At 39.1% G+C, this 116,610-nt stretch overlaps 2 protein-coding genes across 4 annotated transcripts; one reads left to right on the forward strand and one right to left on the reverse strand.

Annotated features, from left to right (window-relative positions):
- Positions 1–15,555: 15,555 nt before the first annotated feature.
- Positions 15,556–38,173, reverse strand: LOC131983374 (NACHT, LRR and PYD domains-containing protein 4-like). The gene is made up of 10 exons (XM_059348095.1): positions 37,996–38,173; positions 21,371–21,431; positions 20,795–21,187; positions 19,929–20,019; positions 19,573–19,801; positions 17,544–19,344; positions 17,266–17,439; positions 16,955–17,128; positions 16,772–16,818; positions 15,556–16,423 (listed from the first exon to the last, which is right to left on the reverse strand). Exons 1-10 carry the CDS (start codon positions 38,171–38,173, stop codon positions 15,816–15,818), a joined length of 3,756 nt encoding a protein of 1,251 aa, XP_059204078.1. The 3' UTR covers positions 15,556–15,815.
- septin12 (septin 12) lies at positions 38,138–114,704 on the forward strand. Of its 3 annotated transcripts, XM_059348048.1 has the most exons (11): positions 38,138–38,333; positions 54,853–56,370; positions 98,196–98,606; positions 101,545–101,673; positions 106,689–106,770; positions 107,456–107,593; positions 109,375–109,492; positions 109,653–109,748; positions 109,862–109,958; positions 110,847–110,898; positions 111,286–114,704. In XM_059348048.1, the coding sequence occupies exons 1-11, from the start codon at positions 38,279–38,281 to the stop codon at positions 111,449–111,451; spliced, it is 2,862 nt and encodes a 953-aa protein (XP_059204031.1). In that variant the 5' UTR covers positions 38,138–38,278; the 3' UTR covers positions 111,452–114,704. The 3 variants fall into 3 exon arrangements, with proteins under 3 accessions (XP_059204031.1, XP_059204034.1, XP_059204032.1); XM_059348051.1 differs by lacking the exons at positions 38,138–38,333; positions 54,853–56,370 and adding an exon at positions 82,105–82,121; XM_059348049.1 differs by lacking the exons at positions 38,138–38,333; positions 54,853–56,370 and adding an exon at positions 87,218–87,438.
- The last annotated feature ends 1,906 nt before the right edge of the window (positions 114,705–116,610 follow it).

Consider the following 116,610-nt stretch of genomic DNA (forward strand, 5'->3'; position numbering starts at 1 on the left):
TTTACACTGGGCGCCGGGACAAGAGGTGGGGGCGGGCGGGGGGCAGGAGGGGCCACGGAGGTTGATACGTATACAATATGAGGGCATCATGGGTTTCAAGTCCACTTAAGAAGAGCAGCAAGAGCCTCAGAAAGAGATATAATAGAGTTATAATGGCGCCTAATCATTCGTCAGCTCTTCAAAAAGTGAAGGGTCAGTGCAGGAGACAAAGCGGTGCTCCCTGCTACAGCAGGGCGTGCACACTCGTAGTGGCCAGGCATTCGCTCCATCTCAGCTTTTCTCTTTCCTCTCCAGTAATTCCCCCTCTTCGCTGCTTTTCCTCTAATTGCTTATTAAAACCCTCTTAAATGAACTTTTTGTGCCAACTTTCCAACACATTAATTAATTGTTGTAGCCAATTAAGTGTCGCTGCGCAAATGAGCTTCAGCACAAATGGTCCTGCAGGGCCCGTCCACCCCCCCACCCACCACCCACCCAAAAACCCCCCTACACCACCACCACCACCCTCCTCCTCCTTTCTCCACCACCCTCGCTGACTGCTTTCCCAGCAGCCCCTCTGCCCTTAAAGCGGCAGCATCCACACACAGATAGAGAGAGAGAGACAATGATCTTTGCTCATGAAGCTCTTTGAATTGACTCGGTAATGAGATGCTCAGACCTTGGAGAGAATACTTTGGTTTGCAGAAGTGCAGCATCATGCTGAGAGGGTGGAGAGAACTGCAGAAAGGTCAGAGAAAGATTTTTAAAAAGACAGTCTTCCTTTTCAGTTTGTTTTTATTCTGGTTTATTGATGGATCAGATCAAGAGCGTAATTTACAGGGGGGGACACAGGGGACATGGCCCCCCGTCTCTTCACATGGCACCATTGGACATGTCTACTTTTTACAGTACGACAGTATGAACATTTTATTAATGAAACATAGAAACAGCACCCTTACCCCCCCCCCCGCTCGCCTACATATTAACATTAAAGAAAATGCCTTTTACTCCTCACTTTACATTTGTACAATGTACTACACTGAGTAAAATGTGGAGTGGGATTTACTTAAAATAAGCTGGGTGACTTTTTCCACGCAAAAACATCAAAGTTTATTTTACACAGCAAACACTGTGTACACTTTGATTTTCTGCATGGGAAAAAGTTGCATAGCTTTTTCAAAACAAAATGAACTATGAATTTCTGTGTAGCAATTGCCGCCTAGCTTTTTCCAAGGACATTTAACTTTATTAGACCACCTTTGCATCTTTGTGTTTGTGCAAATCTTTTAAAGCAATGTGACGGCCTGAACTGTGCAAACATGCCATCCCATATTAGCTTAAGTAAAGGTAACTTTGTTTTAAAAAAGGTGAGTGAAATTACTGCCCTATACACACAGAATAAGGTTTGATACAGCTCTGTATTTAAAAGCCTCTGGGCTGTAGTTTTATAACAAATGCAGATAGTCAAATTGCTGCAAGCTGTAGGGCAGATATCAGGGCACAATAAGTGCAAATTTGAAGTAAATGCAAGAAACAGGAGTATTTGTATTTTGCAAGTTTTTTGCCCATACAGTGAATTATTATATTGATCAATTTATTCCTGTAAAAATTAACATGCAGGGGGATGTTTTTTTGCATACTCCTGTTTGTTAAAATGTTGCTGGAAAAAATCCTTTTGTTACATCCATCCATTTCTTATCAAAATATACACTACCGCCCAGAAGTTTGGGGTTACTTATAGAAATGCCCAATTTTTTAAAATTAAAATAACAGACATGCAGTCTAAACATTGTTAATGTGGTAAATGACTATAAAAGCTGATTTTCTTATGAAATCTCTATCATATATTGTCATGTGTACCAGTGGCACAGTGTGTTAATCCAAGGTTCTAGAGTTGAAAGGCTAGACATTTTCTGGGGGAACCCAAACTTTTGAGCGCTAGTTAATATCATAGAAAATATAAAAGGATTTGTGCCTAATCTAACTTTGTTTTGAAAATCAAAACTCCACCACTGACTCAGATAAAAACACATCATTATAAGTGGAATTTAAACCTACCAGAGTGGATTCCAGATTATTTGTTTTTAATGACCTGGCACCAGTGACTTCACATAAAATCAACACACATCTGTATCATCTGGCCAATCCAAAAGCCCTCCTGAAAAAAACAAACTCTTGGGTCGGTCTCACTGCTGCTGAGCGATAAAGAAATAACGAGTGTGTGTGACAGCAGTTTCTCACAAAACTATAAACTGAGTAGAAATGGAGATGGTGTTATGGCATCAATAAAGCATGCTGTTTCAGCGCTGAAGCATATATCACTGCTGGGCTAAAGTCAATCAATTTCTGAAATATCGCATAAATAAAGATGAAGCCGTAAACGAAATGACTGACATTAAATTTTGTTTGATAGAAGACAAAGAAGGGATCTGATGAAGACAGCACAATTTGCTCACTACCCAGGATGCATTTGTGATTAAATGTTTTTTTTGTTGCTATAAGGGTGAAAGATGTAATTTTTTTAATATGTTTGATTTTTTACAGTTTACTAGTCGTGCTTTACATTTCTTTGCTGATCACTCTGCGTGTGTGTGTGTGTGTGTGTGTGTGTGTGTCTTAGATGTGGTGCTGTGGGAGTCCCTATCTCCCCTCACTGAGTTTACACATAGTCACTGATCAAACAGCCTCAGTCATCAAACTCAACATCAAACTGTAGCATGGCTCAGAGAGACAACAGCGGCCCAGATTTACACTGCACAAAGGAGCTACCACACACACACACACACACACACACACACACACACACACACACACACACACACACACACACACACACACACACACACACACACACACACAAGATGCATATTAATGGCTGGTGTGAGCAGGGCCACAGGATACCTGGCTTTTGGAGCATTATGGAGTAATTTTAAGAGTCAGATTTTACTAGTGCAGATCCCCCTTTTTACCTTCAAATTAAATCAAGAATTTTATTACAGTTAAAGTGATAAAAAAATGAGTGAATTTATGGAGTGCTTCAGCAGCAGAATTCATAGTTATGTTTTGTCTGCGTCAGTCACATCTCAAACTGTGCTTCTTCTTTTGAATGTTAACATGAACTTGAGTTAATAAAACTGAAAAAGATGAGCGTAGGAGCCCGCCACGCGCCTCATCTAAATACTGTATAAATGTGTGAAATATCCTCCAGTGTTTGATTCACTGAAATGCAGCATTACTTACTTTTCTTCCCTGCAGAGCCAGCCACAGTTCGCCCTCCTTCCTTGTCCGTCAATCTCCTCGTCTTCTCCGTTCCAGTTTGCCCTCTTCTCTCTTCTTTTTCTTGCATCCTGAGCGAGTTTTCTGCCAATTTAAAATGTAGCACCAGTTGAGGCACGCATTCATTTTACATGGTTTCTTACATTGTAAGTTGTAGCAAGCTGGTGAATGATTAGAACGAAGAAAGTTTCATCATCGGAAAGGAAAGGTCACTATCCACTTTAACAGCTTTAAACCAGACTTTTTACAGCAAAAGAGTGATTGACTGATGGAAATTCTGGCTAGTAAAGTACAGACATATTTCCCCAAAATTCATCAACATATACTCTGGTGGCTGGTGTACATTTAAGCAGCTTCATAAGTGCTGTTTACAGTCAGCGAGGGTCCAGGCAGATGTGTGATGTGAGAGCTGGGTCCATCATTTTACATCATTTTGGGAGAAGCAGCTATTTGCTCAAGGTTGCCAGATTTCAAAGGATATGTAACTCCTAAAGGTGCACAGAGACGTCATTAAGTACAGATGCAACTCAATACATTAGAATATGATGGAAAAGTCAATTTCCAGTAGTTCAAGTCAAACAACCCCAACCAAGTATTGAGTGCATATAAATGGACATACTTTTCAGAGACCAACATTTCCATATTAAACATACTTTTTAAAATTGGTCTTTTGTAATATTCACATTTTTTAAGATACTGAATTTTAGGTCTTCATTAAATGTAAGCCATAATCCAAGCCAAAGAAATGTAATACATTAAGACATGACATGTTTCATTGTGTGTGTAATGTATCTTTATAATGTGTTATTTCCACTTTTTGAATTGATTTACTGACATACATAAACTTTTCTTTGATATTCTAATTTATTGAGATGCACCTGTTGTATCCATTTAACTGGGAAACTTATTTGTCTCTGTGTTTGTATTCAAAAAGAAGACCCGGAATGGCGTGGTTTATACCGGAAGTCATATAAAATCAGCCAAATTTCTATCCAAATAAGATGCCACTCACATTTGGGTAGATCTATATTAACTGCTGAGATTATTGAAAAAAAAAATGTTTTTAAATGTTGTGTTCTAACAACCAGTTTGTGCAGGCACTGAGAGAATAAGTGCTGCAAAAAAATCCAAGTGCATGAATAAAATTGGGTATGAATTGACTGAAATCGTGTCTGTCAATTCACTGTTTGTCTGGACGTCCTCCAGAATCTCTGTAGCTGACAGTGAAGCGACGGCAAATTGGATGTAAATGCAAGAAATATGAGTTTTGGGATTTTTTGCCCATAGAGTGAATTATTATATTGATCAATTTAATCCTATCAAAATGAACCTGCAGGAGTTTTTTGCATGCTCCTGTTTGTTCAATTTTTACTGAATAAAAGACTTTTGTTACATCCATCCATTTCATCAAGGGGACATATCAAAATATACACTACCGCTCAAAAGATTGCCGTCACTTAGAAATGTCCTTTCTTTTGAAAGACTGCAATTCTTCTGCCGTCAAAGCATTAAATTGGTTTATTATTGGCACATTTTTATTTATAAAATGTACTTTCTCATCCTCACACTTTTCTTTTACGTCATTCACTTTTGTTTATTGCAAGAAACATTAAAGCTGATGCCCCTCTGACTAATAAGGTGCGACTTTGGGTGGAAAAATGACCTGTTTCTGTCTCATTATCAGTGTATTCACATTGGTACATCTACATAAACTGGTGAGATTATTGTAAAAAAAATATGTTTACCAGTTTGTGTAGGCACTGAGAGAATAAGTGTTGCAAAAAATTCCAAGCGCATGGATAAAATTGGGTATGAATAGACTGAAATCGTGTCTGTCAATTCACTGTTTGTCTGGACGTCCTCCAGAATCTCTGTAGCTGACAGTGAAGCGACGGCATCCAAAATGGAGGCTCCATTTTGAATGCCGCCGTCGCCGCCGCCTGTCTCTGCCATGGCGAGTACGTGCTTCAGACTGGCAGCATGGCACATTTATGGGCATTCCCCATAAGGTGCCTTTCTGATTGATGGCGCAGCCTCGTGCACCTCCCTCTCTTCACTGCTCAGGCCTGATTTATTCGTCTAGTCTCTGTGACTTGGCACTGGCATTGCCCACTACTTCTCCTGTGGAAAATCCCTGCGGGCACATTCACTATTATTTGGAGTCCCGATGGGCGCAGGCATCAGACAGAAACACACACACACACACACAGATACACAGCACCGTCTCATCTCACTCACACTGGGCCTGTGCTAGAGGGCAGGTGAGCCTCCCACTGCCTCCACTCTGAAAGGATCTCTCACCCAGAGGGCTCAGCTGCTTGGTGGGCCAGAGGGGTAAGCGGCTCTGTAAGCCTGCCAAGAGAGGAGCTGGTCTGGGTATGCATGAGGCCAATCCTAACACACACACACTGACACACACACACACACACACACACAGGCAGTCTGCGTGAACCTCGCAGGCTTCTCTCTTTGCCAATCTGCAGTTTATGATCCTTGTCTGCCTGTCAGGATCTTCATAAAGAGATCAACCCAAGTGGTAAAGGATTCACCACATAAAAAAGATTGATGCATGGCGAGCACTTCACGTCTCTGTCTGACTGGATCGATCTCGTCACATATTAGGGAGCATACAGGAAACAATTAATTAGAAAAGGGACAATAAAACTACACATAAAGATCTATAGTGTTCCAGAACCAGACTTGATTTGTCACAATGCTGCGACTAGTTTTCCATGCTGGAAATGAACTAAGTACAATTACTCATGTACTGTACTTAAGTACGTTTTTGAGGTACTTGTACTTTACTTGAGTATTTCCATTTTATGGAACTTTATAGTTCTACTTCACGACATTTCGAGGCAAATATTGTAATTTTTACTCCACTACATTTAGCTGACAGCTTAAGTTACTTTTCAGGTGGAGATTTAACATAAAAAATACATTTAAAGTGATTTGATTAGTTGTTTTCTAAATTAAACCTCATAACAGTGTATTTAGAAGTTAATATTAGCCATATCTTGATCAAATTAAATGTTGCTTACATAAATGAATCATAATGTGACTCCATGAGTACTTTTATTTTTGATACTTTAAGTATCATAGTACATTTGGATGCTGATACTTTTGTACTTTTACTTCAGTAAGTTTTGAACGCAGGACTTGTAGTGGAGTAATTTCACAGTGTGGTATTAGTACTTTTACTGAAGTAAGGGATCTGAATACTTCTTCCACCACTGCCAGTTTTACACAAAAGCTATCGGATATTTATTTTTTTAACCACAAGCTGTTTTTGTTATAAAATAATCCTTTGCTTTTTGTCAAGACTATCTGAGTATATTTAACATCTTTTGTTAATGCGAGCTCATTAGTTTCTATTCTGCACCAGTTGTAATGGATTATTTTGTCTTTTATTGTACGTTTGTAATTAATGTGCATTCTACATGTAACTTTGCTGCCTTATTGGCAGGTCAACAATGAAAAAGACAAGATTTGAACTGTTATCTGGTTAAAAAAAAATCCAATTTAACAATGACAAATTTTTATAGCCATATTCATAATAATGTGAAAATATTTTGGATACGACTACTTTTGGAAAATAAAAAACTACTGTAAATGTTTCACCTTATTAAACATGTTTTATGTTTAAGACGTAGTTATGCATTTATTTTATTTTATTTTTAATCAGATTATGGATTATGCACACTTTTAAGTAATTTTACTTGTGCTACTTGTATGTTCAATGAATTTCCTTTCCTTATACGTTTCTAATCAAAGTAGCCTATAGACTGAAAATTAACTCATGTGAGTTTCCAGTTATCTTTAAAGTCATAGAAAACACTTCAAAACCTAAACATAAAGCTTTGTAGTACAAAGGAGGTGCTCCAAGCGAATTATAATTTCTGTGACTTTCCTCTTTACAGTTGAGACATGATCCTAGCAAAGATAAAATATATTCACAAAGCATCTTAGCCTTTAAGAATGGAGTCAAACTGTTCAGAGTTTGAAGGAGGACCTTTAAGAGGCTTTAGAGTTCCTGAAGGAGAGGAGGAAATGGCAAAAAGGCAAAAGAAATACTCTGCAATTACTGAATGACAGTGAATCAATAAAAAGCTACAGATTAGATCCTGTTTGTGGTCGATCTCAGAGAGAGAAGCGCTCACATCTCCGAAGCAAGAAGTCCAGAAATTAAAGATATTACAAAAACAGATAAAATGCGACAGTGACGACTGTAATATCAGATTCAGTACTTGATGACACTAACATAACTATAGGCCTGTAAATGGGCTGTTTCCAAACATGTTGTGGGCTAGGTCAGTATTCGTATGGCTAATAAATGTATTGTATACAAATAGTAATCATAATTAGTCAGTGTCTTAGACTAATTTCAATGATTAGGCTAATTGATTTTACAGTTTATTCTATGCCCATTATCACCAAAAATGCATTTTTATTTATTTTTTAATCACACCTTTTAAAAAAGAAAGCATCACATGAACAGAGTGAGTCTCCTAAGTTTAGTTAAAGTTTTTGTCCCTTTCTGGCTCTGAGAATTTCCCTAAATCGCTCTTAAGCTCAGACTCCTTGCTAGAAACTTCTCGGTGAAGTCAGGAGCTCAGAGTGTTTGTGAATACAGTCCCGTGTGGAATTTGGCCCATACTGCCGTCAACTTTGAGGAGTCTTGACTGTGAGGACTTCCTGCAGTTTGAGTGAATGTCTACCATCTAGTGGCCACTCTAAGTAAACATCCAGAGACGCCAGCAGAGACTTTTCAACTGACCAGCTGAAAAAAAGCATTACTTCCTTTAATAAACTAAATAAAATATTTTTTTTTGCTTTTTAAAGACACATTAAACCATTATATCCTCCCTTTACTTTTCCAAAGCAAAAAAAAAAGAACCATGGACAATCTTTTTTTTTAATCCTCCTTTTATGTTGTGGGTCAAATTGACCCATTTCAAGTTTAAAAAAAAAAAAAGTTTTCGTGGAAAGGAAAATTTTTCAAATGTAAAACGATTTTTTTTTTTAAATCAATGTCATGTAAAACCATTGTTTTATATGTCAGTCTTTCCAATGTACTTAAAAAAAATTTAACATTTAGTACAACATTGTACTAAATATTGATTGAGGTGGTTAATAATGGAGTTAATAATGGAATATAAACAATGTTTACTGGGATTTTTTTGTTTCTGACACTTTGGGATAGTTAAACATGCCTCGGGTTATTGCTCTTCCTGAAAAAACAAACATAACTGGAGGGTTACGCATGTTATCTTTCCCTTTATGTAAAAAAAAAATAACTGCACCTCAAAAAGAAAAAAGCTTTTGTTAAACACAAAAGCTTTTTTGTGACGACAATAAAACAAGGCTTTCACAGCCCACGAGGAAAAGTCTGTTTCTGCGCATGTGTGTATAAATACATACATTTCCAGCTTTATAGTTTAACGAGCAGAAGAGTGTGTGTATTATGGAGCAGTCCGTCGTAATGTAGTGGTTTAATCCATATTTGATTCAGGAAAGTCAGTGCTGCAGGCTTAAACTTGTTTGGACACAGATTTGCTGTATGTTAAGGTGAGGAAGTCGTCATGTGGCACATTGCAATTTAGCTGAGTTGATGACAGAGAATATTCTGGGTGAAAAAAAAAGTCCTGCAGATGCACAATGCAGAAACTTAACCCAAACTTACCCAATAGGCCGAGATCATTCAAAGGTCGTCGGGGTCACGAAGGAAGCATGAGGCTACAAACTGAGTGGTGGAAGTATTCGGATCCTTTACTTAAGTAAAAGTATTAATACCACACTGTGAAATTACTCCACTACGAGTAAAAGTCCGGCATTCAAAACTTACTGAAGTAAAAGTACAATGTACTTAAAGTACCAAAAGTAAAAGTACTCGTTATGCAGAATGGACCCACTCAGATTTTTTTATACATTCTAAATATATTAGATTATTATTGTTGATGCATTTATGTAAGCAGCATTTTAATTTTGTTGGGGTAGGGCTCATTTTAACTACTTAATACACTGTTATGCGGTTTATTTTTAAAAATGCATAATCACTAATTGATCATGTTTTTATGTTAAATCTTGAGCTGAAAATATTTGCCTCTAAATGTAGGAGTAGAAGTATAAAGTTGCATAAATGGAAATACTTAAGTAAAGTCAAAATTGTACTTAAGTACAGTACTTGAGTAATTGTACTTTGTTACATTCCATCACTGCAAACAGGGTAGCTAGCCAGCATGTAAGGTTCAACGGGAAACTCACAGTCCTCCAGTGTTCTTATCAGTGTCCTCACACGTACCCACACACAGTATTTTAGCTTCACTTTGTCACAGACTGGACGATAGCGACCTCAGCCTCCGAAACCTTTGTTGTTAGTGTGGGCACTGCAGTGGAATGGCAGTCATGGCAATCATTTGTTGAAGAAAGACACAAAAGAAAGATCACAGCTGCTTTCTAAGTTGAATCTCAGCTGCATGGCACTCAATTTGGAAGCTTAACTTCATTCGAGTTCAAGGAAAGAGCAAAAGGTTGCAGGCATTCCTAGATGGTTGGTTAAAGGTCAGACCAGGTCCCAACACTCCCTCCAATACAACCTGTCCAGAATGCAGTGATGTTCAAGACCTGAAAAATCTTTCTTTCAGACATTAAACATTTTTATTAAACTTTAGCTACCTGCTCATGGTCCAGAGACTCATAATGTGTAGGTGTCTTCCTCTGCCATTCCCTTCAGGCCAGGATCGCTGCATCCGTCCCAAGATGCCGAGGTCTGCCTCACCGGGGGGACTGAGGGTCAGCTCCGTGGGGAAAGCGGAGGTCCTGGTCTTTTGGGAACTGTGGTGCAGTGGTAGGAGCAGCAGTCCCCTGTCCTGCTGGGGCCTCAGCTGCAGCTGAAGGTTTAGGCAGAGAGTCTGCAGCCCAGGGTGGAGGAGGCTTTCCCCGGGCCAAAGCGTCCGCGGCAGGAGACGGCTCCTTGCTGCGTTGAGAGGCCTCGGCTTCCGAGTCCTGCCAGGAGACGAGCTGGAGCAAGGCAGCTGCCACGGTGGGGCTGATGTCCTGGCTGTGTTGGGTTTTAGACCTGGCCTGCAGGAGAGCTGATGGAGTATCCCAGGTGGAGAGGGTGGACGCTGATCACTAGATGGAGTCACCAGTTTGGCCATGAGCCGTTTCTTTTTTGATGATGCACCATCGGAAGGGGGACAGGACATGAAAGAGGACAAAACATTAGGTATTGAGACATATTGAGGAGTTAATGCTTGACTTTCAAGTGGATTATTTACAATACAACATATCTAAGGTATATATAAGGTATTTTTGAAGTTACACAATGTGGACATTCCTACCTTTACCACAAGAGGGAGAGCAGAGCACTAAGTATCTTCACATAAAGGTCTTATTATTGCAATAGGGTTAACTTTTCTCACCTAGAGATTGCTTCAAAAAATATTAAAAATATTCAGACATCCACAAACTACGCACCTATTCAAACATTGTAAATTTCAGTGTTAAAAAAATGGAAGAAAAAAACTTGATAAGTGATTACTGTTTAAACATGATTAGAAACACATTTAAACATTTAATTTATTATTTTTATGGGTAAAAAAAAACAACCCGATTGCATTACTGTATGCAAATCAGCTGTATTCGTCTTTTCCTCCAAACAAACGCCTTTAACACGTTTAATTTTTATCCAAAACACATTTAAATACAAAACACATAAAAATATGCATGATTACTGTGAAAACTAACCTCATGCCTCTTTGGGTGGTGCTAAAATATAAAACGTTAAACTTCTTGACGTTATCTTTACAGTTTAATCTCACAGGAAGTCTCTTTTTGTCCTTTAAAAATAAAAGCGTCCGTTATCAAAACAGGCTTTTGCACACAGACTGTATATAAATAATGGACGTAGTCACCGTGACGTCTCGAGTTCAGAGTTATACTCGTCGCCATCTTGCATCGCCATCTTGTTTCCGATACACGGAGCAGACCGTATTTGGACTGGAGGAGCGCGAGGGATCTGACGACACTGACTACACACCTCTCTACACCGGCAACCCGACTGAGAGAAGCCGCTGCTAATTCATGTTAGCATTATTAGAGCATTAACTGGGATGTTAGTTTTGGCTAGCAAAAAAACAAAAACAAAATGTATCTTTCTTACCTCAGAAAACTGAGCAGCGACTCCTTGGAGTGTCTATTAGTCCAACCAAACACTGAACAAGACATTTTTACTGAACAAAACGTTAAAATAAATTCATTAAGTGATCATTAAGTGAAAATACAGTGTGAAAGGGTCAAAGTTATGAGACCAAATCGGTAAACGTCCCCTTTTCTATCTATATAATGTTATATATAACTTTATTGATACGTTGCCGTGGATACGCATTGCTCTGCTTCTCTCCTGATGACGGCTCGCCTTGTTAGTGACCTGTAGCCACGCCCCAAATCATACGATTCTTTATCTTCTATTTTCTTCAAAATGGGGCCATTATTAGAACTATTGACATCAAATTGTCTTGAAGATGATCAAGACAATTTGATTACTTGCATTACTCACTGAAAAATGCGCAGAAAAAACATATGACCCATGATAACAACAATTCAACTTGCTAATCACATTCTTGAATTAATATAATAATAATAAAAACAAACACATGCAGGTGAGGTCTAAAGATTCAAAATATGTATTTCCACTTGATAATTTATTAGACTTTATACATAAAAAGGCTGACATTACAGACTGTTTAAAGCAACATCGCTTCCTGTGAAGAATCCATGACACTTGCTTTATAATGAAAATGAGCGTGAGAACACATGTGGAGATCAAATCAAAATCAAATCAAAATTACTTTATTCATCCCCGAGGGGAAATTCAGTTAGTCTGGTAAAATCTCTTGATGGGATGGATACAGAAAAACAAAGACTGTGAGAAAAGAAACAAGGAAGTTGGAGAAACGTGGAAGGGAACAACACACCTTTTCTTCTCACTCAGAGATCTCAGTTTGCACCAAACCTTTGCCTGCCTACCAGGGCAGTGGTGGGCTGTAGCTAGTACATTTACTCAAGTACTGTACTTAAGTAAAATTTTGAGGTACTTTACTTTAGTATTTCCATTTTATGTAACTTTAAACTTCTACTCCACTACATTTAGCCGACACCTTTAGTCACTTTTCAGGTCAAGATTTACCTTGAATAACATGATCAGCTGAAAGTGATTCGATTTTTATATAAATTAAACCTCATAACAGTATATTGAGAGGTTAAAATGAGCCCTATCTTTACTAAAATGAAAATGCTTCTTACATAAATGCATCACTACTAAAAATCTAATAATATATATAAAGGATATATAAAACAGTCTGGGTAGGTCCATTCTTTTACTTTTGATACTTTAAGTACTTTTTGATGCTGTAACTTTTATAATTTTACTTAAGTGACTTTAAAATGCAGGACTTTTACTTGTAGTGGATTAATTCTCACTTGACAACATTTTTCAATATGTGAGGTGTGTGTGTTCAGTAGTGTGTGTTTGAGGAATGTGGGGGATGGAGGAAGGAGTCTGATGGCCCAATTTATTTGGTGAATTGATCATTTTGTTAATTTCATCAGGTACTCTTAAGTTTAATTAACTTGATAGAGCAGGGATGGGCAACTGGAGACCTGGGGGCCGCATACAGCCCGCACCTTCACTTGAAGTGGCCCTCAGTACAACTACATGCATTTGAGCATGAAATCTTAAAAGCGCAGTGTAAAAATGGACAAAATTACTTCTTGCAATTAATGTTGTTCTGCTGTTCTTGCACTGAAAAAAAAGAAATCACAGTAAGTGGTTATTTTTTATTTGCTTCAAACCTTTTGTATTCCTATTTATACTGTTATACATGCATTTGAGCATGAAATATGTTAAGTTACTGCACTGTAAACATGTTTAAAATGGCAGTTTCATCATATCTGGTTAAGTTCACGGTCCTATATGTGGCCCTGTGATAGTGTCGATGAAAAATTGTGGCCCCTCCAGCATTTAAGTTGCCCATCTCTGTGATTGAGTTTTAAGTTAAAACTCCTATATACTCAGTCACTTTGTTTGTTTTCAGCCCTGCTCTCCTCATGTCTGCAGTCCCTAGTGCTTTCACTTGCCCCTGCCCCTCCTCTACAGACTAAACCCGGACTTGCCCGGACTTGTGATCAGTAATAGAGGTGGACGGACAATGCATTAGTGCCTCCTCTGATTGGACGCTATTGCTCTCATCGCCTTGCTCCTCGGTTTGTGGCTTGTTGTTGTGGCCCAAAATGACAGCCAGCAGGTTGGCCTGGTCTTCCTGGCTGAGGGGCTCGTGTCCGGGTGCCGGGTTCCTGGGGCTCAGGAGTTGGCTTTGGGGGCTGGGACCTGGAAATACTGACTGGTCCTGGTCCTCTGGAGCCCCCTGGTGGTCAGAGGCCTCGCTAAGGGCAGACAACGACTGGCTGAGAGTCACTGATCTTTTTGATGTATTTGACTGTTTTCTGTCTTCCTTTGAGGAGAATCTGATTGGTCTGCAGAGAAAGACCCAGGAGGAAGCGGAGGGACTGTTGGATCTCCTCCACTAGAGAACGATCATTCAGTTCATTCAGACAGTGAAACAGGTTGATGCTTCTCTCTGGAGAAAGATTTTCACTGATCTTCTTCTTGATGTATTTGACTGTTTCCTGGTGGGTCTTTGAGCTACTTCCTGTCTGTGTCAGCAGGCCTTTGAGGAGAGTCTGATTGGTCTGCAGAGAAAGACCCAGGAGGAAGCGAAGGAACAAGTCCAGGTGTCCATTTGGACTCTGTAAGGCCTTGTCGACAGCACTCTGGTAGACATGTTTTAGTTTAGGTTTTTCTCTGAAGACTTTGGAAAGTCGGGAGGTTGTTTGTTCTTCTGCCATCAGATTGACTCAAGAGTTGATGAACGTCAGATGAAAATGAAGAGCAGCCAGAAACTCCTGAACACTCAGATGGACGAAGCAGAACACCCTGTCCTGGTACAGTCCTCTCTCCTCTCTAAAGACCTGCGTGAACACTCCTGAGTACACTGAGGCTGCTCTGATATTGATGCCACACTCTGTCAGGTCTGACTCATAGAATATCAGGTTTCCTTTCTGCAGCTGATCAAAGTCAGTGCTGCTCGTCATGGAGGAAGATTTGGCGCCCTCTGCTGCCACAAACATAAAGTGCATCCTTTTTCATTTTTTATTGAATTAATGATTTCCTCTTTAACACAGTCATTTTTTACGTCAGTCCTTAAACCTGCAGATTCCTCTAAAACAATTTGAATTATTTCCAATAAGTTCTTTATACCTGTTAGGAAATCCTCCACCTCTCTGAATTAGCGTAATCTCATCAGTAGTTTAGTTTAAACTTCTTCTGTATATATATAGATACAAAAACAGATTTAGTTTCCCAAACTACCACACAGTCAGAGATGTGTGGAAGTAAAAGTGAACCATAAGTTAAAAATGAAGCGTGACTTATTGTGATCAGTGTTGACATTATTGCTTTGATATAATGTATATGTGATTTCAAGCAATATTAACATCTAAAATCATCCTAAAACTTGGATTTCACTAACAAAGACCACCTCAATACAGCTTTGGGTTCAGAAAAGCTGAACCTTATGGAGAATGCAGAGCCAAGATGATGTAGGTGGGGAAGACTAAGGTCCTGGATGAAAGGATAAGGGGTCAATGAGGGACAGACGGAAGGGGGTATGATCTATTTATGGATACATAGATGGTAGAGAGTAAAGACCACTCAGGGGGATATACTGAACTTGGGTTTGATTTAGAATAGTGGTGGTCATATCAGAAGCGTCTAGCTGCTTTTACAGTCTCCAAGATGTACGGGGCGGGTCATAGTTAAGAATAGGTCAGTTTGGGTGCTCAGGTATGATTCTTTCTTAGTTAGTTTGGGTTCAGGTATGAGTCTAATTTAGTTAGTTTGGGTTAAAGTATACCAGACTTGTTGGTATGGAAATGTCAGACATGGTTGACTGTCAGATGATATAAGGTGCAGTTGGAGGGCCGGACTCCAAGTGGTGATGAAAGATGAAGAAAGACGATGGGAACTTGGATTGTGAGACTTTATCTAAGGATGGATATAGCAGAATTAAAGTAAAACTAAATGTGACTTTGAATTTAAACAAAGTCTCCAGAACAGGAACACTGATGTGGAAAACTTTCACTTCAGGTCAATCTTGGATTAATTAAAGGAATAACTTGATGAGAATAAGTTGTTCTTACTTCAATATGTATGAGTTTATTACAGCATGTGTACATGGACACAGATACACCAAAACATTGAGTGACTTTACATTCTTTCAACTTTATACAGTGTGTCCCATAGAGTCACATATAATCACAGCACCAGGGAGGAGGCAGATGTTACCACATCAGGACGTGTTTCTATCAGACAATCAGACAAATTAATGTTTTGTGTTTGGGTCTGAGACAGATCTGCTTCACAGTGCAGAGTGTGAGTGATAGTGAACAGACTGAACTTTGATTAAAGTCAGCAGAGTTTCTGTCCACAGGAGAGACTCTCAGACCTGCAGAGGACACAGAGACACTGAGGAACCAAATGAACAAAACCCAAACCCAAACCCAGGATAAAGAGGTTCAGTGAATGTGGTGTTGAAGGTGTAGAGGTGGATCAGTGTGTCAGAGGAGACTCTGTAGAAGGACAGAGTGCCAGCAGGACAGTCCACATACACTGCTACTCTACCAGAGGAGGAGGAGGAGAAGGAGGAGACAAAGGAGGAGGAGGAGGAGGAGGAGGAGGAGGAGGAGGAGGAGGAGGAGGAGAGGACTGTTGTTCTTCTGTTATGGTGCAAGACAGAGTAATGACCATCATAAGAGCACCTCAGTCTCCAGGACTGATCATTCCCTCCAAATATACAGTCTGTACTGCTTCCTCGCCTGCTGATACTTCTGTAACTCACTGATATAAAAACATCTCCTCTCCATTCCACCTCCCAGTAACAGCGACCAGTCAGACCAGTTCTACACAGCAGCTGAGACCACCAGTCAAATCTGTCTGGATGATCAGGATATGGCTGATTCTTCCGTACACATGTCACCTTCCTGTTGTTGTCAGACAGTTTGAGGAATCTGTGTACTGTGTTTGTGTCCAGTTCCAGTTCACAGAGATCTGATGGAGAGACACAAAACAGCTGCAGGTTATCATCAACAAAAAGAAAAATCATTATTATAAGATTTGGTCTTGCAGCCTATTTTTCATTTCCACCTCATCACCTGCAGCTGACTCTAAAACCATGTGTAAGCTGGTCTGAAGTCAATGTGACATGAAATCATTCTGTTTATACACCACTTTCTTGGTATTGGTGGATTTGAACTGGATTGATTGAATTTTAGTTTTCCAGCCACACTGACTGAAAACCGAAGTGAAATTCATCATCCAACTTCAGTCATGAAAAAGTAAAAATGTGCTGTACCATGCGCAGCTGAGTTCTGATGAATCAAGCTTAAACACACTCACACTTCCTCACACCAGGTCTCAGTCTCTGCAGTCCACCATGGTCCACCCTGCAGGAAGAGACACAGTCACAATCAACTTCACCAATAAACATCAACCAGAAACACTCAGTTAGAGATGGAGACACAGTAGGAGCTGCTGTCTGTCCACATGTCCACACCTGAGTGTCCACCTGTCTGTCTATACCTGAGATTGTCCAGTCTCCAGTGTGGATCCTTCAGTCCAGCAGACATAATCTTCTCTCCTGGGTCTCCTGGATGATTGTAGCTCAGGTCCAGCTCTCTCAGATGGGAGGGGTTGGAGCCCAGAGCTGAGGCCAGAGAAGCACAGCCTTCCTCTGAGATCATACAGCCTGACAGACTACACACAGACAGACAGACAGACAGACAGACAGACACACAGACACAGACACAGACACACACACACACTAGAAAATTGTAATCATAACAGACACTAATGGATTTCAAGTGTTTGTTCCAGAATAATTTAATATTGACCTGAGAGTTTCCAGTCTGCAGTGTGGACTCTTCAGTCCTGCAGAAAAACGCTTCACTCCTGAATCCTGTAGGTCGTTGTTACTCAAGTCCAGGTCTCTCAGACTAGAGGACTGGGAGCTGAGGACTGAGGACAGAGCTTCACAGCTTCTCTCTGAGAGCTCACAGCCACTCAGCCTGGAGAGGTATCAGCAAAACAAGAGAGAACAGAGACAAACAATTGAAGGTTTTTTTTCTGAATAAAAATTACATTTGCTCTGGATGGTGATGTGTGCACCTACAGAGCTTTGTTGGAGGCTTTGACCACTGGCAGCAGTCTCAGAAGAGCCTCTTCTGAAGCAGAGTATTTTTTCAGGTCAAACACATCCAGATCTGTTTGTGATGACAGTAAGATGAAGACCAGAGCTGACCACTGAGCAGGAGACAGTTTATCTGTGGAGAGACATCCTGATCTAAGGGACTGTTGGATCTCCTCCACTAGAGAACGATCATTCAGTTCATTCAGACAGTGAAACAGGTTGATGCTTCTCTCTGGAGAAAGATTTTCACTGATCTTCTTCTTGATGTATTTGACTGTTTCCTGGTGGGTCTTTGAGCTACTTCCTGTCTGTGTCAGCAGGCCTTTGAGGAGAGTCTGATTGGTCTGCAGAGAAAGACCCAGGAGGAAGCGAAGGAACAAGTCCAGGTGTCCATTTGGACTCTGTAAGGCCTTGTCCACAGCACTCTGGTAGAGATGTTTTAGTTGAGGTTTGTCTCTGAAGACTTTGGACCGTCGGGAGGTTGTTTGTTCTTCTGCTATCAGATTGACTCCGGGGTTGTTAAAGGTCAGATGGACATGAAGAGCAGCCAGAAACTCCTGAACACTCAGATGGACGAAGCAGAACACCCTGTCCTGGTACAGTCCTCTCTCCTCTCTAAAGACCTGTGTGAACACTCCTGAGTACACTGAGGCTGCTCTGATATCGAAGCCACACTCTGTCAGGTCTGAGTCATAGAAGATCAGGTTTCCTTTCTGCAGCTGATCAAAAGCCAGTTTTCCAAGAGACTCAATCATCTTCCTGCTCTCTGGACTCCACTGTGGATCTGTCTCAGCTCCTCCATCATACTTGATGTTCTTCACTTTGGACTGAACCACCAGGAAGTGGATGTACATCTCAGTCAGGGTCTTGGGCAGCTCTCCTACCTCTCTGGTTTTCAACAGATTCAGAACTGTAGCAGAGATCCAGCAGAAGACTGGGATGTGGCACATGATGTGGAGGCTTCGTGATGACTTGATGTGGGAGATGACTCTGCCGGCCTGCTCCTCATCTCTGAATCTCTTCATGAAGTACTCCTCCTTCTGTGGGTCAGTGAACCCTCTGACCTCTGTCACCATGTGAACATAGTCAGCAGGGATCTGATTGGCTGCTGCAGGTCGTGTGGTTATCCAGAGGCGAGCAGAGGGAAGCAGTTTCCCCCTGATGAGGTTTGTCAGCAGTACATCCACTGAGGTGGACTCTGTGACATCAGTCAGGACCTCAGTGTTGTGGAAGTCCAGAGGAAGTCGACACTCATCCAGACCGTCAAAGATTAACACAACGTGGAACTCTTCAAACCTGCAGATTCCTGCTGCTTTGGTTGTAGGAAAGAAGTGATGAACAAGTTCTACCAAGCTGAACTTTTTCTCTTTCAGCACATTCAGCTCTCTGAAAGTGAATGGAAATGTGAAGTGGATGTCCTGGTTGGTTTTGTCTTCAGCCCAGTCCAGAGTGAACTTCTGTGTTAAGACTGTTTTCCCAATGCCAGCAACTCCCTTTGTTAGCACTATTCTGATTGGTTCATCTCTTCCAGGTGAGGCTTTAAAGATGTCCTCTTGTCTGATTGTTGTTTCTAGTCTGTATGGTTTCCTGGATGCTGTTTCAATCTGTCTGACTTCATGTTCATCATTGACCTCTGCAGTCCCCCCCTCTGTGATGTAGAGCTCTGTGTAGATCTGATTCAGAAGGGTTGGGTTTCCTGCTTTAGAGATCCCCTCAAACACACACTGGAACTTCTTCTTCAGGTTAGACTTCAGGCTACGTCGGCACACTGCAGCACAAGTTACTGAATGAACAAACAACAGATGAAATCAGTGAGTGCATCCTTTAATGCAGCATGTGAGTGTGACTGTACAGTTTCTGCTCCTCCATCAGTTTATTCAGCTCATCAGTTGAGGGCAAACAGCTTCTGATCTGATGCAGATGTTTACCCCAGAGATTGGAAATGTAAACTTTGCCCATGTTGCCTCCATTTTATCTTTCATCATGTTACATTTTAAAGAAATCCACTTACTGCTCTGCAGACAGTCAGCCAGCTCCTCCTGCTTCATTCTTCTCAGGAAGTGAAGTGTGATCTTTAGAAACTCCTCTCTGCTTCTCCTCCTCTGCTCCTCATCCTCACCCTCCAACACCTCCTCATTCTCTCTCTGACTCTCTAAGCATTCTGGGTAATCTGGACTCAGAACCTTCTGGATCTTCTTCAGCTCATTCTTCACAAAAGTGACGATGTTCTCCTCCAGCAGCTGGAACATAATATTTTATGAATAGCTCCATGTTGGACGAACTAACCGACTACTGGTCTAAACAGTGCAGCATGGAGATGATCTTGAACAGAATAGATGTAAAAGTAACTGTTGTACATATACAGACCACAAATATGGAGTCCAGCTGTGTTTGATGCTGCTGGGCAGAGTGAGCACCGGGAACCTCTGAGCTCTCCTGGTCCACTCTGTGGAGGAATCATGAAGAATGAGCTCACATTATGTCTGTCCACACAGCGACACACACTAGGTAAAGATCCACAAGGAAACAATGTTTGAAGGTCAACAGTGAATCAGACAACTCCCTGTAGTGATAAAGGAATACTTGTCCTTCTGATCCCACTGAGAATCAACGGCTCAGTCTGGAACTTTTTTGTGGCTTTCAGCTCACTGTATTCAGTCAGTTCAGACAAAACAGCTCTCACCAACCCTCCATATAACTGTCCCTCACTGTTCAAGTGCCCTTGAGGAAGACACCCACAACCTCCAGCTGAGAGAATCTTGTCTCGGGCACAAGTAACTCTTGTCAGCTGGCCTGCCTATAGTCAATACAAACTTCATTTAAATTAGCAAACTACCTGAGAAAGTCAAGTTCTTGATTTAGGATGTGTATGATATGCTCCATGACTCCATCCCACTGTGGCAATAATGAGACAACAATGTGTCCTCTTTGAAACAGCCGAGGAAATTTGGAAGATATCTAGAGAAGCTGCATTTATTGGTGAGGACATACAGGAAGTCAGTAGCTTAACTTCATCTCACCACAAAACAGAGAACTATTTGAATGCATCCTGGTTAGGTGATACCTGAAGCACATAATAAGGTCAGTATTGGTGCTGAAATCTTTCCATTGGATCAGGTCATCCCTGGTACTCACAGCTCACAAATCTGTGCCACATTTGATCACATTGATCACCTTTACAATAAAGCTGTGAGCAAGTCAGATAATGACAAAGTTCAGTTTTTATTTCTTACCTTTCATCAGCAAGTTGTCCAACTTTAATATTCAGAGAGTTACCCACAGACCGGTCCCTCTTTATGGACACACAGCTGGGTTCAGGTCCAGATCCAGGTTGTCCAACTTTAAAGTATATCGGTTCCTTCATAGACCGATCACTCTTCATGGACACACAGCTGGGTTCAGGTCCAGATCCAGGTTGTCCAACTTTAAAGTTCTCCGGTTCATTCCTAGACCGATCACTCTTCATGGACACACAGCTGGGTTCAGGTCCAGATCCAGGTTGTCCAACTTTAAAGTTCTCCGGTTCATTCCTAGACCGATCACTCTTCATGGACACACAGCTGGGTTCAGGTCCACATTCTGGTTCAGGTTCAGGTTCTGGGGAGTCTGGGCTCTGCTCCAGCATCCTGATACAAACAAAGACAGTTACGTTCTTCTGATCATCAACAGTCTGTAACCGGAGGGTTGCCGGTTTGGTTTAAAAAGCTCTTCATCATTTCAAATATTCCTCTTTTTTTCCCCAGGTCTACTGTATCCAGTCAGAGCATGCAGCGGCAGCTAGTCCAATCAACCAATATTGATCATCTCACCTTTTTGTAGCTGCTGCTGGATTCACATCGACATCAACTGCCAGAGACTTTCTGCCTTCATCTGCAGGGGAAACATTGAGAGCAGAGCAGAAAGCATCAGTACAAGCATTCTTCAATTATCCTTCACTTAATTTATCCTGTACAAATATCAGCTAACTGTCTTTGACTTGTTGGACTGTTGCTAAGACTATAGAAGCGGTTAGAAAACTACTGAGGGCCTTTTCTCATCACTTTCTTACATTTCAGTCAGAAAACTTGCATGATACAAAATGTGTTTATTGGACAATAAACATAGATTAGATTTGGCGTCTAGGCTGCGACTTAATCACTCCTCAGCAGTTACATGAGGTATTGAGGAGTGATGCTCGACGGACGTTGAGCTGGGTGGAGCCAAACGTTGAGGTGAGTGGAGCCAAACATTGAGCTCGGTGGAGTCATTTGAGAAGCTGGGATACTTGAGTCGTTTAGCTCCGATGCTCTCATTCTTCACGGCACACACTTTGATCAACCATGGAAGCAAGTAAGACTGTCTTTGTGCATAATTGACTTTGTAACATTCACATTATACAGTGTATGATGTTTAGTTAAAATGAACAACTACCTAAATTACTGGACCACCCATGAGACCAATCGTTAGCAAAACATCAGTGATTACTGTAGCGGCCAATTGGAGTTTGATCAAGCGGCGCTGTCTGTAGTCCCAACTGATTTAAAAAATACTTACACATAGTAACATGATTATATATGTAACGGATGTGGGTCGGGCACAAACACGCTGGTCTCAGGAATCACTTTTTACTGTTTATTCCTGCAGAGGACAGTTAAGACACATTGAGCTGCCTCTGGTTTGCACTGCACATCTGCTCCCCTCATCAGTGTAAACTAAATTAACACTTAACACTAAATTAAAACATGAAAACCTTATGTACACAATGAAAAACAATGCCACCTACTGGCCAAAATAATATAGTGCATTAAATCTTGATAAACAGACAAAGACAACGAAAATTACATCAACATCTAACAAAAGAAAAACACATACCTGCAGAGGACAGTTAAGACATACTGAGCTGCCTCTGGTTTGCACTTCACATCTGCTCCCTAAACATATAAAAAAATGACAGCATTCAACTAAATGCAGAAATGTATGTGGGTCACATGACCAGACGACCTGCCGTAGTAAAAACCAGCGCCAAAAGAATTAAATAAAAACTTCTGCTGAACTAATATTAACAGTTGAACCGCCCAAAACATCTGTGTGACAATACAATATATTGACAGTATATATATATATATATCTTTTTTTTTTATTTAACCTTTATTTAACCAGGAAAGTCTTATTGAGATTAAAAATCTCTTTTACAAAAGAGTCCTGGCCATATAATATATATATATGACGGGTTAACATAAACAACTTAATTTACAGTGAAAACACTAACATATTAGCCTGGCTAACACCAGACTAATCACAAATGAGATTAGTCTGGAAATCAGTCGTTCATTTCTCCGTAGAGGAGGCGTGGTTTACCATCCTCTGGAGCCGTTTATTGGGCGCTTAGAATGTCTATCAAAACGTCTGTAGGTAGCTCTTAGCCAATCGTATCACTTATACCAGATGACGTAGTAGAGCGACAGAAATTGATGTTTGTTGTGTGTGTGTGTGTGTGAGAGAGAGAGAGAGAGAGAGAGTGTTGCTTGCTGCTTTGCTTCTCCAGTTCTCGCTTTCTGCAAAATTATTTATTTTCATGCTTTATTCCCCCTCATGTTATTCAGCCACACACATCAACTGATTTTATGGGCAATAAACAAGCTGCTGCGGTTTCTCTCTCTCTAATAGCGGTGGAGTTACGCTACCGTTACGGTAGCGGGGCTATTAGCTATTAGCCCCGCTACCGTAACGCTGGTGATCTCGCTACGAGCCGGGGGACAGCGGAGCCGCCAAGAGACCTTTCGCCTTTCAACTTTCGCTCTAAACTATTTAAAACACCATCTACAGCTAAAGAGAGTTTCGCGTCTGCTGCAGCCATGTTGGATCCGTAAGAAAACTACAAGCTTCTGTCTGCCGAGTAGTAAGCGTCATCGTCTTGCCGTCCCTCCCCGTTCTGTGATTGGATCCCTAAAACAGGGCTAAGAAACGGCCCTGGTTGCCAGACTGCCTGGAGGTTCGAAATGAAATTCGAGCGCGCAAGGCAGTATGGGTATACCCAGGCTACTAACATATAGCAGCAGCTAGTGATGGTCCGCTGACACTTGAAGCTCCTATACATGCGCGGTAGCTCATGAAGCAAACGTCCCGAAGCACTGTGCCGAGGCATGGTTTGGTCACGTGACTCGTGACGTTCGAAGCAGCAAAGTGCTTCGAACGTCACCGAATCACCAACACTATTGTGGAAGTGAACCTCTACCTCGCTGATCCTCCACTAGAAAGAACTTCAGAACTGCTCACATACTGGGCAAACCACAAAACTGTATATCCCAATCTTTATCAAGTTGCTAAACATTTCTTATACACCTCAGCTTCATCCGTGTCGTGTGAACAGGTTATTTCCAAGGCTGGGGAAATTGTATTGAAAAGAAGAAACCGCTTGAATCCCAAAACTGTGGAAAAACTGTTGTTTCTAAATAAAAATTCATAACAAGTTACACAAGCACAGTCAGTGCCCTGTTTTTCAAGCACAATCTCTTTCCCCACGCACCCATGAACCTCTTTACCAATGAACCCCAAAACATTCTTTGCCAAATTCCATAATATAATCTGTATTTGCACCAGCCCCATGTGAAAAGGGACCTCAGGCCGGATTCGAACCCGGGTCCGCCGCAGCAAGGACTCAGCCTTAATGGTACGTGCTCTACCAGTGTGAGCCACCGGAACGCCACATTAGAATATTATTGTTGTTGTATCCACTCAAAGCATACAGTCATCTAGTGTAGTTGAAAACAAATGCATGAACCAATCAATGACACGTCTCGATTGCACTTAATTTTATTGACCACTAGATGTCCTACTGGAGCACTGTGTGTCATTGAAGCTTCGAGTAATGACTCATGTTTTGTATAAAGTGTCGAAGCTTCAACAAAGCCTCGATCAGCCATCACTAGCAGCAGCAACTTCCAACACGATTTACCCTCATCAGTGTAAACAGCACTGTGACGGATGGACGGGAGAGGCTATGGAAGCCCAGGAGGCACAGGAAAGACGAAGTGCAAAAAGGGACATTTCAGGGAAACAAAATGAAAATAAGAAAATAACGGTAAATGAAAACATAAAATTAGGATAAAATTCAAAAATACACAAATTTTAAAATGAAAGTACATTTTTGACTCTGTTACATATAGAAATGTCAGCTAAGATGGTGAATGCCATGAATATTTGTTGTTAAATGAATGTTGTTACACATATTTTTGATTTGACCTATTTTTCCACAATTTGCGCACATTGTGTTCAACTTAATTGTATAACCTTGTTTTACTTTATAAACTTGTTTTTACTGTTATTCCACTCTTTCAGAGTTCACTATCATAAAGTGTGGATTAAACTGCAGGAAAGCAACACACTTCCACTGTTGTTTTTGCACCATTACTATCATAAATAGATCCCAGTACATTAAACATCTGTCATCACATCAACATTCAGTGATCTGCCCCAGCCCCAGCCCCTCAACCAAACCAGTGGCCCCGGACCAGGACCCTCAACTGCACCCAGTGGCCCCAGCCCCGGACACTCAATCCCACACAGTAGCCCCAGCCCCTCAGGACCAAACAGCAGCACCAGCTTAATCTCATGAGTATGTTGCTTGATAAACGACTTTTTTGCTTTGATTTTTGAATTTAGTAGTGTGTTATGTTGTTTAATAGAGGGTTTTTGCTATGATTTTTATTTCAGTTATTTATGTTATTTTTTTAATATGTTATCTTTGATTTTTAATTGTGTTCAGTTCCATAAAGATGATGTTACAGTCACCTCAGTCTTTGATCTCTTACGTAAGTAGTATAACCTTATGTACAAAGCACATTCACCTTGTCAGTGTGTCTGACAGAATTTTTCCAGTACAAGTACAATGTTTCAAATGATACAGTATAATAGCATTATAAATTAGGATAGATAGAGTTTTAACAATTATCAAAATAAACAATGACCCATATTTTACTAGAATTCACTAAAGGCAACTCGACATTAGATTTCAAAAGGATGCAAACTATTTTGGCATGATGAAAATGGGAATGACAACAACTTTTTTAAGTTTTAATGCCGCTTCAAACTTCAGTCGCTTTGGTGCATTTCTCACATCAATATTAACATTTGCACAACATATAGTTCAACCTCCACAACATTTAGTCATTTGTGTTCATCATAGTAGCACTTCCTCATTCCTTACAACAAATTACAAATGCTTTTGGACATGCATTAATTGCTTTCATACAACTCTCGGCTGCTTTATAACATTATCACTGCTTATGTCACGTCAGTCAAAATTAACTATACTTGTGAATGCTGAATAGTCATTCCATATAAAACTAATAGTCCTCATTTCTTTGCTTGAGTCATTACATAAAAAATGTTGAACTAGTTGTCAAAATCTGTCAAGCAAATTTTTATATATATTTTTTAATCTTTATTTTTTACTCAAAATGTCTCCGGAATTGAATACATTTCTCTTAGGTGAATCTCAGCTTTCACTGATGAGAAGGGCTGTGTGAAGCATTAGTTGCAACCAATGATAAGCCAATTCTCTACAATCACTCAGAGCTGAATCCATAAACCCATAAACACTTTACAACATATATGAACCCTGCAGGACATAGTGTGGACCATTTCTACAAAATTGTGACACTGTACTGTGCACAGCTCAACTCAAAGGGACTTTATGTTTGTTCTGAATAAAGGTGTTTTTTCCTTTTGCACAATGCTGTAAACAAATTAGAATTGAAAAGAGCATATGCAATAAAAATATGAAACATACATATTCAGTGTGTTGTACTCAGTTACCTCACTTAATACAGTAATGTGTAACTTTACTGTAGTTTTCAAATGGCTGTGCAAATAATATAAAGTGCTGCCTTGAGCATGTTCAGGTATGTCACCAAGATCTGACTTTTTTGCATTGAAAAACATTTACAGAATAAACTGTCATAATGAAAACATGACAGAGCCATTTGACTATCTTGTTCATAAACATGGTGTCAGGACTTTTCATCTTGATGACACTGACAATTTCATTGACATGAATACTTGCTTTTGAGGAATGAACTGTCCATTTTGAGTAAGTGACAAGCTTTTGCAACTAGGTTTTGCAGTTTGTACTAATTGTTTTGAGAAATGTATTAACTGTTGTGCAAATGTTAATTGCAATAGTGATGTGAGAAATGCACCAAAGCGACTGAGAAAAACTGTATTGCACTATCCCTCTCTGCTGCTGTAAATCCATAGAATTCCCTGCTGTGGTATCCCTGCTATTACATTATCTAATAGTTTATCTAATCTTGTTATATATGTATTTATGTTTAATTCTGATAACACGTAAATATGCTCCTTATTTGTTTATATGCGGCCAATAATAACAATAGAAGGGTGCTTCGCGGCTGTCTTCAATAAGTGGTGCCGTTGAGTAACATACTCTCCAGCTCAACGTCCGTTGAGCTCCGCCCCGAATTGCAGACTGCAGTCAGGGTTACTTGGCTTCATGGGAGTCAAATCCTTATTTCACCTCCTCCCTCTTTTCTCAGAAGTGAAAACTGGTTTTCCTTCATTGCATCTGACTAACATGAACAAAACTGGGCGTTCGTGACACACACACACACACACACACACACACACACACACACACACACACACACACACACACTGCTTAGATAAGAGACTGTGTGTGTTTTGTTAACTTTTCTTGTTTTATGAATTAATGTTTTGTGGAATATACATGCATTTATTGTTGTACATGTCTGACTAATAACAACCTCCTGTATACAAAGAACTCAAATTTCCTTCAACCACGTCTATTGATATGGGACTTTGGTTATCATTATTTAAGTTCATTATTTATCAGAGTATCAGAACAGGACCTAGGTGATCAATGCGAGATAAACTTTTTGAACACAAACACATTTAAACACAAGAAAAATTGACTCACTGTGTATCAAATCAGAAGCAGTGATCTGCAGTGGAGTGAAAGCAGCAGGTGAGAGCAGACCGGTGTGTCCTCAGGACAACTCTCAGGTGTGTTTCACTGCAGCAAGCTTTCTGATCCCTGCTGGGTCCTAGTGCTCGACTCTCTGCTCCACATCAGTAACTGACTGACCCCAGATCAGACTGAACTCAACTTCACCTGCACTTCAACATTCAAACTAACCTAATTTTCTCTCTGCCTCCTCACACAGACAGACAACTTTTTCCCAGCAGCATCTGTATTCATATTCGTATGTCAGCATCACATTCTCATCATTCATGCCAGCGTTTCTACAACTACAATGTACTTTCAACCAATTACAGCTCCACTTACTCAACTTTTAGCAATGAACTTCACCAGCATGCAGCTTTTTCTGTCCTCAGCAGGTCTGTGAAGGAAAGGAGCATCAACGAAAGTCTCAGTCTGAGCTGCGTTCACAGGAACAAAAGTCTTTCAGGATCAAATTCAGCATCGGTGGAAAAAATCATGACAACGTGCAAGGACTTGCTCTGACAACAGACTGGATTCTGTAGTTTAGATCAGGGCTTTCATGAACTGAAGCAGAAGCTTTTCATAGCCGACAGAATAAAGTGCAGGAGTTTCTTTTTTACAAGCATGCCGTTTATTTAAAATTAACTGCAGGATTGCAGACGTGAGGCTCTGTGCTGTCACACACTTCACATCCCATGACACGGTTCTGATGTACAAGTATAAACCAGCACAACGTTTAAATACTGCAGTCAAGTGTAGTTGGTATTGATGTTTGACAGAAATGTTTCCCTTGTGAAAGACTCACTGAGAGTTTGTCTTGTTTAATGTCCTGGTGACTGTTTTGAGGAATAATGACTGAATCATGGAGCTGACATCTCCTCTAAATGACCAGTGCTGCTCGTCATGGAGGAAGATTGGACACCCTCTGCTGCCACAAACATAAAGTGCGTCCTGTTTCATTCTTCATTGAATGAATGAGTTCTTCTTTCACACAAAGTCATTTTTTACGCCAGTCCTTAAACCTGCAGATTCCTCTAAAATAATTTAAATCATTTTCAGTAAGTTCTTTATACCTATTAGAAATTCCTATATAGTATTAAAAAAAAGCAGATTGAGTTTCCTAAACTACCACATGTCAGAGATGTGTAGAAGTAAACGTGAACAATAAGTTAATAATGAAGCTTTACATTATTGCTTTGACATATTGTATATCTGATCTCCAGAATTATTCACATCTAAAATCATCTTTAAATGTTGATTTCACCAACAAAGACCACCCCATACAGATTTGGGTGCAGGAAAGCTAAACACATATTCAGGATGCAGAGGCAAGATGATGTAAGAGGGGAGGATTGAGGTCCGGGGTGAAAGGATGAGGGTCGATGGGGGATAGTAGGAAGGGCTTTAGGGATGTGGGGAGACATTGTGTTTATGGACAGATAGATGGTAGAGAGTGACGACCATTCAGTGTCACCTGAGATTTAGAAGTGTTAGATAATTTATCTTGTTTTAAGAGTTTATTTCTTATTTTAAGTATTCAACATGCTTATTTCTAGATTGAATAAAAAAACAGAAAAAAATAGTCAGAAAAATGGGGGAGAAAAGTCAGAAAAACAGAAAAAAATTGTCAGAAAAACAGAAGTTGTGGTTATGTTCCTGCATACTCAAGAATAATTTATATAAAAATGTATTAAAATTATTCTTGAGTATGCAGGGATATAACAAACCAAACCGTTTGAAAATTGGTTTAAAATGAATCAAACTCTGGTTATTTAAATGCTACATGCACCTTAGACTGATGTTATGCGTGGGCGAGCTGCCTGTGGTAAGATGGCTGCCGTATGGGGACTCCGCCTCGAGCCATCTAGCCTTTCTCATAGATATCTATGGTCAGGGATCGAACCGATCAGTGTGTGACCGATCTATCAACTGAGCCACAGCCACCCCACTACACTTGCATTTCAACATTCAAACTAACCTCAGCTTCTTTACACAGATGGCCATTAGCAGCTTTAAACAATCACATGCTCATTTATAATTCAAGCGTTCTACAACTACAAGGTACTTTCAACCAATCACAACTCCACTTCCTTAACTTTTAGCCATGAACTTCACCAGCGTGCAGCTTCTTCTGTCCTCAGCAGGTCTTGTAAGTAAAGGAGCACCAACGTAATCTTCCATCAGACCAAGTCAATCTGATTGTGTGTGTTGGTGTGTGTCTTTGTGTGAGTGTCCCTGTGAAAGTATGCAATCTGACAGGTTGCACTGAGTCTTTATATGGGCAACACCACTGATGCCATTTTTACATTAAACTTTAATTTTTTATATTGTTTTAGTTGTCTATATAGACAGTTTTTAAGTTAGCAGGGGAGAATAAACCAAACAATACACTTCCTGTTTCTGGAGAAAGAGCAAGTGTGGAGTAAAGTTTCAGCTTCGAACAGGTAAGGTTAATATTTTATTCACATGTGGATGTATTTTGTTTTCACTTTTTTTGTTTCTACTGTTGATTTAATTTGTGCAACCCATCACCCTCAATCATACAGCATATACATGATGAGTATCCTGTTATCCACTGGAGGGCAGCACAGCGTCACTGTTTATTCAGTCCATACTGTGTGACTCTCCCAGAGAATGGAGATCATACATTATGCAAACCTTCACCTTAATTATAATCCATGTAAATAGTCAGATCATACTACAAGTGTTAAAAAGTATTCATATAATGCATTCAAACCAAAATTATTGTTTTTCACTGTGTTTTCTCATTTGTACATTATTCATAACTAAATGTTTCTTTAACTAGAACATATTTTCTGACTTTTTAATTATTTATGGCCCCTGAAGAGTCATTAATGTATATATTTTGGAGGTAGGATATGCTTTGAAAAATACATTTTCATATGAAATACCACCTGGACAATAACCTGTACAGGAGAAGGAGCACTTGTTTTAATATTAGTTTTAAATTGATTTATGAGCATCTGCCATCCTGACAGCAGTGTACAGTATTTGGGAGTATTTTGAGGAAGGAATGCTTTTTTTACAGCTCCCCCTGGGCAACAGTGGTTCACCTCTGTTTTACAGTCTTATAAAATTATCTTTACTGTGTTACAAATCAATAACGCAGCATGTTAAATCTGTCATGGTGTTTTTTCTTTGAATCAAAGTCTTTCAGAAAAAAATGAGTGGTGCTGTTGGTATTTGCTTTCCTGCAGTTAACTTTAACACACACACACACACACACACACACACAGTGGACTACATAGGCCTTCATTGACAAAATTCATTTTCTGACCTTTACCCACTTTAACACTGCCCTCACTCTAAACTTAACCCAGATGCACATTTAACCCTCCCCTCTCCATCAGGTCAAATCAAGTTAGTTTGACAATAGATGACCTTTGACCTTTGACCTCAGCTGCCTGTGGGTTCAGCCTGAAGAGACTCTAAGAACAGGTATGTGGTGTGTCCTGACCTCTGACATTCGAATCGCCACCTGAGAAGAAGGCAAAACATCACACCTGGTGACACACAACCACACACACACACACACACACACACACACTTTTTGTCTTATGAAGAAATGTTTTTTGAATATACATGCTGTCCGTTGTATCCGCTTATCATTGTACATGTATGAGTAATATCAACCTCCTCTATAGAAAGAACTAAAATTTCCTTCAACCTCAAGTATTCATCATCTACATCCATGTAGGCTTACAGATCATACAGAGGTCCTTAACCATACAGTCATAAATGTGCACAGAAAGTATTAGGCTGATTGGTCCAGTGGTATGACAGATTAGCTGTGGACAGCTTCTAAAACTATCAGATTGTTGTTGAGGATAAGTCTTCATGGTCCTTACCAGTTTTCCTGGTTCAAAATGCAAAACACACGATATTTAACAAACAGAGCCTTAAAAGTCACTATAGCACCAGGCTGGCAGGTATCGTTTGCAGACTTCTGGTTAAAAGTGGCAAGCCTGTTTCACAGAGGACCAATCCAGCAGTGATGTCACGGTGGCCTCGGGTACACCTGTACCTTACTGCAGCAAGGTGAGAAGTTAAACCACTGGAGGTCAGCGAAAACAAGGTTTTCAGAGTTTGTTAAGGTACTCTTGAAAGAATCCAAGGAACGTTCAGCTAGACAGAACCTGAGGTGGGCTACCAACATGTGCAGAGCCAGAAGGCCTTTAGAAGCTCCAGTAATCTGGAGAAAAATGTTGGGCACTCAGCACCCACGGTAAATCCTGTTATCTTCTTGTCAGTCAAGTGCTGGTTACGATTAAGAAGAAATTACAATGATGGTTTAAATGGAGAAGTATGTTTTCCTTCTTGCACAGGCAGTTTCAACAATAGCTATGGGTATTTTTCATTTCATTCAGACCAGTGGGTGTGCAGTTTCCAGGAGATAATAATTATATGATTATATAAATATGTGGGCAAAACAGCATACAAATGACTTTACCCTTTAAAATTACTTGCAATGTATACGCCAAAATACAATTCTGCATGCATATGATACACACGAGCATTTCTAAAAAATCGCAACCCTACTAGTAGTAGGACACTATAAGGTTGGCTGATAAAAAAAAGGCTACAAAACTACTTCTCTAGATTTAAGGCATACAGTTTTAAAAAGTAAATGTGAAATAGTTATAAGGCCGACTATCACATGGGACATGTATCATATGCACGCAAAATTCGGTGGATGCATTGCACATAATTATAAGGTCTCAGGTCAAGTGTTATTTACACACATATTCGAGATAATGGGCTGAAATTGTGGACTGACTGTAGCCTAAAAATATGTTGACTAACCTCTGCACTTAAACAAAACCATCATAATTATACCATGCAAGGAGTTCCCTGCCATTGTTACAAATTGAGGTGTAGATGCACACTTTTTTCATAATGTGAGCAGTGGCAGTTAATATGTTACTCAAGTATTTTGGATTAGTGGTTGTAATGAGTCTTCATGGTAAATTTCTTGCGCATGTATTACCACCATGTAAATTATGCGCATATATCCTGCATCTTTTTGTTATTTTCATGATGAAAATCTAATATCACAAAAAAAATGCTTAACCTGGTCTTGTCAGGCCTCCTGCACAGAATGAATCTTCATAGTATCTTGCTGCTTCCATGAAAACCAAATCAAAATTCAGATAGGATAACTGGAAAGTCCCAGCTTAATCTGCTATCTAGTTATGAGAAGTAGCCCCCTGGTTTTCAGTTCAGTCTTTGTTGGGTCCTTGGTTTTTTGTTCCGTTGATCAGTTTTATCCTGCCTACACCAACTCCTGCATATAAGTCCACCTGCCCCGCTCTTCATGATAAAAACAGTTATACCAAATGTCTTTACTTTTTCATCCCGTCATATAACCTAAAAAAAATCACTGTAGAAACTACACTACCACTATTTACAACAAACAGAACACATGAATTATTTACTGAGGGTAAACAGACACTCATGCTGCTGCAGGCATACAGACACTGTACTTCACCATAATGAGGGCCATGAAGTCACACTTCATTTCATGCTAATGCTGGTGTTTCTATAGCCTGAGCTGAGAAAAGTTCCAGTCAGGCCAAATATATACACACACTTACAGTGTGAGAATTTCCTGGAGGATTAGTGTGGGAAATGAAGTCAGGCATTCAGGGTGATACCATTTTATTAAGAGTCAATCCCATTTATTTGTGTAGTGTTGAGGAAAGCACAAGGTTTGCAGTGATCTTTGAATGGGCCATTAATACCGGCACACACTGAGGGTTGAGTAGGGTTTGAATATTAACCTAAAAATTGTATACTACTGCTTGTTAAATGATAGGTTCCCAGTGCATGCAAGCTAATCTCCTTGGGTGGCCTCCAGGAACCACTTGAGGGTAAAATGATGATTGATTTTTACAATTTTAAGCTTTTTCAGCTTTAAAAAAACTTTCATAAGGTTATGATAAGATCCAACTGAAGCCAACAAGCCAACATTGGAATTATTAGTTAGAATATTTGCATTTGTCATTAGGCTTCATAAACAGTGAACAGTCATTAATGATGTATAAAAGTTTATCTTTTGGGATCTTTTGGCCTAAAATGGGCCTGTCAGCATCAGAATTGGACCACAGATCAATGGAAGCAGGTGGTCTAATTAATTTACCCTTTTTTATCATGTGGACGGCCGGGTGCATTTGTCTCTTACCGCCACCATAATGGCTCAACCTCTGCCATGTTTGTTTGTCTTGTCAGAGGAGTAAGCCATGGACAGCCATTCCTGGCCCACAATCTGAATGTCAATCAAACTCTGGTGAAAGACATGTGGAGGGATTCTGATTTTTATCTTTTTATTTTTTCAAGTACAACATCTTTTACATACCTTCATGGTGGGAAAAGTATTTAGATCTCTTACTAAAATAAAAGTACTAATACCACACTGCAGAATTACTCCACTACAAGTCCTGCATTCAAACTTACTTACTTACTTACTTATTATGCAGAATGGACCCACTCAGATTAAATATTCCAAATATATTATAGTATTGTTTTTATTGATGCATTTATGTAAGCAGCATTTTAATTTTTCTTAAGGTATGATTCATTTTTATCTTATGAACATACTGTTATGAGGTTTAATGCCAACAAATGTCAAATCACTTTAAATTTGTCATGTTTATGTTAAATCTTGACCTGAAAAGTAACTAAAGCTGTCAGCTGAATGTAGTGGAGTAAATTAATTAAATATTCACCTCAAAATGTAGTGAAGTAGAAGTATAAAGTTACATAAAATGGAAATACTCAAGTAAAATACAACTGTGTACTGTATTTAAATGAATATCTTTGAGAGGATTAATTTGATCTTTTAAGGCACGTCTTTAATGCTTCACAAATCTTTTTTATCATTCGCCCCTTTCAGACTGATGTTTCAAGCCATGATATTTACGCCTCTGTAACGTTTCTTTTGCAATCTGAACGCGCCAGTAACAGGCATAAAATTTGACATTTTTGAATTACAATACAAATATTCTGTTAAAATAAATTGTAATTAAAAAAGGAGCTCTATTTGTTTTGATTACAAAATATTAAGGTGTCAGTGCTACTAATAAAGATAATTCAGCTTCCACCTTGAATATATTCGTACCTCAGATGGTAGCACATCATCATTAGCTGTCAGTGCATTTTAAATAATTAGAGTATTTAAAACTGAAAATTAACTGGTAGCACACACTGTGTAGTTATCTTCACATCAGCAGATAGATTGGACAGATATGTGAAATGGTTAAACATGCACTTTCCATACAAACTGTACAGTATGTGTGCAGTGTGTGTGAGGTAAGGAATTTATTATGATCTTTTACAAGGTCCCTGAGCAGCTGTTTATGCACTGTAAAGGTGCTCCAGATAAGAATCCAGCTGTCTTATCAGCTTTAATAACAAAATGGGTCCACAAAAGATAAGAGTGCCCATTCATTCACTTCTTTCCTACATGGTTATTGAGAAAATATTTACATACAGTGTTTTCTAGTAATGGCCTGCCCCCTTCAGATTAGCCAGTACTCATTGTCTTTATTGGTGTGGGTTGGTTGGATTTAGGCATGAGGAGTGTAGTTATTAAATTCATGGTCACTGATTAGTAGAACGAGCAAACTTCAGTTATGAGACATAACTTTTGCAGTCAAATAATCCATTGAATTTAACTGGTAAATACTGTTTTCAAAGACAATGGTGCCCTTTAAACGAGGAAATTTAAGATTTAATGTATAATCTTAATTTAATTAATTCACAATAATTAATTGATTATTCTGCGTATAGTCCCCTCCACATGTCTTATGTTTTTGTTACAAGCATGGCCGGGGGGTCTGGTTAGTTTTGTTGTTTGGAGAAGAGATTGTTATTGACAGATTGTGCCATTTTCCGTTGAATGTTGTTGCTTGGCAAAATAAAGCTTTTCACTTCCACTGCTGTCTTTCTCAGTAATTTCACCTTGTGTGTGGCACTGTGTGCTAAACTAGCTCTGCAGTGGATCGTTACCAGCTTGACATAGTCGGCCTCACCTCCACACATACCGTTGGCTCCGGACCCAAACTTCTGGGGAGAAAGAGCACTTTTTAGGAGGAGGAGGAGGAGACTGAAGACTCAGGGGAAGACTGTTCAATATCCCTGGCAGAGGTCACCAAGGTAGTTAATTCCCAGCAGCAAGGCACCAAGGGTGGATGAGATTCACCCTGTGATGCTGAAAGCTTTGGATATTGTTGGGCTGTCCTGACTGACATGCCTTGTCAGTGTTGCATGGAGCTCTGGGACAGTGCTGGTGTGGGGAACGGAGGCTACGCTGAAGTTATAAGGGAATCACATTTCTATCCTTTCCATAGAACAGTAGATCCAATATACAGTTTCTGTTGTGTAACATTTATTACTATGTGACCATGTATGAGGTGAGATACACTAAAATTATTGCTAAAGGTAGATATAGTCACAAATCAATTTCTCTATTTTTTATTTCTATTTTATAACTCAACACTCTGAAACTCACAAAACTGAGTGATAAATAACACTACAAGCCTGTTAGTGTGGCTCTGTCTAGTTTTACTTTTAAAACGCACACTTCAATTATGGAGCGTGAGGATGTAGTTGACGCGTGTCTTAAGCCGAAAAAAATCCACAGTTTCTTTCTTATGGTTTATTGAAAACCTTTCGTTTGAGCATGTCAAACAATAAACTGCAGCAATTCCAAAAAATAATAATAATTATGAGCTCGGTCAAAAACTTGTGTGCTCTCCTCGTCTCCATAATCCTAAACAAAGTACGCAATTATGACGTTACACACCTCTCAGCCAAAAAGAAGAGTGCACTTACTACCAACCAATAGGCATTCCTACAACCTCAATAAAGAACTATGAATCAAATCTGAATTATTTATCAACTTCTCCACAATATACAAAATGGCTCTAACGAAGCCAGAGAAAAAGTATGTAATTTTTTGGGGAGTGAACTGTCCATTTAAGAAAACAAAAACCCTGGATTAGCCCTGACACTGAGAGGCCGAAATAAATGTCACAATCCCAGTGTTTCTTCACCCCCATGCACATGGCACGTGGCAGAGCAGAGATAGAGGCAAGATAAAGGATGGCAAAGACTCTAAAACTGGCAACCAGGTTGTAAAAAAACATGAAGGAGATGTACCTTAAAACTAATGCTATGTTTCATGTATCATATTCCACCGTGTCTATGAGTTTTGCTTTCTAAATTGCTTTGGTATGTAGTGCCTGAATTCTTTGGCCCTGACAATTCACTGCAGACATCAAGCACTGTGCAAGAAGATTCCTTCAGGCGAGTCGGAGCATGAGCAAACCCACACACACACACACACACGCATACACACACACACACACACACACACGGTTGTAGTCACACTGTGTATATACACACAGATGCACCATCTAGGACTATCGAGCATATCACAGGAAACAGGGCAATTAAGCAGCCTGAGAGAGAGAGAGGGAGAGAGAGAGAGAGAGAGAGAGAGAGAGAGAGAAACCCATATGACTTAAATCTCAGAGCCAGCACATTTCACACACACTCATATTGCGACTGGGGGTCAGGGGGGCTCTCATTAGCCCAGTGGCTCTGAACCAGGGAGGATTAATGCCACAGTGGCTTTTCATGATCTGCACAGAGGCTGGTGTGTGTGTGTGTGTGTGTGTGTGTGTGTGTGTGTGTGTGTGTGTGTTCTTCAGCTGGGATTTAGTGTGCTACCTGAGTGCAAACACACTCTGACTCCCCCCAGATGTGTTTGAAAGCTGCTTTGAGAGTAGTTACTAAATTGGATCAGGTTGATATAGCAACAAGTCAAATTTATTGTTACTTTGTTCATTCAGGATCCCAGTCAGAATGAGCCGCGGTCTCTGTAATAATTCACATTTTCATCCTCTACAGTAGTTGGACTTACACGCAAAACCGAGTTCTATTGGCCAGTTACCAATTAAATGGACAGGCCAACAGCTGTCCAAGTCTTGTGATACACAATGTGTGTGTGTGTGTGTGTGTGTGTGTGTGTGTGTGCGCGCGCGTGTGTGTTGTTCTTGCAGGCGTGTATCTTTGAGCTACAAAGCCTAAACATGATAACTTCTGTGGGAAGACAAACCAAATTGCACTGAAAACACGGAGAAAAACACATTGGCTATCTGCCTTCTTATAATTATGCTACGCAAATAATAATTCAAATATAACAAGTTAATGATGTAACAGTTCACAATGAGTTGCATCTTAAATGGGAAAGGTTGATCACTTCATGAGTATTTGGGATTTTCTGCAGCTTAATCCAGCAGTCGACTCTGAACAGACAGATACTTCTCGATTTTTCTGACGCCTTTGGCCAGAGGGGAGCCAGCAGCCGGGGGGAGGACAGACAGACAGCAGAGAAAAGAGAAATTTGACGGAGGATTTTTTCCAGGTGTTGCATACGGCTCCGCCCACCAGCCGCCCGTCCCCCGCCCCCTGTCACCCCGGGTCTAGGCTGCAGGCGGCCGGGCGGGCAGGCAGGGGGGCTGGGCCACCGACACGCTGATGCTCCTGGAGTTGGACACATACAACATCGAGAGAACAGCGAGGACAGGACACAGCTCAGCCGAGTCTGCTCCCTATACCCGCACATATCGACGAGAACGAGTTTAGTTGTTTTTCGACAGGGAATACAAGTTTTCTTGAGGGTTCAATTTTTGCTTATCTGGCTTTGAGGGGCATAACGGAGCCACTCAGGATGTCGGAACTTTCCGTGAATGACCATCTCGAAGGGATTTTATCAGATTTTGAAGGTATGTAGGCTGTAATATTGAATTACTTTACTGCTGCCTGTTTTGTTGGCACGCAATAAAACTAAATGTAATTGCAGCTTCAGGCTGTTTCACCTTCTCTGTTCTATAAGACAACTCGTGTCTGCATCAGGGCTGAATACAGCAGCCTGGGGCGCTGGACTTTCTCATAGTTTTTTTTTTTTTTTTTTTTTAAATGAAAATGGAGTAGAACATTTGCTGTCAGGTGCGTAAAACACACAAAGATAAAGTATAATGTTATCATTCTTTTTCGTAGTTAATTTCAATATTTGTTGATGAAAATGTTAATATTTAAGCGTTTCTTATTATTGTATGGTAGTAAAGTCCAGCCTTCATTCGGTGGTTGTGATAGGTCATGTGAAGACGTCACCTCGGCTTCTGAGAAAATTAAATGCACATTTGCACAATTTCCTGACAGTTTATTGACCTTAATTAATGACATTTTATTATATAATCTACAGACCAAACGATTAATGTAGATATTGATGGATAATTAATTTAACCAGATGGAGAAGCCACAATTATTTATGGACGTTGATGACACTTGAACTGATGCAGCACATGATCTAAATTATGGTAATTTGAATAGGCTATAGGGTATATATATATATATATATATATATATATATATATATATATATATATATATATATATAGCAAGAAACGAGGTGAATCACATAATGTTTGGTTTTGTGTGCCTTTGAATTAGACTTACAGTGTAATTACCGGAGTCAGATTTAAAAAGGCCTGGGCAGGTAAGAGAGCAGCACTAATTATATAGTGTGTGCAAAGCCTTGAGCTCCTCTGTGTGTGTGTGTGTGTGTGTGTGTGTGTGTGTGAGTACCCTGACTACCACAATAGTATCTTTCAAAAGCAGTAAATTCAGCTCTATGAGCTCAGATCTTACCTGGTCTTTTCTGACTTTGCTTATTGGACACATTTTAGTGTTTTCCTTTGGTTTGTGGAAAACTTGCATGTATTTGGTGGGGGTTTATTGGTCTTTCCCTGAGAAAGGGCTATGCTAGGAAATCAAACATGCAGTTTTGCACCATTATTATTATTATGTGTGTACAAAAAGTTAGAAAGCTAGAACAACAACCAAAAAGCTTAGAGATTAAAGTTGTCAAAGAAGTTATCTGTATACCAACTACAACAATTAATTCTGGGATATGTCATTCAGTTAGTGTTGATCCTCTTTGTGTTGATTTTACATTAGGTGAAGTCCAAAACAGCTTGGGTGCTACGCCTAAGCCTTATAATGGAAGGGAAAACCCTGACCATTAAGTTCCCAAACCCAAATCAGATGTTTATTGTTGTTACCATGACATTGATAGTCCTCTAACACTAACAAAGTCATTTACACAACCATCATTATGACCATAATCAAAAACCTTACCATATGTTCCAGTGTGCCATAGACAATACATGGCATACAAAACATCTGATCTAATACAGCTGCTGTCATGATGATGATGTTAATAATAATTTTTTAGCCCCTATTTTTTAACTTTATAAATCGGGCAGTGATTGGAAGGAACAGAAGAGAATGAACATGAAGATAAACTACTGTAGGGGGGAATGTAGGAATGAACAGAGTTCTTCCTGAGGGTGATCCATCACATCCTGGGACCCTGCAGGGACAGTTGAACAAAAGAAGCCCCCTCCTCTTTCATTCTTACTTTCTTTCCACATTCTTCGGTTCAGACAGGTGTTGATCTGTGCCTCTAAACAAATTAGTGTAGCCTTTGGTCAAAGACCGCCGCTGGAGTTGCTTTCACACAACTGTTGTCTGTTTGTCACTTCAAATCAGTGTCATTGTACAATCAGTGCCTTTACACTTTAAATATGCCAAGTGGATAAAGAAACATGATTTGTACAAAGAATAAACATTTTAATGCTGGATTGCGATACAGCATACTCTATATCTGGATATGATGAATCTCCTCTGAAGCACTTAATAAATGCTCAATTTAAACCTTTGATGCATACAATCACACATGTTTGATGACTGTAGAAGTCCCTGAAACACATGTCTGCTTAAAGCATTCTTGTTCATATTTAATTGTAGGTTTTATTTGAACAACTTGCATGCAAAAAGGGAGAAATCACAATCAAGTTAAATTGATCAAACACAGTATTTATTCAAACCATGCAACTGCACACAGGCTTTTAACAGCTGTGAAAAATAAATAAATAATGCATTATGAAGGCCTACACTGTAGCCTAGCTCTAGTTACAAGTTTAGGACCACCTACTCCTCTGACATTCCACTTTGATCCACACAGGCGCTCACTGTGCTCCTCTGGTAAATAGAAAGGCAGTCAAGCCTCTGCGAGCACAGGAAGTGCATTGCTGCCTGCTGCTGCAGTATTTCTCATATCACAGAAACCACTGAGAATGAATGTTTTGGATGTAATTATCACAGCCTCTTGTTGGTTTGTACCGGTGCTCTGCACAGATCTGACACCACAACCCGTCCACCTGCACTCCTCCACGTTTTAGGTTCATAAAACAGCTCCAACTATCGAAAGTGCTTACAGGCGGTGTGGAGACTGTCAACAAAGACTGAGGAAGAGCAGATGGCTAAATGTTAGGTTAAAGCTAACTCTTTATCAGCTAGAACTACCAACCATTTTCCTTGCCATTGTACAGTCTCTGGTGAACAAAATGGATGTTGATAAATAGTCCACCACTAGAACAAAGATTAGTCGAGAGCCAGACTTCATCTGTTTGCAGCTATTTCTGCCTATATTAATTAGATATAATATAGATGTATTGTTGTAGTTGTCCATGTTTCTGATATGCACCAATATTAAAACTTTCTTTTCAGAATATATTGCATGTTAGAGATTCTTTGATAATTTAAATATGGTGTCGTAACACAGTTTGTTGAGCAGAACTCCAACACAACTTTGCAGCGATTTCCCGATGTCAATGTTTCCAAACTCCAATTTGTCACAAAAACAGCAATCGTGCTTGTTGATGTGGTTGATGACAAACTTGTTCACAAAAAAGCTTGTTTTCACACGTCTTCACTAACAGAGGTGGTTATTATGGAGCATCTTTGTTTCCCCTGTCCAATATTTGCAACAACAACTTCGGCGCATCTTGCAAATGCATCATGTACAGGAAAGTTCCTCTTGTTACAGGTAGTCTGTCCCCAACCGGTCCAAATATTTTACAGTTTACACATGGTGATCTTGCTGGGGAGTCATAGTCAGGGCAGTGTGGTTTGCCTCTGGGACTTCGGCTAGGGACAAAGCTGTAGGCTAGTGAAAAATTAAGGCTAAAATTATGTATTGTGGACAAGGCATAACATCCATCTTGCATGGCCTGAATAATAATTTAGCTGGCTGGACTTAAATCAATAGTCATCCACTTGTCCCACAGCCGGCCACATGCAGCCCAGACCAACTCCAGATTTCTGAGGAAGAAGGATGGAACCCCAATGCATGTTGGGTGCATTCATGCCTGAGTTTGCAAGTTCTCCCAGTGTCAACTTAGGTTCAATCCACCAAAAGGATATGTTAAATGTTGTGATAAACTATCACATAAATCACATAAATCAAGTAAAGGGGCCTTTAGATTACTGTGTACATTTTGTGAAGGTCTCAGAGTAAACACACACCGGAAAAAAAAGACTAGTATCAATGCAGCAGGCTTTTTATTCAGGTCACAGGTAGTTATTCAGAGCTGCTCTCAGACTGACATCGCTCTCACAAGATCCCAGTCAGAATGAGCCCCAATCTCTGTAATAATTCACATTAGTCCTCTACAGAAGTTGGACTTACATGCAACCGAATTCTATTGGCCAGTTACCAATGACATGGACAGGCCAACAGTTGTCCAAGTCTCGTTCGAAGGTTGTGATACACAATGGCCCTCATGTATCAAACAAGTGTAGAAACCAGTGCAGATCTGAGCGTATATTTCACCTTACGACAGGGTTCATGTGGGATTTATCAAACGATCGCATCCCTCCAACCACAGCATGAGAATGATCGGCTGTTGATAAATGTGGCGGCTCGAAACAATCGCAATTTAAATATCACGCCCTAATATATACCTGATTCAGAAGGTTCGCCTCAAGAGTTTACAACACCGAAGGACGCAATATGGCCAAAAAGTCAGCAGAGTAGCGGAACATTAAACTCCCAGCGAGGTTTGAGTAATTAATTTATACATCGTGATATATAAAGCCTAATAATCTATAAAATATCCAAATATTGTTATTATTATGATGGAGATATATTATTCACATCTTTACATTTACTAAGAATGATGTCCTAATTAGAGGGGTGTGTGGCAGCGCTGATTGGAAATGTTTCTATCTGGTTAGAACCGCTGGTGAAGGAGACACTGACGCTCCGGGGTTCGAGCAGGATAACGGTAAATAGCAGAAGACAACAACATTTAATATCCTCGGCTAGTATTCTGTTTAAAGAAGTTCACGGTCGCAGGGTGTATTTATTTTAAATTATGTTTTAAATAAATGATGTAGTCTAAACATGTTTTGCTTTGTCACCATTAAAAATCAAAACACCACAGAGTTTTATCAGCTCCAGGCATCGATACTATAGTCTAAGATCAATTCTCCGACTCAGACGCGTGGACTTCATGCTGACTCAAATTTGCATACACAAACTGAGCTTATGCCCACTTTACGCTCACTTTCTATCGTACGCTTAAATGAGGGCCACTGTGTGTGTGTGTTGTTCTTACAGTCTTAGCTATGAGCTTCAAAGGTTAAACATGATAACTTCTGTGAGAATACCAACTGCTACAGTGCAGCAAAACACATTGGCTACTGCCTTCTTAAAATTCTTCAAATTGAACACTTTAAATAAGTAAAATTTTGATGTTTTAGCTTTTGCCATAGTTTCATTAAAGCATGTGTATTAAGATATTTAGGCAGGGTTGGAAGTAAAGTCATAATGTTGGTATCGTGACAACACTAATTCCATATTTTAAGGTGAGGCTAGACATAACAGCCACTTGTATGAATGAGACAGGAGGGCGTTAGGGCCTTTGGGTGACATGGGAGATTAGAGGAGGTCAGGGGGGCTAAGAGCGGCCTCTCCCAGCCCTGTCACATCCTGGTACTGCACTCCAGCAGGGCGCGAACCCTCCAAAGATCAGAGGGGGTCCCATGACTTACTGACCCAGTGACCACACACTAACACACAGCTCTCGTTGTCTTTGTTCATGGAAAGTGGTACATTCCAGTCTGCATTAACGCAATGGAGCACACACACTGGCAGAAAGCAGTCCTTGTGTGTTTTTCATAGACATCATACAAATCAATAATAGAGAGCTATACGATCGTTTCCCCTGGTCTCATGAAGAAGTGTTTCCACCTAATCAGCCTAAATCCCTCTCTGTCCTGAGCCCATGAGCACATATACACTCAGGTCGACAGGTAGCACTTGATGTATCTTGCTGCCAAGCCATTCTTCCATAATGGATCAGAATTTGGCAAGACATCAGTGCAGGCTGCCTGCTACTCAGACATGTCTGGAGTTGTCAGGCCCCTAAGACACACTGGATCACATGTAATGAACCAATGACAGAGCAGAGATAGAAAACTATTACTGCAGGGAATGTGTGAAAAAAATCAGTAAAGTTAAAAAGTATTCAGTATGATATCACTGGCATTAACCATCTCAAAACATCACATGTGTAGAAGTAGATGTAGCTGCTGGACCTGTTGCTCAATATGCATAATTTTCCAATGGAAGATAAAAGATTGGTGGTCTAATATTATCTACAATCCAGTCTTTGTAGGCTCTGAGTAGGAATGAGAAAATTATTAATGTAGCCTGTCATGCAGTTACAACTCCCACTGGATTTTTTATATTCATGTTATCTGATCTAGCCAACTTCATGATAGATGAGAACAAAACTTGTAAGGATGCTAATCCAACTTGGCAACAGCTGTAGCTTCAGAATGTTTAGAAGATATAATTCATGACAAAAATGACATTAAACCATTTAAGAAAGCTGAGTAATGTAACAGGATTAATGACAACTCACAGCAAGTGATCACATGCTCAGCCGGGCAGGTTGTCTGTTAAAAGTTGTAACTATGATTATCTTCTCCTTGAAACCGGTTTGTAATGTGGTCTGTGGATCATTCAGAGTAACAATTTATACGCAAGACGACTTTTTAAAATTGAATTTGTTACGGCTTCTGGCACAATAAGAATTCACATTCACTGTGTTGGTGTGGAGGTGTTGTTTCATAACTGACATGGCTGAATGACACTTGGTAATTGGAAATATATTATAGGTTACAACATTTGCCTGTAAATGCTGTGCTGTTCTTTCCTTCTCAAAACAGGCATGAAGCATTGGCAGTTAAACTTTGGACGCACTGTCCCTTTAATAGACTCCAGCGTCTGGCTAATATTCTTCTGTCAGGCAACAGGTGCTTATGAGGCAAATACTAACAGCTAGACATCTCTCCCTCACTGTGTGTGTGTGTGTGTGTGTGTGTTTGCATGTTTATGAGTCCTCAGGCACTGTGTTATTTTCAGCATTACAACATTGCCAACGGCTGCTTGGAATGTGTCTTCCAGATGTGCTTAAAGTAAGTGGAAGTTGTTATAATGTGTTTGTAGTGTGTGTGGCTGAGTGTCTGCACACTGTTGTGGCTGCAGTCGGTGGCAATATGCATTTAACCTAGCATAACTCATTGTGTGTTCACACGTGTCAATGCACATGGTGTCCTGTCTGTCAGAGAGTTTTACCTGTATGGAATGTGCAGGTTGGACATGGACATGCCCAGACTCAGCATCCCCTTGCCGTGTGTCCACAGGACAGCCTCTCATCCTCCCAGTGCAACTGGTTACCAGATCAACCCATCTCAATGGCCTGTAGCTTTTTACGCATCACTTTATATTACTGTTATAAAGTAAATAAATTGTTGTTTTTCCTGTGTTTCAATTCCCCAATTTTGCCCATTACAACATGTCTTATATCTATGGAGGTTTCCATATCGTGAGCTACACAGAAATAAAGCGACTAGGATAATAACTCTATTTCTGTGGCTGTAGGGACTAGGCCTATTAAAAGTTACGATGTGGAGTCTAAGCTGATTTTGCCCTGGGGTGGTTGGGTCGGTTGGTGGAGGAGTCCCCCACTGACTGGAGAGTCGGTGGTTCAATCCCTGACCATGACATGGCAGTCTACATGTCGAAGTATCCTTGGGCAAGATACTGAACCCCAAACTGCTCCTGATGCTGCGTTCATCGTATATTAGAGGTGGGGGAAAAAATCGATACAGCATAGTACCGCGATATTTTGCGTGGCAATATAATATCGATTCATGGCCGCCAAGTATCGATACTTTTTTGTCATAATTAATGGAAAATATGAAGTGAATTCTTTGGTACTTAAAATTAAATCAATTGCTTTTTTGATCCACTAGATGGTGCTGTTGAGTATTATTCTGGTGAGGTCAGTAGAGGTGATGGTCAGCGTGACAGAAGAAGTTGGTACAACAAAGATGGCGGCACGGGAGATAATAAATAAGGAGAGTCCCGTCCGCGTTAATGTCAAGCGTGTGGATTTATTATGGATTTTTTTTTAACAAGGAAGGGACGAATGAGATAGAAATGTCACATGGAGTTTGCAAGGAGTGCCACATGAAAATAAAAATACTCGGGGAATACAATGGACTTGCGGGCTCATCTAACTCGGCACCATCCTGAGATCGCATTAACTGATGACCGCAAAGCCAATGCTACATCAGCGCTACCGAGAAACCAGCCGACAAAACTGCCTCTCAATTCAGAATGCGCAAAGGAAATAACACAATCCATTGCTATCTTCGTGTGCAAAGACTTGACACTTGATACAACGTTGTGGAAACGATGGTTTTAGCTACATGCAAAAGACACTGGAACCAGGTATGTGACTCCGTCGCAACGTTATTTCACGGACACAGCCGTATCAAAGCAATACACAGCAGTAAAGCTTGAAGTTGAGGAAAGTTTGGGAACAGCAGATATACTTGTGTTGTGTGGACGTCGCGGGCAGTAGATTCATTATGTGACTATAACGACTCATTGTGTGACAGATGACTGGAAGCGTCTGTCTCACGTTCTTTAGACTCGAGCAGAACATGAAAGTCACACCGGAGCAAACGTTGCACTGCATGTTTGATATCAGTTCAGTTCAGTTTGACTGAATACTTTGTTGGTCAGTCTGTGGGTTTGACTCTCATTGTGGAGGAATAAAAAGACTGTCTTATTTGACAAAACAATTATTGATTTAATTTAATTTTGTGGACACAAAATGCTGTTAAATAAGTAATTTTAAACAGTAAAATCGCAATATATTGTATCGCGATACTCACCATATCGCAAAATGCTTAAAATCACAATAATATCGTATCGTGACTCAAGTATCGCAATAAAATCGTATCGTGGGGCCTCTGGTGATTCCCACCTCTATCGTGTATGGATCATTTCCTGATGGTAGCAGGTGGCACAGTTGAGTGTAGCCTCCAGAGGTGTGAATCAGCATATCGCACCCACGATACTATTTTATCCCAATACTGGAGTCACGATGCCATATTATTGCGATTTAACTGCATTTTATGTCCACAAAATTCAATTCAATCAAGAATTGAAAAAAATAAGAGATTTATATAATACGAATTCTCAGTCTATTCATCTCACTTCAGTCTTTTTATTTCTCCACAATGAGAGTCAAACCCACAGACTGACCAACAAAGTATTCAGTCAAACTGAACTGAACTGATATCAAACATGTATGGACGACAACAACTGCAACATTTTATCAAACTTTCCTCAACTTTAAGCTTCACTGCTCTGAATTTTTTTGAATGTAACATCAAAAAAGGCCTAACTTTGCATTGTTAATTTCGACAACTCCACTACGGTCTCTGGAAAAACAAAAACAGCAAAAATACTGCCAGCCCGCCGGCCATTGGAACACTAAATATTGATACTTGTTGGCCAAGAATGGATAGAATATTGCTACGCAAAATATTGTGATACTATGCTGTAACGCTTTTCCCCCACCTCTAATGAATGACTGAATGATGAATGGTGTCTGATTAATTTGGGGCCTCCCGTGTTGAGATTTAACATATATTTAACATTTATCCATGGTTTAGAGAAACCTACAATGCCAACGTTTGACATTTGAGTAGAAAAAAGCAGTGGGGAAAGTAGCGTTAGACTACGTGTTGTCGATTTAATACATTTAAAAACTCTTTTATCCCTAAAATAAGTTTCCTGCAGCTGTAGCTGGAATGTTTTTTTTTCTTTGGGAGGCAGCACGGTGGAATCATAATCCAAATTTTGCACACTTTGGGACAAAGTGGGTCTTGTATCTTGAATCTTGAATCCCATAAGCTCAAGACCATGGAAGGTCACATTTCACAAGTGACAGCGTAGATAATGGACCTACACAGTTTCATGGTAGGAATCAATGGGAGGCATGTTTAGCTATGAGTAGCCTCCATCTTTTTTTTTTTTATCTTTTCCAATGTTCAAGGACATTTGGTGTTCAGAAAGATAGAGGTAAATGAACATTATTAACACCCACACATTTGTCTTTATCACCTTTTGGGACATTACATTGACTTTCATTCAATTCCTGGTAACCAATGCTTGCATAATCCTAACACTTAAACCAAGTCTAAATTGTAATGATTTACCTTATGAGGCATTTTGTCCCCCCAGTGAAGGCGAGTCAGTATTACACACACACACACACACACACACACACACACACACACATTCACTGGAGGGAATGTGATTTTTACTAACTGAACTGGAGGCCAGTTGTTCCATGTTTTCCTTCTTGTGGAGTTTGGCCTTCTGCCAGAAGCTGCAACAACTGCAGCTCTTCACTTGCCAGTGTTTACAGACTGCAGGGACACATTAACCCCTTTCAGACATGCACTTCATGACATTAACACCACTAAAGCTATCTGAAGAGGCTAGACCTGAAACCTTTCTGTTACACTTTTAACAGGCCTCAGGTTTGATTTTAATGCTGTCACAAGATGTTAAATGTGTGCGTCTCGTCCTATGTTATGAATATCCAACCATTTGCAGCGTCGAAGCTGATAGCAATTTAATGAGAATCTCAACTTAACATCATGTCAGTCTATGGTTGTGCACTGTCAGACTCTATAAAGCATGTAAGGGCTCTTTCACAACTTAAAGTTTAGTCCATTTGAATCAAACTCTGGTGGTTAAATCCTTGCTACGGTTTGTTTGGTTGCTTGTGAACGATCCAATCGTACTCTGGTGCGGACCAAAACAACCGGTCCCAGACCACTTGCAGAGAGGGACTTGGTCCGTTTCCAAATGGACCCTAGAGCGATTTGATCATTGTGAATGTAATCCGACCAGAATCTGACACAATTAAAGGAAATTAACCAAAACACAGTGGATTGTGGGCTACCTGCGTGGTGAGATGTACACAGAGAAGATTATTAAGATGAAACTCATGAGGTAACAGTGCTAACTACCACTGAGGTAGGCTCGGTTCCATGTTGCTTTGTTTACATGTTTTGCCGTCAACTTTTCAACCAATGAGAAATAAAAGTCTGAGTAGATTTCAGCCCTCCACCTTCATACCTTCATTTTTTTAATTTGGTGGGCTTACATTTCTGCACTGTGAAAGCAAACTGGACTAAATACAAAACGAACCAAATATATCAATTTCACTCTGATTCCGTCTAACCAAATGGACTTTGGTTGTTAAAGCACCTCTACAGAATTAAAATGAAAGACAACATTTCTGAGTATATTTATTCATCAGATGATCATCATATAGGGCTTTAAATTGATTAAAAATATCAGCCTGTGACAGAACTTTGTAAATGACTGCTGTTCTCCAAAGCCTTTTTCTGTGTTTCCATACACATGTGCTGGCTTGGCTTGACTCGGTTTGACTCGGATCGCCAACCCCGAACAGCAGGGATTTATGTTTCCATGACAACAGTGTTACCAGCTAGAAAAGTGCGTCTGTCATTTGACGACACGCTGGCTTGAGCTGACTACGTTTGCTGTGTGAGTGTTTTTCTGGTAAAGAAGTTGAGCTGGTAGCAGAAGTGCAGTAAGAACTCGATCTCCCTTCCATATTAGTAGACTTTATTTTATATATAAATTATATTACGTTTTTCTATCATTTCTTGCTCATTGCTCATTCTCAAGCAACTAACTGTTTTGGTTCTGTCATATCGGAATAATAGACATTTACACAACAACAACCTCTGTCTGAATGACAAAAAGCTTGAACAGATGAAAGAAGTAGTGTTGCGTACTCCATCCATGTTTGAGTTTTGGAGATAGTAGGCTGGTCACCCATGCAGATTATATCATTGCTTAAACGCGACTGGTGACTGTCTTGGTGTATGTGAAGTTAAAAAAAGAAGAAGAAAAAATACATTAGCAGTATGGGCTGCATTCAAAATTAATTATCTAGAATAGAGCAAATCATAAACCTAGAAAAACTATGTTTTTATGATGACGTTTAACTAAACCAACTAATTATTAAAATAAAATAAAAGTAAATCACAAATAAAGCATAATGGAACAACATGAAGCAAAAAGCATAAGAAAGTGCACACGCAAGACTGTTTATACAGGCAGCGAGCTGTCATCAAACACACACTCGCACACACATTTACTGGGGGGAATGTCATTTTTACTAACTGAACTGGAGGCCAGTTGCTCCATGGTTTCCTTCTGTTAATTCATTCTTCCCTCTCACAGGAAATTTATTTTTGTGAATGTGAGAGATAAAACTGTGAATGTGAGAGGTAAAATTGTGAATGTGAGGTATTTTTGTGAATGTGAGAGGTAAAACTGAATGTGAGAGGTAAAATTGTGAATGTGAGAGGTATTTTTTGTGAATGTGAAAGGGAAGAATGAATTATGGTCCGTACGGCCCCTCATAGATCTACACGCATGTACACACACTTTCCCAGAAACTCAGACGTAGTTGTGAGGGAAGTCAGCACGGGGTGCACTAGTGTGTGTCTGTGTGCATCTCTCTCTATCAGATAGAGTTGGCATTGTGTAAGCGGAGAGGATTAGGGTCTGCACAACTGTGCGAACAGAGGGAGTGGAGCCAAATGTAGACAACACACACACACACACACACACACACACGCACACACACACACACACAGGTAGAACAGAGTGGAGACGGGGCTCACCACTGCCACCGTAATTATTTCCCCAGTGTTTGACAGGGTGCCAGCAATTACCTGATACCAGGACTCCTTATCTTTTGTATGGAGGGCAGGTTCCCACTTGTAGCCCAGCCGAGTCCACATGACCCTCCCCCCAACACACACACATACCCCTCCCCAGCCTGCCTGGAGCCTACAGAGGCTGTAAGCCAGCTGCTCAGGTAGGAACTGAGGATAGTTAGGCGTGTGATATAAGGCTGGACTGAATAAAGCTAATTTTTGTGATTTATTTTGATATTCTTTTGTTCATAAGGTGCTTTGAAGGCTTCCACTTTCTTGCTTTGTCCAACAAACAGTCTAAAACACAAATATATACATTTTTCAAGAAAATAAAAAATTTGCACACCTTACATTAGAACTAGTGACTGCTTGGTATTTTTTGCATAATAAATGACTCTTACCAACAATTTCTGGTTGATTGACTAATTGTTGCAGCACTCAGTGCAAGCTGCAGCCACATAGCCCAGACCGTGTAATGTATTTATTGGTTGTAAAACTAAACTGCTCATTGCTACCAACACATATAGCTCTCTCAATAAGTTAATGCAAATAAATTGAGCTGCCTGTTTGTCACCAAATGTCTGTCTTATCTAATCTTTTAAGAGTCTGAAAACACCTTGGAATGTCCCAGATTCGTCAATACTGAACAGTTTTTTTAAGATACTATGGTTAAGAATAGCTGCCACAAATTTATGTAGTCTTAATTAGCAACCATAAATGGTCAAATAAAAGCCAATACTCAAATATTTGCCATGGCCAACACAGACAATGATATATTTAATATACAATTCCAAAGCAAAAATTAATTAATTACAACAACAGACTCCTGTCATACTTTGTATATACTACTGATTATTTCCAAGCTCTCCGAAAACAAAAGTTAATATGGTGAACTTGTTAATAATTGAGATTGTTAATAGTTATTTAAACATCCTGTAGGAACAGAGCAACACATATTGTACTTTTGGAGTTGTTTTTGTGTCTACCTGGAGAATGCTAGCCCAATGTTCACACTCTTTTAGCTCTGTTTTTGGTCTCCACCCCCTCCTGAGGAAAATATCTGGCTCTTTAGTTGCTAAATGCTCCACTATGCTCACCAGCTAGTTTCTAAATCTGGTGACTGCTGTAGGCTGCTGATCAGATAATGTACAATGCGATTATCAGAGCTTTTTCACAGAAAACAGCCACCTGCTATGGTTGAAAAGGACAGCATAGAGAGTTCACAGTAAAGTTGTGGGATGGACAGCTGAAAATGCGCTGAAAAGCTCCATGAAGCTGAGGGGAGCTGCAGGTCCAGGTGATAAGTCTCTGTGGGTTCATGATGACGACTGACACATTTTCTGTTGTTACATTGTTATCATAAAAATATTAATTTTCACCATTAAACATTTTTTTTGTATTGCTGTAAACTACTGACAATTAAAGTCAACTCTTCCTTCAGATATCTCATATAAAGAGTAACAGGTTTATACCATTTACCATTTAAGAAATATGTGATTTTGGATTACTTGGTTTACTGAATTCACTCATCTGTAATATTAAACAGGAAAATGCACTGCTGTAACCATAGACACTTCAGCTCAAAGGCCAGCATTAGTGATAGCAGTCAACACTGCGAGTCCTATATTCACACCTAAGCTGTCTAGGCTGAGCAGTAAAAATGCACATACTTACTCTTATCTTAACTTGTTTTCCTTCTGTGTGTTTCCGTGTTTCTCACCTTTAAATGAAAGCCGTGGTGGATTACAATTTTAGTTTAGTCTTTGTAGCTCTGGCATTTGGCTCTCCTAGTGGAAGTGTGAATTAGCAGAGACCCCACGATATGTAATCCCATACTTGAGTCATGATACGATATCATTGTGATTTTAAGCATTTTGCGATATGGTGAGTATTGCAATACAATATATTGCGATTTAATTGTTTAACTGCATTTTGTGTCCACAAAATTCAATTCAATCAAGAATTGTTTTGTCAAATAAGAGAAAATTCTCAGCCTATTCATCTCACTTCAGTCTTCTTATTTCTCCACAATGAGAGTCAAACCCACAGACTGACCAACAAAGTATTCAGTCAAACTGAACTCAACTGATATCAAACATGTGGACGACAACAACTGCAACATTTTATTAAACTTTTAAAAACTTGAAGCTTCACTGCTCTGAATCAACAACTTCCCGTCACGATACCCTGACGTACATGGTGCCTATAGATTACCACTATGGCCTCCGGAAAAAACAAAATCAGCGGAAATACTGACGCTAAATAAACGCCAAACATCGATACTTGGTGGCCATGAAACGATATAATATTGCCACGCAAAATATCGCGATACTATGCTGTATCAATTTTTTCCCCACCTCTATCTCCTAGTGATGATTACATTGTACTAATTTGTGAAATTTGTTGTGATTTTAATTTCAGTAGTTTTGCAGCCCTAATTTACCAATAATAGCCTAACGGTTGCAGTTTAGTAATCATCAAAATATGTTAAAACAGTTTTCCCAACTGTGATGAATTGGTATCAAAGCACTTGAGGCACATATTTCACAAAATAATGCAGGTAGCAGCTGTGGATCACTGTAAATGACATTTTAGCTTTCACTTTGGAACTATAATTATATACCTGCCCCACTGCGACCAACCCACCCGCTCCTTCTCATGGTATGTCATGTTGCAGTGTTTGGTTTTTGTAACACAAAACCCTACTGGATGCCATGACTCCAGCTCCGACCTCAATCCACCCTTTGTGTTTGCAGCTTGGAGGAAATGTGTGTGTGTGTGTGTGTGTGTGTGTGTGTGTGTGTGTGAGAGAGAGAGAGAGAGAGAGAGAGTCTTTGTGTGTGTATGTGCTGAACAAAGGAAGGGGACACTGTTCCAATACAAAGGCAAGAGGCTAAGATCATTCAGGATCCAGAAACCAAGTAAAAGAGAGAGAGAGAGAGAGATTATATGATCTTCTGAGCAGAGACACACAGTCGTATATTGTAGAATATATGTGTCCACTGTAATAGCCATTTCATAACTATTTAACATCATTTATAATATAGCTGTTAATGAAAGCAGCAGCTGGCAGCACATGCACCCATAAAACAGCCTTTGTTTTGATGATTATGCCAATACAGTCTGCCCACTCACGGTCATGTTTAGTGGTCGACCGATACAGGTTTTCTAAGGCCAATGCCGATACCGATTATTTTGATAGTCTTAACCGATCCCCGATATGTGCTGCTGATTTATTTGGGCCGATTCTTGAAGCCGATATTGCCTTTTCTCCCTCCATTTACATGATAAAAATGACACAATGATAACAAATGTTACACAAGTCTCAATTTAAACAAAAAAATATATATATTTTTAACAAAACAAACAAAACATATTAACAGTTGGATAGCAAACAATGACAACAATGTTGTTCTAGGCCTCGAGGTGGTGGCGCCTCAGATGAGTCCACATATTTGATGTGTTTTTCTTTTTTCCGGCATCAGCTCCATGCTCACCAGTGAATGGCAGATGTTGCACAGAGCCTTGCCTGGTGTTGGCTCAGTGAAATGGGCTAATTGATCGATGAACACAAGCACGTATCATACAAGTAATAAACGCAAGTATCGGCCAGGCTGTGGCACAAACTTGTCCACAGCCTGGACACAAAAGGCCTCATCAATGGATCTAAGGTCTTAAAAAATAATTGACGAACAGGCTCAAACTTAAATGAAACTTACAATTTATTACAACTAGTATTTTTGGGCTTCAACCTCAATTTCTATGCGATTAAATTAGTTTTTCTTGCTGGGATTTCAGGACATGACGACTAAAAGAAATATGATCTGTCATTTGATCAGGTTAGTTAAACTTATTTAGGAGAAGAAAAATAAGGCAAATTAAAAATTAAAAAACATTACCCACTGTTCATTGTACAGACCATGCCTCACCAGAGGGTGGAACATGTAGTTATTTGGTATACTTGATAATCATTTTCCTCATGTTGGGATTTAAACAAAGGCTGAAACAGGAAGCTCTGGCAGTAAGAGAGGTCAAATGCTGTAAAAAAAAAAAAAATTCAGTGTGTAGAAGATAAGCAGGAGACATGTAAATGTCATATTGAATGGATGGTGGAGCAGTTTTGACAAATGGACAATTTGAGTTCATGCTGACTCCAAGAGCTTATGACGGGCTGTATGTCAAGATCTACTGGTTAGATATAAGTTACACCCGAGACACTGCATTAAAAACTTGTATTCTGTCTTCTTCCACCTGCAGCCCTGAAGAGATCCTTCGACATTGAAGATGTGGATGACATACCATCTTTCTCCTCAGCTTCACCCATCTCCACCCCTGTGTCTCCCTCATCTCCCCATTTCTTCCTCCACCAAAACAAAGCCAGCGAGGGGCGGGGAGGTGGCCAGTCCCCTTCATTAGCCTTCAACAACAACAACAACAGCCTGGGCTCCACAGGCCACCACTCACGCATCAGCCTGAGTTCCAATCCCAGTCCAGCGCTCAAGTCCCGTAGTGTCGTCAGCAGCCTGTCCTTCAACCGAGGAACCATGAACAAGTCGGCCATCCACAACAACGGTTCCTCTGTGACTAGAGCTGCATCCTTCCAGAGCAGGTTAAACCCCAATGGTTACTCCACTTTGTCCGGGCCAGGTAGTGACAATGACAGCCTTCACAGCTCCACGTCCAGCTTGGAGTACTCTGGAGGAGGTGGAGGCGCTCTCTCTTTTACTAAGCTTGGGCCATATCTCAGCCCTCCACCTCAGGGGGAGTACCACCGAACCCAGCCACAGCTCCCACAACAGCACCGAGAGGGAAGTGCCAGCTTGGGAAGCAACCCCAACCTGAAAAAGTTTTCCTCGCATGGGAGTGTTTTCCACTCCGAGATCGACCAGGGGCCAAGGATGATGCTGGGTGCTCCAGAGCCTCTTGGGGTGACCCATGGCTCCATGCCCAGCCTTGATCTCCAAATTCGTGATGGAGCTGGAGGAATGTCTTCGAGGTTGAGGTATGGCAATGCTAATGCCAACTGGAATGAGCATCTTAATGATACCAGTTCCTTTGGGCAGGAGGGCTACTCTGGCCCCAAAAACCACTACCAGCAGCAAGGATCTCAAGTCCTCAAGGCCCCCCAGACCAAGGCTAAAGAGTCTCCACGTCTCAACAAGTTTCCCTTGGATCTGGATAGCTTGGTAAGCAGCCCCTCAGCCACTTCTCCCACCAAGGCTAAAGGAGGATCCATGAGCCCCAATCCTCCCAAGCCTCCACCAAGGAACCACACCAGCCCACCATCCACTTTGGCCAGCCCTTCAGCCTCCCTTAGCAGCCTGGACAGTTCTTCTGACACCCCACCCCTTTCTCTCCACCATCCCTTTTTGCCTTTCTCCTCACATTCCCCCTCCCAGGGTTCCATCCCTGTCCCAGAGATGAGTTGCTCCCCAGTGCCCCTTTCTCCAGCCCAGAGCCCCCAGCTACAGATTCTCTCAGGGCCCCAGGTTGTTCAGGTGGTCCCCAACCTGCCTAACCCTTCCAGCTCCTCCAGCCCCTCCAGTTCCAGAGGCATTTGGTCTGTGGTGGATGGTCCAGTTGATGCTAGAGATAGTGTAGGCTCAATTTTACAGAGGATCGCTTCCTTCTCCCAGAATGTTAATGACAACAGCCCAGCAGCTATGATCCAACCTCCTACAGTCCAAAGCAATGGTGGGTTGCCATCTGACTTTGGATGTCCTGCAGAGACCACACACATGCCTACATTGAAACAGGAGAAGAAGACACAGAAAGGTAAGATGTTTTTTGTAAAGCAGTATTTAAAAAAAAACATAAACCACAAATAATTGCATGTGCTTTTTTATGCTGAGAAAAGGGGGTTGGAGGGATTTCAGTGGTGGAATCATGGGCATTAAACAGTCAGCTGTGAATGTGTGTGTATGTGTGGTATTGGTTATATAAGAGCAATATTTTGAGGAGTCAGAGTTAAAAGTGGAGTGTAGGTGATGGTTTGTTGTAAATACTGACAATCATATCTGTGGTGATTCTCCAGTGTTGATGTCCAAGAGCTGTTTATATGTGGGAACACAGCCTGGAAACAACGTGTGCATGCGTGCGTGTTTGTACGTGTGTCAAAGGTCTGTTTAACAAATGATGACAGACAGGGAACTTCTCTCTGTGTAGGAAGACAAGTCAAGGTTAGCAGATGAGCTTAGCAGCCACACCCATTGTAATGGTTTCCTGTTGAACTGAGCTTCATCACACACACACACACACACACACACTAACAAGTATGTCTTTGTGTTAAAAGCTTGTCTGACATTTTTAACAGGGGGTTTAAAGCTATTTTTAGTCCAGCTCCTCCCATCTGGCCTTTGGTCTGCTTCCTCTGATAACAAAAGCAACTTTTCTGTGTCTCAGCACCACATACAGAAAACATGTTACAATAGAAAAATCACAAAAGTTATTTAATAATTCATAATTTGGTTTTATTGGACAATGACAGGGGGAAATTGGAAGTCAGAGGATAATCAGCATCATATGTCAGACCAACAACAGTGAACACACAGTAGAAAAATGTCAACTAAACTAGAGCTTGTTAGTTTATGTTGAAGGATTTATATCACCAAGAGTGATTTTGGTAATACAAACATTCTGACAAATTTAGACTTTAGTCATACAAATGTTTATTTTTTTAAATACAACTTTGACTAATGTAGTGCTGGCAGTTTGATCATCAGATCCTTGTCAGCAGCCTTCAAATTGTTCCCCAAATGCCTGTTGTACAGAATGTTAACCATAGTCCTTTAACGTCATCCATCCAAATCAAATTTGCATCCATAGCATGTCAGTTAGATGGATTGATGGGTGTCCCACTTTGATTAAGTCTGATGAGAAGGCTGGATGTTTACATGGCATCTGTTTTGAGGTGCCTGTTGGAGCTTCCCCCTGACCTTCCCCAGTCTCATCGGGGAATTAGTCCAATATCTCTGAGCTGAAAGAGAGAAAACAGAATATCCAACTGTACTCTAAGCTCTCAATTCACATCCTAAATCTGACTCTTGTTCGGGCTCACATGACAATAACAGAGATAACAGAGGATGTGAGTGTGCATTCTGCATGGTATGTCGTCCATTCCCTACGCTAACATTCTGACCCCTGTGAGAAATTGATGATGCTTTTTTTAGGCTGGTTTGTTAGAAGAGGGAGAGCTATCATAATTATTAAATTATCATGTACCAATTCAAGTGGCAAAGAGAAATACCTGTTTAATCTTTAGAGATTTTGAAGAATCAAAAGCTGCATGAAGTGATTTTTGTGATACCAGGGAGAGGAACAATTCACATGAATACAGAACTGCTACACACCTTATTTCTAGCCCCAAGATCCCTTGTGGCTTCCTTTTTCTTAGAGATTTTTAGAATATTAATGACAACAGCCTGTCACACCTTGAATGAAAAGTTTGATATCAAAAGCATGTTTTCAAATGGGAAAACTTGAAACTTTACATAGGCTAATTCAATCCTGTCACTGCAGTAGCGGTGGCATCAGTAACATGAGAGCTTGTTCTCTCAGCAGACGTGAATTAACTCATATTCACAAAAGGATTTTGCAGCTTTTGCGAAAACAAACCGGAAACTCTCAAAGCACCTGAAAACGGTGAATTGCATCTCTAACTGATGAATCTAATTTATTATTGTTGCTCTGTATATGGTGCAAAATTGTCCCCTTTCTATTCAAATGAGTCTTGTTGCATTCAACACAAGCACAAGCACACAAGAGTGAAATTATTACATCTTAAGAGAGCTGGTGGGAAATTAAGTTTTAAGCGTTTATAAGGATGACTCAAACTCCTTTATTTTGGAATTCAGTGACAGGATGCTTCATGATGCTAATAATTTTAATAAAGGAATCGACCTTTGGCTCAGTCCGACTCTCGTGATTTCCACAGCTGTGATGCGCACATACTCTCACTGCATGAAATTGGACTGAGTGTCAGTGGTTTTATAACATGAATCCACAGAAACTGCAGCCTTTTTTTACAACTGCGAACATATGTATGTGCCATTTTTAGAATGCGCTGCTGTACCACGAGCCGCGATATATACCTTTGTATTGTAATGGGTTGTACTAACACACAACCTCTTCTGCCATTTAGGTTGAACTTGCTTTCAGCAATCCATTCTTCATGAATACGCCCCTCAGTAGCCTCACAACAGTCAGGTATACAAGTATAATACGTTTCAGAAGTATTCAGATGCACTCTCTTGTAGTCAGGTTTAGGTCTTCATTCCAACTGTTACTGTCAATAAATGTAAATTTCCAAACTTTAATATATATTCAAATAAATAGATTGTTGCACATATATTTGGACCAGGTGTCTGATGGAAGAGGTCAGCCTGATTTGCTTGAATGGAGTGTTTTGTTGCACCCTGCATGAAGATGAACTCCCATCAGTAACACAGTTTACCCTCTGCATTTGTAGTTCGACGATCAGGACACACATTTTTAACAACATTCTTTCGGAGTGCAGTGTCAGAGCTTCGGCACCTTTTTCCTCACAGCACACGTGCACGTCCCTGCTGTCATCAGCGTTCATGTTGTTAATAACAGACTAATGTGCTGTAATGGGCGTTCACAGTGAAATGATTGTTTTGGTCTATCCAGTGCTTTACTCACATCACTCGTTTCCCATAAAAAGCTTAAAAACAAAAAACGGCCCTGGGGCTTTTTCCTCTACTCCCTTCCTCTGCTCTTAGATAAACATACAGAGGAAAAGAAAATTCACATGGTGGAAGAAAGCAACACAGAAAAAGAGTGACACAAACAAAAAAGAAAACAAGCAGTTGTTCAAGATCAAACTTGCATTGAGGTGTTCTGAAGTAGAAAACAGTGTTTTATCTTATCAGTCAGGCATGACGCCCATAATCTATTGCAGTCAACGCTGTATATCATCATGTATGGAATAAAGATCAGTATTGTTCAGCCCATAGATCATTCCCCTGCTCATATCTCGCACATCTCCTCCACCTTGGGAAAGCATTCTTATCTCTCCTTCCATTTTCCACATCTCTTTGCTTCGTCAGTTCTGCATTCCTCTCTATCTTTTCCCTTAATTCTGCTGCATCCCCATGTCAACTGAACATTTAAGCTCTCCAATAGCCCTCATGATGAAATAGCACTGTCAACATCTAGAACAGCCTTATTCAGTCTTTTAGTTAGAATTGAATAGATAGATCGTATAAAAGAGTAAGGCTCTTTTATTCGATCTTTTTCCTTCCTGACCTCCTCTCTCTTTCTTGAGCGATCATGCCTGGCTTGTCTGAACTCCTTCTCCCAATCCCTTTCTTTTCCATTAAAGCTATAATGACAGTGATTTTTGATTTTTTAGTTCCTTCTCAGAAGATACTGTGTCACTCTCCCTTCTGATAAAAAGTGTGCTTTTGCATGTTGGTCATGACTTACGAAGTTGCAAGAATATGCTCATGATTCTTTCACGACTCATATTCTACTAGAGTTGGGAGAAACAATTGATACAGCATAGTATCGCTATATTTTGTTTGGCAATATTATATCGATTCATGGAGATGGTATGATATGAAACTAAAAGATCTAAGGAATCTATAGGCACCATGTGCATCAGGATATCATGTCGGGAAGTTGTCGAAATAACGCTGCAAATTTAGGCTGTTTCTATGTTTCACTCAAAAAAATCAGAGCTTCAGAGCAGTGAAGCTTAAAGTTGAGGAAAGTTGATAACGTGCTGCAGTTGTTGTCGTCCATACATGTTTGAGATCAGTTCAGTTCAGTTTGACTGAATACTTTGTTGGTCAGTTTGAGGGTTTGAAGTCAGGTATCCCATTTTACAGTTTGAAAGATTAGCACTATATGAAGCACAATCCGTTCAAATGAGTCCTCTCCTCGTCCAACAAACATTGATGTTTCCATCAACAAATTTCCATGCAAATTTTGAAGATTTGCACGACAAAAGCTTGAAAGAAACACCCAAATTGGGAAAAAAAATTTTGCAAAATGCGCACAAAAGCTTTTATGCTCGCTTGATTTGACTTTTGTCTTTTTTTAAATTAACTATACTACTAATGCCCTAAATGGGAGATGGAAATAAGTTCAGACTTAGCAAACATTTAACTCCTAACTGATCAGCTGTTTCCTCTAAGCTGTTGACTCTAATTCCTGAAGACATATTTTCTCTAAGGGTGGCCAAAGTTGTCCCATTAGCGACCTCTTTTTTTAAATATTTTTTTTCTCTCTTGCCTATCTCTTTTTCTTCTACTGTCTACTGACAGATTAGCCCACAGCAATACATTATACTGACGAAAAGTCTATTATATGTAAACTAGTTAATGGAAATGTTCCTAATTTACATTTTCTTTAATGCAACATTTCTAAATTTTGCTTCAAAATTCGATGGAAACACGGCTACAGACATCAGACCAAAACTGCTCACACCAACTCCAGAGTCAGTGGACTGGCAGAGAAAGAAAAAAATCACATTCAATGATGTCATTCAATAGTCTGAAAGCAGTGAAAACGGCAAACACAAGGCTCATGCTCCTTTGACTTAGTACTTATAAATGTTTTCTTTCTCCCAAATCCACAAATCCTCTCCAAGTGGATTTTCTCATTCTTTTCTAGTTTTCTAGCAACCACCACAACTTTTCCGACCCCTACTAGTGGGATCATAAAGAAAGTGAAGTGATATGGAGCACAGTTTTGTTGTGCTCATCCTAAAGGTCAGGAGCTTTTGGTGATACAGCATGAACAATGAGATGAAAGAAACAGCCAACCACATCTTTCTGTAAGGGAACCTCCTCTCCTCTCGCTGCTGTTTGTTGCTCTTTCAGCCCACTGGTTTGTCCTTCCCATCAGCTCAGATTGGAACCCCACTTCCTGTCCAGTTGTTTGGTTCAAGGCCCTGAAATGTGTTTCCTGCACTGAGTAAGATTAGCTCAACTTTACTGACTGTAGCCAGGACACACACACACACACACACACACACACACACACACACACACACACACACACACATACACACACAGGACGGACAGTGACTGGCAGACGAAAATGAAAAGGCTTCAGATGACTAATCAGTCAGAATGACCTCACTTTGTCTTCAAAAGAACTCAAAAACATTAAATCTTCCCTTAATGGTCACTTCCATTTTAAATACAGGGAGAAACTGAAAAGGGACAAGAAATCAGAGAGATGACTAAGTGAAGCTTGTGGTTCAGAAGTGTGAGACAGCAGGGGGAATGTGACATGAGGAGCAGTGAGAGGTAACGACTGAGTGCAGAGTCAATCACAGCAACATAAATCAACAGATGCTGGATTAGAGGCTTTTAAAAGGAAAAGCTTCTTCAGAACTCGGCTGTGGTGATGAGTCACACACAATATGGACTCTTTCAGGCATAACAGCACCACTGAAGCCTATTATTTTCTTATGTTTTTATCTTTTTGAACCGGGTCATGATATGCACCACAGCCGTCATGTTTATGTGGCCTGTCGCCTCCAACTGGCAATGTTGTTTTTGGCGTATTCCACCAAGTATCTCTTTTATTTAGCCCTTTTACCCAGCTCTATGACACTGCAGCATTTCCTGTTCACTGTATCGGGCCTGAGCTCCTCCAACTACATAACTGCAATAAAACCTTGCAAGTAAAGCCAATCAAGGCTTTATCAATGAACTTGTTCAACAAGCCTAAACATGTAAACATGTAGAAATTATTATTTCAATCAGCTCTGTCAACAGTCTCTCATCCATCACTGCTATGTTTTACCAACCTGGTCTCACAAATTTGTGTACAAATAACACAACTTTACATTTCAAACTATGGGCAATGCTTGCGCCAAAATACAATTTTGTGTCCATAGAATCTACTGTCACAGGACAGTTTCTAATAGCAGCAAACCTACCAATTAGAGGTGGGAGAAAAAAACGATACTCTAAATTACTCTACATTATTTTAAGTGGCAATATTATATCGCCGCCAAGTATCGATTGAGCGTTCTGGTGGGTCGTCACTTTTTTCGACTTCTTTTTCCCGGAGGCTGTATCGGGCTCAATTTTATGAATATACTGGAGATATAATCTATAGGCACCATGTGCGTCAGGATATCGTGTCGGGAAGTTGTTGAAATCACGCTACAAAGTTATGCGTTTTTTATGTTTCATTCAAAAAAAATCCAGAGCAGTGAAGTTTTTGAAAAGTTTGATAAAATGCTGCAGTTGTTGTCGTCCATACATGTTTGATATCAGTTGAGTTCAGTTTGACTGAATACTCTGTTGGTCAGTCTGTGGGTTTGACTCTCATTGTGGAGAAATAAAAAGACTGAAGTGAGATGAATACACTGAGAATTTAATTTTATTTAAGCAGTTAAATCACAATACTGTCATGGATCAGGGTGGACCCAAACGCAGAATCACAGGCAGAGGCAAGAGTTAGGCAAAAATACTTTACTTAAGACAAAAAGCAAACTTCCAGGTAAAGGTACAGATACGTCAGGCAGGTCGATAACAGGTAGCAGGCAAAGGTCAAAAATAAAAAAACAACAACAAGTAATCAAATGGGGGATACAGAGCAAGCTGGAGCACTAACTAAGTATATTGTATCACAATACTCACCATTGTAAAATCGTATCGTGGGGCCTCTGCTGATTCACACCTCTTGCCTAATCCCTTATCTAATCACAATATCACAGCGTCAAACCTGTGGCCTGTTGCACTGTTCAGAGCAGTGGAGGACTGTTAGCAGTGAGTGCTGCATAAATCCTTCTCCGGACTTCCTCCTGTCTTGTTTTACGAGTGCTTGTTTGGCAAAACTGTTGAGGATCTCTTGTTTAACACATATTTGCTTGTTTTCTTGGTTGCAGGCTGGTTAGTACATGTCCATGGTAGCTCCAACCTTTCTGCAGGGAATGTTCCCGACTAAAGTATCAGAAAAACACAGGCCTTGTCCTGAATGTGTCTCAATCACTCACTGCAGCCATGTGTGAAGGAAGTTGGGGTTTCTCTTTAGAGGCACGTACAGACCGGTCACTCACTCACTCACTCACTCACTCACACACACACACACACACACACACACACACACGTACACCATGTGTGTGTGTAGAAGCAGCCGCCTGCAGCTTGGCTTGGCTTGGATTTGTTTCCAATCTGTTCAGTTGTCCTGACATGGCTGCCCTCTGGCTGGTCAATAGAACATATATATAAAATATACATTTAAAACATGACAGTTTTGTGTGTTTTGCTTATTTGTATGGAATGTTTTTGTGTATTTCATTTTCATAGTTCATAAAATCACTTTGATGCAGTGTCAATTAAACAATAGCTGTTCCATCAACAACTTTTTATACACATTTTGAAGATTCGCATGAGAAAAGCTTGATGGAAACAACAAAATTCAATAAAGTTTTTGTCTCTTTTTAAAAAAAATAGTTAATGCCATAAATGGGAGATGATAACGATTTTTCCGAATAGGTTCTTCACATGACTGATCTGCTGTTTTCGCTCTTCCGACTTCTCTACATTTCCCTCTAGGAAACTCTTTTTTGTTGTTGTTGTTTCTTCCTTCTCTTACAATCTGTACTTCTCTGACTGTTTACTGATCAATTAACCTACAACAATACATTACACTGCCATCTTCTGTCAAAAGAATGTTTATGCAGCTTTGTTTATTCGCTCTAAACCAGTTGATGGAAACTTTTGCATTCAAAATTTTGCTTCAAATTTGCTTTGACTTTTATGGAAACATGGGTAATATTGATAATGCTGCTCGAACATAAGGTAATCTTTATTGTTTTTGTGCATTTTTCATGTACATAATAAACATGATGAGACTACTTATCAACTAAATACATTTATGATTTGATTCAGACAATATTGTTTAATTTAACCATGAAATAATAATGACAAAGAATTGTGCTTCTTGTCACTATAACTCATCTTTTATCAGTTTGTTTGAAAATGTGGAATCAGATCAAACCGTTCCAAGTGATATACCATGTTTGACCTTTTCATGCCTACCCCACCCTAACATACTTAGTTGCCATTATCCCTAACGATTATCTCTTTGCCAATGAGATTCACTCAAGGGGATTCCCCTGATGTGCATTGGCAGGTTCTTGTAATGTGTTTGTTGGCCTCGGGGGGCCAGCATTCCCTGCTAATTCCTAAATTCAGACAAGACAGAGAGATAAAGAGAAAGGTAGAAGAGAGAGCGGTGGGATATATGTCAGAGGAAGAGAAGAGAAAATAAAAGGATGAAAGAACTTCAGAGAAAAAAAAGAGCGTCATGAAAGACCTTCCAGTAGTAATGTTCTGTCAGCAGTGATGAGGCAGTTGACTCTGTCCAAACAATCCTCACGTTGTCATAGCTACAGTGTGTGTGTTAGTATCAAGTGGAAAACCTGATGATTTCTCCTCCAGAGTGATTCTATCAGTGACACCCGCCTGATGGGCTGCAGGGAATATAAACATGTCCAGCTCAGACTAATTGTTTTTAGAACTTCATACATTGTAGCTTAACTCTGTGTCCTCTCTCTGTGGCTGTAGGTCTCTGTGTGTCCTCTCTGTGGCTGTAGGTCTCTTTGTGGCTGTAGGTCTCTGTGTGGCTGTAGGTCTCTGTGTGGCTGTAGGTCTCTTTGTGGCTGTAGGTCTCTGTGTGGCTGTAGGTCTATGTGTGTCCTCTCTGTGTGGCTGTAGGTCTCTGTGTGTCCTCTGTGTGGCTGTAGGTCTCTGTGTGTCCTCTGTGTGGCTGTAGGTCTCCGTGTGTCCTCTCTGTGTGGCTGTAGGTCTCTGTGTGTCCTCTGTGTGGCTGTAGGTCTCTGTGTGTCCTCTCTGTGGCTGTAGGTCTCTTTGTGGCTGTAGGTCTCTGTGTGGCTGTAGGTCTCTGTGTGGCTGTAGGTCTATGTGTGTCCTCTCTGTGTGGCTGTAGGTCTATGTGTGTCCTCTGTGTGGCTGTAGGTCTCCGTGTGTCCTCTCTGTGTGGCTGTAGGTCTCTTTGTGGCTGTAGGTCTGCGTGCCTCAGCTAAGTGACTAAAGTTAGCTATACATTTTTGAGGACATTACAGATTTATTGCATTTTTAACTGAACACAATCTTGATGCAATGACACATTATTTGCACGAGCTTAATATTGACCTATTTGTGGGAACATGTGGGCAGTAAAAACATGTTTCACCATTAAGCGTTTTTTGGCTAATTGTTATCATGTTAAATAATGAAGGTTTGCTTTTCCTTCTTTTCACTGAACATTTTCCTTAAAAAGAAAACATTCTAGTATTGTGCAACCTCCTAATTGTTAAATATTTGGAGGTTATCCAGCTGCTGAGCTCTGTGTGTGTGTGTGTGTGTGTGTGTGTGTGTGTGTGTGTGTGTGTGTGTGTGTGTGTGTGTGTCTGGGGCCACACTGTACTTTGCTTAAGTTCACATCAACAGGAAACTGTAAAGCTTCAAGTACCACTCTGAGTGAAGCTTTAGAGCCTGACTCATCTTTAATAGACCCCTTCATCTGTGGAAGTCAGTGTATACAGACAACCTCTTGTATAATAATGGTTGTTTCCAAGTTCAAACTGTGCAGAGAAATTTACAGGACAAACTGACTCCACTCAGCAGTTAAAAAAGGGACACTCCACAGATTACACTTTAAGGCCAGTTTACCTGTCCTGGTATCGCAGGAATTATATGCTAATGCATATCAGTCTTTTGATTTCCAAGGGGTGCTATCAGTGGGTTCATACCAAAATGCATCTGAATAGACCTGCAACCATCAGAGCAACAAAGTATGTGACGTAGCACTGAGTGATACGTGCAAGTTGGGGGATGCTTGGTCCGTTTTCATGCAGGAGAGTTCTTCAGATAAATCAACCAGAAGAGAACTGAACACTAAAATGAAGGTGAGAGCAACCTCAGCTCCTCGTGTTTCTGCTGTCCATCTCTCAGTGTGAGGTCAATGAGTTGCAGAGTCTGATAGTCACAGGAAGAAAGGGTTTTCTGTGGCATTCTGTGATGAATGGTGCTGGTATCAGTTCACTGCTATCATTGTCTGTGATGCACAAAGCAAACAGCAAAGAAGATGGCACTTCAACATCCAAATCTGAAGCATGGTCTGATGTCATGGCTACATATGATTCTGGGCAGACATGGATGTAAACTGCAACTGGGCTTGCTAGCTTAGAGCTGCGAGACAGTTATTCTAGTTTTCTCAAAGTTTTGTTTTGAGGGCCAAGAATTAACTTTTGCTATCAAAATTTAACAATTCCCACACATACTGCCTGCAACACATGATTGCAGTTTGAAGTGTCTTTCTCTCTTTCATTTACGACCTTTGGGATAAAATAACAGTCGATACAAACATCCGTTCCCCGTATTCGTGCAATAATATGTGTATATAGCCGCCTAATGTCAGCACACCAGACCCTAAAACAACCACACCCTTAAGACCGATGCTATCTGAAACAGAGATGAGATGAAGCGCAGCTGGGCTTATTTACATCTGTAGTCTAAGTGGGAAATTATGGTGAAACAAAATGTAGCACCTGAAGGTCATTTGCAGTAATAAATATCCCTCTTGTCATGTGGCGTGTGTGTGTGTGTGTGTGTGTGTGTGTGTGTGTGTGTGTGTGTGTGTGTGTGTTTGTTCCACCCATAGACAACCCAGCTCATTGAGCAAACAGAAAACATGGAAAATTGAGAGCTGTGACAGTTTCATTCAGCAAACTTGGGTGCAAAGGGACACACACACACACACACACACACACACACACACACACACACACACTCTCTCTCTCTCTCTCTCTCTCTCTCTCTCTCTCTCTCTCTCCTAGTGTGTATTGCTCTTTTTGCTTCCGCTGCAGGGTGAGGAAACAGAAAATAATGGAGAGATAGAAAGATGGATGGGGAAACAGTTACCTGTGCTCCTCTCAGCCTATCATCATCTCGTAAACCTCCTCCTAACAATGAAGAAATACCCGAGATAAGACATTTGTAGTGTGGTGTGTGCGTGTAGGTCAGCGTGGAGGTGCAGCTGCATGTGTGCATACTTCTCTGTATCTGCAGGGTCCTGGGTGTGTCTGTTTGTCTGCAGCATGTGAGCTCTCCTCTACAGCCACATCAACTCCCTGACCCTCACTACCTGGGTGTCGCTTTTTCACCCTGTTATACTGCCAACACAAAATGAATGTTTATTCTTCCCCTTTAGGCATATTGGTTGATTTTATATTGTAGGTTGAATAACCTACATGGATAGCAGCAAACCAAATCAGACAAGATTTAAAAATGACCATATCCTTAATTGTGAAAATCTCATTCAGAATACAATCTCTTTTTAACAACATAAACAAAAACAATAAAACGGTTTCCAGTCTACTTCATCAGAAGTGCCTGTTGAATGGTCAAACAGCTTGAAAAAATCCACACCTTTCTAACGTTTGTTTTTTTATTAAGAGACAATTTATATAACTTTTTAAAGGGATAGTGTAGGATTTTGGACATTTAGTTGGATGTAAAGTTATTAGTTTACAGCCGGTACAGCACACAGGCCATTGTACAGCATGTAGAAATATTACTCTGCACTGCCATTGTATTTACTGGCTTTTTCAAGAAACAAAATAGTGCCAAGTGAAGTTGGTTTCTGATGTGCATGAGGATGATTGTTTTGTGGTGGAATGGGTAACCTTAGTGTACATGTAGTTTAGTGGAGTAAAACCTTGTAGTTTTGTGACTCTACCAGCTTGTCAGAACTACATATCTATTCCAGCTGTATGTGTGGTGAAATGGTAAGCAGGGTTTTCTAGGGGTGGGCGATATGTCCCTAAAAGAATATCACGATATTTCAGGGTATTTTCATGATATTCTTGATGACAAAGACAATCAAGACTTTTTGAGTCTGTATAAAATGAAAATCGTACAACAACATAAAAATCAACCACAAATCTAATTGTAGTGCAAAGTGTTCATCTCAACAGTTGCAACATACAAAAAAAAGTACTCATGACTCTTCAGTGTTCGAAAATATATGATGTGCTATGTCAGTGGCAGCAGGGAACAATTGTGATCTGTTTCCAAAAGTATGATTTCTCACTAAGATAGAAACTGCTTGGTGGATCAGATACATGTGGAAGTTTTTTCTCTGGTCTAGGCTGCAGATGCACAGACAGCAGCAACCCAACACTGTACATAGTTTAGCTTTTTGGGATTAACACTACAGTAGTACTATTAGTACTACTAGTAACTTTAATTGTTCTCTAAAGTTAGTTAGTTATAGTCTAATGCTGTTTGGCCGACAGCCAGCATTTATGGGAAGTTCAGACTATAGCTTAAGTAAGTTTTGAATGCAATGATTTGACGTCAAGAAGTAGGAAAGTTGGCATTATCGCGATATGTTTTTTCATCATTTTTACTTTTTTTTATCATTAAAAATACCTTTATTATCGTGAACAATACGATATGGCACACCCCTAGTTTGAACTTTTTTCCAAAGCTCTATTGCTCTGTGCCTCCCAGGAGAGATTGTCTGAAAATGTGCATTGTCATTTAGTATGTCAACGATATTGCTTCTCCCCCTCTCTATTACAGACAGCTTTTCATCTCACCTTACAAACTGGCTGTTACAACGAGCCTTTCATTCTCCAGGAATGGTAGTGGCATACTTGAGGTATTTGAAATTTGGTGTTTTGCTCATGGACACTTGAGTGAGGTGTCACCTCTTGTTGGTGTGCTGATGTGAGGTTGGTTCTGTTGACTTAAAGTTATGCATCCTGCCCCATTTTGCTATGACACAAACACATTCCGTAGTAGGCGCCACTCCACCAATGAATGAGAACGTGATGGATGAAAAGCTCTTTCTCTGAATTTCTGGGTATTTTGTCAGTTTGTACTGGTGTTTTCTAGGAAGGAGGATTACTGAACTTCTTTCATAAACAATCTTTACCAGGTTGGATGTTTTGTTTTGCAGACTTTGCTGCTTTGTACTGCTATATAGAGGATGATGGTGCCATAGTCTAAGATCACAAGAACCTGACGTTGGGTAAAATAATTTAGATAGAGGTGCAGAGTCACAGTAAAGTCAGAACTTGGGAATCGAGAGAAGAGTCTACAACCATGTCAGTGGCTCTGTGAGTCACAACAATGTTAACATGCTGATGTTAAGCAGGTATAAAGTTTTTCATGTTTCCAATCAAGGTTTAGCATTTCAGAATGCAAACATTTACACATTTGTTTAACCCTCTGAACTTACTCACTGTGGCCTTGTATTTCACTGCAATATATTGTCCTGGGAACAACCCAAAGATGTCTTTTGTGCAGAATAACAAAGTTATAATGTTATAAATCATGAAAAAACCTCTGCTCTGTGTAAACAGCATGCAGTTCTGTCCGAATTTTACTAAATATTTGTCACATGGCCATTCCTCTCAGCAGAATCAATCATGCATTCACAGTGTTGCTGAGGAGTGCAGATTTGAATGTTTTTAACATTATGTAGTTATTCCAAACTGTTTATTTTGAATGAATGAATGAATGAATGAACCCTTTATTGTCATTGCACAGAGTAACAAGTACAAGTACAACGAAATTGGCCATCATCCTATCCAAACGTATACAACACACACAAACAATCAATATGACGAAGGTAAACAGGACAGGACGACAGGGTGAGAAGAGAGAGAAATACAGCACACGTGAGGAGAGGAAAGGAGGAAAAAAGCATAAAAAAAACCTCAGCACATCAGCATAATAATACATTTTCACAACAACATGAACAGGCTTTTGACATGCCACATGGGAAGGGTGGAACCGGCATAGCCAGGCAGCATCATTCGACAGACCCGCCTGTCTCGCTGGGGGTACGAAGCGTCGGAGGCGACATGTTAAATTAGACATGTAGAATAAAGTGATTTTGACAGAAATATCACAATTTTAAGTTTTGTTTTGTTAACGTATGATCCATTCAGGGACTGTTGGGAAGTTCAAACTCAATAATGACAGTAATGCCTGTTTTTACCGTTTCTTTCTACGATAAACAGTGTATCTTTGGTGATATTTTAAAGAAAACACATGAGGTTCAGAAGAACACAAAATCAGAGTCTGTTAGGAAAAACATCAAGGGATCACCTCAATGAATGAGAATCAGACTCAGATTCTTGAATGCATCTCACCAAAGCATGTCTATGTGCTGCTGTGTCCATTCACCTGCCAGTCTGTCCAACTCTGTCCCTCTGCTTTAGCTGTATAAGAATAGATCAGAGTAATAATTAACTTTAAGCAATAATACAAATAAGCAAACATTTTACCTTTGACATGGTGCTTGTGAAAGAGAGAGAGAGAGAGAACACACTGTGTACATGGAAACAAAAGCACATACACATACAATAAAAACAAAGTGTCTGATTACTTGTTCAAAGCCATAGAAACACTGGGTCATTCAACACATTGTAAGTTCCTTTATCTTACCACCATCAACTGTATCCTGTTTCATTGTCATGGTCTAATCAGATTCTTACTGAGGGTGAGGCTCAGGTCTATCTCCTTATTGGAACAGAGAGGGAGATAGAGTGGCTCATCCAAAGGTACAACCAACCAAATATACAGTCGTGGAAAAAAATATATTTTTTATTATTTTTTTATTTCTTGTTCACTTTAATGCCTGGTACAACTGAAGGTACATTGCTGATATCTAGCCATTTTCCATGGTTTTCTTGACAATGATTTTGGTTATTATCAAGAAAACCATGGAAATGGCTAGATTTCAGCTCTTGAATTAAACTATTATGATCTATTTTTATTGGTATCATTATATTTGTCCAAAAAAATGTACCTTTAGTTGTACCAGGCTTTAAAATTAACAAGAAATTGAAGAAAACAAGGGTGGTCGAATCATTTTTTCCATATTGTTGATGGTTGGCTGAGAGTTGAAAAGCAACCACCAAAACAGCAAAAGAATACTCTTACATGTTTGGGAAATCTTAATGATGTTTTTCTTTGTTCAAAGAGTTGTTTTGTGCACTGTTTCTGTTCTTTGGTGAATGTTTTCCTTCAATCAGCCTAAAGCATGCTGGGATATGCTTCAGTATGACAGAATGCCAGACTTGTCTCCAGTCTGAACATGATGTGTCCGTGGTTGCTAAAGTATGCCTATAAATAAGAAACCTTGTTGATGTGATGGTTTTGGTTACAAGTGATTAGCTCAGGTGCCCAGTCTTACACATTGTTGTGAATAATTGGCAGAAATTGAAGTCTCATTAAAGGAAACACAAGTCCTGGTATTTTCTTGTGAGAGTTAAGGTTGGCCGGGTGGAGCCATGTGACCTAAGGTACAACCAACCAAATACAATGTTGATGGTTGGCTGAGAGTTGAAAGCATCAAGCTGGGCGGTATATTGGTAGTACGAGTTACACCAACATATTTTAGAAAGAGATATTTGAAACAATAGTGACATACCGATATATCTGCTTAGCGTTACATATTTTTGAGTGATTCCACTATTCCACGGATTTTGAGTTAAGCAAATCTGTGGCTATTTCACGGATTCCTGGGAGACCATGTTGAATAAAGTATCTATCTGAAGATGTAAAATTCCAGCAACATTGTAATGTATTACTAGTTACAGTAACTTTATTGTTAGACAAACAGGATTTCATCAGGGGTCATCATAAAAAACATTACAAAGTCAAACATTTAAATACAGAACATATAGCCATATATCAGCCAATGGGTCACACATATGGATGGGGTGGTATATTATGGTCATGTGGTTTCAGGCTGATCACAAGGTTTAAAATGACCTTTTTTCAATCGGTTTCTCAATTTCCTTTAGATAGCATATTTGTGTTTTTGAAATAAGCTATGTCACCAACAGCTTATGGATTTCATTCATATGCGTATTGTCAAACAGATCTTTTTGCCTAGAGTAAAGCATGTGGAGTGAGACGTGAGTTGGCTGAGAGACACATTCCAATCAGACAGGATCCTGATTCTATCTGCTGCTGTTTGAGATAGTTTGGTTTTGCTTCAGGGAGAACTTTTCAGATAGTTTACATAAATACCACACACACTTCACCGCTCATTCACCACAGTATATCTCAGCTACTATCTCTGATGATTATGTGTGTGTGTGTGTGTGTGTCTGTGTGTGTGTGTCTGTGTGTATACATTTTCACCACTTGGGGGAAGCATTGAGTACTTTTTTGAATTCACCATCATCCTGTGGAGCATAGCTCTTACAGCTGGTCTCACAGGCTTTTCATCCATAATAATACACTCATTGTAATGACAGACTATTTTATTCTGTGTATCTATGTCTTATCATGCCTTTATATGGTTGAGCTGAAGACTCCACTACTTGGTAAAACTCCACTGTTCAGTGATTTGACATAATATGGCATTATTAAAACCCCCAGTCATTTTCCACTGGTCATGCATGTGCATTTCTGACCCTTGCACACACACGTAGCTGCACCCATACATACACAGAAACACAGAACTGACCTTTTAACAGTTTTGCTCACGACCCCTCACACACCTATCACTCTCCGTCTGACAGACTTCCTCTGTGTTCCACTCACACTTTTGTTATAAATACATCCTGTCCTCTACTTCTACTTGAAAAAAACTCCTTCTGTGTTTGAGCATTCTACTATATCCCTTTCAACTAAAAATACTTTGCAAATAAAGTAAATTAATGTTTTGTTTTGGACAGAATACACCAATGACTGCTGAAATCTTTGCTTGTTGTCTCATAACTGTTGCCTGCCCACCAACAGTAGACTTTATGCTGTTCAATAGTAAATTAACAACAGGTAGTATCATGTCAGAGGAATTAAGATTATTCTTTTATTATTCTTTTATTTAATTTTATTGCAGTCATACAGCACAGTCAAACTGATGTTGAAAGATGCGTCCGGCTGGTTCTGGTTCAAACTAACTTGCATCTGGTGTCTGGTACTGAATTTTCCTAACATTAGTGTGCTGGTGTTATTAACATGGCGCCACAGGAAGGAGTATTTAAACCTGGAAGTAAGTCAGCACTTTTGCGCGATGGGCCATCTCAATGAGGGTTTTGAATGTGGTGGTGGTTAGATGCCTAAAATAAGGTCTGTGGTTAACACAAGCTGAAGAGATGTCCAAGTTTTGCTGTACAACATATTATACATCATTAAATACCGCCACTTGTGAATTTTGTAGTTTTTACATGTCCTTAAAAAGGCGGTTGCTATCAAGTGGCTAAATGAGACTACTGTGGTTGTCGGGGACATTTAACTGTCATCACCCCAGGAACTCTCTCACTAGTCCGCCTCACAGCCTCTAGTCGTGTTTTTCAGCTATTGCAAACTTTATTAGGCTACAAATTCACAAGCTTGTGAGCTTGTGAGCTTGTTGGAGAGCATCTGAAGCTAATGGTAGTGACGTAGAAGTCATGCAACCGTGGTGAAGTTCGTTAGCTTTTTACTTTCGTCAGCTGAAAGAAACGTTTGTTTGCCACAGAGCTTTTTTTCTGCAGTGATCCAAAATCCAATGCAAAAACCCCATAAGCCAATACTCAATAGTCCCCATAGTGATGCTACTTCGGGGTTGGCCGACAAAAATACCTCATTTCATTTGCTCTCTATAATTGAGGCAATAACAGCAACAGCATGACCAGCAACATGTAAGCGACATTTTTCATTGGGGCACTCCCCCTCACTTCCTCTCTGACTATGGCCTCATTGAAATACCCATGAGTGATTAGGCATATTTTATAAACAATAAAGCTTTTATATATGATAATAATAATAATAATAATAATAATAATAATAAAATACCCCTCGCCTTGCATGTTTATGGCAGTGATAAATGGTATAACCACCTTCTGGCAAATTTAGAAGAAGCCAACATCAGCAACCTGTGCCAATAACGTCACAGACCAAAATCCATCATAGACTGTATTAACAGTGTTTTACATACATAGACTATACCTGGGCGGGCTGCTGAGGTATATTTATGGCTGTTAAGGTTTTTCTGACACATATTAGTCATCTTCTGATGTTGTTTTTTAATCCCTCCGGGAGAACACTGCTATCCATTAAAGACTATGTCCCCTACCTCAATTGTAAGTATAGTTTATTAGCAGACTAACGCAGCCACTTAAATTAACTACTTAAAATGGAGTGCACCAGACTCGTGCCCCCAGAACAGCACACATCATGTTGGAGTAGTTCTAGCTAAAGGCAGTGAGCATTAAACTTTACAGGATGGCTTGGAGATATTTGCGAGAATTTACAGGCCAAGAATCTTAATTTATCAGTTAGAAAACCAGCCTGTATTAACCTAATTAATCCTAAGGTTTGTACATCATTTGGGGTAAAATTAATAAAATGAGTTGGAAGAATAGTGAAAAAAGTGTAATTTTTAAAGACATCAAAATGAAAATGTATATAATATTTACAGTGTAGTATAAATAGTGTTATGTAATTGTTGGACCAAACAAACAAAAAAAGTGTTTAGTTTCAATATTTCAAAATTTACGATTAGATTGTGAAAATAATGGACAACGTGTTAGTGCTACCTGCAGGCAAAACCACTGTGGCTGTTGTATGGATGGAGAGAACAGAGAAGGAGAGAGAGTCAGTGGTGTCACGTGACTGCAGCCTGTTCCTCTGTTTGCATGTTGACACTTGCACACACTCCACATTCCTCTGCTCACCTCTGTGAGCGTCAGAAAATCAATGTGTGTGTGTGTGTGTGTGTGTGTGTGTGTGTGTGTGTGTGTGTGTGAAGGCTGTGTTATAATTTGATATGATGATATGATTGTTTTTCAGAAAGATTTATTGTAAATTATTAAAAGCAAAACAACAATAAAAGCAAACAGAGTAAGAGTAATTAAAGCTTTACTCTGGAGCAAAAACAGAGAAGGACTCATAACTAGTGATGCATGACGACAACAAAACTTCTTCTTCTTCATCCCCTAGTTAGTGTTTGTGATCATTAAATTACTAGCAGCTATAAAAAGAACTTTAACAGCACACTGCCTCTCATACTATCATATAAAATATCACCAAAAGTATTTTCTTCTGTTTTCAAGAGACATTATAAAATAAAACAAATTGTGATATCTAATCACAATGTTTCAAAAAGTTATTGCTTAAGGTTCTAGTTCGACAATTAAAGTCCAGTTTAAATAACCAACAAGATCTACGACCTAAACGACGGAATAGACAATGTACGGTTCGTGGTTGTAAAAAAGGACTGCCGTTTGGATGAATTTAGGCTACAAAACCACTGACCTAGGTTTCGGGCAAAAAACCTCCTGGTTAGAAAAGTTTAAACAGTAAATAAATGTACGTAAATGCCAGAAGTGAAGTAGTTATGAGGGTGACGTGAGTACCGCAAGTTGCGTAAAAAAAGTGTGATTCACAAAAAGAGTTACGTAAAAAATGAAGTGAAGTTACGTAAAAAACACAAGGTAAGTAGAAAAATGTTTACTTTTGTTTTCACATGGGACACAAACACCTCTCCTCGTTCTGCCATTTATACTCGTTAGATAAATGTGAGTCGTATTTTACTGCCTGTGTGAACGCCTTTTATTGTGGTTTTTAACAAGAGACCATTCTGAAATAACAGGTCATGACTAAGAAGGCTCATCAAATGACAAAACACTTCATAATACTACAAGACAGGATTGTACACCTCTAGATTGGTCAGGGCATGAATGGATGTAAGCGGGGTTCAGCTGGAGCTAGGGGCCTCTCTCTATGCTTAAATATCAAGCTAGACTACTGCAGCTCTCTGCTGACAGGTCTTCCTGTGTGCACCACCAAACCTCTGCAGATGATCCAGAACGCGTCTGGTCTTCAGCCAGCCGCAGAGAGCACATGTCACTTCGCTACTCATCTCTCTGTACTGGCTCCCAGTTGCAGCCTGCATCAAATTCAAAGCCTTGTCTCTTGCCTACGTCTTAAACCAGACTCTTGTCCTCTGTAGTGCCTCGGTGGTGGAACGAACTTCCTAACTCCATCTGATCTGCTGAGTCCTTATCAATCTTTGAGAAGAGACTGAAGACCCAACTCTTTACTGAACACCTTCACACATTATCTACACAGATGAGAACGAAAAATAAATAAAATAAAACAAACTGTTCTCATGACCGCTCGTGCAACCTAAAAGCCCTTACGTCCTAATGGACTCAAACTGAACCCACAGCACTTACTCTTGTGTTGCTTCTTGACTTCATCTTTGCTTGTGTTTTATTAACTCTCAAATGTACATATCTTTGGATAAAAGCGTCTGCTAGATGACATTGTAGAATTGTAAAACAAATTTAAGTACGTGTCACTGACGATATCTGAGGAAAAAAAGTATTTCCACTTGTTCTAAATAGCGGAGTCCCACTGCCCTGCCCCCTCTCACCTCTCTGTCCTTCGCCTGCCTTCAGCGAGTTTCAACATCATGCAGATAACTGCAGACACACCTGCCTCCACACTGTGTGCTGTGGTTGAGACTGTGGCTTTCTCTGTTTCCCCATTTCTGCAGTCAGAAAGACGCTTTTGAGTTGTTAGCAGTTCCTGAAGGCACTTTGTCTGCAGCATACTGAGGCCTTTTAGGGTGGTGATGGTGGATTTCATTAATGTCAGGAAAAGAGGAGTCTTCCCTCTAGTGGTGAAATGTGACTAAGTACTAAGTATATTACGTGCTGTACAAAATGTATATTTTGCAGTATGTGAATATTTCCATTTTATTCCATTACTACTCAACTACATTCTAGAGGGAAATGTTGGACTTTTAAATCCGAAAGTGATTATTTTGCGTATTTGCCAGATTGCTTTTCATGCAAAACACACAAACAATTTCAATCTGTAATTGAGTCCAAAAAGTTTTATTTTCTTTGTCTTATTTGTGTTATTGTCTTTTAACATTTGTGATATGTTACTGCTGCAAACAAATTGAAATATTCTGCACTGTAAAATAACAATTTAAGGACTTCATAAAAAAAAACGTGTTCATACAAATGAGGTTAGTGCACATTAAAGTTTAAATTAAATAATATAGTAAAATCTGCCTACAATAGCATTTCTGAGCTTACACATTTTTACACGTGATAGTGATAATAATTCTATAATATAATGTACATAATTCTATGTGTGGGGCATAATGACTACTTTTTTTTTGTTAAGTAGATTTTGTAGAAAATACATCTGTACCTTTACAACCAAGATTCTGTCAGGCCGGGCTCGAAGCAGGACTCAGACGCAGAAATAGAGTATGTCAAAAGCACTTTATTTTGGTACTTAGTCAGCAAGAGGAACTCCCCGAACAGAGGAAACAAAAGGGCTATGAACATTAACAGTCTAAAAGACCTAACACTAATAATCCCTAAAAAGAGAGAAAAACACAAAACTCCTGACTATCCTGAAACTCAGGGCAAACTATCCTACGGGATAAGGAACAAACAACTAGACAAGGGAAGGGGGAAAAACGGACAAAATAAAATACTAATAAACAAAAGGCGCTCCAAAAGGGAGGAAATAACCTAACAGGGAAAAAGACTAAACTAAAAATCACTCCGTAAAATGGAGGAACAATCTAAGGGAGAAAAACTAAATAACTCAAAATCACTCTTAAGGAGGAATAACAAAAGGCAATCTAAACAACTAACAAACTAAGGAAGCAGCTAAGCTGTGAAAATTTACAAAAGAAAATCACTCTTACGAGGAGAACCAACTTGAAAACGAAGCAAAGCAGATGACTGTGGCGATGACAAGAACTGTGGTAATGCTGGCGAGACGAAAAACGACACACTGGCACAGGACAAGGGAGAGACAGACTATTTAACACATGAGGGAGGGAGCACCAGGTGAACACAATTGGTAATTAGGGGAGAAACTCAGGCAGGTGACACACACAGGGAGGGGCAGGTGATCTGAAACGAGAGGAGAGTTACTTTTCAAAATAAAAGCAGTGACGAGACCAAAACATAAAAAAAAAAGACCTCACCACGGTGTGACAGATTTCAAAGAAATTGGGACACTGTATAAAATGTAGATAAAATCAGAATGCATTTAATTCAGAATTCATATTTAAGTGTATATTTACATTTTTTTTTAAATCATTAGTTTGGTCATTATAATGTTTCCCCACTGGACGGGCCCTGCAGAGGGCTCCTAATCATGTTTTCTTTACTGGAAGCCGCTGGAAGTGCACCTAAGAGGGCAGTTATACTGTTTATGTATCAAAGGGGCATGCAAGAAGTTACTTTTGTAGCGTTCTATCAAACATGGGGGCACAAAGGGGGATGGTTGCCACCAATGTGATATCATGATATAATAGAAAGAAAGGCGACTTAATAATGCTCCAAAGCTAGGCGATATGTGAGGGGATGAATGATAATGGGTTAATCTCTGGGTATCTTAATTTTCACACATAATACTAACTAGATATTATTATTAAGTCAATTGTATTTACATACTGTAGCTTTGTATAGCACATGGCACAATCTGTTCTTCAAGCATCTCTTCAGAGAGGAAAAACTCTTCTTGGCCTGTCATGTGATCATACAGGGGACAGTCATCCAGCAGCTACAGTTGTGCAGCGTGGGATGGAGGAGTGGGTTGGGAATGTAAAGTGTCTGGGAATCGTATAATGTGGGTGCAGTAGCAATGCTGTCACCTCTCAGTGTTCCCTTAGCAAAGTCATGCAGTCGTCTCTGTGTCAGTTATAGGAAGACCAAGGAGCAGCAGACTGAAGGCTGCACAACTGCTTCCATTTATCACTGCAGCACAGAGCCAGGAGATCTGACAGAGTCTGAGGAAGCTGCTGTCCAACCTCCATACTAATACAAGTCAATATTACAGAACAAGCTAACCTTGAATTAAAGGATATCCTTAGTCTAGCTTATAACAGTACTCCCATACCCATATATGCAGTGAAAGTGTTTTGGTTGATTTATAAAGTTTGTTGAAGCTATAAAGGGGCTTCAGCAGTTGCAATTAGAGAAATTAAGTGAGTGTCTTCCAAAGCGTAGGTCATTATAGTTTGTTTTACTATCCCTACTCATTTGGAAGATGATAGAGGTGGGAATGGATACAATTGTATCCAGATACTTGAGTCACAATACGATATTATTGTGATTTTAAGCATTTTGTGATATGGTGAGTATTGTGATACAAGATATTGCTATTTAACTGTTTAACTGCATTTTGTGTCCACAAAATTCAATTCAATTGTTTTGTCCAATAAGAGAAATTTCTCAGTCTATTCATCTCACTTCAGTCCTTTTATTTCTCCACAATGAGAGTCAAACTCACAGACTAGTCCTAAAAGTGAGCCCACTACGACCTCCGGAACAACAGCGAAAATACTGACGATTGATACTTGGTGGCCATGAATCAATATAAAATTGCCACACAAAATATCGCAATACAATGCTGTATCGATTTTTTCCTCCACCTCTAGAAGTTACCCCCATGATTTGTCTAACTCAGACTACCACAGCCCCACATATTTTTCATTTTCAAACTTGCAGTTTTCAGCCCAAATTGACAATTGCATTAAGCAAGTTATGTCACCTAGATGGCAGCATTAGTCAAAGATAAAGTCTGCTTTAGTGTTAGTATAACAGGATGTTAGCCTCTGTAACGGCGTACTGCTCGGTTGGGAATCAGTGTCACTTGTGTGTCAGATACTTGGAATGAACATTTTATGATCATTATCATGTCTTGGACTGTTACCTGCCCTCCATCATGACTCCTTCTCATTTCAGATGTCCAGCAGTGCAGATGCATGGAGTTGATATCATTGATTTGCAATTACTAAAAACGTGTTAGCATTGATTAAAGAAGTGATAAGCTTGGTGCAAAACCATCAGTTGGATTGGACAATTTGGAACCGGTTCTGAACTGGTACTGGAGTCCCATCCCACAAAAGGCTTCCCACAACTTTATCCACATGTGCAGTAGTACTCCCCAGCACCTGTACACACACTTTGATGTGTAAGATCTATTGTCCTTCATGTGTGTGTTAAGAGCGTTGCTAGTAGTGATAAACCCACAGAGAAGTCTGCCTCTCTCAGCTTTCTGCTTGGTTCTCAGGCCCTAAGGAGGAAAGCAGCAGCAGGAGGAAACCAAGCAGCTGTTTTTCAATGAAAACATTTAGTTGAGAGTCAGATGTGTTTCTCAGGAGTTGGTGGAGACCCAACCAGAGCTTCTAGGAGACTGAGTAGTGGACTGACATGTATCAAGTGAAAACAAACACTTCTGTAAATGAAGGACTGTGTACATAGGGCCTCATTTATTGTGAATTATTGAACTGAAATGAAAATAAAACTTTTCTTTGTGGACTTTGCAATGATAGGAGTATGCAAAAGCTCTCAGAAGATTGATTTGATTGATTGAGAATTTGTGCAACACTTGCCTGTTGCTTTTTAGCCATCTTTCAGAAAAAGACCATAACTGTCCAGTGCTCTACTACGTGAAGATGAAACAAATTCTTCTGACCTCAAGCATAATTTTCTGCAAGTTTTCATATTGGTGCATGTTGGATAGATACTGATATGTCTATGAAAGGCACCATGCATCATACGAACGCAGATAACTGCATACACATCTGCCTCCACACTGTGTTCTGTGGCTGAGACTTTTGCATTCATTGTTTTTCCCCATTTCTGCAGTCAGAAAAACACTTTTGAGCTGTTGTTAGCAGTTCCTGAAGGTACTTTGTCTGAAGCATACTGAGGCCTTTTAGGGTGGTGATGGTGGATTTCATAAATATCAGGAAAAGAGGAGTCTTCCCTCTAGTGGTAGAAAGTATACCGATTGCTGTACAAAAGTTACATTTTGCAGTACAATATTTCCATTACATGCAATTACTACTCCACGACACTCTAGGGGGAAATGCTGGACTTTTAAATCTAAAATTGAGAGTTTGTGTTCATTTTGATTTTCATTACTTTTCATGCAATACACACGATCAAACCGTTTCAGTCTGTAGTTGAGTCTAAGAAGTTTTATTTTCTTGTCGAAAAAAAGTGAAAAACAACTGTACTCTCCATCTTTATATGATGGAGAAAAGAACATAATTGTCCGGCGCTCTACTATGTGAAGACAAAACCATTTCTTCTGACCTCAAGCATCATTTCCTGCATTATTTGTCATCTATATAAAGTTTTCATATTGGTGCATGTTGGATGGATACCGATGTGTCTATGACATGTCTTGCTCTCATGAATAGGAAACTATCATAACAACGATATAAGCTGATAATACTGTGGATATTGAAGAATAATTTCATGGCCTTCCTGATTATAGTTCCCCAAACTGTGTGAATAAAAACCTAAACAGTACATTGTTGTTGAGTTCTACAAGCAGCAGAAGATCTAACCAGGAAACAGTTTCCCTCACAGGCCAGGAAATGCATCATCCTCTGACACACACACACACACACACACACACACACACACACACGCTGCCACGCCCCTCTGACACACAGGCAGCGATATGACATCCTGCCCAGTTGTATGAGTGTCACTGCTGACTGCTTTGTCTCCACACCAGGTAAAGAACGGCTCTCTCCTTTCTGTTTTCAGCCCCTTTTAAACAGCTTTTAACTGGACCTCAGTCCTCTGTGTTACAGGAGCCACAAGGGTTCTTTCATGTTTCTCTTTACTGTTTACTGCCGGGCTGTCGTTACTCTGTAGGGAAAGTGTTTCAGGGTTGGCACTTCAGATCTGAACATGTGAAAACTAGTTTGCATGCTTGTCAGCTGTGAGTGTGTTAGTGCAGAGGACAGAGTATATTAATAATGTTTTAACCTCAAAGAGAAATTAAATGTTAATTGGAAATAAGGGTAATGGATTTCATGATTAATATTAACATGTGTGATTTGTTGTAGTGTTGGTTTGATACTAATTGTATGACAACTATCTGTCATCATCATAGTTCAAAATAATTACCACAAACTCTCCAAGTGTCTGGAGCAGTGGTGGAATGTAACTAAGTACATTTACTCAAGTACTGTAGTTAAGTACAATTTTGAGGTACTTGTACTTTCCTAGAGTATATATTTAGCTGCCAGCTTTAGTTACTTTTCAGGTCGAGATTTAACATAAAAACATGATCAATTTTAAATTATAATGCATATTTACATAAATACTTTTTTAAAAATCTGGCTTTTTCATTATTAATTTTTCATCATTAAGTTTTATGTTATTTAATTCTGTTGACTTTTATTTGGTTTTTAACATGTTTTTGCTGTATTTTTAGTGTTTCTATATGTATGTATGTATGTATGTATGCATGCATGTATAAATTAAAGCACATAACAGTATATTAAGTAGTTAAAATGAGCCTTACCTTGACAACAGTGAAACGCTGTTTAAATAAATGCATCAATAATAATAATAATCTCATAATATATTTAGAATATATAAAACAATCTGAGTGGGTCCATTCTGCATAACGAGTACTTTTACTTTTTTTTTAAAGTACATTTTGATGCTGATACTTTCGTACTTTTACTTCAGTAAGTTTTGAATGCAGGACTTTAACTTGGAGTGGAGTAATTTCACAGTGTGGTATGAGTATTTATACTGAAGTAAGGGATCTGAATACTTCTTCCACCACTGGTCTGGAGTAACCATAATGCACTCTGCATTACAGTTACCACCTGTAGTTTTTATGAAACCTTAGTCAGGAGACTATTTCCAGTGGTGGATTGATACAAATTAAAATCAGTCAATCAATCATCTTTCTTTGTATAGTGTGATTTAAAGTGATTTATAGATGATCACACGACACTACAAATGTAAACACTTTGAGACCAATGCATGTGAGAAAATAAGAAAAAAAATTGAAAATAGATTTGAAATTATAGAGAAAATAAAGTAGTCCAGCTGGGCAGTGTATATGGGATTGAGCCAAAATAAACATGTCACCCGGGACAACAGTGCAGCTCAATGATGTGTTTTTAAACGTTTTGGGACAATGGAGCGCTCTGGCACAGAGGAGTGAGATATATCATACTTCAGATACACACACAACACTTGTTCATTCGAGGGGTTTGGCTCTGGGACATTTTCAAAATAAGGGAGTAAGGTGAAATACAGAGTAACTTCTAGAGATATCTTTTAAGTCTTGTCTGAAAGACGCGTTGCCGTTAAATAATGTATCTCAGAGTCAGCTGTTTTTTTTAAAAAGCTGAGTTTCCTGTTTCTCAGTTTCATCGGCTCCATTTGACTTCTGTGTGACGAGAACATCAGATAAGATAAGACTTTATTTACAGCAGCTCCAGGTACAGGCACACGGACATAAAGATGTAAAAACAGAATACACACCTTATATACATAAAATACTTACACGGCATGCAATAGTTTTACAATTATAATCATCTAAAGCATCTTGACAGCTGTAAAAGCTCATGGCTGCATAGTGACATAAAGACATGCTGTCATCTCATCCTGCAGATAATGTTTCTTACTGTTAAAACATAAAAGGCATTTGATTAGTTTCCCACTGTCAATAGTTTAATTCAACTATGACTTTGGGCCTTTTTCAGTCGTTAGACAAGACATTAGTTATGTTTCCATCAACAAATTTCAAATTTTTGAATTTACTGTTTAAACTGTCTTTTTTAACGCCTTACCAGGAAGATCTTTTGCCCTAAACCAAGGTCAGTGGTTTTCCAACATAAATCCACAGAAACTGCAGCCTTTTCTACAACTGCAGACTGTACATGTGTGCTATGTTTACTACACGGCTCTCTACAGGTAGCCACGATACGTACCTACATGCCAGAATTTGTGGTTCTGACACACCTTCTGTCGTTTAGCTTGGAGAACTTGTTGGAAAATTTGCATGAGAAAAGTTTGATGGAAACACCAAAATTCAATTAAACTTAGGAAAATGCACATAAAAGTTTTAACACTGATTTTTGTATAATAGTTGATGCACTAAACGTGAGATGCTTTTTCTGAATAAGTTCTGACGTATCGAACATTTAACTCATTGATCACTGCTGATCAGCTGTTTCTGCTCTGACATAAAATAACAATTACAAGTTGTCCAATTGAATCCAATTCCTGAAGACTGCTCTCCATTTTCTCTCATGGGTGGCCAAAGTTGTTTGATCAGTAACCTCTTTTTTGTTGATGTTTTCTCTCGACTCCTTCTACTGTTTACTGACGGATTAGCCTAGAGCAATACATTACACGGCCATCTACCGGCTAAAGTACGTTTATGCTACTTTGTTTATTTGATCAAAACCAGTTGATGGAAACGTCCCTAATTTGCATTTTCTTTCATTCAAAATGTTGCTTCAAATATGCTTCAACTTTACAGAAACACTGCTGCTATCAGGTTTGGAGTGGAGGATATTCTGCTCAGGTTCAAGCTTTACGATTGATGTCTTCATTGGGACTGAGGAGTAATTATAAGTTTACCACTTTTTTAAAGTTACCTCATCACTGTGATCCTGCTGCTTCTCAGTAACAGTGCAGGATGGTACATGTATGCCATGATGACTCTTCATTCTGCTGAATGAGATCCTGTAGTCACACCTAACACCTAACTCTGAGTAAACACTTTCAATGTGACACGTCAGCTCGTTGTATGGAAGTGCTGAGATTAGCTGGAAGTATGAATCAATTACTGATATAGCATCACAGCATTTTAATATGGTTTAATCATATAAAGTAGAAATATACTGCACTATGACATTGTTTTATAGTTCACCAGAGTTATCCAGAATTCTGATAAGATGCTTCTGGTCACAATAAAAAGCTGTGTGTTTGACTTGAAAACTGTTTTACGAGTGTCTTATAGTTTCATAATACAGTCTCACTTCCCCATTTTTGTTCTCTTGCTGTTACTTTTACACATTTCTCTCTCTCTGCACCTTCCTGTATGCAAAGGCACACTTCCATCTGATTTTTTAAAGTGACATAACACAAAAAGATGATTTAGGTTCACATCCACCAGCTGCTGATACTACAGTCATGGAAAAAATCTTGTTTTCTTCAGTTAATTGTTCATTTTAATGCCTGGTACAAATATAATGATAACAACAAAAATAGCTCATAAGAGTTTAATTTAAGAGCTAATATCTTTTTCTTTTTCCATGGTTTATTTGATAATGATTTTGGTTATAATCAAGAAAACCATGGAAAATGGCTAGATATCAGCTCTTAAATTAAACTCCACATGAAAATTCCGTAACTCAGACTGATTAAAGTTACTCCAACTTCACAGCTGAATGCAACACACAAACCAAAACCAAATTTCTCGTCACATGACCTGACCATAAGATCTGTCTCAACATTTGTTCACACTGCAGACCAATGACCAACTATGAGACACGTTTGAAAATGATATGAGCATGTTTCCCTAAAGAGTCTTAAGGCTGCGATAATCATAAAATCGTATGACCGTTGATAGTATAACAGGCAGTGGTTCCCAAAGTTTTTCTGCAGAGCTCCTCTTTTTTAAGTTAATATATTTCCAGCCCCACTCTGGGAACCGCTGGTTTAAGGTATAGTTGAAAATCCTAACCAAACACAAGAAACTGACTGCAACACTGTGATAAAGAAAGTGCCGACAGATAATTGGATAATCAGTTAGATAATTTCCTTCTGCTATTGCTTTTGCGTACTGTAGAAATTGAGCCTAGAAACCAGTGGTGGAATGTAAACTAAGTACATTTACCCAAGTACTCGACTTAAGAACAATCTGAGGTACTTAAATACCTCAAAATACTTAAGAGGTATTTTGAGGTACTTAATACATTTTAACTACTTAAGTAGTTAAAATGAGCCCTATACCTTGAGAAAATTCAAACACTGCTTACATAGAAACATAAAAACTAATAATCCAGTAATATATTGGAATATATAAAGCAGTCTAAGTGGGTCCATTCTGCATAACGAGTACTTTTATTTTTGATACTTAAAGTACATTTTGATGCTGATACTTTTGTACTTTTTCTTCAGTTAGTTTTTTATCAGCATTGTTATCAACATCTTGGCAGTAAGATAGGCTCGTTTTAGAAAGATTTACATTATATATATATATATATATATATATATATTGTTATATTTGAGTAATTATAAGAATGCAGATAGCCAGTCTGTTTCTCTCCACTGTAGCTTAAAAATGAATTATTACATTGCAGACCAGACTTTTTTCTCCGCTGTGTGTTTACTCTTGGGCTTCCACTCTACGAACCTGAGACCTTTACAATATTTTTAAAGGTCAAAAATGGAACCTTGAAGAGGTCAAGATAGAGAGACAGAGAGGAAGGAATAGAAGTAGAAGGTACGGAGAGTTGACTTATAATAATGTCCCGTTAAGGAAACACAGTTGAATTCAGCTAATTGGTTTTAAAGTCAGTTACAGAGCCACTTAGAAGTGCCTTACACCTTCATCCTACACTGACTGACAGCTTAGCCACGGCTGGATAAATGGCTCTGACGGGGGAGGAGGAGGAGGAGAAGGAGGAGGTGTTGGGGGGTGGTGGTGGGGGGGGGGGGGGGGGGGTAGTTCTTCGCCTCTCAGGGATTAGTGGGAGCTTCTTGGGACATTTGCATGTCAATGGATCCTGGAGCTGCTTTTAGCCACCAGCACCCCCTCTATCTCTCCCTCCCTCTCTCTCTCTCGCTCTCTTCTTGTCTCACACCCTTTCTCCACTGCCCACACTCCTCCTGACATCAGGGAGAGAGGCGGTAAGAGAGGGAAAGAGGTACTGACAGAGAGAGTGCAGGACCATCACGGCTGAGTCGGACTAACTTTGCAAAGTACATCAAGCAGAGAGAGCTCTTCCATCCCGGTCTGTTCAAACCGCCAACCAGGGATCATACACTGCTTTTGTGAATGAGAGAAGGTAGGATTTTTTTTGTCTCTCATCCCCCGTGGATATCGGTGGGGTATGCTCAGTCTCCTGGGCTAACAATGGAAGCTGACAGGACTGGTCCACTTTGGCGGTCAGGATGGGGGTGGGAGGGTTGTTAGGCCTCGGCTGGCTTCTTACTAACTGTTGAATCAAAACTGATCCAATAAGTGTCAGCGATGTTGCTTAAAACTGAAGTGCACTGTTGCTTGCAAGACTCAGAAAGTGCTTTAACTTCTGCTTTGTTGACAAGGTGTTCAGCTTTTAAAACACATACTGAAAGCTGCAGCGTCTGCATGAATACAGAGTAAAACCGTATACTAAAAAAAGGTCAATATAGAGGCATTTCATATTGAAATGTAGACTTCTGATCTTTTATTTATTGATTTATTTCTATAAAAGCTTTAAAGCATGATTGCTGTCTCATATGCAGCTTCTTTAATAAATAATCTCCTTTTGCTTTAGCATCCTGTAGAAATCTAGACAACCAGTGGTGGAATGTAACTAAGTACATTTACTCAAGTACTGTACTTAAGTACAATTTTGAGGTACTTGTACTTTTCTTGAGTATTTTCTTTTTATGTATCTTTATACTTCTACTCCACTACATTTTGATGCAAATATTGTACTTCTTCATTTAGCTGACAGCTTTAGTTACTTTTCAGGTGGAGATTTAACATGAAAAACATGATAAATTTAAAGTGATGGGACTTTTTAAAAATGTTTTATTATGTATTAAGATGAGCCCTATCTTGAGAACACTGCTTACATAAAAACATCAAAACTAATAATCAAATAATATATTGGTATATATTCAACAATCTGTTGGGTCCATTCTTCATAACAGGTACTTTTACTTTTGATACTTTAAGTGCATTTTGATGCAAGATAGATGCATTATATATTGAAATGTCGACTTGTTCATCTTTAATTTTCTGATTTATTTCCATAAAGTGCTGTTTCAGACCCTTAAAGGCTCTTTATTTGGGTATTTACCCTATATATACTTTCCTCATATATTTAATAGTAAATACAGTGTGGCTGTGACTAATAAGTATTTTTATTATTCATTCATTTAATTAGTTCACTATCATTAAGAGACATCAAGAGATTTTAGCCCAAACAGAAGAGAAATGAAGGTGAAGAGCAACATTATTATGCAAACTATAGCTATAAACATCCATCACCTTTTGCAGACTCACATCCTGCTGCAACCATGACCTGCTCTACTTGAATATTTCTTGTACAATGAGCGATGTTTTTCAGTTTGAAGTGGTTTAGATAATCTGGATAGGTTTGTTTCCAGCCTGTCTGCCCGTTACATATAACTCAGTTTAAGATAATATAGACCACAATAAATATAATGTGGAGAAACCACACAAACACCCGAAAGGTTGTTCTTTTAAAGACACAATGAGGGATCTGGTTGCCTTCTTGGTTGCACTCTGAAACCACTGGATACTATATTTCTGAAACACATCATCGACACAGTGATTCCATGCATCTTATGTGTCTTCTAATACTAAGTATCAGCCAATATTATTATTTTGATCCCCCTCTTTTTGATTGCCAGAGATACAAAATGTATTCAAGCAATTTCAACAGCACCTTTTCTGTAGTCAGGGAACAAAGTATGCAACAGAAGATTAACTACTTTGTTGTGTGTAGCAAGTCAGATATGTCACAAAACAACTGTTGAGTTGGAGCATAGAATGTAAATTACATGCCCCATACAACACACACACACACACACACACACACACAGCTACCGATATCTGAGAGGCCAGAGACTCCCTGCCACTGTATCTGTATGTGACCAGTAGATCCGTGCTTTATACATTTTCACTGCAGAATTTATGGCCAGGTCAGCACTCAATCTGTTTTCTACAGACTGTATCCTCATCCAAGACTCTAAGCACTTTGTGTTTTGTTAAATGCTCTCCCCCCTGCACACAGTGTCAGGTCAAGCTGAACAGGATTTAAAGCCCGAGGGAGATTCAGTTGGCGTAGTTTGGGTTCACACCTAAGCTATCACAGTCTGTCATTGACGAGGCCTGTGTGAGCTGGCCTTGGCTCTGGGAGGTCACAGTAAAGACTGACTAAAGGACTAAACAAAGTGCTTGTCAGGTTGTCTAACAACAACCTAACCCCTGCTCTGAGGACATAACCACACTGACAGTTTGACACATTTTACAATTTTTGGGAGACAATTCAGCAATCACACATGCCTCATGATCAAGGTAACAGAATAGTTTGGGTTTAAACTAGAGATGTTCCATGTCGTTCATGATAATACCGGTATATTTTTTATATGATAAAAAAAAAATGCATATCGCGATGTTGGCAACATTCCTACATCTTGGCATAGTGCCGTCAAATCACTGCATTCAAAACTTTTTGAAGTGAAGTTACAAAAGCACCAGCAACAGAATGTACTTAAAGTAAACAAAGTAAAAGTACTCATTATGCAGAATGGACACACACAGAGTGTTTTATATATTCTCTATATATTGTTGGATCATTGTTTTTCATGCATTTATGTAAGCAGCATTTTCAGGGTGAATTTTAACTACTTGATATACTTTTGTGTGGTTTAATTTATAAAAATGTGTAATTATGTTTTTTATGTTCAATCTTGATCAAGTACTTAAAGCTGGCAGCTAAAAGTAGAGAATATCTGCCTTTGAAATGCAGTGAAGTAGAAGTATAACGTAACATAAATGGAAAAGTTAAGTAGACGTACTTAAGTACAGTACTTGAGTAAATGTACTTAGTTACATTCCACCACTGACATTTGCAGCATTATTTTTTTATTATTTTCTGATATTATGTTGCGAGTCAAGAGTGAATTTTTTGTACTTGGCAACTGTTGAGATTTTCACTTTAAACTACAGTTTAGATTTATGGTTGGTTTTTTTTTATTTTGTTGTACGATTTTTATCAATACAGACACAAAAATATCACATTTACTATTTAGTTTTCAGTATTTTCTCACATCGTCAAGAATATCGTTATTGCAAAAAATACCCTGAAATATCGTGATATTCTTTTAGGGCCATAGTTTGAACCTTTCTCTGATACTTTTATTTTCATTCATCACTTTTGTGTACAACACCTGAATGTCTTTGAGGGAACATGAACAGTTCAACACATCTCGCTTAGTCCTAGATTTTACCTTGTCAGGTGACAAGTTGCACAAAATAGATTCTAACATACATATTCAGCTGACTAAAAAAGCCTGGAGTGAAAGAGTAGACGCCTAATGCATAGTTTATTCTTCTTTCAACATTGTCAGATCTCTGCCCAGTTCACACTACACAACGTGTTCGTAATAGTTTTCACACTACGTGAGTGGGGGTCACACAGACACGACACTGAGATCCATCACCAGAGAGATTTTCCTCTGGCCTAAGGCTTTTGTCAGCAGCTCCAAAAACTTTCAGCGAGAGCAGGATCAGGGCTAAAGTTCTCAACAAAAGCTGTCATGGCTTGTCATCGACATAACCTGAGTAACTTTCACTTGTACATGTAGTTGTAGGCAGTCTGACCAGAGATATGGATAGTTTCTATATCAGAGATGGAAGGTTGTCTTGATGAGGATGTAAAGGTCTCAGGTTAGATTGGAAGCCCAAGAATAAAGACAAAAGGAGAAAAAAACTGGTCTCAATGCAGCAGGCCTTTATTTAGTTCACAGGTAAAGTTATGCAGCACTGGACTCAGACTGACATCTTTCTTGAAGGATCCCAGTCAGAATGAGCCCGCCAGACTTTTTAAATAATTCACATTTAATCCTCTACAGAGGTTGGACTTAGTTCTATTGGCCAGTTACCTATGACATGGACAGGCCAACAGCTGTTCAAGTCTCGTTCAATGATTGTGATACACAATGTGTGTGTGTGCGTGCGTGCGTGCGTGTGTGCGTGCGTGTGTCTGTTGTTCTTACAGGCATGTATCTATGAGCTACAAAGCCTAAACAAGATAACATACCATAAGAAATTTTTAATTGATCCGTGTATTTTTTTTATTTTATCCATGACTGCATATCAGTATTCACTGAACTGAAACACCGCCGATCGTTCAGTTCTGCGGCCGTACGTCAATAAGCCAATGAGCTGAGAATTAAGTTGGATAAAGCTACAGTTTGCAAACTGAAAGTTGCAATAACAATTATAAAACACACAGAAATACAAGAGTATTCATTTGAGCAAAACTAGCTTACTGTATCAAACCCTGCTAGCTTGAATTACTGTGTTTAGATTCATCCAAAACTTATTTAAACACAAAACACATTTAAATATGCAAGATTACTGTGAAAACTAACCTCATGCCTCTTCTGGGGCTAAAACTGAACTCCTTGAAGGTATCTTTACAGTTTAATATCACTTGAGTTAGTTTTACAATCGACAGGATCAAGTCTCTTTTCATCCTTTCAAAATAAAAGCATCTGTTATCAAAACAGGCTTTTGCAGTACTGTATATATATCTTTTATTTTGCACATGTATGCATGTAGCGATTAATCAATTATTGTTCGTAAACATTATAGATAATCGAGTTGGCAAGTTTCTCCCAAACGGCCATATTGTGCTGTCTCAGGCCTGTGAGAAAGAGAAAATAAGCGACAGTGCAGTGAAACACATTGGCTACTGCCTTCTTATAATTATACAAATATAATAGGGATCATACATTGACATTGCAGTCAATTTAAACACAGTAAAACCATGAATTCACTTGTTAATGTATTAATCACAAAACCCTGCTTAACCTTTCTTAGACTGCTGGAGTGATAGATAACATACCACTGTGCCTTTTCAACATGTGCTAAATGCAAACATGTTGTCAATAGGTTTGAGGGGATAATGACTCTCTCAGCCCAAATGTTTTGCATGTGATGGCTAAGGACCTCCCCCTATCCAACTGACCCCAGGTAGTGGTATTTTTGATATTCATGAGAGCATTAACACCTCTTAAGAAGACGGGGGGCAAGGCTGTGGCTGCTTTGGTCCTGTAGATGAACTGTTTCTTTGTCATCGTCTGATTTTTTTCATGACATTGTTTCAGAGGAAGGTGTTGGGAAACATTGGGAACTACAGGTTACGGCATGCTGTGTTTTCAGGTTACAGCATTATTGTACGGGATGGGATGTTTGCTAAAGTTGGCTGATTTCAGTGTAGTTCTTTGTGGATTGGTGTAAAAATCTTCATCAAAAGTGCTTGTTGAGTAGTTTGGAATTGTGAAAGGTGCGTGTAACTTTCTTGTTGGCTTTCTGAAACCGTTAATCCAATGTTCACACACACTCAGACTGCAGGGATTGACCAGATGTTTGGAGGTGAGAATGGAACCAAGGTTTTAACGTCCATGATTTGTTTCAAGTCGAGCACAGCACTATTACATGGTTCATGGTATGAGCAAAGCCTGTTGTAATCAGAGTTTGGAGCTAATTCAAAGCAATGTGTGTAGATAGTAGAACATCACAGTTTAACAGAAGTCCATCTGTCCCATTCCAGCACACCAGATAAAGACCTGTCACCCTCTAGACAAAGCTATATTCACATCCAGCTGCTTTGTGTGTAAAAAAACTTTTACAAATAAACAAAAAAACTTTTACACACAAAATTTGAATTTGCACTTATGCCTCTGCACCGGCCACAGCCGTGACCAGAGCATCATCTACTGTCAAAGGTCAAAGTCACTGTAACCTCACAAAAAATGTAGTGGACCTAACTCGAAGAATCCGTACACTAATTATGATAAAACTTAACATTTTATAGGTAGTTTAAGTTCAACTTCATTGTGACATCATTATACAATGCCATACCTCAGGAACAGAAGGGGGGAGACATTTGGTCTGATACTGAATTGGTGACACCAATCTTCAAATTGTGGTGACTGTAGAGACCTTCTGTGCTGCGTGGTTGAAGTACTATGAGTTATACCGTTATATTTTAGAAAGAGATATGTAGTTGAGACAATACCTCCATACCGATATATATAATATCTTTTGATGTTGCCTTAACTTATGACCACTATTTGTTACGGCTGTTTGCTCCTCTCTTCACCCGACATGCACAGAGAGGTCTCTGCTTGTCATACTCTTTGGCTCAACCCCGCCCGACGAAACACAAAAAAAATCTGGCGTGCACGGTGCCGGTTGATAAAGAGCAAGAGGGAGTTCCTAAGAAAAACAAACTATGGTTCTGTAATTTGGAGGTATTTCGGATTGCAGATGAAGAGCAACACAATCTCTGGTCACAGAATATGCCACGAGCAAATAGCTTTAAAAGGTGAAAGGTTTTGAATTTGATAAAGTCTTTAGATAAAACAAGTTGATAATGATTACTTGTGGCGTAGAGTTAAAACTTAACACTTTGCACGTTTGGTTTAAAATACCAATGTATATCATATATCACCATTCAGCCTAAAAATACCAGGATATGAGTTTTGGTCCATATCGCCCAGCCCTAAGTTGACGATGTGTGTGAAACATAATAGTTTGAATGTGGAGCTGCTGGGCAGAAACATCCACATGTGATGCTTTGTCCACCTTGATGGCTATAAATGAATCTGGACCGACATGGATGTAAACTGTTACTTAACTGGTTTTGAAGAGGAGAAAGCAGATGATTAAACTCATCAGAGAAGGAGGGGCACTCCTATATGGTCCTGAACATTACCCACAACATGACAGACTTCTGTCTGTTTGTGATGAAGCATTGTGTACCTAGCCATTTGTAGTACTTGCTATATTTATGTATTTTTAGATGTTTTAGTAGATGAAAAAGTAAAGCAAGACAGTTCTTTCTTTCTGTCTTTCTTGCCTTTCGTTTGTATTGTTGCTGCGCTGAGTAAACGCTGCTTGGGCTCCTGACACTCTCTTTCTCCTGCGGTTGGACACACTGTTTGCTTTTCACATGCATGTCTAGTCACCACAAACTCCACGGGGTTTCTTTGTCTTCTACATGTCTCCACATTATTTTCTCTGCCTTTGTCTCTGCCTCTTTAAAGTTAAATATTGAGCCGCATGCTGATCTGCTACCACAAAATCAGCAGAAAATACCACCAAAAGGTTTCACATCTTTCATGGTGTGATTGATGACAAAAAACAAATGATGACACAAATAAAACCGAACTTTATATGGAATGGTCTAGTTGTACAATGTGTTTAGATTGCTACTACAGATCAGCTACAACAAAATATTCAGCAACAAGTCAACCAAGCAGGTGAGTGGCAGAAGAGAGAGGGGAGATCATTGGGTCTGGAGGTTGATAATCAGCTCCCCTGACGAGCAGATCACACTCAGGTGTGTGTGAACCAGGCCTGCAGAAAGGGGCAGGGCAGGACCTGAAACACAGAGGAAAAAAGCTATCCTCCATAAAGAAAATTAATTAATTTATTAACTTGAATGGGGATGGACATAAAAAAAGAGCACAGAAACTCCTCACATTAAGGCTGTGTCTATTCGCTGTACTTTAATGCAAAAAATGATTTTTTTCACAGTTTAAGTTTTGTGCAGTGGTGGAAAAAGTTTTCAGATCGCTTACTTAAGTAAAAGTACTAATACCACACTGTGAATTTACTCTACTATAAGTAAAAGTCAAAACTTACTGAAGTAAAAGTACAAAAGTATCAGCATCAAAAAGTATTCATTATGCAGAAAGGAATTAATTCAGATTGTTATATACAGTCAGTCAAAATTAATATGTGCTTACATAAATGCATCAATACAAATGATTGAATAATATATTTAGAATATACAGTCATGGAAAAAATGATTAGACCACCCTTGTTTTCTTCAGTTTCTTGTTCATTTTAATGCCTGGAACAACAAAAGGTAAAATATAATGATAACAACAAAAATAGCTCATTAGAATTTAATATAAGAGCTGATATCTAGCCATTTCCATCGTTTTCTTGATAACTAAAATCTTCATTAAAAAAAACATGGAAAATGGCTAGATATGAGCTCTTAAATTGAAGTTATGAGCTATTTTTGTTGTTATCATTATATTTGTCCAAACAAATGTACCTTTAGTTGTACCAGGCATTAAAATGAACAATTAACTGAAGAAAAAAAGGGTGGTCTAATCATTTTTTCCATGACTGTATATTCTAAATATATTATTCAATCATTTGTATTGATGCATTTATGTAAGCACATATTAATTTTGTAAAGATAGGGCTAATTTGTGGTTTAAGATATTGAATCACTTTAACTTTATCATGTGTTTATGTTAAATCTCAACCTGAAAAGTAACTTTTCAGCCAAATTTAGTGGAGTAAAAAGTACAATATTTGCCTCAAAGTGTATAGGAGTAGAAGTATAAAGTTACATAAAATGGAAATACTCAAGTAAAGAACAAGTACCTTAAAACTGTACTTAAATACAGTTCTTGAGTAAATGTACTTAGTTATATTCCACCACTGGTTTTGTGAGTTTTGTCAGAGCGTTTCAGAGTTTATAATGGGTGTGTATTGCATGGTTTGTTCCGACCTAGAGTGGAGTCCGATTTATTTAAAAAAAACAGCTCAAGCTCAGCCTAAGTACATATCCGATTGGGAGTCATTCAGGGCTTCACCCCCCACAACCCACACTTTAACTTCTATTTATTTATACTCTGCCGCTTGGAAAATTGCAATCATGTATAAAAAGAAGGCAAAAAAAACCCCAGCTCAGCTTCAAAACTTTATGGCCATGTTTTCACTGTTATATAATTATAATTGTCCTTTGTGAATAGAACCTCTGATAGCTGTTGCAAATGATGTGTAATTCCTGGTGCCCTTCTCTGTCCTGACTCATGAGGATTAGTTCTGTTCCAGTGCTTGTACACTTGGATATTTATAGCTGATTAAATTACATGGACTAACACTTACGAACAGTTTCTGTGTGTGTGTGTGTGTGTGTGTGTGTGTGTGTATGTGTGTGTGTGTGTGTGTGTGTGTGTAAGTGAGTGCTGTGACAGTAAGGTCTAGTAAAATGGTATGGCTTGTTGAGTCATGCTTAAAAACACTGTCATGCTTCAGTCATGCTGCTCTGAGAGGACCTGTGTGTCATAATTGCATTGGAAAATTATTATGAGTCGATGCTAACACACAGAACCACAGCTACAAATTCTCAGGGGGATTGTCTGTGCCGTCCAATCCTCTTACAGCACAGACCAGACTAAACACACACACACACTCACTCACTCACTCACTCACACACACGCACATGCATAGACGTACAGGCACACACACACACACACACACAAACAGACACACTCACACTCTTGCAAACACACACGTTGATGATATGAAAAACCTAAATTTTGAATGTTAAGCTGTGATTTCAGGAGGTTGAGGCGACTTTAAATCTTCAAACCGTCCTCCCAGTGCTGTTTAATGCAATTGTTTTATCCCATACATTTTTTACAGGTTTGCTGTTTTATGTGTTATATCTACAAATATAGAATTAAATTTGTAAAGTGTACCATAAACCCACCATACCCAGCCTTGAAATTGCTAAAAAAAAACTAAAAAAACCCACTTTAAAAGCCGTATTTCTGAGAGTGGGAAGAGAACATAGGTATTAGTCTCATGTCGGTTGGTTTAGTACTGAGCCAAAGTTAGGACTTGGTTAGCCTAGAATGGCATAAAGACAAAAGTGAAACAACTCTGGCCAAAGTTAAAATATAACATCTCTAAAGCTCACACACATATTTTTGCTTCATCTGTTACAAATAGAAACCATAACAAAGTGTTGTTTTCACCCTATGAACCCCGACCTAAAAGTACACTGTTTAAATGTAGAAAGAAACAGTAAATACAGATCATTGATTACACAGCTTTCCGTTCATCACTTTATTCTATGTGTCCAAAAATAAAGCGTTTGCACTAACCACATCCTGTTAAAAACGTAAAATTCTGCCAACACTGTGAAGCATGATTGATTCTGCCGAGACGAAAAGTCAAATATTCACTGAAAATCAGACAGAACTGCTGCAGGCTGTTCACACAGAGCAGAGAGGAAAACATGCAAATAGTTAAATGTGTATAGCATGTGAAGACCCAATTTTTTTCACTTGTGGGCACTTGGAAGAGTGTTTTAAATCGATACAGCATAGTATCATGATATTTTGCATGCCAATATTATATTAATTCATGTCAACCAAGTATCGATATTTAGCGTTCCAACGGTCGACGGGCTGTCAGTATTTTTGCCATGTTTTTTTGGAGGATGTAGCAGGCTCACTTTTAGGAATATGCTGGAGATACTGGTATCATATGAAACTACAAGATCTAAGGAATAATGCTGCAAATTTAGGCTTTTTTATGCTTCATTCAAAAAAATTCAGAGCAGTGAAGCTTTAAGTTTTTGAAAGTTTGATAAAATGCTGCAGTTGTTGTGGTCCATACATGTTTGATCAGTTCAGTTCAGTTTGACTGAATACTTTGTTGGTCAGTCTGTGGGTTTGACTCCCATTGTGGAGAAATAAAAAGACTGAATTGAGATGAATAGACTGAGAATTTTCTCTTATTTGACAAAACAATTCTTGACTGAATTTAATATTGTGGACGCAAAAATGCAGTCAGACAGTTAAATCGCAATATATTGTATCGCATTACTCACCATATCGCAAAATGCTTAAAATCGCAATAATATTGTGACTCAAGTATCGGGATAAAATCGTATCGTGATGATTCTGATGATTCACACCTCTATTATATATATAGATTATTTTTTATTCCAATTAAAATTGAAATCCTCACCCACAGAAACTGCTGGAGAGCTGGAGACGGAGCCGCTCAGCCCAATGGAGGAGAGAGAGGAGAAGGAGAGGGGCATGATGGGACAAGAGCAAGTAGATGAGAGCAAGTGCCAAGGACAACCGACCAGCATGGACACCCAGACTTCCACGACACAACAAGAGGAGAACTGTGTGGAGGTCCTTACAGAGCTGGAGGAGAGGGGGAAGGAGAAGGGAATGGAGGAAGGAGACGTGAAGGAGATAGAGATGGAGCTGGAGGCGGAGGTGAAGGTGGAGCTGTGTCCGTCTGTACCAGGCCTGCAGATGAGCTTCATCCGAGGCACCGACCTGTTTGGCTACGTGGGCATCGAGGCAGTGCTGGACCAGATGAGGCGCAAGACCATGAAGGCCGGCCTCGAGTTCAACATCATGGTGGTTGGTGAGTTTCACACACAACACCTGCTTTTTTATTAAAGTTCAATCATCTTTGTGCTTCATGCTCACAGAACTGATCAAAACACATGCATCCACGTGTGTGTGTGTGTGTGTGTGTGTGTGGTGTATCTGCAGACTGCCTGGCTCTCATCATGCAGGTGATATGGTTGAAAATAAAGGGTCTGATGTGGTTTATATAGCACATTTCAGCTACAAGACAATTTAAAGCGCTTTATATGGAGGGACATTTTAATGCATTTAAAAACAGCCATTAACCTGTAAAAATTCCAACGTCCCTAACCAGGATTTGAATGACATAAACTGGGTATCGCTACAATGCTGAGACTCTTGTGGATTAAATGAGCCCATTTTCCTTCATGTGCAGTTAATTGCCATGAGGGCATTTCTTGAGATTTCTTGAGTCTCAACCTCATTGTATAAAATGAGCTGCTGTTATAACAAGTTATAATAGAAAATAAATATGTTTAAAAGCAAGAATAAGAGTTGCAGTGCAGTTTTGGAAATTAATAATTATTCATTTTAATCAAAGGTGGGACAGACAGAAAAGTCTTCAGCCTTGATTTAAATGAACTGAGAGTTGCAGCAGACCTGCAAATATCCCATGTAGTATTTTCCTACAACCTTCTCTTATTGCTTTGTGTGAGAATATCTATATTAGAAAAAAATAAGGACACATTCGTGCAAAAGGCCCATTGTGCAGCAGAGGATTCTGTATCTTATCTGTTGGTCTGAAATAATCAGGTGAATGCATTTAAAGTTTTCAAGTAAATTAAACCAGAGATGTCCAATCTGAATTTGAGCAAACTGGTTTTCTGGACTCTCCAGCCAGTCACTTTCATCATTTTCAGGAAAAACTAAACAAAGCTGGCCCTTATTCTGAATTACTGTGCCCTTGGAATCTTAGAAAGTTAAAGTTAGCAATGTGATGTTGTACTTACTATATTTGTGGGATTTTAGTTACATTATGAATTCACCGAGGTCCATTGCAGGCTATGTTAGTCCGTTCTTTAACAGATAGACATCAGGCAATCCCTGCTGAAAGGTTTTGAGGAACACTTATGTAAAAGGACCTTTTTTGTCCTCTTCAAAATGACTAAAAATAGTGGTCCACACCCAGTCACTTCTAAAATCCTCTCTGATTCAAACCAGGCACCCTGCTGTGCTCCGGCCAATCACAGATCTCCACAGAGAGGCCAGCTCTGTGTGAGCCAATCAGCGAAGCTCTCCACTGTGGTCAGCTCGCCGTTGGACCAATGGCAAAGCTCACATGATGGCCACCGGGTCACTGAGATGTCAGAGGATTTACTTACAATTCTTTGTGTTTTCCCTTTTAGAAAACTTGACAGCAATGTCTTACAACTACAACCATAACTTCTACAGTGTGTGTCTCTTCCTCTTTGAGATAACGTGCTCTTCGTATTGGAAGAGGAAGTATGATTGAGTGAGGAGGAAGTGGTTTCGAGAGTTGGGGCTGTCTGCTCTTTCCTGTCACATACAGAGATGATGAACACTTCCCCTGCTGTTTGACTGAAAACAGGAAGTTTTCACTTGATAATTATTTCTTATTCAAGTATGCTAATTGTTTACTGCCAAATGGCTAACATGCTTTAATGCTCAAAAAGCCAGTGTTTATTTCACTGTACTGTACAATGACAATATATTTAATCCTATTCAGTATATCCCCCAGGACCTGGTTTTCAGAACTGCTGTAGTTTTGGTTGTGTTTTAGCCCCATGCTAAACAAGCACAACTGCAGAAAATACATTAAGACGGTAAATTAAGTCTCATGCATGTATTGCAGGCCTTATAAACTTTGGCTCAGATTTTATTTTTGGTTAATCCTAACCCTTAACCTACACCTAAACCTATCCAAGCAGGTTAATGTTCAAACTGTTAAACTTTTGTGTTTGTAAATACAAACTCTGAATAACGAATGTGACACATTCAGTTTTTATTTTATGTTTGACACAACATGGCATCTTTGGAATTTTCTTTTTTTCTTTTCTTTTGTGCATACAAAATAAATAACGGTAACAAAATTGCTTATTCAAAAATTTAACCAAATATGTGATTACTTAAATTGTAAGTAGTCAAAGTAATCTGAGTACTCTAATGCATTAGTCTGTAATGCATTCACCCCAACATTGTTATTCAGTGAGCTCACATAGGAATGTTTCTGTAAATTTGTCTGTTTGGCTCTTTGTTGGGTGCACAAGAACAAACTAAAAACACAACATTGACATAATCACTGATCATCTTATGATTAATAATTTGTTACTAGGGCTGTCAATCAATTAAAATATTGAATCACAATTAATCATATATTAATCACACATTTTTATCTGTTCTAAATGTACCTTAACGGGATATTTTTCAAGTTTTTAAATACTCTTATTAGCACAGTAGTGGACACATTGTCCATAATAACCTCAAAGGTACTGCATGCTCAAAAAATATGATGAAAGCAAAACATGGCAAATTGAAGCCCAACAACCAACACCAGATGAACATAACCTGACTCAGTAATTCTAACAGCACGTAGTGTTCAACTTAACACTAAACATCCTGTTTTAAACAACTCAACACAAAATGATTGACATCATGCATCACAACAACAGACACACTGTACATCAGGTACATTGGTCAGTTCCTTCACACTTAAAGTGAATAATCTCACACAGTGGAACTGTGTCTAACCTCACATGTGGATAATAAAGGCTCACAAAACATTCTCTTCTACTAAGTTGGATCAAACAGGGTGATACAAAAATGAAATTAAAACAAACAGTAAATAAAGTGTGCATGCACCGTGAGGAGTCTCAGCAACTTATCCAACATTCACACGATGCAGTTTTTATTGTCAGATAGACACAATGGCAGAAATAAATCCAACACACTCTGTTTGATTCATGTGTCTGCAGGTCAGAGCGGTTTGGGAAAGTCCACACTGGTCAACACTCTGTTCAAATCCAAAGTCAGCCGCAAGTCCTGCACGCCCAACTACGAAGAGAAGATCTCCAAAACAGTCAAACTGCATTCAGTCAGCCACGGTGAGCACACACACACACACACACACACACACATTCCTGAGGCACCTGAAAGCATGACGTTACCTCCTTGTCTGTCAATGTCATCTTTATGGGGCAATGTGTGTGTGTGTGTGTGTGCGTGTGTGTACTCTCTGTCTTCCTCTTTCTGCTACAACTGATTACATTTGTTCAGGCCAGTGTGACAGCACTCAGATCCTGCTTTCATATCACTCTTCCTTTCAATTCTTGTCTCATGACTGGAACATGAGCTCAGGCTGTGAGGGCTCCTAAAAACATCTCGAAAGGTGGTGCATGTATGGTCTCAAATGAATCAAGAATATGTATTATACACTGTGCGTATCACAACTGAACTACTGAACAAAGCTGGACATGCTGTCTCTCAAACCGTTGGTTTTCTAAATTTTTGGAATGAAGGAATTCCTCTCACCCTGGGTTCACGTGCATGTGTTTGTGTGAGAAAGATTTCTGACTAAAGTTACTTTTTTATTAGGAAATTAAATTAAAAAAAGATGATGTCCTTTTTCTTCTTCAGAATAGGCTTTTGACAAAATAGGTAGGCTGTAACTTTTTGATGAATCAATTTATGAATGTAGTGAAAGTCACAAATGAAAACAGTTATCACTACACTACATTTCAGCAAGTACTTGTGCTGAAATCCACATTAATACAAACAAGTAGTCAACCAAGTGTGTGTGTGCGTGCGTGCGTGCGTGCGTGCGTGCGTGCGCTTCAGCCAAAAGCCATGAAAGATCATTTATATCTCACTCACTCAATATCTGTCTTTCTTTGTTCTTCTTCATCTGTGACTCAAAGAATGTGAAGCTGTATAAGCCGTGACATAAACATCTTCTCCTGCACACTTGCACGTGTCAAATGTATGCTCTGCACACTCATATATAAGGATAAAACATGAAATTCTGCTCATACATGTAATCATTAGAGTGTGCTGTTGAAGAGCACAGCATTGTGGTAAAAAGCCTAAATATGGGCATGGTTCAGAAACAAACTGCAGGTTCCCTCACATCACCGACTCTCCAAAGGATCAGCAAGAGAGTGACCTGAACCTTATTATACGTCAATTTGTAATAGGTTAATATGCTGTAGCACACACACAAACTAATACTGTTACAGGAAGATGAAGGCACTATGAGGAGCTTGTTACAAGTTCAAACAGACTAACAACTGAAAGTCAATTTCTCAAAATTTGCCACAGTCAGTAGAGCATGTGATACTCGCTGTCCTTTGATCTTGGCAATGGATGTGGAAAAACTCCTCAAAAATAAAAACCTTTTTGTCAGATGTCGTTTGTACAGAACAGATCAAATTACAATACATAGCATGTGAGACAGGAGAGGGAAGGCGAAATAGAGACAGATATACAGCAACAACAATAATAGCACTGATGATGTCTAAGATATTATGCAATATTAGCAGTGAATATCGTAGAAAAAACAACAGTAGTATCAGTACTGATAGCAATAATATTAATAACAGCAATGTGACCAATAAGTGTTGTAATAATCAGTATGATAGAATAATAATATCAGCAAGAGAATCAGTAATAATTGTGGTAATAATAATAGGAATATGACTAATATCTCAGGAATGGGATCCTGTTTAAGAATCCAGCTGTGAACTGTGCTGTCTTTTTGGAAACTTTGGAAAATCAACCATAATGATAAATCAGATGATGAATATTTTTGTGATTAATTATGAATTTTTCCATATTGTTAGCTCTCCAATAGCGTCATTTTGTACATCTACAGTGACTAGCTCCTCAACATTTCCCGAAACTCAGTCTGGGACCATGCTGACCTCACTACCTATAAATCCAGTAGAATTTGGGAAGTGAAAAACAGTTGTGACCCTCCGGCAACTGTAAAGCCAATTAGAATCCTAGTAAAATGCGCGTGTTTGCGTGTGTGCGTGTGTGCGTGTGTGTGTGTGTGTGTGTGTGTGTGTGTGCTTTACTGTCCCCCTTTATTTTGTGCTGAACCATAACAAACACACTATTAGTCGCTGTCAGAGTGGTTTTAAAGGTGTAGAGTCTCCTTTTTTTATAAATAAAAAAATAAATATACTGTCCATGAGTTAGTTTGACCCATATTATAGATTAAAGCCTAACCACTTCAACTGATTTAATTTGTCAGTGTTATATTCAGTAAGTTAGTTGTGTGAACAGGTGAAAGCAGCTGTTATACTGGTCTGTGGACTGTCTGACTGCTCTCTCAGGCATAGTGTTAGTGAAAATTTTAATGATTAGGTTCCAGATGTTTTTCTGTCATGCTTCCACTCTAAGGAGATTCCTGTGTGCTTACTCAACAATAGCAATGAACCCAAATGATGGTCTTTACTCTGCTGCACTGCTTTCCTTAAACATCTACTCACACACACTCACATTATAATTACATTGACTCAGTAAAGGTATCACTTTGATCTCATCATCACACGTTTCTCTGATTATGTTTAGCAGTAATGTGTTCACTGGTGTGTCAAAAAGGATGTGTAAAATGCAGAGGTTGAATTTCCCCATTGTGGGACTAATAAGAGAATTTTACCAATCCCATGGCCAATCCTAACCCTCATCCTTATAATATACTGCTCTCATGCCAACCCTATAGGGTTAGGGGTAAGGGTTGGGTTAGGGTTAGGTTAGTGTTAGGATTATGTTTGGGTTTGGTTAGGGTTAGGGACTAGTTAGGATTAGGTTAGGGTTATTGTTTGGGTTAAAACGTAGAATTCTTAAAGAGTGCTGCGGAAGGCACGGGCACAGGAGGACCTTATAGATTTACACTTTAAAAGTTGCCTTAAAAGGTAAAATAGTAAAAGCTATTAAAAAAGGTGTCTTTTATCTATAAAGTAGTTTAAAAAGAGTGGTTTTAAAAGATAGAGGCAGGACATTAGGGCGGAGGTTGAGGGAGCGACCCGTTTCTTTAGTTAATTAAAAGGTTTCATTAATAAAAAAATATTTGTGTAAAAAAAAATTTGACCTGAGCCAGTCAATTACCCAGAGTAGAGTAACATTTTCAATTAAAAACCTTTTTATAACGTAGAAAATAAATAATTAGACAAAATAGAGGAATAAAAATATTAATATAAAAGATACATTTACATTTTGATAAATAACTTAAAATTATGAGAAAGTGTAGATCTTAAATATGTTCTATGGGAATTCAAACTCAAAATTAAATGTAAACAATAAGAGAATTAATAAACTATGTGTTGTTAGTAAAATATAAGTGCTTAAAAACACTGAGCATAAAAAATAGATAAGTGCCATAAAACACCGGTTTTAAAATCACTGCATTGGCTCCCCGTGTGTTTCAGGATTGATTTTAAGGTTCTTTTACTAGTTTTTAAATGTCTTAACGGTCTTGGGCCATCTTATCTATCTGATATGCTTTTATCATATCAACCCTCGCGGGTCCTGAGGTCCTCTGGCACCGGCCTTTTAATCATTCCAAGAGTTAAAACTAAAACCTACGGGGAGGCTGCATTTAGCCATTATGGCCCGCGCCTATGGAACAGCCTGCCAGAGGACATCAGGACCGCAGAGACTGTTGATGTTTTTAAAAGGAGGCTCAAGACCCACCTGTTTGGTCTAGCTTTTAACTGATTATTTTACTATTTATTTATTTATTTATTTATTTATTCCCGTTGTATTTTAGTTTTTATCTTTTATTTTCTATCCTGTTGTCTTTTAGTCTTCTAGTTTTTACCCTATCCTGTTGTCTTTTAGTCTTTTAGTCTTTTAGTTTTTATCTTGTCTTTTAGTCTTTTAGTTTTTATCCTGTCCTGTTGTCTTTTAGTCTTTTAGTTTTTATCCTGTCCTGTTGTTTTTTAGTCTTTTAGTTTTTATCTTGTCTTGTTGTCTTTTAGTCTTTTAGTTTTTATCCTGTCCTGTTGTCTTTTAGTCTTTTAGTTTAATTCCTGTTGTCTTTTAGTCTTTTAGTTTTTATCCTGTTGTCTTTTAATCTTTTAGTTTTTATTCTGTCCTGTTGTCTTTTAGTCTTTTAGTCTTTTAGTTTTTAGCTCCAGTGTTTCCTCATGGGGGCCTCCTCACTGGGGGGTGTGTTGGGTCTGCCCATGGGGATGTGGTCTTGGGGACTCCCGGGGCCCGGGGGGCTGGGCGGCTCTGCACCATGTGTGGAGTCCGCCTCGGTCTCCCCGGGTCCTGGTGGTCTCTGTGATGGCGTCCTCTATGGCTGTGGGCTCTGCCACCTCTCAGTGTGGATGCTCCCACAGGTTGCTTTTTCCTCATCTGGATCCTCGGTGCCTTGCCATGTCTCTACACTGTCAATCAATATGTGCTGTGTGTGAGTCTGAGTGTGTTTGTGTGCGTGCATGACTAAATGCGAGTGTGCATGTTTGTGTATGTATACTTACAGATGTGTATGTGGGGGAGGGAGGGGTGGGTTTTGTCATTTTTATTGTTTGTTTTTTCTTATTTTTTGTAAAGCACTTTGTGTTGCATTTTTATGTATGAAAAGCGCTATATAAATAAAGTTTGATTTGATTTGATTTGATTTGATAAAACTATTAAGTTAAGAATTTCTTAAAAGCACTTAAAAACTTATATTAGTATTTTCACTTTTAGGTTGTATTCATGTATTCAACGGACTTCCATCCATTCATAAAAGCTTAATTACGTTTTAACATTAAAATGTTAGAACTGGGCCTCCTGGCTCTGGCAAGGTTAGGTTTGGGTTAGGGTTTGAGTTAGGGTTTGGGTTAACTTGAAACCAGTCTCAACTCAAAACCCAACAGTAATGCCAAACTTGAATACCAAGGATGGCAGAATGTATAGGACACCATGACACTGTGGTTCCACAGGATGCCTTACCAAGCTGAACCTGCAGGATAATCCTGACAGGTCTCCTCAACAGTGTTATGTGAGCGGTGTAGTACACTAGCACATGCTTTAATAAACGAAAGAGACAGTTTGAAACCACTTTTTTTCAAATCTGTGTCTGTTTAATGTTGTAAATTCTGTCCCTCTGTCCTTCTCTGTGTAGTGATCGAGGAAAAGGGAGTGAAAATGAAGCTGACTGTGATCGACACTCCAGGATTTGGAGACCAGATCAACAATGAGAACTGGTGAGTGGTAGGATGGTGGGGACAAGAATGAACAGATGGAAGACAGCAGAAAAGAAGGTGGTGCTTTCCAGATCTGGCTATAATAGAAAAGAAAACTAAATGTAGTCTTTACTATTAGAAACCCAAACATTGATTTATAGTAACATTGCATCAAATAACCACAGCAATGAAAGCATGTGCAGATACAGCTGTGTCTGTCAGGCTTTTCATGAGAAAACTATTTGCACTCCAACAAAGTAGTAATATTTTTCTGTTTGCTGACTCAATGAGTGTCAAAAATCTTTGACTCATTGCTTCACTCTCTGCTTGTTTTGGAGTCTTCTTGCCTCTAGTCTGGTCTGCAAAAGTAAAACACATGATCAGTTGGATTTGGCTACAAAGTCGTCGTTGATTGTCTTTTCTGTATGTTATAGACTATGATCCTGCCTTGTCTCCAGCAGTTTATAAAAGGGACATCTTGTACTTTTCTCCTAATATGGATGTACATATTTTAGACAGCCTTGAAGCTGAAAGTGAGCATGTTAACCTCAAAGTCAGCATTAACTTAAATCAGTGTGCTGGAGGACAGAATAACAATTGATAAGGCTTTTGTTAAAACGGAACTTCATATTTTGGTCTATGATTGGTAATGAAACTGGCTAATAAAAAGAATATAATGACTGGTCTCTGCTGTTCCTCTTTCCAGCTGGGAGCCCATAGTGAAGCACGTGAACGAGCAGTATGAGAAATACCTGAGAGAGGAGCTGCACATCAACCGCAAGAGGAGAATACCAGACAGCAGAGTCCACTGCTGCATCTACTTCCTCCCTGCGACCGGACACAGGTCAGAGCTCATTTACTGCTGGGTTCAGCAGCACACAAGCTCATGATTGATGTTCCAAAAAGGCATGTTGCACTTTATAGTCTTAGAGTCAGGTGGCTTAGCTAAATAAAGGGGACACGCCGGACGAAAGCACCACATTTTTCCACATGCTCTCCATCACTATTTCATTAAGTTTCAATTTTTGATGGGCCACTTCACCAAGATTGCAGATCAGAGATGGCAGCCATATAAAATCTATGAGAACCAATATATCTTCCAAGCCACTTAGAAGGTCAATCTTGGTGAAAAAATATAAATTTTCTGGGTCAAGGAATCCATTAAAACTATTGAGAATATCACTAGATGATTATTTGCTCTTAAATGTTTTGTGTATTTCTTTCTTTTCAGGAAACAATGTTTAATTTTTTGATGAAAAATGAAATTATTGTACCAGAAACTTCACATTCAAATCATATTATCTGCTGTTTTAGCCTGTAGTTGGGGTTTACTGCTCGCCGCCAGTGTTGTAAGCTACTCAAACCACAAAATCCTATTTTGGTTAAAGAGAATAAAAATAGCCTTATCGTCAATACATGAGGTGAACAAGAGTACCGTCATACATATCTACGGCCTGGGTTCTGATTTATAGTTGAGCCGCTGATATATATGATAAGGCTGTTTCATTCTTTAAGTACATTCACATCAATAACACCTAGTGATGCAGAGCAACAGTGACACATACTTAAAGAACTGGAGTTACATCCAGATAAGTGTCATTACTGCTTAGGAGTCTACCGGTGTGTTTTCATTCATTATTTCATACAGACTGAAGGTTTGCAGTGTAATAGCTCAGTGGAACTGTGCTTAAACACACATGTCGAGTGGTGTAAGAAGTATTCAGATCCTTTACTTAAGTAAAAGTACTAATACCACGCTGTCAAATGACTCCACTACAAGTAAAAGTCCTGCATTCAAAACGTACTGAAGTAAAAGTACAAAAGTATCAGCATCAAAAAATGTATTTAAAGTATCAAAAGTAAAATATCTCATTTTGCAGAATGGCCAGACTATATATTCGAAATATATTAAGTTAATATTATTTATGCATTTATCTAAGCAGAATTTTACTGTTGTCATGGTAGCGCTCATTTTAACTACTTAATATACTTGTATTTGATTTAGTTGATAAAAATGCACAATCATTGGTAATTGATCATCATCATCAAATTTAGACCAGAAAAGTAACTAAAGCTTTCAGCTAAATGTAGTGGAGTAAAAAGTACCATATAGTGAAGTAGAAGTATAAAGTTACATGAAATGGAAATACTCAAGTAAAGTACAAGTATCTGAAAATGATACTTGAGTACAGTACTAAAGTAAATGTACTTAGTTACATCCCATCACTGCAACTCGCCATACTAGCGACCTGACAATCAAAGGTCACAAATCATAAGCTTCTTTATTATCTATTTTCTTCTAACAGGACCATTATGTACACATTAACATCATATTGTGTTGAAGAAGACTTGAAACTAGCGATTGAGACCATAATGTTGAGTGAGGAGTCATCTCATTTTGTATTGAGATAGATAGGGCCGGTTCTTTTGCAGCAGCCTTTGGCGACCCCTGCTGGATGTTTAAAAGATTGCAGGCTTAAGGTACTTCTAGGAGGTTGCAGCCTGGGTACAGAAAGTTGTATGATGGTGTCCACATTATGCACTTTTAACACTTTTACTGCTATTTTGTTCTATAGACCTCAATTGTTGTCCAAACTGATGATGAAGTTGTGTGTTTGTTTTCAGGTTACGCCCAATTGACATTGAGTTCATGAAGAGGTTGGGAAAGATAGTGAGCATCGTACCGGTCATCGCCAAAGCTGACACACTCACCATTGAAGAAAGGCAGGAGTTTAAAGAGAGGGTGAGGGAACACACACACACACACACACACACACACACACACACTAAAGCTGGTTTTACTTAAATTGTGCAATTGCAATTGTGCAATACTGCCATAATGCATGTGCTCCTGCCCTAACATATAAACCAATCTTCCTTTTTAACCTTTGACCCTTCGACAGATAAGGCAAGACTTGGCAGCCAATGGGATTCATGTTTACCCACAGAAAGAGTACGATGAGGATTCAGAGGAACGCATCCTCAACAACAGGATCAGGGTAACTTCTCCAAGAGTTCACTTTAGATAGATACTGCAGATCTCACACCTTATAATAAATGAATCATTCTTCAGATGAGTCTAATTAAGACATGCTCATATTGTGTTTCACAGGAAAGCATTCCCTTTGCTGTGGTGGGAACAGACAAGGAGCACCAAGTGAATGGAAACAAGGTGCTAGGACGTAAAACAAAGTGGGGAATCATTGAAGGTAAAGCATCAGTTTGACAATCATCGTGACATTGTTCATTACTAGGGTTAACATTTACTTCTCACAGTCGCCTCTGTGTGCAGATTGTGATCTAATCTTGGCAAAGCAGATGAAAAGGTGAAGCAAAGGCTTCAATGAGCACAGCAGCTGCCTATAATCACCAATGATATATACACCTCCTGACCATTAGTGCATACTGTTACTGCATCTCCATTGGTGTTTAAATTTGAATACAAAGAAGAACAAATAAGTTTGGATGCTGTGCAAAACATAAATAATACCAGACATGAATAAAAAGAAAATGCAAGAATGCATACAATTCAGAATTCAGTTTATATTTGCAAAAAAAGTTTGTCAGTTTGAACATTAACCTCTGAAAACAGACCTGCTCAGATAGTTTTAGGGGAAGGGTTAGATCAAAGTAAAAATGAGCCAAAGCTTCTAACAGAAAAACTGTAAGGTCAAAATACATGTGTGAGGTTTCATTTTGAAGACAACATCTTCTAGTTTCTAGAGGTGTGGGAAACAATTGATACAGCATAGTATCGCAATATTTTGCGTGGCAATATTATATAGATTCATGGCCACCAGGTATCAATATTGTGCTTAAATTATTTTCGCCATTTTTTTTCACCGTTTTTATGAATATACTGGAGATACTGGTATCATGTGAATGTGCGTCACCATATGGTGACGGGAAGTGGTCGAAATAACTGTAAAGTTAGGCTTCTTTCAAGTTTTATTCCAAAAAATTCAGAGCAGTGAAGCTTAAAGTTGGGAAAATGCTGCAGTTGTTGTCATCCATACATGTTTGATATCAGTTCAGTTCAGTTTGACTGAATACTTTTTAAAGTCAAAGGTAAAGTCATTTTTTTTCTCTTTCTACAGTTGAAAATGTGGCACACTGTGAGTTTGCCAACCTGAGAGATCTCCTCATCAGGTGAGTCTGACTGAGCTGCTACACTTGGTACATTAATTAGTCATTATCTGTGACAGCTTGTCATGATTTGGATCGTGGGGGGCTTGAGCCGATCCCAGCTGACATTTGGCGAGAGGCGGGCTCTCCAGGCTATCACAGGGCTGACACACAGAGACACACTCTCATTCACTCCTACAGACAATTTAGAGTCACCAATTAAACCTAAGCTGCATGTCTTTGAAGTGTGAGAAGAAGCAGAAAACACATGCTGACACAGGGAGATATGCATATTATATATAGATATTTTAACCACACAATAATTAATACAAATGTAAAATACATTTCCTCCAAAAAACACATTAAAACACCAAGATCTTGACAACCTTTTTGTTTGTGTTTTTTGCAAAGGTCTCACTTGCAGGACCTGAAAGACGTGACACACAACATTCACTATGAGACCTACCGCGTACGACGGCTCAACGAGAGCAACATGAACTTCAGCGACCTGGGCCTGTCCTCCTGGCCGCTGGAGAATGGGACCGCTGACAGAAGTGAATCAGAGAGCCACCTCTGATCCTCATCAGCCTCCTTCTGTCTGCACCTGCCAGAGGAATGCTGATGCTCCTCATCCAATCACAACGAGAGATGTGAAAGAGAAAATTCTTGTTCTTTCACATGAAAATGAGATGGAGAAAATGATTCTTTTATAACTGTTTTTACGTTGTTTGTTGTTTTACAGTATGGGACAAACTACTGGATTGTTTTAAAATGAGAAATTCCATTTTTTTACACAGTACATAGGAAAAGCATAAAATGTGGATTTATGTGAAACAAATGTGAGCTCATATATATTTTCTGGAAGGATGGTGATATATACATGGCAGGGTAGAGCAGGCAGGACAACAAATGAGAGAAAGCAGAAGTCTCCTAAAGGTGTCTGAGCATCTTGGATTCAGTTATAAAACTGTAGACAGTACAGGCCTTATCAGCCAACATCAGTGGTGTGAAGACTGAAACCAGAACAGTGGAGGCTGCACATACATTACAGCAGCACATTATGGTGTCAGCACATCGCATTATACTATTAGCATGCGGCTGAAATGTTTAGATGTCCTCATACTTTCTAAATGTGTCCACAGATGTGTCATTCTTCTACAATATGATCCTAAGACACAGCTGAAGATGCTGGTCATGTGTTGAAAGTCTTTAGTGCACACAAGTGGCCACATGCAAGTGCCAAAATGACTGAAAAATTATTAATTTGTCCATATTCTATCTCTTATAAAGAGTAACAACACCCAAAAATATTACTTGATTCAGATAGAATATGGTCATTGAATTGGTCATTTATATTCACATTTCACTGGGCCAGGTCAGTTTTAGGATAGGATGTTGATGTGTGAATTATAGCAAAGTTTTTATTATTAGTCGTGTTTCCATATATGATTTTTCAGTCTGACATCCCCTGGTGGACCTCTTTTTTTTCATTGAAAAATAATGAACATTATTGTTTTGTATTGACAATATTTCCACTTAATTCCAACAATATTCATTTAAATTTTGTGAGATATTTCTTTACCCATTGCATTGCATTATGATAATTTTTGCAAGATTCACAGTATTTTTCTCAAGGTTTTTTTTTTTTTTTTTAATAAAACCCTTTACAGTTTTTGTGCAAAAGATGTTCTGAATGCCTGTGCAACATAGAAAATCACACCTCGACAGCACCTTGTGAAAGTATAACAGGATAGAAGTAGTGTGGTTAAAAAAAAAAAATATATCACTTCACTGACAGCACAGAGTTGTCACTCATCTGAATCCAGTATAAACCTTCCTGAACAGATCAATAGGACATAATAGTGTAGGAAAGCATCTGGAAAGGTCAGAATGCAACAGTATTAACCCTCAGAAACTCTTCCTCTCACAGTATGGTGCAACAATCAGTTGTCAGTGAAACTTTTTTTGTGCTCTGTTGCACCTGTAACCAAACCTAAGAGACATTTATACATGACTGCAGCATGGTGAGGTCAGCAGAAACAACATTATCAGCTGTTTCAAATAAATTTTCACTTTTATTTATTTATTCCAAAATCACAAATTTGCCTCAGAGTTCTTAAAAGTCTGCACAGCACTCGACACCCTCGACCCTTGGACCCTCGCAACGGACACTGAAAACAAACAATAGAAACCCTTTAACTCCTTTGTGAAGTTGTTCTTTTTAATGGCAACAATGAAAATGTGCCTTAGAACAATTATCTGATATGGTTGGTAGTTGGAAGATTTGACAGTTAGTTCTCTTTAAAAAATAAGTTGATGGAGGATTGTCAATGGTTGGCTTTGTGTGGAAGAAAAGGCCAAATGATAAAAAGTGCATTTTCAGATTCATCCATATTAGTGTGAGCGTGGCCTTCAATGTCACGTCATCATCCAGCACTGACAGCTTTCGACTCCGGTGTACTCTCTAATAACTGGACTTGTGCTGTGTTGTATGTAACGGCCTTAGAGTTAACTAACTGATTATCTATTGTGCTTGAGTGACTATTCACATTATATACATTTAGTAGTCTTCAGTTTCTGCATTTATTATTCAGATACTCCAGTTCATTAAAGAAATATATTTTATCCAAGGAATGTTTTTGGAACAGTGTTCATGCATGCTCTCTCTGTTTCACATTGTACATTCATATTGGCTGCAAGTCTTGGAGCTGGATTGTATGTATAAGGTATCAAGTTTGACCATCTGTGCCTTGGTTTTGCTCTCATGCATGATGAGAATAATATTTTCCTCGCTGGCTTCTTTATCGACATTATAGACGCAGGATGCAACACAACAGCATGTAGAGGTGTAAGGTTGACTCAGGAAAGTTTAACCTAGTGATCAGAATATATAAACCTAATGACTTGGTCAATACTGGATTACGGAACAAGAAGAAAACATTTATCATTTGAAAAAAATGACATAACTTTATTGGCTAAATGTGGCATAATCATTATATATTTTCTCATTTTAGCATCATATGTTGCAAGTACAATTATAGATTTTCTCAGCCCAATTTTATATAACAAAGCAAATGTAGCTCTGAGTCTCAGGTCGGGCTTGGGTCTCAAATCTGGCAGCACAGCCAGGTCCGGTCTTAAAGAAGCAGGTACAGACCAGATTCAGGACTCAGTTTTACCCTTGTGCAGACCTGTGGTGGTGTGTTTCTGACTGAGAGTTTCTTCTGGGGTGTCCCATAACGTTGTGAATCCAAACATACTGCAGGTATTCAGTTAATGATTTACACCTGTACTTTTTTTTTTTTTTTTTTTTACCATGACGTTAGAAAGGTCTCATCAGCTACTCGTGCAGCAGGATTACTCCTCTAGTGTTTGTATTTGACACAATGGCTTGTGAAATGTTAAAGCCATTTTTAATGTAAAGATGCCCAAGCATGCTCAGTTCTCTTTCTATGGATACATGAAGATGAAAATATATTTTTAGAGAAGCTCAGTAGGATCCTTTCTGTAGCTTAACCACACATATGCTCCAGTGAGAGAGGAAACATAACACTTGCACATAATCGGACTTACTGTCTCACCTGATCTTACTTTGTTCACAATAACTGGTATCCACGATGTATAAACAGCATGTCTGATACATACAGCGTGTCAAACATTCAGGGTTTCTGTCCTCTCAGCTCTGCTGCGTGTCCTGAACCTCCACTCTTGTATTTTATACTCGGCATGTACTAACAGTTCCTGTATGATTATTGTCTTTGTTTTTTTTAATAGTATTAATGATACACATGTTAACACTGTTGATTTACAATTAAATACTTGTCACCTTATCAGTCCAGTGTGAAGTCATTGAAATAAACATGCTGATTGAGGCTGTTCACCCTGTCGCCTTCCCCACTGCACCACCCATAACTCATCCAGGGTCCCGGACCAGCAGGGGCCCTAAGAAGACCCCTGGTTCACTGTGTCGTCTAGATTTTCACACTTTGTACTGTAAGTGTTGTTAGAAGTTGATGTCTTTGGTAACACTTTACAATAACCATCTAAGTGATGTTTATAGATGGTTTATAAATCAATTATTAACCATTTACAAAATTATATACATATTTAATCTTTAAATGTTTTCAAACAATTTCTTAAAGGTATAAGAATCATTTTGAAATCATTTACATACTTATGGTGTTAAAATGTTATGAGTGCAAAACTATTAATAAACTAATAATTATAATGTAATTGTTTATGGTACAGTAACTATCAACTTACATTAATATACCATCTATTTGGCATTTATAAATTATACTTCAACATTAATAGATTTTCTATTTACCATTCTAAATGGCCTATATACGGTTTATAAATGATGATTAAACATTAATAAACTATCTGTTTACCATTTGTAAATGGTCTATTTACCATCTATAAATGATGGTTATTGTAAAGTGTTACCATGTCTTTTGTAATCTAGGTTTTGGCAGTTTGATTTATGCAAACTTTAGACCTATGGACTCCATATATCATTCTGCTCTTAGAGTTATTACTGGTGATGCCTACAACACTCATCACTGTGTCTTATATGATACTTAACAATACTTTTTGAATGGAATCATGGACACCATATGACACAAATAAATAATTTATTTACTTTCACAGTTCCAATGTGTGCAGACTGGAATTGGGAAGTCAGCCTTTTGTTTTAATGCCCGTGACCAGGAATGATCTTCAATTCATACTGAAGATCAATATGCCTCAATACCATATTATTTTTTCAATTCTGTAGCTTGACTGCAGACTTTCCTGCAACTGTTTTCAGCTTTGGTCATTTTAAATAGCATTTTACTTACTTCTTTTTCTTGTCTATTATCTGTGTATTGACTTTATATTTCTGTACTGTTTGTAAATGTTCTCGTCGTCACTGTAAATGAGGGAAAACCTCAGTGCCTTCCGAGTTTAAATAAAAGTGTTAAATACATGATCACCACTAAATTCAACCATATAAATAAGGTTGATTTTGTGTATATAATAATACATAATATTGTGGCCTGACTTGTAAAGAGGCACTGTGCCAAAATCCAGTTGTGCTGAGAAAAAGGTTGTGTTTAATTCAAATTTACCACATTCAATGTGACAAAAGAAATCTTAAGTCCGGTTAAAAGCATGGCAGGTAGGTTTTTGGCTCAATGATGAAGTTGCCATTATACCTAATGAGGTCTTAGAGACTACAAGGTGCATACGCACACGTACAGTTAGCAGGATGTGCAGGGTCACTGCAAACCTTTTGCCCCAGATATATACATTGGCCATGTAAGTCACAAAAGTCATTAAAAAAATTGTAGCCATCTCCTGACTTCTATTTTTCAATGATCTTTTCTCTGAGTTGCTTGGAGTGTTTTTTTGTTTTTATGTTGCAATTGTAGCAGGAATAGTGATGAACCAGAGACTGGACCTCCCAGACACTGATGTTTTTATACTATAATTGCTTGACACACATCAACTGCACTCAGCTGATCTCCATTTCACTAAATGTGACACTGCTGCATCAACTAGCTGGAACTCTGTTGAATTAGGTCAGTTACTTTAAAGGGAATTGAAGGGATCGTTTATTTTCCCTTATATATATTTTTTTTAATTAATACCATTTTGTAAAAATCTGTTTTCATCTTGATATTAAAGAGGGGTTTTTTGCAAATTCTTTTTAAAAAGGCCAAATAATATCGACCATGATTTCATGTGTAAAAG

Source organism: Centropristis striata, chromosome 13 (assembly GCF_030273125.1).
Source record: "Centropristis striata isolate RG_2023a ecotype Rhode Island chromosome 13, C.striata_1.0, whole genome shotgun sequence".
Lineage (NCBI taxonomy): Eukaryota > Metazoa > Chordata > Actinopteri > Perciformes > Serranidae > Centropristis > Centropristis striata.

What these genes read in the sequence shown, in the direction of transcription:
- LOC131983374 (XM_059348095.1), bottom strand. Translation starts at nt 38,173, where the DNA reads ATGTGCGGGTATAGGGAGCAGACTCGGCTGAGCTGTGTCCTGTCCTCG. An exon ending in TGCAGACTGGAAACTCTCAG is followed by an intron (nt 17,129 to 17,265) that starts GTCAATATTAAA and finishes GTCTGTGTGTAG; the next exon opens with TCTGTCAGGCTGTATGATCT. An exon ending in TGGAGACTGGACAATCTCAG is followed by an intron (nt 16,819 to 16,954) that starts GTATAGACAGAC and finishes CTCTTCCTGCAG; the next exon opens with GGTGGACCATGGTGGACTGC.
- septin12 (XM_059348048.1), top strand. Translation starts at nt 38,279, where the DNA reads ATGTCGGAACTTTCCGTGAATGACCATCTCGAAGGGATTTTATCAGAT. An exon ending in TCCTCAACAACAGGATCAGG is followed by an intron (nt 109,749 to 109,861) that starts GTAACTTCTCCA and finishes TGTGTTTCACAG; the next exon opens with GAAAGCATTCCCTTTGCTGT. An exon ending in CTGAGAGATCTCCTCATCAG is followed by an intron (nt 110,899 to 111,285) that starts GTGAGTCTGACT and finishes TTTTTTGCAAAG; the next exon opens with GTCTCACTTGCAGGACCTGA.